Source organism: Rutidosis leptorrhynchoides, chromosome 6, assembly GCF_046630445.1.
Source record: "Rutidosis leptorrhynchoides isolate AG116_Rl617_1_P2 chromosome 6, CSIRO_AGI_Rlap_v1, whole genome shotgun sequence".
Taxonomy (NCBI): Eukaryota; Viridiplantae; Streptophyta; class Magnoliopsida; order Asterales; family Asteraceae; genus Rutidosis; species Rutidosis leptorrhynchoides.
This window is the reverse complement of record NC_092338.1, coordinates 439,966,499-440,098,726: the sequence shown is the minus strand read 5'-3', so window position 1 is coordinate 440,098,726 and position 132,228 is coordinate 439,966,499. Positions and strand designations below refer to the sequence as shown.

The 132,228-nt window shown below is 35.0% G+C and overlaps 3 protein-coding genes and 2 long non-coding RNA genes across 8 annotated transcripts; 4 read left to right on the top strand and 1 right to left on the bottom strand.

The window, feature by feature from the left end:
* The first annotated feature begins 37,354 nt into the window (after positions 1-37,354).
* On the top strand, positions 37,355-41,073 carry LOC139852615 (peroxisome biogenesis protein 22-like). 2 transcript variants are annotated; one of them, XM_071841926.1, is made up of 8 exons: positions 37,355-37,670; positions 38,046-38,270; positions 38,357-38,404; positions 38,657-38,713; positions 39,033-39,134; positions 39,267-39,332; positions 40,498-40,599; positions 40,708-41,073. In XM_071841926.1, the coding sequence occupies exons 1-8, from the start codon at positions 37,578-37,580 to the stop codon at positions 40,807-40,809; spliced, it is 795 nt and encodes a 264-aa protein (XP_071698027.1). In that variant the 5' UTR covers positions 37,355-37,577; the 3' UTR covers positions 40,810-41,073. The 2 variants fall into 2 exon arrangements, with proteins under 2 accessions (XP_071698027.1, XP_071698026.1); XM_071841925.1 differs by having other exon boundaries at positions 39,030-39,134.
* Positions 41,074-49,244: 8,171 nt separating this feature from the next.
* Positions 49,245-53,454, top strand: LOC139855442 (F-box/FBD/LRR-repeat protein At1g13570-like). 3 transcript variants are annotated; one of them, XM_071844665.1, is made up of 6 exons: positions 49,245-49,528; positions 50,555-50,632; positions 51,759-52,426; positions 52,525-52,632; positions 52,747-52,911; positions 53,017-53,454. In XM_071844665.1, exons 3-6 carry the CDS (start codon positions 52,214-52,216, stop codon positions 53,287-53,289), a joined length of 759 nt encoding a protein of 252 aa, XP_071700766.1. In that variant the 5' UTR covers positions 49,245-49,528; positions 50,555-50,632; positions 51,759-52,213; the 3' UTR covers positions 53,290-53,454. The 3 variants fall into 3 exon arrangements, with proteins under 3 accessions (XP_071700766.1, XP_071700767.1, XP_071700765.1); XM_071844666.1 differs by lacking the exon at positions 49,245-49,528 and adding an exon at positions 50,247-50,444; XM_071844664.1 differs by lacking the exon at positions 49,245-49,528 and having other exon boundaries at positions 50,247-50,632.
* A 1,392-nt stretch (positions 53,455-54,846) lies between these two features.
* LOC139855720 (uncharacterized) lies at positions 54,847-56,094 on the top strand. Its single transcript, XR_011761534.1, has 2 exons — positions 54,847-54,995; positions 55,698-56,094. It is a non-coding gene; the product is annotated as an uncharacterized lncRNA (long non-coding RNA).
* Positions 56,095-63,690: 7,596 nt separating this feature from the next.
* On the bottom strand, positions 63,691-66,673 carry LOC139852329 (uncharacterized). Its single transcript, XR_011761020.1, has 3 exons — positions 66,451-66,673; positions 64,342-66,340; positions 63,691-64,233 (listed from the first exon to the last, which is right to left on the bottom strand). It is a non-coding gene; the product is annotated as an uncharacterized lncRNA (long non-coding RNA).
* Positions 66,674-76,584: 9,911 nt separating this feature from the next.
* Positions 76,585-86,339, top strand: LOC139855316 (uncharacterized). Its single transcript, XM_071844544.1, has 2 exons — positions 76,585-76,705; positions 85,303-86,339. Exons 1-2 carry the CDS (start codon positions 76,585-76,587, stop codon positions 86,337-86,339), a joined length of 1,158 nt encoding a protein of 385 aa, XP_071700645.1.
* Positions 86,340-132,228: the final 45,889 nt, after the last annotated feature.

Here is a 132,228-nt window from a genome sequence, read left to right as displayed (position 1 = left end):
TCCGACAGCCCGTTGATTGCCTAAAAATATTTTTTTCCTCTTTTTGACAAAGTGCAAGCGACAATTTTGAGAAATCTACTCCAAATATCTAGATCGTCGATGGTTTGAGAGTTTGTGGGCTTGGGAGTTGATTTTGTTCCCTCCAAACCACTTTTTCCCCGTGTGTAGTTGCTTTCCAGTGATAGTGGTCGATGGGGTAGTTTCAACAGCAAGTTTCGGAGGTCATGACACGAGATCTTGTTGGTTTGTATCCCAATTTCTAGACCTTACACGCTTGTCCTATTTTTGGGTTCTTTCGATTCCTACACCGTGTATTGTTGTTGTCATTTTTATCCCGTAAAATTATTCTTGTACCATTACTATATTTCCTTGACACTATCTTGTTGGGGTCTCTTTCAAGAATTTTCTTTTATTATCAGTTAGACGATACCCGAGGGTTTCAAGAATGTCTCTTTATCATCCGTATGGGTTGTTTCATTTCTTCGACAGTGTCATTTAGTCACGTCGTGTTTCCCGCCTGAGGTTGATATATGTGTGTTTAGAGATGTCTACGTTTGTGGTTATGTGATATTAGGGTGATTTGAATGATTCCTTGTTTTGGTCGAGTTTGTTTTGCGGTGGACATTGTTGTTTGGTTTATACTGGGCTTCAGATGCTCTTGAGACATTATTATTGATGAAATGTCAGTTATATTTTTTACTTGGAGTTTGGGGTATTCGATTAGTGTGTTTTACGTGTTGGATCTCAATAGGCTAATATCAGTTTGTTTGATGGTAGGAGCGTTTGGTAATTGTTAGTTTTAGTCGAGCAATATTTTTTCCTGATATTTTTAATTGTTAGTTTTGGGTGTTTCTGATTACATTTTAATCTAATTTAATTTTTTGTCTTCTTTTTTTCGCCCTTAAATAATAGTATGGAACACAGAATGATTTTGATCCCATACTTTTCTTCTCCACGGTAGCTGAATCAACAACAACAAAACTCAATACCACATAAGTGATGTATGAGTAAGGTAAGATGTAGACAATTATTCTCCTATACGAAAATAAAGACAAGTCATTTTTCTACACAGAGTGAAAACACTCTCAAAAGTAAAGAAAGTCATACATCTCTTTATTCGGCGGATATAGAGATTGTTTACGAGTGGACTTCCGACCAATAAGTAGGAAAAAGTTTTTTAAAAAGTAGAATTAAGTTAAAGGAAATGCTAATGACAACCCTTAAGGTTGTCATTAAGAAGTTTTTTAATGCAAAAAGAGTTGTACATTTTTAAATTAGAAGGAAGTCTTTTCCATGAAAGCAGTTAGTTATTGTAAATGTACAATGAAAACATACATATCTAAATTTTTTAATGACAACCTTTAGAGTTGTCATTAGCAATTTTTCTTAAGTTTAAAATAAAATTGAGAAGCAAATAAATAGACACTGTCACTGAATAAAATAAAGATCTAGAGCCGCTCCCCGGGTGCTGAATCTATACCCCCTTTTACCTCGTCATATATCATATACTAGGTTTTGAACCCGTGCGTTGCACGGCTACTCAAAATCCGTTTTAAATAAGTCACTTATTTTAATTTTATGACGTTTGATCTACATTTTCAAGCAATATTTGTGGTTGCGTTTAAGAAGGACATGTCGACCCAATAGCTTAAGTGTGGTTAATTTGAGCCCGTCCTCTATTTTCATTAAGTCATATTTGTTAAAAATGATGCATTTCTAGTATGTTAGTATGTTTCGTTGCAAAACGGGACTATAAAATACATATATGTTGCATATTGCGTGTAGTTGCAACAACAAAAAATTGCTCGAGTTCTATCCGATTTAAGAAATCGGTTGAATCTAATTATGTAATGGCATAATTTTACTAATACAGAGTAATACGTTATCATTCCCTCAAAATTAGTATTAAAAATTGTTTGGTAGTTTTTTTTATGATTTTATATGAACAAATGTGTGTATGAATATACTATAATAATAGGGCGTGTGTGTATGAACAAATGTCTGTAGTTTTTTTGATGATCGTAGTAATATATAGGAGCAGCCGAGTAGGGATGAAATAAGAATTAAATTGTGTAAAATTGAGTTTAGTGAATTTTTTAAATTAAATGGGTACATATGATAGTTTTATTATTTAAATTGGGTATATATGATATCATGTGATTTAATATGGACAAAATTTCATTCCTCGTCCCTGAACTTTACATCAACTTTGACACCATGTCCTTTTTCTTTTTTTTGTGCATCCCTCGTCCCTAATGTATCAGAAATCTACATCCCTCGTCCTCCCGTCTATTTTCTGTCTATTTTGCCGTTACCCTCCTATCACGTGCAGAGCATGTGAGGGTAATTTTGGAAAAGAGACGAGGAAAAATTTATTTCTTTTAATAACACCTGCTCTCTCATCACTCAAAAACAATTACAGATTCATCTTTATCACAGCACCTTCATCTTCAAAAACTTATAACCTTCAAACTTAGACATGAATTATTTTAAGATATACAAAATTAAATCCAAATTCAAATTACACGGCTCATCATCATCATATGAATCGTTCCTTTCAGTCGTCTGATTCCGTTAAACCAACAATGTAGTGACCCGAACTTTTCCAAACCTTTCTATGATTATATGTTTAATGAAAACTATATTTACATGATTAAATGTTTCCAACATGTTAAGCAATCAAACTTGTTAAGACTTGGTTAATTGAAACAGAAATTTTTTAAACGTCTGATTACCCAGTTTGACCAATGATTCGCGAATGCTATAAGTTGTATATGACATGATGATACATAAATGAATAAATATATATGTTTAACATGATATAATGATCATCAAGTATCTCATTAAAAATAGTAACAATAAGTTATATACTTAAAAAGGAGACTATTGACGTATGAAACTCGAAACGATACATATAACGATTATCGTTATAACCACGTCTTACTAAATATATATGAAGCATATTAATACATTGTTATATTATATATAACATGATAATATGATAATTAAATATATCATTAAGTGTATTAACAATGAACTACATAAGTAAAAACAAGACTACTAACTTAAGGATTTCGAAACGAGACATATATGTAACGATTATCGTTGTAACGACATTTAAATGTATATATCATATTAAGATATATTAATATATCATAATATCATGATAATATAATAATTTAAAATCTCATTTGATATTATAAACTTTGGGTTAACAACATTTAACAAGATCGTTAACCTAAAGGTCTCAAAACAACACTTACATGTAACGACTAACGATGACTTAACGACTCAGTTAAAATGTATATACATGTAGTGTTTTAATATGTATTCATACACTTTTGAAAGACTTCAAGACACTTATCAAAATACTTCTACTTAACAAAAATGCTTACAATTACATCCTCGTTCAGTTTCATCAACAATTCTACTCGTATGCACCCGTATTGGTACTCGTACAATACACAGCTTTTAGATGTATGCACTATTGGTATATACACTCCAATGATCAGCTCTTAGCAGCCCATGTGAGTCACCTAACACATGTGGGAACCATCATTTGGCAACTAGCATGAAATATCTCATAAAATTACAAAAATATGAGTAATCATTCATGACTTATTTACATGAAAATAAAATTACATATCATTTATATCTAATCCATACACCAACGACCAAAAACACCTACAAACACTTTCATTCTTCAATTTTCTTCATCTAATTGATCTCTCTCAAGTTCTATCTTCAAGTTCTAAGTGTTCTTCATAAATTCCAAAAGTTTTAGTTTCATAAAATCAAGAATACTTCCAAGATTGCAAGTTTACTTCCAAGTTTTCTAAATCCATTCCAAGTAATCATCCAAGATCAAGAAACCTTTGTTAATTACAGTAGGTTATCTTTCTAATACAAGGTAATAATCATATTCAAACTTTAATTCAATTTCTATAACTATAACAATCTTATTTCGAGTGGAAATTTTACTTGAAATTGTTTTCGTGTCATGATTCTGCTTCAAGAACTTTCAAGCCATCCAAGGATCCTTTGAAGCTAGATCTATTTTTCTCATTTCCAGTAGGTTTATCCAATGAACTTGAGGTAGTAATGATGTTCATAACATCATTCGATTCATACATATAAAGCTATCTTATTCGAAGGTTTAAACTTGTGATCACTAGAACATAGTTTAGTTAATTCTAAACTTGTTCGCAAATAAAAGTTAATCCTTCTAACTTGACTTTTAAAATCAACTAAACACATGTTCTATATCTATATGATATGCTAACTTAATGATTTAAAACCTGGAAACACGAAAAACACCGTAAAACCGGATTTACGCCGTCGTAGTAACACCGCGGGCTGTTTTGGGTTAGTTAATTAAAAACTATGATAAACTTTGATTTAAAAGTTGTTATTCTGGGAAAATGATTTTTATTATGAACATGAAACTATATCCAAAAATTATGGCTAAACTCAAAGTGGAAGTATGTTTTCTAAAATGGTCATCTAGACGTCGTTCTTTCGACTGAAATGACTACCTTTACAAAAACGACTTGTAACTTATTTTTACGACCATAAACCTATACTTTTTCTGTTTAGATTCATAAAATAGAGTTCAATATGAAACCATAGCAATTTGATTCACTCAAAACGGATTTAAAATGAAGAAGTTATGGGTAAAACAAGATTGGATAATTTTTCTCATTTTAACTACGTGAAAATTGGTAACAAATCTATTCCAACCATAACTTAATCAACTTGTATTGTATATTATGTAATCTTGAGATACCATAGACACGTATACAATGTTTCGACCTATCATGTCAACACATCTATATATATTTCGGAACAACCATAGACACTCTATATGTGAATGTTGGAGTTAGCTATACAGGGTTGAGGTTGATTCCAAAATATATATATAGTTTGAGTTGTGATCAATACTGAGATACGTATACACTGGGTCGTGGATTGATTCAAGATAATATTTATCGATTTATTTCTGTACATCTAACTGTGGACAACTAGTTGTACGTTACTAACGAGGACAGCTGACTTAATAAACTTAAAACATCAAAATATATTAAAAGTGTTGTAAATATATTTTGAACATACTTTGATATATATGTATATATTGTTATAGGTTCGTGAATCAACCAGTGGCCAAGTCTTACTTCCCGACGAAGTAAAAATCTGTGAAAGTGAGTTATAGTCCCACTTTTAAAATCTAATATTTTTGGGATGAGAATACATGCAGGTTTTATAAATGATTTACAAAATAGACACAAGTACGTGAAACTACATTCTATGGTTGAATTATCGAAATCGAATATGCCCCTTTTTATTAAGTCTGGTAATCTAAGAATTAGGGAACAGACACCCTAATTGACGCGAATCCTAAAGATAGATCTATTGGGCCTAACAAACCCCATCCAAAGTATCGGATGCTTTAGTACTTCGAAATTTATATCATATCCTAAGGGTGTCCCGGAATGATGGGGATATTCTTATATATGCATCTTGTTAATGTCGGTTACCAGGTGTTCACCATATGAATGATTTTTATCTCTATGTATGGGATGTGTATTGAAATATGAAATCTTGTGGTCTATTGTTACGATTTGATATATATAGGTTAAACCTATAACTCACCAACATTTTTGTTGACGTTTAAAGCATGTTTATTCTCAGGTGAATACTAAGAGCTTCCGCTGTTGCATACTAAAATAAGGACAAGATTTGGAGTCCATGTTTGTATGATATTGTGTAAAAACTGCATTCAAGAAACTGATTTCGATGTAACATATTTGTATTGTAAACCATTATGTAATGGTCGTGTGTAAACAGGATATTTTAGATTATCATTATTTGATAATCTACGTAAAGCTTTTTAAACCTTTATTTATGAAATAAAGGTAATGGTTTGTTTTAAAAATGAATGCAGTCTTTGAAAAACGTCTCATATAGAGGTCAAAACCTCGCAACGAAATCAATTAATATGGAACGTTTTTAATCAATAAGAACGAGACATTTCAGTTGGTATCCGAGCGTTGGTCTTAGAGAACCAGAAAATTTGCATTAGTGTGTCTTATCGAGTTTGTTAGGATGCATTAGTGAGTCTGGACTTCGACCGTGTTTTCTTTAAAAATGATTGCTTAACATTTTTGTTGGAAACTATATATTATTAACATGTATATATTATGTGATATATTAATCTCTTAACATGTTTGATATTGTGTGATAGATGTCTATCTCTAGCACAAATCCCATTGACTCACCTAATAATAACGAAGAGTCGAATATATATTGGACTGATTCACAAGTTTCCGAAGAGCAACCGGAAGAAGAATCAGAACCGGGAGAAGAATCAGAACCGGGAGAGGAGGAACCGGAGGAGGAAATAGAACCGGTGGGGGAAATAATAAAACGGTTAAGTAAAAGAAAATCCTCAACCAACCGACCAAGGTTAATTATGGTCAATGGTGTTTCCGCCAAGGAAGCAAAATATTGGGAGGATTACCAATTCTCTGATGAATCGGATTCCGACGAGAATTCCGATGATGTTATAGAAATTACCCCAACTGAATTTAAAAAGGCAAAAGAAAATAATAAGGGAAAGGGCATAAAAATAGAGAAATCTAATTCCAACCCCGATGAACTTTATATGTATCGTCAACCCCCGAAGTCCTTAAGTTGTAATAATGACCCGGGAACCTCTAAACCACCAGGTTTTTCTAAACCGTTGTGGAAAACGACAGCTCGTATTAGGGGAACATCATATATCCCTAGAAACTTGGCAAAACAAACCAACACCGAAGAAGAAGAAACGAGCGAGTCAGAATAAGATAGTTGTATTCGTGTGGTGTAATATATGTAATATAGTGTGCTTATGCTTTATGATATGTGTAAAAATTGCTTGTATTAATAAGTATTTTTTTTTATGAATCTAACTCTTGTCTATTTTACAGTATAAAAACACAAAATGGGTAGACAACCCAATATTTTAAGAGACCTACCCGGAGACATGATTGATGAAATCTTGTCTAGAGTCGGTCAGAATTCTTCGGCACAACTATTTACGGCGAAATCAGTTTGTAAGACATTCGAAGAACGTTCCAAGAATGTCTTGGTTTATAAGAGACTTTCGTTTGAAAGATGGGGGATCTCACATTGGGAAACCCATAAGTTACGATGTGTTTACTTTGACGCATATATTGCGGGGAACCCAAATGCTATTTTACGCAACGGGTTAAGAAATTATTTTGACTCAATGTATCCGAATATAGGACTTCATGATTTAGAAAAAGTGGCTAACATGCAACATAAAGAAGCATGCTATGCTTACGGGTTAGTAATGTTCGCTTCTCACCAAAGTGATAAAAAGAACATCGGGCTACAACTATTAAACAAAACGTTCCCACAAGTGACGGAGTCGGTAATTGGGGTAAGAAATGAGGTTTTTAGGTTATTACGAGACTGTTGGTCATTACGTAACCCTCGTCCCTTTGACGACGTTACAACACGCTGTCTTATCAACGGCCATAACGGTTATGTTCCACAAGACCAAGGATGGGAAGTAGTCCTAGTAAAACCAGAATGCATGACTTGTTTCTGGACGTATGAATTACGTGTCTTTATTGCCTTTGCTGAACGACTTGTGTACTAGCTAGAATTATCTTCACAACTATCTTGTATCAAAGTTATTGTGTGCTATATTTCATGCTTTATGTAAAATAAGCGGTATTGTAAGTTTGTAAAATATTGTATAAAAGTTTGAACGCGAAATATTATTATAATCAGTTTTTCATATAGAATTGTAGTAGTTGAATTGTATATTAGCTACTAAGTATGAACTTAACGGGTAGGTACTACCCGAATTTAAACTTATAAAACGCTAATATGAAGAAAAAAGCTTTTATAAATGAGTTCATATTATGCTACGAAATACTATTAACTACTCTTAATATTTTGTATGATTAACTTGTTCCATTTGACTATTTTGAAGGAAATGGCACCGACTACTTGACACACTGTGAATATGAATGAAGAGGAATTCCGTACTTTTCTAGCTTCAAACATAGCCGCAGTACAGGCTGCGCTACATACCAACAATAACCTTGGATCTAGCAGTATAGGAAATCGTGTAGGATGCACCTACAAAGAATTCACTGCCTGCAAACCTTTGGAATTTGATGGAACCGAAGGACCGATCGGATTGAAACGGTGGACCGAGAAGGTCGAATCGGTGTTTGCCATAAGTAAGTGTACTGAAGAGGACAAAGTGAAGTACGCTACGCCTACCTTCACAGGTTCTGCGTTAACATGGTGGAATACCTATCTAGAGAAAGTGGGACAAGATGATGCGTATGCACTACCGTGGTCAGCATTCAAGCACTTGATGAATGAGAAGTACCGTCCCAGAACCGAGGTCAATAAGCTCAAGATAGAACTTAGAGGGTTACGAACCCAAGCATTTGATATTACCACGTACGAAAGACGATTCACAGAATTATGCCTATTGTGTCCGGGAGCATTCGAAGATGAGGAAGAGAAGATCGACGCGTTTGTGAAAGGATTACCGGAAAGAATCCAAGAAGATATAAGTTCACACGAGCCCGCCTCCATACAACAGGCATGTAGAATGGCTCACAAACTAGTGAACCAGATTGAAGAAAGAATTAAAGAACAGACTACTGAAGAGGCCAATGTGAAGCAAGTCAAAAGAAAGTGGGAGGAAAACGGTGATAAGAATCACCAATACAACAACAACAGCAATTACAACAATAATCGCAACAATTATCCCAACAATCGCAACATCAATCGCAACTACAACCAACAACAACAACAACAACAGTAACAACTACAACAATCATCCCAACAACAATAACAACCGCAACAACAACAACAACAATCAGAAGCAGCTATGCCAAAGGTGTGAAAAGTATCACTCGGGGTTCTGCACCAAATTTTGCAACAAGTGTAAAAGAAATGGTCATAGCGCGGAGAAGTGTGAGGTCTACAGATCAGGGGTTAACAGAACGAAAGGAACAAATGGTGTCGGAACGAGTAATGGCGGAGCAAGTAGTGTCGGAGCAAGTTATGCCAATGTAGTTTGTTATAAATGTGGAAAACCGGGCCACATTATTAGAAATTGCCCAAACCAGGAGAACACGAATGGACAAGGTCGCGGAAGAGTTTTCAATATTAATGCGGCAGAGGCACAGAAAGACCCGGTGCTTGTTACGGGTACGTTTCTTATTGACAATAAATCTGCTTACGTTTTATTTGATTCGGGTGCGGATAGAAGCTATATGAGTAGAGATTTTTGTGCTAAATTAAGTTGTCCATTGACGCCGTTGGATAGTAAATTTTTACTCGAATTAGCAAACGGTAAATTAATTTCAGCAGATAATATATGCCGGAATCAAGAAATTAAACTGGGTAGCGAAATATTTAAGATTGATTTGATACCAGTAGAGTTAGGGAGTTTTGATGTAATAGTTGGCATGGACTAGCTGAAGAAGGTGAAAGAAGAGATCGTATGTTATAAAAATGCAATTCGCATTGTACGAGAAGAAGGAGAACCCTTAATGGTGTACGGAGAAAAGGGCAACATGAAGCTACATCTTATTAGTAATTTGAAGGCACAAAAACTAATAAGAAAAGGTTGCTATACTGTTCTAGCACACGTCGAGAAAGTACAAACTGAAGAAAAGAGCATCAATGATGTTCCCGTCGCAAAAGAATTTCCCGATGTATTTTCGAAAGAATTACCGGGACTACCTCCACATCGATCTGTTGAATTTCAAATAGATCTTGTACCAGGAGCTGCACCAATAGCTCGTGCTCCTTATAGACTCGCACCCAGCGAGATGAAAGAACTGCAAAGCCAACTACAAGAACTATTAGAACGTGGTTTCATTCGACCAAGCACATCACCATGGGGAGCTCCTGTTTTGTTTGTCAAGAAGAAGGATGGTACATTTAGGTTGTGTATTGACTACAGAGAGTTGAACAAACTTACCATCAAAAACCGTTATCCACTGCCGAGAATTGACGACTTATTTGATCAACTACAAGGCTCGTCGGTTTATTCAAAGATCGATTTACGTTCTGGATATCATCAAATGCGAGTAAAGGAGGATGATATTCCAAAAACTGCTTTTAGGACGCGTTAAGGTCATTACGAGTTTATGGTTATGCCGTTTGGATTGACTAACGCACCAGCTATGTTCATGGAACTTATGAAACGAGTGTGTGGGCCATATCTTGATAAGTTTGTCATTGTTTTCATCGATGACATACTTATTTACTCAAAGAATGATCAAGAGCACGAAGAACATTTGAGAAAAGTGCTAGAAGTATTGAGGAAAGAAAAACTGTACGCTAAGTTTTCAAAGTGTGCATTTTGGTTGGAAGAAGTTCAATTCCTCGGTCACATAGTGAACAAAGAAGGTATCCAGGTGGACCCGGCAAAGATCGAAACCGTTGAAAAGTGGGAAACCCCAAAAACTCCGAAGCATATACGTCAATTTTTAGGATTGGCTGGTTACTACAGAAGATTCATCCAAGATTTCTCCAAAATAGCAAAACCCTTGACTGCATTAACGCATAAATGGAAGAAATTTGAATAGAAGGATGAACAAGAGAAGGCGTTTCAATTATTGAAGAAAAAGCTAACTACGGTACCTATATTGTCATTGCCTGAAGGGAATGATGATTTTGTGATTTATTGCGACGCATCAAAGCAAGGTATCGATTGTGTATTAATGCAACGGACGAAGGTGATTGCTTATGCGTCTAGACAATTGAAGATTCACGAGCAAAATTATACGACGCATGATTTAGAATTAGGCGCGGTTGTTTTTGCATTAAAGACTTGGAGGCACTACTTATATGGGGTCAAAAGTATTATATATATCGACCACAAAAGTCTTCAACACATATTTAATCAGAAACAACTGAATATGAGGCAGCGTAGGTGGATTGAATTATTGAATGATTACGACTTTGAGATTCGTTACCACCCGGGGAAGGCAAATGTGGTAGCCGACGCCTTGAGCAGAAAGGACAGAGAACCCATTCGAGTAAAATCTATGAATATAATGATTCACACTAACCTTACTACTCAAATAAAGGAGGCGCAACAAGGAGTTTTAAAAGAGGGAAATTTAAAGGATGAAATACCCAAAGGATCGGAGAAGCATCTTAATATTCGGGAAGACGGAACCCAGTATAGGGCTGAAAGAATTTGGGTACCAAAATTTGGAGATATGAGAGAAATGGTACTTAGAGAAGCTCATAAAACCAGATACTCAATACATCCTAGGAACGGGGAAGATGTACAAGGATCTTAAGAAATATTTTTGGTGGCCAGGTATGAAAGCCGATATTGCTAAATATGTAGGAGAATGTTTGACGTGTTCTAAGGTCAAAGCTGAACATCAGAAACCATCAGGTCTACTACAACAACCTGAAATCCCGGAATTGAAATGGGAAAACATTACCATGGATTTCATTACTAAATTGCCAAGGACTGCAAGTGGTTATGATACTATTTGGGTAATAGTTGATCGTCTCACCAAGTCAGCACACTTCCTGCCAATAAGAGAAGATGACAAGATGGAGAAGTTAGCACGACTGTATTTGAAGGAAGTCGTCTCCAGACATGGAATACCAATCTCTATTATCTCTGATAGGGATGGCAGATTTATTTCAAGATTCTGGCAGACTTTACAGCAAGCATTGGGAACTCGTCTAGACATGAGTACTGCCTATCATCCACAAACTGATGGGCAGAGCAAAAGGACGATATAAATGCTTGAAGACATGCTACGAGCTTGTGTTACTGATTTCAGAAACAGTTGGGATCGACATCTACCGTTAGCAGAATTTTCCTACAACAACAGCTACCATTCAAGCATTGAGATGGCGCCGTTTGAAGCACTTTATGGTAGAAAGTACAGGTCTCCAATTTGTTGGAGTGAAGTGGGGGATAGACAGATTACGGGTCCGGAGATAATACAAGAAACTACCGAGAAAATCATCCAAATTCAACAAAGATTGAAAACCGCCCAGAGTCGACAAAAGAGCTACGCGGACAGTAAAAGAAAAGATATAGAGTTTGAAATTGGAGAAATGGTCATGCTTAAGGTTTCACCTTGGAAAGGCGTTGTTCGATTTGGTAAACGGGGGAAACTAAATCCAAGGTACATTGGACCATTCAAGATTATAGATCGTGTCGGACCAGTAGCTTACCAACTGGAGCTACCTCAACAACTCGCGGCTGTACATAACACTTTCCACGTCTCAAATTTGAAGAAATGTTTTGCTAAAGAAGATCTCACTATTCCGTTGGACGAAATCCAAATCAATGAAAAACTTCAATTCATTGAAGAACCCGTCGAAATAATGGATCGAGAGGTTAAGAGACTTAAACAAAACAAGATACCGATTGTTAAGAGAATTAATCTCGACCCATGGTACCATGTAGTCAAATGATGTGTTGCGTACATAAAGTACCGTGTTGTCAAATGACGTGTTGCGTACAATCATGAGGTCTTATGATTAATCTTCTCGTGTTGTTTACGGGTGGTCCTGAAATATATAAAATTAAATCATAAGTAATTATATATAAATATCATATTAATTAGAAAAGATAAGATTAATTTACTTTATCTCCAAATATTTTCGTAGCTAAACTAGCTTCGGATACCCAATCTTGTTTTAGTCGTAGTTTCTTCATTACAACTCCGTTTTTGTTGGTTCAACTTGCCACTTCCTTGGATCGAGTCAAATTTTAAGAATATGAACTGAAAATACCTTAGTTTGTATTCGAAATCACAGGTTATAGGTCAAACTTTGGTAAAACTTATGAAAGTGATCATTTTCCATCATAAAAACAACATTTAATGATCATTTTTCTAAAAATACTTACACTTTGAGTTAAACCATGAAATTTTTATGTGTTAACATATTCATAAGAAATATCATTTTTCCAGAACATGAACTTCCAATTCAAAGTTCAAGATGGTTTTTAATTATCCAACCCAAAACAGCCCCCGGTTGCACTCCGACGACGTAGATTCAGTTTTTAAGGTGTTCTTTGTAAAATCAAGTTATATCTTGTTAAGTTAGCATATCATTATGATATATTACAGGTCTTGAAGTGTTTTAAAAGTTAAGTTAGAAGGATCTATTTAGTTTGCAAACAAGTTTGAAATCATTCAAACTATGTTCTTGTTGTTAAAATTTTACAACATAAAATAAGATAGCTATATAATTATGAATCGAACAAGATTATGAACAAGGTTACTACCTCAAATTACTTGGACAAAGTTACTGTAAGAGATAAGAAAAAATCTTGAAATCAAAGAGTGGTGGAGTTAGATCAAAATGTTGGAAGTATACTTCTTCAAATGAGTGGTTATTTTGATATGTTCTTGAAAGAGTTTTCTTATGGTGTTTAAGGCTTGTAGTTGAAGCTAAATGATGGGGAAAATGCTTGGAGATGATCAAGTATGAAGTTAGGAGTATTTTGAGAGAGAAATGAGGGTGTAGGTATGAGAAAATGGAGTGAAGAAATGATGTTCATTCATAAAAACGTTTTTAGTTTATAAAGAAAGAAAAGGATTCCTAATTTTGTTTTCTTACTAATAATTCATGCTACTTGACAAATCCTAGTTACCTCATATCTAGGGCAGTAATAATGTTGATTAGGATGTTGATTTGATGTGTATATATCAATAGTAAATACATATAGAAGCTGGGTATGATATGGGTACATATACCCTAGATATACGTATAGAAATCTTGAGGAAACGGAATGAGAATTCAAATATAGCTATCTTTTGTGAATATACTTATATTGTTTTATGTATTTAAGTCCTTAAAAAGTGATTAAATACATTATATATACGATACATGTATAAGCATTATAGGTTATAAGTATATATATCAAAGAATGTTACGTATAGTTATCGTTTTGAAAACTTAAGTTAGTAGTTTCAAAATATACTTATAACCCATTGTCATTAGTACACAATGAGATGTTAAACCATCCTTAGATCATGTTAAATATATATAAATACATATATATACATAAACTTATAATTATCGTATGTTATATAGTTCGTGATATCATCGGTCAAATTGGACGGTCAAACGTTGTGTAAAACTCTTTTCAAAAACACAAGTCTCAACAATTTGGATTTCTTATCATGTTGGTAAGGTTTAATTTATGTAAATATTAATCTCATAAGTATAAAACGATTGGAAAAATCCGGGTCGTTACAGTACCTACCCGTTAAATAAATTTCGTCCCGAAATTTGAATGGGATGGTCATGGCTGACAATAAGTATGTTTTCATGACGTATACGAGTTGGAAATTAGAGTTTTATTATCATCAAGTAATATTGATAAAGCAATTTGATTTTTGTGAAGAGTACGAGTGACGCTATCACCAAAGGGTGAAATGAGTAGGTATAGATTCGTCATATCTTTTGACGTAGATAGGATTGATTTCCAAGTTCAAGAGATTTGGAGTAAAATCTTCATAATGAGATTTGATTCTTCGATAATCAAGGAAATTAGAATCCGCTTTAAATGCGATCATCTATTTTGATTGCTCTGTCGGATCTTTTAGTATAAATCCACCTCCCTTCATTTCCTTACAACTCATACCTTCTATTCTTCCTCCCTCAATTCATACTTTAAAACATTTATCAGTATGCTTCATCCAGTACTGATCCTGGATATACTCTTAACTTTCATCTCTGTCATTCTTCTTTTTCATCTACCTCCGGAGGATTTTATTTATTTCTATTATTACCTTGGGGTTATAGTATTGTTAATTCTCCCGTGCCTTTACGTTGCAATACGTATTGATATACACGGTTTGTAATTTATTTGTTGTTGTCGAGCTTTATATTTTCTTTTATATTCAACAGTTCCATACTTCTGTTTTCTCTTCCCGACTTCGAGTCAAGCAAATAATGGTCCGGAATTCGTAGGTATGGATTTTGAAATAAACATAGTTAATGTTCTAAGAAGGAAATAGTAATTGCACGATCTTGATTTGGTAAGTTACCAGAATGTCCGAAAAGATAGAATTATCAAGGAGATATGTTCTTAATATGTTTGGAGATTGGGTAGAATGTAAGAGTTGTGTAACATGGCACATGATGACGTTATGGTCTGTGAATCATTATGTTCTATTTAGAAACTCATCATGAATTACTGTAATATAATCACGTTGATCAAGTGTCATTATATTATACTAATTCATGCTTCAGTTTCCAACACTACTTCAAAACATTCATATTTTAAACTCGAATTTTTCAGAATTTAGAAACTAACACAGTTTCTTTTATGTTGTAGCGCAAATATTGTGAAGAGATAAATGATTTTTGATGAGGATAGTTGGGAATATATCTTCAGGAATATCGGAGATATTTATAATGAAAAATACGATGATATCTTAGAATATTTAAGATCAGGGAATGACGCAGAAAATCTGTCTGTGAAGGTTTAGAATAAGGAGTAAGGTTCTTACTAACGGTTTCAGCAGACAATGAATCATTTGAATCCTTTGAAGGTAGATTTCGTCATTATGATTTGTCCACGACCTCCTTTATACTTTGCTCAATCCGTTTTCCAGTACCAAATTTTTCGTTCGAACTTTTCCAATCTATTATTCTTTATTGTCAAACTTCTGACCGTAATTGTTGTCTACTGTCTTTACCACTTTATCAGTCTTTTCCAAAACTTCATAGCACTAATTCGTAGACTGAAGCATTTTTCAGAAACTTCACATTTGAAATATGTAATTCTTGGGGATAGACGTTGTATATATATATATATATATATATATATATATATATATATATATATATATATATATATATATATATAACTGCTGAAATAGAAACGCTGCGAGATTTCAAAATACCCATTGTTGATTCTGCCAAAGGGGTAACGACTTGCTGGTACATCTGCTGATAATGTCGTGGAATATAAAAGGTTCCCTGGTAACAAAAGGGTAATCGTATGTATTACAGGTTATAATAAGGCTACTTCGAATGGAAAGTCGAGGTTGACTTGCTGAAACTGTGACAAAATTTGCTATTTTGAAAAGGAATCGCAAAGTTATTTTTGCTAATAGATGCTAAAAGATTTAACGCGGATAGGTGTTAAATTATGTCCTTGGTTTCGAGAGCTTTTCAGGTGCAAGTCTGCGGGTAATGTGTGGTTGGATCATCATCTCGATTGTCCATTATTTGAAGTGTCTTCAGGAATTTCGAAGGGTTTGATCATAGATTGTAATTGTTAATATACATATGATGTTTTAGGACTTTGAATGATACAAATACTTTTCTGGGTTTCAAGAATCGAATGATGTTCTAGCATAGTTTTGAAGTCAAAGTATAGTTTTGAAAGATGTAAGAGTCCTAAGAGTGATGTCTTCTATTAAGTCTTGACTTGGATTTCATTTTGTCGTAATCAAATTTGGATGAAAATGGTTGTTTTGATTTCTATGAAAGAATGTATATTATTGTGAAGGTAGTGAGTATAGTTGATGATTGTTGAATCAGAGTCGAAGAATATAATCATATTAATCGTGAATTTATATATCTCTCGGGTATTACCTACCCGTTAAAAAAATTTTCCCAAGTAATGTTTTGTACCAGAGAATTTTATTACAATCTTTATGAAAATATATGTACACATATATCTTCTTTAGATGTAATCATGAATTTAATAAGTCAATATAATATTAGACTCATTTGATTTTCGGTTTGAGCTAGAATAAGTAATCTCTAAAACGATTAGGAACCACATATTCTTCACAGAATATTAATGAAGTTATGGATCAATACTTCATTATTTATTCTTATATATATTTCCTTAGTGAATCATGCTGATACTCATTGAACTCTTGCTAACTTCGCAAGATATGAATGTTGTTTCCCAGTAAGCTTCGAGTACATTGAAGATGAAAGTGTAAAATCAAACATATTATTGAATAATACACTTGGTTTATTATAAAACGAAATTCATTGAATTGAAACAGTGATTGTAGTTAACGATGATTAAGTTGCTGACGAAGGACGTACATCATTGCATATTTGTAGTATGAATTTAAACGAGTAGTATCTACCCTTTTTCAATTCATACTTAATAGCTTAGTACGAAAAGATTTATTTTGGTTTCCGAATTCATATATATAAAATATTTATATAAATTCTTCAGAAGAATGAGTTAATACTTCATAACTCGTTGATGCAATATACGCGTTTTTGATGATGTCCACGGTGATTCTTGAACTGGTGGAGCTTGTGATGTTAAAGTTGCTGACGATTCTAACGATGTTGACAGCACTGACTGTGTTGGTGAGGCTAAGGGTACTGCTGATGCTGTTGGTAAAACAAGTCTAGCTTGTACCTTACGCATCATTCTTGTCGGGGTTTCTACTCTTCCTTTTATTATTTCTGTCCACTCATCTGATTTATGGTTAAGACAGAAATAGGTAATCTCTATGTCTTTAGATTACATAATCACCATAGAATGTTTCTCCGATGAAGTTATGAATCAATACTTCATCGTTTGTTGTTGTTGGTACTTCTTGGTATCTATGGTGCGTGTGACGTTGATATCCGAGGTACGGATGGTGATATTGAGGCGTGTGATGCGGATGTGATTGTTGGTGGTGGTAATGATCCTGTTGATGTTGATGATGGTGATAATGTTGATGCTGGTGATGCTGCTGGTGCTTAGGGTATTGAGGCTTGCGATGTTGATGTTATTGACGGTACTGGTTATGCTGCTGATGCTGCTGATGGTGTTTGTAACCTTCGTATCGTATTCTCCAAAGCCACTACCTGAGTGCGAAGCTCGTTGACTTCTTCTATTACACCGGGGTGATTGTCGGTTCGGACGAGTGGATAAATAAAATCTAGAATTTGATGTAGTATATAATTGTGACGAGATACTCTGGAAATGAGAGAGAAAATGGTTTCTCGAACAGGTTCGCCGGTAAGTGCTTCAGGTTCATCGTCAAGAGGGCAATTTGATGGATGGAAGGGATCACCTTCTTCTTATCTCCAATGATTGAGGAGGCTACGAACCCATCCCCAATCCATCCAAAATAGATGATGACTGATTGGTTGATCCATTCCGGTCACACTGCTTTCGGAGCTTGAGTGGTATTCCATATCGGAATCCGAGGGACTTCAACTAGTGACGAGTTCCATTTCGTATGATTGAATAAAGGATTTTTCGATATGAAATGATTTTCCAGCTATCGGGTGGTATTCTAATTATATAGAATATCCACATATATAGAACAAAAGATCTCGTAGATTACGGAGGGATTTACGAAATATGTCAGACAAAGTTTACAGTAACAGATACGCGTAGATATGAATTAGCAAATACGCTAAGATATGAATTTTGTCTATATACCATTCATGCAATGAATGCAGTAAGACGCGTTTAGACTTAAGATGATATGCAGGTAATTTCCTACGGATGATAAGTAGATGATTTTCGACACAAAATGATAAGCAAAATTTTGACATGCAGACACGGTCGAAGTCCAGACTCACTAATGCAACCTAACAACTTATCAGTTAGACACACTAATGCAGACCTGGTTCGCTAAGACCACTGCTCTGATACCACATGAAACGACCCAACCCAATCCATAGGGACGAATACAATAACATATGATTACATCGCGAGGCATTTGACCTCTATATGATACGTTTTATAAACATTGCATTCTTTTGAAAAGATATACCATAAATGAATATTTAAAATTCAATGTTTTCGACATCTGATGATTTCTACATATAGACAATCACCGTAAATAACGGTTTCCAAGAATACTTCCGTTGACAATGCAGTCAAAATAAATACACGGTGATGATTTTGTGAATGCAATGCTTCCTCGAATAAAACATGTATGACTCCATGCACATGGTTTCTCTAACATATATTCAAACAACGGAAGACTTCTAGGAACCTGAGAATAAACATGCTTTAAACGTCAACATAAAGTTGGTGAGATATAGGTTTAATGCTAGCAGCATTATAAATATAGACCACAAGATTTCATATACATAAACGTTTTAATAAAAATATTCTAAGTTGTTGAGCACTTGATAACCATACTTAACATTTAATCAACGTCGCATATTCCGTTTATTATGAAATCTTACTACATCGTACCAAGTGTAGTCACTGAAACGAAGTACTGTGCAACCGTTGAATACTGGTCGTCCAGTCCGGTTGGGGTTGTCAGGCCCGATAGATCTATCAACAGGATTCGCGTTTACAATACCTCATGTAAATAGTAGTTACCAAGTTACAGGAAAGTATGCCAGTGGTACAACTCAACGTAGAATATATATTTTTAGTCACTTGTGTCCATAACGTAAATCATAAAATGCATGTATTCTCATCCCGAAATATTTAGAGTTTAAAAGTGGGACTATATACTCACTTTTGCCTTGAAGGTATTTAACTCGACTTGGTCTCCGATAGATATCACGAACCTAACCATATATATATAATATATCAACATATTTTCTTTTCAAGTAATCGTTATATATATATATATATATATATATATATATATATATATATATATATATATATATATATATATATATATATACATACTTATAATACTTTTAATATTTTCTTAGTCCGTAGTTAGCAGTCCGATGTTAGTGGTCCACAATTAGTTGCTCAATAAAATAAATAAAGACCCCATCGTATTCGTATTGATCAGAATTAATCTCGACCCATGGTACCATGTTTTCAAATGACGTGTTGCGTACATAAAGTACCGTGTTGTCAAATGACGTGTTGCGTACAATCATGAGGTCTTATGATTAATCTTCTCGTGTTGTTTACGGGTGGTCCTGAAATATATAAAATCAAATCATAAGTAATTATATATAAAATATCATATTAATTAGAAAAGATATGATTAATTTACTTTATCTCCAAATATTTTCGTAGCTAAACTAGCTTCGGATACCCAATCTTGTTTTAGTCGTAGTTTCTTCATTACAACTCCGTTTTTGTTGGTTCAACTTGCCACTTCCTTGGATCGAGTCAAATTTTAAGAATATGAACTGAAAATACCCTAGTTTGTATTCGAAATCACAGGTTATAGGTCAAACTTTGGTAAAACTTATGAAAGTGATCATTTTCCATCGTAAAAACAACATTTAATGATCATTTTTCTAAAAATACTTACACTTTGAGTTAAACCATGAAATTTTTATGTGTTAACATATTCATAAGAAATATCATTTTTCCAGAACATGAACTTCCAATTCAAAGTTCAAGATGGTTTTTAATTATCCAACCCAAAACAGCCCCCGGTTGCACTCCGACGACGTAGATTCAGTTTTTAAGGTGTTCTTTGTAAAACCAAGTTATATCTTGTTAAGTTAGCATATCATTATGATATATTACAGGTCTTGAAGTGTTTTAAAAGTTAAGTTAGAAGGATCTATTTAGTTTGCAAACAAGTTTGAAATCATTCAAACTGTGTTCTTGTTGTTAAAATTTTACAACATAAAATAAGATAGCTATATAATTATGAATCGAACAAGATTATGAACAAGGTTACTATCTCAAATTACTTGGACAAAGTTACTGTAAGAGATAAGAAAAAATCTTGAAATCAAAGAGTGGTGGAGTTAGATCAAAATGTTGGAAGTATACTTCTTCAAATGAGTGGTTATTTTGATATGTTCTTGAAAGAGTTTTCTTATGGTATTTAAGGCTTGTAATTGAAGCTAAATGATGGGGAAAATGCTTGGAGATGATCAAGTATGAAGTTAGGAGTATTTTGAGAGAGAAATGAGGGTGTAGGTATGAGAAAATGGAGTGAAGAAATGGTGTTCATTCATAAAAACGTTTTTAGTTTATAAAGAAAGAAAAGGATTCCTAATTTTGTTTTCTTACTAATAATTCATGCTACTTGACAAATCCTAGTTACCTCATATCTAGGGCAGTAATAATGTTGATTTGATGTGTATATACCAATAGTAAATACATATAGAAGCTGGGTATGATATGGGTACATATACCCTAGATATACGTATAGAAATCTTGAGGAAACGGAATGAGAATTCAAATATAGCTATATTTTGTGAATATAATTATATTGTTTTATGTATTTAAGTCCTTAAAAAGTGATTAAATACATTATATATACAATACATGTATAAGCATTATAGGTTATAAGTATATATATCAAAGAATGTTACGTATAGTTATCGTTTTGAAAACTTAAGTTAGTAGTTTCAAAATATACTTATAACTCATTGTCATTAGTACACAATGAGATGTTAAACCATCCTTAGATCATGTTAAATATATATAAATACATATATATACATAAACTTATAATTATCGTATGTTATATAGTTCGTGATATCATCGGTCAAATTGGACGGTCAAACGTTGTGTAAAACTCTTTTCAAAAACACAAGTCTCAACAATTTGGATTGCTTATCATGTTGGTAAGGTTTAATTTATGTAAATATTAATCTCATAAGTATAAAATGATTGGAAAAATCTGGGTCGTTACAGTACCTACCCGTTAAATAAATTTCGTCCCGAAATTTGAATGGGATGGTCATGGCTGACAATAAGTATGTTTTCATGACGTATACGAGTTGGAAATTAGAGTTTTATTATCATCAAGTAATATTGATAAAGCAATTTAATTTTTGTGAAGAGTACGAGTGACGCTATCACCAAAGGGTGAAATGAGTAGGTATAGATTCGTCATATCTTTTGACGTAGATAGGATTGATTTCCAAGTTCAAGAGATTTGGAGTAAAATATTCATAATGAGATTTGATTCTTCGATAATCAAGGAAATTAGAATCCGCTTTAAATGCGATCATCTATTTTGATTGCTCTGTCGGATCTTTTACTATAAATACACCTCCCTTCATTTCCTTACAACTCATACCTTCTATTCTTTCTCCCTCAATTCATACTTTAAAACATTTATCAGTATGCTTCATCCAGTACTGATCCTGGATATACTCTTAACTTTCATCTCTATCATTCTTCTTTTTCATCTACCTCCGGAGGATTTTATTTATTTCTATTATTACCTTGGGGTTATAGTATTGTTAATTCTCCCGTGCCTTTACGTTGCAATACGTATTGATATACACGGTTTGTAATTTATTTGTTGTTGTCGAGCTTTATATTTTCTTTTATATTCAACAGTTCCATACTTCTGTTTCCTCTTCCCGACTTCGAGTCAAGCGAATAATGGTCCTCTTCCCGACAACTAGTTGTAGATTACTTACGAGGACAGCTGACTTAATAAACTTAAAACATCAAAATGTATTAAAAGTATTGTAAATATATTTTGAACATACTTTGATATATATGTATATATTGTTATAGGTTCGTGAATCAACCAGTGGCCAAGTCTTACTTTCCGACGAAGTAAAAATCTGTGAAAGTGAGTTATAGTCCCACTTTTAAAATCTAATATTTTTGGGATGAGAATACATGCAGGTTTTATAATTGATTTACAAAATAGACACAAGTACGTGAAATTACATTCTATGGTTGAATTATCGAAATCGAATATGCCCCTTTTTATTAAGTCTGGTAATCTAAGAATTAGAGAACAGACACCCTAATTGACGCGAATCCTAAAGATAGATCTATTGGGCCTAACAAACCCCATCCAAAGTACCAGATGCTTTAGTACTTCGAAATTTATATCATATCCGAAGGGTGTCCCGGAATGATGGGGATATTCTTATTTATGCGTCTTGTTAATGTCGATTACCAGGTGTTCACCATATGAATGATTTTTATCTCTATGTATGGGATGTGTATTGAAATATGAAATCTTGTGGTCTATTGTTACGATTTGATATATATAGGTTAAACCTATAACTCACCAACATTTTTGTTGACGTTTAAAGCTGTTGCATACTAAAATAAGGACAAGATTTGGAGTCCATGTTTGTATGATATTGTGTAAAAACTGCATTCAAGAAACTGATTTTGATGTAACATATTTGTATTGTAAACCATTATGTAATGGTCGTGTGTAAACAGGATATTTTAGATTATCATTATTTGATAATCTACGTAAAGCTTTTTAAACCTTTATTTATGAAATAAAGGTTATGGTTTGTTTTAAAAATGAATGCAGTCTTTGAAAAACATCTCATATAGAGGTCAAAACCTCGCAACGAAATCAATTAATATGGAACGTTTTTAATCAATAAGAACGAGACATTTCAGTTGGTATCCGAGCGTTGGTCTTAGAGAACCAGAAAATTTGCATTAGTGTGTCTTATCGAGTTTGTTAGGATGCATTAGTGAGTCTGGACTTCGACCGTGTTTTCTTCAAAAATGATTGCTTAACATTTTTGTTGGAAACTATATATTATTAACATGTATATATTATGTGATATATTAATCTCTTAACATGTTTGATATTGTGTGATAGATGTCTACCTCTAGCACAAATCCCATTGACTCACCTAATAATAACGAAGAGTCGAATATATATTGGACTGATTCACAAGTTCCCGAAGAGGAACCGGAAGAAGAATCAGAACCTGAAGAAGAATCAGAACCGGAAGAGGAGGAACCGGAGGAGGAAATAGAACCGGTGGGGGAAATAATAAAACGGTTAAGTAAAAGAAAATCCTCAACCAACCGACCAAGGTTAATTATGGTCAATGGTGTTTCCGCCAAGGAAGCAAAATATTGGGAGGATTACCAATTCTCTGATGAATTGGATTTCGACGAGAATTCCGATGATGTTATAGAAATTACCCCAACTGAATTTAAAAAGGCAAAAGAAAATAATAAGGGAAAGGGCATAAAAATAGAGAAATCTAATTCCAACCCCGATGAACTTTATATGTATCGTCAACCCCCGAAGTCCTTAAGTTGTAATAATGACCCGGGAACCTCTAAACCACCAGGTTTTTCTAAACCGTTGTGGAAAACGACAGCTCGTATTAGGGGAACATCATATATCCCTAGAAACTTGGCAAAACGAACCAAAACCGAAGAAGAAGAAACGAGCGAGTCGGAATAAGATAGTTGTATTCGTGTGGTGTAATATATGTAATATAGTGTGCTTATGCTTTATGATATATGTAAAAATTGCTTGTATTAATAAGTATTTTTTTTATGAATCTAACTCTTATCTATTTTACAGTATAAAAACACAAAATGGATAGACAACCCAATATTTTAAGAGACCTACCCGGAGACATGATTGATGAAATCTTGTCTAGAGTAGGTCGGCACAACTATTTACGGCGAAATCAGTTTGTAAGACATTCGAAGAACGTTCCAAGAATGTCTTGGTTTATAAGAGACTTTCGTTTGAAAGATGGGGGATATCACATTGGGAAACCCATAAGTTACGATGTGTTTACTTTGACGCATATATTGCGGGGAACCCAAATGCTATTTTACGCAACGGGTTAAGAAATTATTTTGACTCAATGTATCCGAATATAGGACTTCATGATTTAGAAAAAGCGGCTAACATGCAACATAAAGAAGCATGCTATGCTTACGGGTTAGTAATGTTCGCTTCTCACCAAAGTGAGAAAAAGAACATCGGGCTACAACTATTAAACAAAACGTTCCCACAAGTGACGGAGTCGGTAATTGGGGTAAGAAATGAGGTTTTTAGGTTATTACGAGACTGTTGGTCATTACGTAACCCTCGTCCCTTTGACGACGTTACAACACGCTGTCTTATCAACGGCCATAACGGTTATGTTCCACAAGACCAAGGATGGGAAGTAGTCCTAGTAAAACCAGAATGCATGACTTGTTTCTGGACGTATGAATTACGTGTCTTTATTGCCTTTGCTGAACGACTTGTATACTAGCTAGAATTATCTTCACAACTATCTTGTATCAAAGTTATTGTGTGCTATATTTCATGCTTTATGTAAAATAAGCGGTATTGTAAGTTTGTAAAATATTGTATAAAAGTTTGAACGCGAAATATTATTATAATCAGTTTTTCATATAGAATTGTAGTAGTTGAATTGTATATTAGCTACTAAGTATGAACTTAACGGGTAGGTACTACCCGAATTTAAACTTATAAAACGCTAATATGAAGAAAAAAGCTTTTATAAATGAGTTCATATTATGCTACGAAATACTATTAACTACTCTTAATATTCTGTATGATTAACTTGTTCCATTTGACTATTTTGAAGTAAATGGCACCGACTACTCGACACACTGTGAATATGAATGAAGAGGAATTCCGTACTTTTCTAGCTTCAAATATAGCCGCAGTACAGGCTGCGCTACATACCAACAATAACCTTGGATCTAGCAGTACAGGAAATCGTGTAGGATGCACCTACAAAGAATTCACTGCCTGCAAACCTTTGGAATTTGATGGAACCGAAAGACCGATCGGATTGAAACGGTGGACCGAGAAGGCCGAATCGGTGTTTGCCATAAGTAAGTGTACTGAAGAGGACAAAGTGAAGTACGCTACGCCTACCTTCACAGGTTCTGCGTTAACATGGTGGAATACCTATCTAGAGCAAGTGGGACAAGATGATGCGTATGCACTACCGTGGTCAGCATTCAAGCACTTGATGAACGAGAAGTACCGTCCCAGAACCGAGGTCAATAAGCTCAAGACAGAACTTAGAGGGTTACGAACCCAAGCATTTGATATTACCACGTACGAAAGACGATTCACAGAATTATGCCTATTGTGTCCGGGAGCGTTCGAAGATGAGGAAGAGAAGATCGACGCGTTTGTGAAAGGATTACCGGAAAAAATCCAAGAAGATATAAGTTCACACGAGCCCGCCTCCATATAACAGGCATGTAGAATGACTCACAAACTAGTGAACCAGATTGAAGAAAGAATTAAAGAACAGACTGCTGAAGAGGCCAATGTGAAGCAAGTCAAAAGAAAGTGGGAGGAAAACGGTGATAAGAATCACCAATACAACAACAACAGCAATTACAACAATAATCGCAACAATTATCCCAACAATCGCAACATCAATCGCAACTACAACAAACGGCCCAACAACAATAACAACAACAACAACTACAACAATCATCCCAACAACAATAACAACCGCAACAACAACAACAATCAGAAGCAGCTATGCCAAAGGTGTGAAAAGTATCACTCGGGGTTCTGCACCAAATTTTGCAACAAGTGTAAAAGAAATGGTCATAGCACGGAGAAGTGTGAGGTCTACGGACCAGGGGTTAACAGAACGAAAGGAACAAATGGTGTCGGAATGAGTAATGGCAGAGCAAGTAGTGTCGGAGCAAGTTATGCCAATGTAGTTTGTTATAAATGTGGAAAACCGGGCCACATTATTAGAAATTGCCCGAACCAGGAGAACACGAATGGACAACGTCGCGGAAGAGTTTTCAATATTAATGCGGCAGAGGCACAGGAAGACCCGGAGCTTGTTACGGGTACGTTTCTTATTGACAATAAATCTGCTTACGTTTTATTTGATTCGGGTGCGGATAGAAGCTATATGAGTAGAGATTTTTGTGCTAAATTAAGTTGTCTATTGACGCCGTTGGATAGTAAATTTTTACTCGAATTAGCAAACGGTAAATTAATTTCAGCAGATAATATATGCCGAAATCGAGAAATTAAACTGGGTAGCGAAATATTTAAGATTGATTTGATACCAGTAGAGTTAGGGAGTTTTGATGTAATAGTTGGCATGGACTGGCTGAAGAAGGTGAAAGAAGAGATCGTATGTTATAAAAATGCAATTCGCATTGTACGAGAAGAAGGAGAACCCTTAATGGTGTACGGAGAAAAGGGCAACATGAAGCTACATCTTATTACTAATTTGAAGGCACAAAAACTAATAAGAAAAGGTTGCTATGCTGTTCTAGCACACATCGAGAAAGTACAAACTGATGAAAAGAGCATCAATGATGTTCCCGTCGCAAAAGAATTTCCCGATGTATTTCCGAAAGAATTACCGGGACTACCTCCACATCGATCTGTTGAATTTCAAATAGATCTTGTACCAGGAGCTGCACCAATAGCTCGTGCTCCTTATAGACTCGCACCCAGTTTGACCAATGATTCGCGAATGCTATAAGTTGTATATGACATGATGATACATAAATGAATAAATATATATGTTTAACATGATATAATGATCATCAAGTATCTCATTAAAAATAGTAACAATAAGTTATATACTTAAAAAGGAGACTATTGATATGAAACTCGAAACGATACATATAACGATTATCGTTATAACCACGTCTTACTAAATATATATGAAGCATATTAATACATTGTTATATTATATATAACATGATAATATGATAATTAAATATATCATTAAGTGTATTAACAATGAACTACATAAGTAAAAACAAGACTACTAACTTAAGGATTTCGAAACGAGACATATATGTAACGATTATCGTTGTAACGACATTTAAATGTATATATCATATTAAGATATATTAATATATCGTGATATCATGATAATATAATAATTTAAAATCTCATTTGATATTATAAACTTTGGGTCAACAACATTTAACAAGATCGTTAACCTAAAGGTCTCAAAACAACACTTACATGTAACGACTAACGATGACTTAACGACTCAGTTAAAATGTATATACATGTAGTGTTTTAATATGTATTCATACACTTTTGAAAGACTTCAAGACACTTATCAAAATACTCCTACTTAACAAAAATGCTTACAATTACATCCTCGTTCAGTTTCATCAACAATTCTACTCGTATGCACCCGTATTCGTACTAGTACAATACACAGCTTTTAGATGTATGTACTATTGGTATATACACTCCAATGATCAGATCTTAGCAGCCCATTTGAGTCACCTAACACATGTGGGAACCATCATTTGGAAACTAGCATGAAATATCTCATAAAATTACAAAAATATGAGTAATCATTCATGACTTATTTACATGAAAATAAAATTACATATCCTTTATATCTAATCCATACACCAACGACCAAAAACACCTACAAACATTTTCATTCTTCAATTTTCTTCATCTAATTGATCTCTCTCAATTTCTATCTTCAAGTTCTAAGTGTTCTTCATAAATTCCAAAAGTTCTAGTTTCATAAAATCAAGAATACTTCCAAGATTGCAAGTTTACTTCCAAGTTTTCTAAATCCATTCCACGTAATCATCCAAGATCAAGAAACCTTTGTTAATTACAGTAGGTTATCTTTCTAATACAAGGTAATAATCATATTCAAACTTTAATTCAATTTCTATAACTATAACAATCTTATTTCGAGTGAAAATCTTACTTGAAATTGTTTTCGTGTCATGATTCTGCTTCAAGAACTTTCAAGCCATCCAAGGATCCTTTGAAGCTAGATCTATTTTTCTCATTTCCAGTAGGTTTATCCAAGGAACTTGAGGTAGTAATGATGTTCATAACATCATTCGATTCATACATATAAAGCTATCTTATTCGAAGGTTTAAACTTGCAATCACTAGAACATAGTTTAGTTAATTCTAAACTTGTTCGCAAATAAAAGTTAATCCTTTTAACTTGACTTTTAAAATCAACTAAACACATGTTCTATATCTATATGATATGCTAACTTAATGATTTAAAACCTGGAAACACGAAAAACACCGTAAAACCGGATTTACGCCGTCGTAGTAACACCTCGGGCTGTTTTGGGTTAGTTAATTAAAAACTATGATAAACTTTGATTTAAAAGTTGTTATTCTGGGAAAATGATTTTTATTATGAACATGAAACTATATCCAAAAATTATGGTTAAACTCAAAGTGGAAGTATGTTTTCTAAAATGGTCATCTAGACGTCGTTCTTTCGACTGAAATGACTACCTTTACAAAAATGACTTGTAACTTATTTTTATGACTATAAATCTATACTTTTTCTGTTTAGATCCATAAAATAGAGTTCAATATGAAACCATAGCAATTTGATTCACTCAAAACGGATTTAAAATGAAGAAGTTATGGGTAAAACAAGATTGGATAATTTTTCTCATTTTAACTACGTGAAAATTGGTAACAAATCTATTCCAACCATAACTTAATCAACTTGTATTGTATACTATGTAATCTTGAGATACCATAGACACGTATACAATGTTTCGACCTATCATGTCGACACATCTATATATATTTTGGAACAACCATATACACTCTATATGTGAATGTTGGAGTTAGCTATACAGGGTTGAGGTTGATTCCAAAATATATATATAGTTTGAGTTGTGATCAATACTGAGATACGTATACACTGGGTCGTGGATTGATTCAAGATAATATTTATCGATTTATTTCTGTACATCTAACTGTGGACAACTAGTTGTACGTTACTAACGAGGACAGCTGACTTAATAAACTTAAAACATCAAAATATATTAAAAGTGTTGTAAATATATTTTGAACATACTTTGATATATATGTATATATTGTTATAGGTTCGTGAATCAACCAGTGGCCAAGTCTTACTTCCCGACGAAGTAAAAATCTGTGAAAGTGAGTTATAGTCTCACTTTTAAAATATAATATTTTTGGGATGAGAATACATGCAGGTTTTATAAATGATTTACAAAATAGACACAAGTACGTGAAACTACATTCTATGGTTGAATTATCGAAATCGAATATGCCCCTTTTTATTAAGTCTGGTAATCTAAGAATTAGGGAACAGACACCCTAATTGACGCGAATCCTAAAGATAGATCTATTGGGCCTAACAAACCCCATCCAAAGTATCGGATGCTTTAGTACTTCGAAATTTATATCATATCCGAAGGGTGTCCCGGAATGATGGGGATATTCTTATATATGCATCTTGTTAATGTCGGTTACCAGGTGTTCACCATATGAATGATTTTTATCTCTATGTATGGGATGTGTATTGAAATATGAAATCTTGTGGTCTATTGTTACGATTTGATATATATAGGTTAAACATATAACTCACCAACATTTTTGTTGACGTTTAAAGCATGTTTATTCTCAGGTGAATACTAAGAGCTTCCGCTGTTGCATACTAAAATAAGGACAAGATTTGGAGTCCATGTTTGTATGATATTGTGTAAAAACTGCATTCAAGAAACTGATTTCGATGTAACATATTTGTATTGTAAACCATTATGTAATGGTCGTGTGTAAACATGATATTTTAGATTATCATTATTTGATAATCTACGTAAAGCTTTTTAAACCTTTATTTATGAAATAAAGGTTATGGTTTGTTTTAAAAATGAATGCAGTCTTTGAAAAACGTCTCATATAGAGGTCAAAACCTCGCAACGAAATCAATTAATATGGAACGTTTTTAATCAATAAGAACGGGACATTTCAAACAACCACCGTCGTCGATTCAAGTTCGGTCCTTTCCGGATCTGTTTACTATTTCCCAGATCCGTTTGCTATTTTCCAGATCTGTTATTCATTTCTTTTTTTTTTGTTCGTCTGACTCCGGCAAGTGCTACGAACTAGTAAGTGCTTCGCGAACAGGACCTGATTTAATTTATGGTCGCTAGAGAAGCCATGAAGTCACCACCGCTACCACCGTCGACGAAAACCTCAAGAGTTGCAGGTTTAATTTTCCAGCAACAATTTTCCATTGAGAAGACTGGATTAATTCGATTGGTAGGTCTATTGTTCAACTCTCGATATCTGTTACTGATAAAGAGATTGTTGATTACGATAGCAAACGATGATCTGTACGTATTGCTTTTGTTTAACAATTTTGCCTGTAAACTTTATTAAAATTATTTATAGCAAACGATGATCTATGAATTTATAAAATTATTTATTAAATTATTTATCTTGTTTCGTGAGACAATTGTGAAGTGCTGTTAATGGCAAGTACAATATGAAAATTATCTGAGTGTTTTGGTTCAAATCGATGATTATTCAACCATCATTAACCTTTAAGCTAATTAGATTTGTTGATTTGTTGAAGGTGGAACTTTTTTGTATACATTTATAATTTAATTTGTTGATTTTATAAAAGTATAAAACTAGGGTTTTTAATTTGGAAATGATGAAGATGAAGGTGAAAAGATAAGTTAGTAATAAAGAAAATAAATAAAATGCAAAGACCAAATTAACCTCACATGCTTTGCACATGACTGAACAAACGGCTGAAATTGACAGAAAATAGACGGGAGGACGAGGGATGTAGATTTCTGATACATTAGGGACGAGGGATGCACAAAAAAAGAAAAAAGATATGGAGTCAAAGTTGATGTAAAGTTCAGGAACGAGGAATAAAATTTTGTCTTTAATATATGTGATTTTAAAAGTTGATAGAGGTATATATGAATAATTGTGACATGTGAAAATTAAATGACTTAATATGCAATATTTAAGGAGCTAATGACATGTGATAGATAGATAGATAGATTAGATTAGATTAGATAGATTCATGTTCATATATTCATAAATTCATATTTGTTATAATAATAATAATAATATAGATATGGATAGTCAATTTTGGTGTATACATATAGTCAATTTTGGTACACAAAGTATGTATTTTTATATTGAGATTTTAGGCTATAAATACTCATGAATGCAAGCATTAAACTTGCACCATTTCTCACACTTACAAAGTGTTTCTTTCTTTCTCTCCATTATCATCTTTGTTCTTACACTTCATTATTAGTATTCTAAATCAAGAATCAAATCACTAAAGGTAGTTATAAGCCTACTGAATTATAACATCAAGAATCAAACCACTAAAGGTAGTTATAAGCCTACTGAATTATAACACGTTATCAGCACGATAATCTTAATACTAAATATGGTTGGCTCTGCCACCAAAATGATATATGGTCGGTTATACCACCAAAATGATATATGGTCGGTTATACCACCAAAATGATATATGGTCGGTTATACCACCAGAATGATATAGGTCGGTTATACCACCTGAAAAAATATATGGTCGACACTGTCGCCAAATTTTCATTTATGTTTACTAATATTTATATTTTTGTTATATAACATTTATTTATGATTGCTTACACATGGTCGACACTGTCACCTACTTATCATTTATGTTATAATAAATTTATGTTTAATGTTTATATACTTATGAATATAAATTGACTCTAATTTATCATGATGTTTGTTTTAATTTTTGATAATAGAAAATGTCGAATCTGGAAAAGCTTAAATTTACTCCTTTAGAATCAACTGGAAACAACTACATGCCATGGGTTATAAAAGTAAAAATGCATCTTAAATCAATGGGCATTCTTGAAACCATAAATGAAAACAACACTTGTTCTGAAAAAGAACAAGCTACGGCATGTTGCTTTATTCATCAACATATTGATGAATGCTTACAAAATAATTATGTGACTGTAGAAGATCCCCATGTTTTATGGGAAGGTCTCAAAAGCAGATTCAATAATCAAAGAGAAATTTTACTTCCAGCTGCAATGGAACAATGGAGAACATTAAGGTTCCAAGACTTTAAGAAAGTAAATGAATACAGCTCAGCTCTGTATAATACATGTTCACAACTTAAATTCTGTGGACATGAAATTAGTGATGCAGACATGATGGAGAAAACTTTCTCCACAATGAATGCTGCAAACATCACAGTGCAAAGAAATTTGAGAATGCTAAAGTTCAAAACATATCCTGAACTTAATTCATATCTCTTAGTTGCAGAGCAAAATGATGAGCTATTAATGAAAAATCAGCAATCCCGTCCTACTGGTACACTTGCAATCCCTGAAGCAAATACTGCAAATAATTATAAACAGGGACAAGGACGCGGGCAAGGTCGTGGTTATAATAACCATCACCATCATCATGCCAAAAGCCATAACTATGGTAGAAACCATCCTTATGGTAATGGTAATGGGCGTGGACGTGGTCGTGGTCGTGGCCGTGGTGGTCAAAGAAATAGTAATCCACGAAAATATAAATATCAACCACAAAACAAGCCCATTAAACAAGATGTTGAAGAAAATTCTTCTAAAAATTCTGAAGAATCTTGCTACAGATGTGGTAGAATGGGCCACTGGGCTAATACTTGCCGAACATCTAAACATCTTGTTAAGATGTATCAGGATTCGCTGAAAGGTAAAGAAAAGGAAGTAAATTTTGTGGATAATATTGATCCAACAGTCACTGAGAAACCATCTGATTTATATGAAGATTTCTTGAATGTTTAAGTTGTGTGTCTTTTGAAAAATAAACGATTTAATATCGTCTGTCTTTGTCATTATGTTTGCTAAATGTTTCAGTACTATCTATTTGCGTTTAAAATATTGTGTAATATTAATGTACTCACTATTTATTTCTTATATATGAAGTTCAATATGAATTTTGCTGGAATACAACATCAATCAAGTGGTGGAGATCTCTGTATAGCAGACAGTGGAACTACACACACTATACTTAAATCCGAGAAATATTTTATTGATCTAAAACCAACGGAAGGAACTATACATACAATATCAGGACCTGCTAACTTGATAAAAGGGATAGGAAAGGCAAATTTCATACTACCAAATGGTACAAAATTTTTAATAAATGATGCCTTATTTTCTCCCAAGTCAAGCAGAAATTTATTGAGTTTCTCCGACATATACCTTAACGGGTATGATTATCAGTCAGTGACAACAGAAAATGAGAAATATTTAAGTATCACTGACAAGAGTCATGTGGTTGAAAAACTGCCAAGACTTAGTTCTGGATTACATTATACACATATAAATGTACCAGAAATACATATGGTAGTTAACGAAAAATATATTGATCCTGGTGTATTCAGTTTATGGCATAACAGATTAGGCCATCCAGGATCAACAATGATGAAAAGGATTATTGAATGTACTCATGGACATCCACTAAAGGATAGAAAAATCCATCATGATACAATGGTTCCATGTACATCTTGCTCTCTTGGAAAATTGATAACTAGACCCTCACCACTTAAGGTTGAGAAAGAATCACCAATGTTTCTTGAAAGAATTCAAGGTGATATATGTGGACCAATTCATCCACCATGTGGACCATTTAGATATTTCATGGTTCTAATAGACGCATCTAGCAGATGGTCTCATGTTTGTCTGTTATCAAGCCGTAATGTGGCATTTGCAAAATTTCTTGCCCAAATTATTAAATTGAGAGCTCATTTTCCTGATTACACCATTAAAAGGGTGAGACTTGATAATGCTGGTGAATTTACATCTCAAGCATTTAATGACTATTGCATGTCTATAGGAATTGTTGTTGAACATTCTGTTGCTCATGTGCATACACAAAATGGTTTAGCCGAGTCATTGATTAAACGTTTACAGTTAATCGCTAGACCATTGATAATGAGAACAAAACTCCCTGTATCTATATGGGGTCATGCAATTTTACATGCTGCTGCATTGATTCGCATCAGACCAAGTGCAAGTCATAAATATTCCCCCCTACAACTTGCTTTTGGTCAAGAGCCAAATATTTCCCATCTTAGAACATTTGGTTGTGCAGTGTATGTTCCAATTGCGACACCACAACGTACAAAAATGGGTCCTCAAAGGAGGTTGGGAATATATGTTGGATATGAAACATCTTCAATATTAAGGTATATTGAACCTATGACAGGTGACGTTTTTACAGCACGTTTTGCTGATTGTCATTTTAATGAAACATTGTTCCCTAGATTAGGGGGAGAAATGAAAAATAAAGAAAATGATGTTTCATGGTGTGAACCTCAATTAAAGTATCTTGATCCTCGCACAAAAGAATGCGAGACAGAAGTTCAAAAGATAATGCATATACAAGAACTTGCAAATCAATTGCCTGATGCATTTACAGATACAAAAACGGTGACAAAATCATATATACCAGCAGTAAATACTCCAGCTCGAATTGAAATTCCAAAAGCTGGCAATAACGTCACTCATGAATCTTTGCCACGTCAGAAACGTGGAAGACCAATCGGTTCAAAGGATAAAAATCCTCGAAAAAGAAAATCAGCTGATAATGAAGTAAAAGAAAGTGTTCAAGAAGAACCACAAATCAGTACTCCTACTGCAGAGGAGATTGATGATGTCAATACAGAAATTGCAATCAATTATGCATATTCAAAAATATTATGGAACCGAAATGAAATGAAAAATCTTGATGAGAAATTTTCATTTAATGTTGCATATGACATCATGAATAATGATGATGATCCAGAACCAACATCTATGGTTGAATGTCAAAATAGACATGATTGGGCTCAATGGAAAGAAGCAATACGAGCTGAATTAGAATCACTCAATAAAAGAAAAGTTTTCGGATCCATCATTCTCACTCCTAAAGATGTGAAACCTGTAGGATACAGATGGATTTTTGTCCGAAAAAGAAATGAGAAAAATGAAGTTACAAGGTATAAAGCTAGACTTGTAGCTCAAGGTTTTTCTCAAAGACCGGGAATTGATTATGAAGAAACTTATTCTCCTGTTATGGATGCAATTACTTTTAGGTACTTAATCAGTCTGGCAGTTTCTAAAAATTTAGAAATGCATCTCATGGATGTTGTGACTGCTTATCTATATGGATCACTTGATAGTGATATATATATGAAGATACCTGAAGGATTTAAGGTACCAGAAGCATCAAATGCAAAACCCAAAGAAATGTATTCGATTAAATTACAAAGATCTTTATATGGGTTAAAACAATCGGGACGTATGTGGTATAACCGATTAAGTGATTACTTGATAAGCAAAGGGTATACAAATAATCTTACTTGCCCTTGTGTTTTCATTAAGAAAACAACATCCGGATATGTGATCATAGCTGTTTATGTTGATGATCTTAACATCATAGGTACAAATAAAGAGATCCATGAAGCCATTCAACTTCTAAAGAAAGAATTTGAAATGAAAGATCTCGGAAAAACCAAGTATTGCCTTGGTTTACAAATTGAGCATATGCCTAATTGTTTACTTGTACATCAAACAACATATACTGAAAAGATTTTGAAACGTTTCAATATGGACAAGGCAAAACCATTAAGTACTCCTATGGTTGTTAGATCACTCAATGTTGAAGCTGATCCATTTCGTCCATGTGAAGATCAAGAAGACATTCTTGGACCAGAAGTACCATATCTTAGTGCAATTGGAGCTCTTATGTATCTTACAAATTGTACAAGACCTGACATTTCTTTTGCAGTTAATTTGTTGGCAAGGTTCAGCTCTGCTCCTACCAAAAGACACTGGAATGGGATCAAACACATATTTCGATACCTTCGAGGAACTACTGATTTAGGATTATTTTATTCTAACGAATCAAAACAAGATTTGGTTGGTTATGCAGATGCAGGTTATTTATCTGATCCACATAAAGCTAAATCTCAAACTGGATATGTATTCCTAAATGGAGGTACTGCAATATCATGGCGTTCTCAAAAACAAACACTTGTTGCTACATCGTCAAATCATGCCGAAGTGATTGCATTACATGAAGCTACTCGAGAATGTTTTTGGTTGAGATCAATGACACAACTCATTACTGATTCTTGTGGACTAGAACGCGATAAAAGTCCAACAACTATCTATGAAGATAATGCAGCTTGCATAGCACAGATGAAAGAAGGGTATATCAAAAGTGACCGAACAAAACACATACCACCTAGATTCTTCTCATACACTCAAAATCTCATTAAGGACAACCAGATTGAAATGAGATATGTGCAATCTAGCAAAAACTCTGCTGATCTTTTCACGAAAGCACTTCCAACTGCTATTTTCAGAACACACGTTCATAACATTGGCATGAGACATGTTCAAAAGATGTAACAGCTGAAGCGATGTCTACTTGAGGGGGAGTCAACTCCATGCTGCACTCTTTTTCCCTTAGCTAAAGTTTTTTCCCACTGGGTTTTCTTTAGCAAGGTTTTTAACGAGGCAGTAATTTATAGTTGATCTTCAACAAAATAAAATTGTTATCCAAGGGGGAGTGTTATAATAATAATAATAATATAGATATGGATAGTCAATTTTGGTGTATACATATAGTCAATTTTGGTACACAAAGTATGTATTTTTATATTGAGATTTTAGGCTATAAATACTCATGAATGCAAGCATTAAACTTGCACCATTTCTCACACTTACAAAGTGTTTCTTTCTTTCTCTCCATTATCATCTTTGTTCTTACACTTCATTATTAGTATTCTAAATCAAGAATCAAATCACTAAAGGTAGTTATAAGCCTACTGAATTATAACATCAAGAATCAAACCACTAAAGGTAGTTATAAGCCTACTGAATTATAACAATATTCATAATTTCATAATCAATAATCAATAGTCAATAATCAACGACCAGCAAAAACATTTCGATTCAATAATCTTTTATCTTAATCAAAATTTAAATAGCATCACCATCTTTTCCTTAAGATCTTATTATAATGACGAGAAATTAAAGATCCTTCTGACTATATCTTCTTCTGCGTGAACGTGCAAAACAAGATAGATATAGTCGGTGTATACGTATAGGTATGGCTGATTACCCGAAGGAAGATTTGTTACAGCTCGTTAAGAGATTTGGGGCTTATCTATCAACCAAAATTTCCAAGATTCTAAATACCCAGGTGCCAATATTTGTACTTTTATGTTAAATTAATGTTTGCTTACAAAGTATTTGATGAAATGCTCATTTGAAAGTATCTATTATTCCAAATTATTTTTTTATTGTTTGATTACCGAAAAACCCTAGAATTTGATTGTTTTCACGGTTGGTAAATCTCAACTGGAAAGGTTGAATTAGGTTCACTATAATAAAGTAGTCATTTTGTTTAATACAAACCTGCTGACTTTGCAATCTATTTAAACCTGTTGATCTTACAACTTTGAGGTTGACTGTTCGAGTCCTGCTTAGGACATTTCGTGATGTATATATTCATGATAGGAGCTGGTCAAATGGCATTTGCTCTTTGTATTTCTTATATCCTTAAACCCAATTGCAGGATTTACGGTCTGTTTGGGCTATAGCGGGATTTGCGGTTGCCGTTATTTTTACGTGGAGAGTACTCAGGACACCGAGTGCACCTCGAAGAAGACAACCTAAACGTCAAGCTCCTGGGTCTAGCAGTTCAGGAGTCGCTACTCATCCTGATGCAAATGCCTTTCCTTCTGAGGTTGATTATTCAAGAGCACACACTGTCATTGATGAGTTCTTTCAGCCTGTAAAGGTAAAAGGAAAATTTAATGCATACAACAATATAAAAATGTCTGCTTTACAGTAATCTTTATGGCTTGCTGTTTTTTGTTACTGCAGCCTACATTAGGACAAATAGTGAGACAACGATTAAGTGATGGAAGAAAGGTATGATTTTAAAAGCCTTGTTACCGAGTCATAAAAGTTTTTAAGTATTAAGCTATGATGCCTATTTTCAATGTAATGATGAGTATGCCTTATAAGAGAGTAAGAATAATGAGATATGCATGATACATTTATTATCTAATCCCTCTGTCCCATTTATGTAGAAATTTCATTACAAATATACTGTATAACATATGATTAATTAGCGCTTTATGATTATCTCAACCATATAATGGTTAATTGATTTTGGTGAAGGTAACTTGCCGCTTGCTTGGTGTTATACTTGAAGAGAGTACTCCTGAGGAACTTCAGGTAATGATGGTCTGATGTTACCTGTAGTGTATTTAATGTTACAAACATCTATTTTGCTTTATTCTGACACTTATATTAGTATCTATTTTTTATTTTTATTTTTTATGTTATTATTGCTAATAGCTAATACTTTGCCACTGATATATATTGTTTATAAATGGATGAATACGGCAACCCAACCTGGCCTATGTCAATCCAAGCCTGATTTGACCTATCACCCTACTCGCCTGACCCAACTGTCTCGCTACCTCTTGTTATAACAGTAGATTTTACCTTTGGTAAATGGAATATGACTCAATTGAGTATTTGTGTGTAGCAGAACCAAGCGACTGTGAGATCCTCAGTTTTGGAAGTTCTGCTGGAGATTACAAAGTTCTGCGATCTTTATTTAATGGAAACAGTCCTTGATGATGAAAGTGAAGTATGTATGAGCTTGTCATCTTTCACTTATCTTTGCTAATCACCTTCACATTTGTATCTTTGTTATGACTGCTGACTTGATTTTTGTTTGCGCTTGTTAGCTAAATATTACCTCTCTTTTTTCTGGTTGTAGAAAAAGATTGTAATGGCATTGGAAAATGCTGGGATCTTCACATCCGGTGGCTTAGTCAAAGAGAAGGTAACAACAATGTATAACTGCTATTTACAATATTTTTTATTAGTGTCTGTTTTATTATTATTTTTATCTGACAATTATTCTACTTTAGTCTCTATACCTACACATCATATGCTACTGTATTGTCATATAACTAGAGTGTGATTTTGAATCCCAGAAGTCAAAGATAGTATTCTCTGAATTTGGAATTTAGGTGCACCGTTTTATAGCAATACGATTTTTCTTTTGGTGTTATTGATTCTCACGTCGTACCTCTCCCACACCCTGCTTCGGCTGGATTGGGGATTTTTTTTTATTTTATTTTTTATTTTTTTTTTGAATGGCAAGATTGCATCGACCGAAGCCTAGTCATCATTTGCACACACACACGTTCGGGCAGGAAACCCGAACCACGATCACAGGGATCCGAACCCTTAAACCATCCCGAGGGGCAGGCGGGTCGGACCTTAGTCCCGGATTGGGTCGGTAAAACCTTCCCTTTGGGCTGACCTCAATGGAGCCTATTTCAGTCCATGTTTAATTTGGTCATTCAGAAGCCAGGTTCGAACCCTGGACCTCTTACCCGGCGAGGGTGTTAAACACCACCGCATACCACTCAGGCAAATGCCTCGGTGGTGGATTGGGTATTGTTATGTTGTAATTTTTAACCAAAACAATTATCATCAGAGTTGAAGTTAAAGGGTAGGCTAATTGACAATTATGTCTATCTAGATGAAGACGTATTCATGATAAGAGGTGTTAAAATAGGTGGGTTGGTAATGGTCAAAATGATTAGTTTTGCTGTGTAGGTCAAAAAGGGCTTAGTCTGGTTGGGCTGACTCGCCGAAACTGATTTGGGGTTTTTCTATTAAATATGATTACAGACACTGTATGATTTAGATGACCGTGATTTTATTGAGCTAGTTTTTGATCAGTTCAACCTGTTCCAGTTTTAGTTTTTTGAAATGTTACCAATTAAATGACCCCTCGTATAATGATCACATGGTAATTGATAGCAAGAAGGTTTAGGAGTTCGTGTGTTCCATTATAATAGGTCATTTGATGCGGAGTCATCACATGCATATGATAAAATCATAATCATAATAGGAATTAAATAGTTGTGCTTAATATTGAACATATTACTGTTATCCATTTTTTTGTTAATTTTTGTGATCAATTCGCATTGCAGGTACTTTTTTGTAGCACAGATATTGGACGTACATCTTTTGTTCGGCAGCTGGAGCCCGATTGGCATATAGACTCGAGTCTAGAAATTTCTACTCAGTTGGCGGTATGTTCAGCATTATCATATCAGCCACCCCTTACATATTTATGAATGATGCCTCCCACATTTGATCTTTGTTCTAACATTGCTAATATTTGTTTCTTCATCGTACAGAGGTTTATCAAGAATCAGCTTCACATCTCAACTGCCAAAACCGAGCGAATAGCCTCTAATGTCATCATTTCTTCATCCTTGGAACAGTTTTTCAGCTGTTGAATTTTTTAAAACAATCAACGTGTCCCACAAGTTTCTATAGTTTTTTGTAATGTTTGTACTTGTGATGTCATGTTCATAATTATGCCTACACGAGTCTTCAATTTGTGCAATAGATTACCATCCTAAATTCCATATGATTCTAGCTGGGTTCCCGTGTCTGGGGACTATGTAGTTTATGTTACAAAGATAAAGAATTTGGTTGGTACTTACACACTGTAACTTGTTAGATGTTTTTCAGGAAGTTGTAATTTTTGATCTTGATTATGATTTGCTTGCCATATTAAAATTTGGGGAAAAGTTTAATGGACATGAATTTGTTTGGGCTAAACATGAAAACAACTACTTTAAAAATTATGCATTCATAATTTATTTTTCTAATAAATAAAAGATGAACACGTTTTTAAAAACCTTGGAAGTTTAAACCACAACATAAATATCGTATAACGCTATCGTAACAAAATGCATATCTTTTTGTAAGTTACATCACTTTAAATACATATGTTTACGTATAATTTATAAAATGTAAATGCAGTATTATTTTCTGAGTATACAAACTTTTGCTTTCTTTTTTATAACTAAAGTTAAAGTTAATTATAGTCTTCAAATGCATGTCTTTTATTTCATTTGATGATGATAGATGAAGATGATTGATGATACGTTAACTTTAAGTCAAAAAAGTTATGTGGACGATTTATGTAAACCGGTGTTTTTACAAGGACCTTTCGATCAATAACTACATTTCTGATAGACGGTTACATGTTCGAAGCAACACATTTCTTGTGAAGAATTATTCGTATATGAATGGATTAATTCAGTCGGCCGTGTTAGTTCAGTTATCAGAGGCTCACCGTTACAGCAAAAGCTTGCATTCACCATCTGCCGGATTATTATTTCAGCAAAAATCAGGCGAACTGTCAAAAAGAACACACACTCACACAATAACACATAGTACGCCAATTCAACGTTTCTCGATACATATTTAACCGCCAAACCACCGCCCCGAACGCCATAGTAATTCGAAGACGATGAATCTGGATACCGATTCGCCTAATCAGGCGCCAGAAGTTGACTCCGCGATAGCATCAAATACCTCCGATGACAGAGCTAGTTCTACTAACTAGCTCAGAGGATCGGAGCGTTGTTGCCGATGATGAACAGTATCGTGACGCCAATGAAAATGAGGCTGATGGTATGATTTAGTTAAATAATTTTGTGATTTTATTGTATCGTATACAGAATCTAGGCAATTTATAGCGAGAGCTATCATTACTGTTTTTATTGATGAAACGATAAATAACATTTGTAAAAATGCCGAATGTTTGAAATTGTTCCAGTGTTCAACTATATTCTGTTTATATTGCGTTATATAAAGTCTTTAGTTGATTATTATATATCAAATTAAAATTGAGGGAAAATATTGAATTGGTAAACACAAGGTTGTAAAAGTCGCGAGTCGGGGACGCATCGGTCGAGACTTAAAAAGGACGCGTCGGCCGAGTCGGGGACGCATCGGTTGTTGACCAACGTTGACTTTTTTTAATAATTTCTTTAAATATATATTTATATATGTATAAAATAGTTGATTCTGTACCATAAATTTCTTAAATAAGAACTTGAATTTAAATATAATCAAACTTCAAACTCAATTAATGTTACCGAGTACATAATCAGTAATGACACAGAGATAAAGAGCGGTCTAAAAAATGAAAACAAACCCAAATTTTAAAACATATCACATCTAAACGAAAATTTGACTAATTTTGACCGTTTTTGACCAACTTTGACCGTCTTTGACAGACTTTGACCAAACTTTTAGCTTTGACCGTCTTTTGAGTCGTTTTCAAAAAAACGGGACGGAGAACCCAAAAAAACGACGCATTGGCCGACGCTTCGGCCAAGTCGGCCGACTTTTACAACACTGGGTAAACATGATGAAGGTGAGCAAAGGAAAGTGCTTCCAGAGGAACTATCACGGAGTGTTGTGGCTCTTTCATGTGAATCATCTGCAGAAGGAGGAATTTGTGATGTTTATTTGGTTGGAACGGCTCATGTTTCTATGGTACGTAATTGGATTTATTAAATATTAATTCGAGTCGTGTATTAGTTTGTTAACTCGTTAATCAGTTAGTTTTCAACCTTTCATTGATTTTCTGGCTTCCTGGTATCTGCAGCATCAATAAGATCAAAATGAATAGCTTTAGCTGATGTGAATACTACTTAATCTGCATTTCTTGTTCCAACACTGTTCGTATGGTCTTAGTTCATGGGAATATTTTTGATCTGAACAGTATAGTATAGCATAAATTTCTCAGCTAATGGCTTAAGGCTTGTTTATATAACTGATTGAAACTTGAGAAGTAAGTTAGGTATTCCAGATGGGCTAGCAGTAAGGAAAGATGCATTCATAACTTCTTAACTTTATGAAGCATTTCCTGCTTTTAATTGAAATGTTAGTATTCCAGATGGGCTAGCAGTAAGGAAAGACGAACCCTCTATAGGCAGGCACATGGCAAAAAAAAAAAAAAATGTAAAAAACTAGTCGACGAACCATGTGAAGATACCACCAGTAGCTTTGCACCGAAGTTGATTCAAGAGACCCCATCTCATTCGGTTTCTGCTAGTCAAGGCAACAAAGAAAAGGGGGAAAATGTTATGCACTGAAGTTGATTCAAGATGGATGCTCTTTGTTATTTTCAGTTTCATCCTTTTTTGTTGGAATGTTATATTTTATTGAAGTATGTTTATGTTTCAATGTCCACTATATATAACAGCATTTTATTTTTGACATTCATGTTGTATTGTTGACTTTGAATTTGGGCGCAGTTGACCATTCTTGAATATAGTCTTTCATTTTGTTGAATCTGACTTTTGGGACATAGCTAGTCATTCAATAATGTTTATAATCTGATTTGGTTCAAAAATGAGGTGTATGGGGTCAGTTTTATGGGTCATGGTTTTGTATAGTTTGTAATGGGTCAGTTTGTAATGGGTCATAGTTTGCATAGTAGTGCAGATGTTGTAAATGGAATTTGATACAAGTGAATGAATGTTTGGTGCAGATTGGCAGAGCAGATTGACCCGATTAGGCTTTCTTCCTCGCCTGATAAATGGATTTGGTTATGTTGACTTAGTGTACACGTCATAACACAAATCTATACTACCGATTATGTACAGGCCTATGAGGTCACACACTTTAACATTTAGACACCATTTATTATATATTGTTGATATATAATTATAACCTATAGTTCGAAAAAGTATAGTTTAGTTAAATATGATTTAATTAAATAAAATCCTCAATAAGTTTTGCACCACAAACTATTATGTGTGTTTATTTTAATGGAGATAAAGTAAATAAATATATGAATCTTATATTAAGTACAATGAATTTGACAAACAATAAAAGGGATGAGACCTTTTTGTATTTTGTGTTTTGGTCATTAGCTGGTCACGACTTTTGCTCCACAAATTTCTCAATAAAGAAAGAAGTTAATTAAATGGTTTGTGGGCTAGTGCTGGGCTAGTGCAATATAAATACATAAATATAGAAAATGGTTTTCAATCCTTCTGGGTATGTGAAGGCAGATTCATTCATCACCATAAAATTACTCCGTATATTAAAGAAATAAGGGATGTTGTCCCATGTGGTTTTTAGCAAGAAACAAAAGGGATTTCTTCCTTTTTGATCAAAAACAACATCGCAACAAAATTAAAGAAGCCAATTTTCTTTGCGAGTATTTGAGCATTACAAAGAAGTGGATCAAAGTCGGTTGTGATTCTATTCTATTATTAAGTAATATATATATATATATATATATATATATATATATATATATATATATATATATATATATATATATATATATATACCGACTAGCATCCGATTGGTGTTGTTCGACGTGCTGTGTGGATCAACCATAGAGATATTCATACACTTTGAATATATGTTTCAACCTAGACGTGGACAATTGTATATATGTTTCAACCTAGACGTGGACAATTGATTCTACCGCTCTTGCATCGCTCACTAAAGGTATATCTAAAATCTTCTTTGTGAATTTATTAGTTGACAATTATTAGTGGTGTAATTTAATCTTATTGAGATCGTTAATCGTGTGAATGTTTTCGTGTGAAAGTTTATAATAAAATAAATGATGTTTATTTTAATATTAATAAAAGATGTTTATTTTAATTGTTCCGCTGCGTTTATAAAATTTAAAAGTACACACGATTTTCCATCAGGTTACACTGGTCACATGGTAATTATACAATGAGCTCAACAAGGAGATATACTGATAGCTGCACTTTATCTTCTTTGGGATCAGATACAAAATGGGTAAAAAAAATTATCCCACGAAGGTTAATATCTTCTTATGGAGCCTCATGTTGATAGGCTTCCGGTTCAGAATAAATCTTTCAAAGCGGGGACTCGATCTCTATGTCTGATAATAATGTTGTTAAGGAAAGGGATCATATTTTCTTCGAATGTACCGTATCTCAAGACTTATTGCATCTCAAGACTTATTGCGATTGATTAAAGTGTGGGACGATATTTAGTTTCCAGATTTCAATTCTTGGATTGAGTTGAAGTATTGGTTCGTGTGTTGGAGTGTTTATGAGGTCACGAAGAAAGGGTTATATGCTATCTTTGCAGCGACTCTGGGAGAGATTTGGCGAGTGGTAGTTCATTTCATGTTGGAACTCTTGGATTTTAACCCGTTGTATATTTCCAATTTGTAATAGTAATTTAGATGTTGGTTTGTTTGTAACGATCAGACTTTTTCGACTTTTAATTATATTTATTACTTTCACGAAACTGCGTATTTGTGCGTACTGAGCTAGATTATTTGATGGGATCATTAATTATGTTAATTACTTTTGTTAATGCCTTACAACGTGTTTTTAAGTACTTAGTTGCTTAACATGATCCTTGAATGCATTTACAACCGTTAGTGTCACTTATTGTTTAAAACGAGCTACGTACTTGGTACACGTTAACCTTTGGTCATAATTGAAATATTATGACTGCGTAAACATAATTGTTATTATTTATGACAATTACTTGGCTTTATGGTTCCTTAATCATGCTTAGTGCTTACTAATGCTTACTAGTTACCTTAATGGACTTAACACCTTAATGAACTTCCATGTCCCAACCTACTCAACTTAGTGGACCACTTAATGGGTTAATTAGCCCATGTAATTAATAATTAGCCAATGTAATTAATGAGACAAGTATCATGCATGCTTGTGTACTAATACTTGCATTATGTCTCAAACCACCCAACAAACCAACACCACTTTGTACCACCACCATGGACCACACCATGCCACACCACATGAGGCCAAAATGGTCCCCCCTTGCTCCCAAACCGTCGGCCAACCATCACCACCTCACCATCACTTTATTTTTTTTAAAACCTCATTTCATTCTCATTTCATTCCATTCAAACACACACACATTTTCTCTCAAATCTCTCTCTAGTTTTCTCTCAAATATTTGAAGAACTTGTAAGTGTTCTTGATCTTCTTTTCTTCTTTTTCTTCATCATTTTCGTGAATCATCATCATCATAATTCAAGATTCATGTTTTGTAACTTGAATCATTATATATCTTGTGACTTTAAACTTTAATTTGAAGAAAGTGCAAGAACATGGAGGATTAAAGCTTTTTAGCTTTTAATCTTCTTTACTTATGTTAGATCTAAGTTTTAAAACTTAAGATCTCTTTAATTGTGTTAAAAGATCAAAACTCATGTTTATGATCTTCATGTAACTTGTAGATCCAACACTTTACTTTATGGATCTTCAAGAAAGTTTGAAATACAAGTTTACTAGCTTGATGTTTCTACAAAAAGTTAGTTAAGATCAAAAGTTTACTAACTTATGATCTTCTTTAGTTTGTTGTAGCTTAGATTTGTGACTTGTGTTTGCATGAAACAAAAGATACAAGCTTACTAGCTTGAGATCTCATAATTATTGTTAGGAATCCAAGCTCTCTAGCTTAGGGTTTTATTTTTGTGTTTGATCTAAGTTGTGTAACTTATGGTCTTCTACTTTGTTTAAACAAAAGTTCATTAGCTTGTGTTCAAGTTACTTTACAAGATCTAAGTTTCATAACTTATGGTTGTGTAAAAGTTGAAAGTCTAAGTGTTATGACTTAGGGTTTCACCAAGAACATGAGATCTAGACTTTGTAGTCTAAAGTCTTTAATATTTAGCTAAGATCTAAGTTCTATAGCTTAAGGTCTTGCTTATTTAGTTTGATTCAAAGTTTATAGCTTAATAGTAATTGTACTTGTATTAAAACTAAGAAATTGATGTAACTTTGGTTCATCACCTTGCTCAAACTCTCACATGAGTTGTGTTTTATTTCTTAGTCTTAACTCTGTGTGTTGATGGTTAAACCTTGGTTAAATTGATGCTAAAATATCAAGAGTTGTAAACTTGAGGCTTATACACATCAAGGATGAGAACCGTGATGAGCATCAAACACCGAGAAACCCAATGGAGCACATGCTTTCTGTTTTTCAGGGTCTGATCAAGCTCCTGGGCTTCTGGAAAAGTTGATTTCCAGATATTTCGGTTCGAGTAGATGACTTTTCGTTTAGGCCTCGCCTAAATCCGATATACGGTTTAGGATTTATAGCCTTCCGAAAGTCACTACGCCCTTGTAACGTTGTGCTGAAATTTCTGACCTACTCGTACTTAAACCATCGCCACGGTCAAAAGAAGACGATTTAGATTCTGAAAATTGGTCAGCGGTTAGAGGACTCATATACGAAGCCTTGGCCACTGGTCGCACGTCATTTCAGTTTGTATAGAGGTCGTAGCAGCTGAACGAAGTCAGTCTTTGTTTCGGTCTCTATTCTTGATTGAAAACTTACTTTACGTTGTACGTATGATGTTGATGATGATGATACTTAAGACTTAATTTACGTACTTTTAAACCCTTTTGGGATGATTTACTGACTTAGTAACCTTTGACTTAGGTTGACGACCTTTCGGACCGACTTACTTGCTTGCTTATCTCGTGTCGACTTTTACCGCACTTTCACTGTGAGTTTTAGCTCCCTTTTTACTACAACTATTTTTGGGACTGAGAATACATGCGTTTTTTATGTTTTACTTACTAGGCACGAGTACTTAAACTTTTTATATGTGTGGGTTATATAACGGCATAAACTTTCCCCTTAGCTCGGTAACGTTTAGTCATTGGTTTTTGAACCGGTGAATGCGAATCTTAGATATGGATCCATAGGGTTTGACATCCCCACTCGGGCTAGTCGCGCTAGCATTTAACGGGTGTTTAATACTTCGTAAACATACGCACTCGCCAAGTGTACTTTTAGGGGGTGATATATACGTTAAGTTAGTTACCAAGTGCCCACGGTTAAGCATATACTTTTCATATTGTTTTGAATACGAAATCTCATGGCCTACATTACATTACTGTTACAATTAAACTATAGCTCACCAACATTCGTGTTGACTTTTTAAGCATGTTATTTCTCAGGTGCTTAGACGTATGTTGCTTCCGCTGTACTAGACTCTCGGTGTTAGATTTCCGCTGCTTATTTAGAGATGTCTCAAACATGAAACTTTTTACTTTGCATTCAAAACTTATGTTACATTTGAACCATGACTTTGTAATGACCTTCGTGTCACGTACTTGTGTTAACGCTTTCTATTCGTAGAAGCATGCTATCTTTTGTAAAACGCTATCTTTTCATGAATGCAAACTTGTTTTAAAACAGCATATAGTGTTGTAACCTTGTAATGGACCTGTTGTTGATGATCCGTGCACGTTAATTTTGTACGGGGCATCACATTGTTCATGTATAACTATATAACTACAATTAAGACATTCGTGAACTTTATGACATCTAAAAGATACTTTTAAATTTTATAGAAGGGAATAGATCTAATAAGTGATAACACAAAAAGACACTATTCCTTATAAGTGCACTATAAATATCATAGAATAGAATCAAACGACGAATCAATATTACTTATACAGTTGCTTGATCGAAACAACCTAACGTTGATAAGACGAGTATTGACATATTGAATCATGAGGTTCATGTATGTGAAAATGAAATGTAGTATTTATATACAACAAACACACGATATTCATTAGACATATGAAAAGGATGATCATTTATAATATAATTTGTCTTTTAATATGCATGAGTTAATGAGTTATGAGTTGTTTTATATTCTTAAATGCAATTGAAAAACTTTTAAAGTTTCTCATCTTCTATTACGAAAACTTTTGAAGTTTCTCAATCATTACTACTTAATAAAATAATATTTTATGTATGTGTATTCATCTAATTTTCTCTATCATAACCTACCTATTTTCCTGCACTCCTCACCGCCTTTCATTATCATCAATTTCATTATCTACTTCTTACCCTCACGTCTCCGGCACATTCCCACACTACAAGATTTTTTTTTTGACGCTTGATTGCTAGGAGCGTCAACAATATTAATTCTTTTTGACACTCTTAAATGTCAAAAAGCTACTCATAATATTTGACATCCGTAAACGTTAAGTATAAATTTTTTGACGCTTATGAATGAATCAAACAACTCATCCTTTTGACATTTATGAATGAAAAAAACTACTCATTATTTGACACTTAGAAATTGTCTCACGAAGAAGAGTGTGGTGTTTGGCGTAGTTATCAAAGATGCTTAAGCGATTTGTGTTCCGGGTGATGGCATAACTCTTTTTAATTTCTTATTGAGGGTGTGTTTGGATGAAACTAGCTGGAGCTGGAGCTGGAGCTTATTAGCTGGAGCTGGAGCTGAAGCTTATTTTTGAAGCTGGTAGCTGGAGCTTAATATATTTTATAAGTGTTTGGTAAACTAGCTGGAGTTTATTTTTCAGTTCATAAGCTCTACTTTTTTTCATAAGCTACTACAAGTAGCTTATTTTTTAAGAGCTTATGATTTTCATAAGCTCTACTTTTTTTGTTTATCAAACAAAGCTTATAACTTGAAGCTTATTAAAATCATAAGCTCAAGCTCATATAAGCTATCATAAGCTCCCACAAGCTCGCTTGCCAAACATACCCTGAATATGAATCTTAATCTTCTAGTTACCGTTAGATTGGTTTTCATTTTTTCGTCATCTTATGTTTTGTAGGCTTTTTTCCTCTTTGTTAGTGTTTGCGAGCTTAATTTGTGTTAGTTATGTTTAATTGGGCTCGGTTTTCTTGATTTGTAATTTTAAAGAAGGTTTCATTTTTTCATTTTATATAAGTTTTCAGTTTTTTTGGCCAAAAAAAAAAAAAAACTACATAATAATAATAATAACTAATAAAATAGAGTTAAGTTGGGCTCATATTGTATAGTTAGCCCAAATTGACAAGTGTAATCATTTCGAGAACATGATCTCTAAAAGTTTCAAACCCTTAATCGCACACTAAAATCTTAAAACGCTGATAAGAATTTAAAAACAAAATCAAAATCACTAAAAACAATCACCACTGTTATTTCTTCCCTTAATCGCACACTAAAAACAATCACCGATCAACTAGTTATTATACTTCCTTCAGTTTCGCTTTCTATTTTCAACAATTATTACATCCGTTCAGTTTCAATCTTTTATTTACCTGCACAATTCTCGTAAGAATTTAAAATCTTATTTTGTGTTTTTTTGTAAGAATCGATCTACAGATTGTTATTGTGTATTTGTCGACTTCTTTCATTGATTTAATCAATTTGATTATGAGCAGATACAGTGAATATAGCTGTATTGAAGATAGCTGGTGACATTGCTCTCAATCAAGTGAGACGAGCACAATTATTTACAGGTATAAATTTTGAAGTGTATCATTAAGTGTTGACTCGTTTAGTGATGAGTTGTTATCTGAAATTGCACTGTTGTTACTCGAGTACTTTGAGGATTACTTGAGTTTATTTTGGACATGACTCATGAGATTATTGAGATTTCTTTAAGCACCTTTTGTGCTTTTAGCTAGTTCATCAAAGACCTTTATAGCATGTAATAATTCCTTGGACTCTGTCTGACTTGACTCATTATGAGGCCAGTTTGAATCTGAGTATGCTCCATTGTTGTTAGAGTCTGTACTTTGAGTTTTTTTTTTTTTTTTTTTTTTTTTTTTTTTTTTTTTTTTTTTTTTTTTTGCTGTATGACATGCGTGATCTATTGTTTATAAAGAAAACACTGTCCGATTGTTTGTGGTTATGCAGTGAAGTTGTTTGATAAGTTTTTCATTCTGCTGATTATTATAAAGTTATATATAGAATAGTGATATTATGTGTTGTTTGTAGCCAGAATGTTTTAAGTTTTACATTTATGGCACGTGTTTCTTTATGTGATTTAGTAATTTGATAGGCATTGATGCTTCTCCATAAATATTCTTTACTATTTTATCGATTTTCTATTTGTGCGATTTATAAGAACTGCTTTGTGTTCTTGCTTGGGTTGACCTGATTCTTCGTTGGTTTGTTGGGTTGCATGGAGAAAATAAAATCAGTTTAGTGATTGCTTATGTTTATGTTTTATTTCATTGTGTTATCGTTTGGTTAAGTGGGTTGGGTAATGGGTTGAATCACCAGTGGGTCAACCGATGGGTCAGCTATTGGGTCAACCGATTTAGACGGATCTTTATTTCAAAAAAATCCTTTTCTTAAAAATGGTTCTCAAACAGACGCACCCAGGGAAAAAATGGGTCTCGACCTGACCCAACCCACTTTTGATCAAACCCGTTTGACCTGCATAAAATTTTTGACCCGTTTAGACCCGACCTGTTTGGGCCCAAACCCATTCCGACCCGACCCAATTGCCAGGTATAGTTATAGTGTTATATACCGACTGGAAGTCAATTTGTAAAACCTTTTTTGTTTTAAAAGTGTTTATCTGTTGTTTTGTTCAATCAAGACTTACTTTGTGATTGCATATTATAATGTTTTCAGGGCTCTTGAGTTGATAAATATGAATGATGCTGGAGATTTGTGTTTGGATCGAATCAGTTCCCTTCCTTCACCCATAATAGACACTATCCTATCTCTTTTACCAATCAAAAATGCAGTCCAAACAAGTGTCCTCTCGAGCGAATGGAGGTACAATTGGACCCGAATTCACGTGCTCAGGTTTGACAAGGACGATTTCATCAAAGTACCAACAGCTACTGGTACAGATATACTGTCCATTATGTGCCAATCTTTTGACCTCCCGTGTCAAGCAATTCTGATGATTAAGATGTTCAAGTTCTTTAGTGCGATTAAAGAATGTTTGAAGATGCATCATGGCCCGTTACTCGACTTCTCCCTTTTTGGAAACGCAGAGAAAGATTGTGTTGAGCTTGACGAAATCATACGTCTTGTGTCAAGGAGGGGGGATACTGTTGAGCAATTTCGGCTTCAATTGAATGAAGATAGTGAGTATAGGTTACCATTGTTTTTTTTTCGCTTTGCGCAAGTTAACTAACCTGTGGCTCACTTGTGGTTGTATATACCATCTACCAACAACCTTTAATGGATTTCGTAGTCTGACGGAGTTAAATTTGCACCATGTAAAGATCTCTAAAAAAACTCTACTACATCTTCTCTCCAGTTGTCCATTACTTGAGGACCTCACTCTGGTAAGTAGTAGTAAATGAATATCTATTTGACTATATAATAATATGAGTTCGGATTAATTTTTTCATGACTTATATTTAAATGTTGTAAGTTGTTGCAGTATCTAGAAGAAGATGATATTCTCGGTAATGACAGATCCTCCATTACTGACCTAATCAAGTGCTTGCCTGCTATTCGAAGACTGGTTACTGTTGGCTGGTTTTTTCGTGTAAGTTAAATATTCAATATTTACATTACAATGATATGTAATTTAACTATTACTTTTTAAAATGATTATTGCTTTGCCTAATTACTCTTTGTTTTGGCTGGCCTATCATTCAAGTGTTTTTCCGTACACTCGTTTCTACAGAAGCTTCCAATTTCGTTAGTCGGCCTTAAATATTTGCATATAGAGGACATGTCTTTCCTTAACTCTGGTGGGTTGCCTTCGTTTTTCCGTCTAATCCAATGCTCCCCGAATTTGGAGGAACTCAGTTTCCTTTCATATGTAAGTCAATTAAGTCCATCTTGAATTCTCTGTTCTCTATGTTTTCAAATGCTTGCCAAAAAAAATATATTGACGTGTATGAAATATCTGTTATTTATATGGTAGGAAACTGATGGAAATGAAACCATCACACTTAAAAACTATTCAAATATTTGGTTGAAGAACTTGAAAGAATTTGAGATTTATGGTTTCTTCGAATTAAAGCTTCGTTTGGAGTTTGTCAAACTAATTTTGGCCAAGTCCCCCATGCTCAAGAAGGTATACATACGGGTTGATGAGGATGTTACTGACAATCAAGTGTCAAATATATCAAGACTACTGCAACACTCTCCACGTGCATCACGTTTAGCAAAAATAACGGTTGAGCGTTATAGATAATTACAGTATGTAATGATATGACACTGATCATGTTTTTCTGCATTTTAGACGAGAATTTTATTAGGAGTACTTTTTTTCCGAGGTGTTTGTTAAGTTTGACTTAGTAACCCAAATCCTTTTGTTTGTAATATGGGAATTGATATTTACATTTTTAAGCCAAGAACTATGCCATACTTATCGTTTATGGCTTTGATGCACGCAACTTTGTGTATTTGAGATAATAACTTCGGTATTGCCCAACCCCACAAGTACTTTATAATCATGTCTTGGCTGGTGTACTGTTAGGAGTTACGCTTGAAATATGAGGTATCAAAAATTACAATGATCCTATAGTTGTTTCTGATCCTCTCTTCTTTATGTGTACAGCCGATTCTTTTTACCCTTTTTGTTAGCTAATTGTCAATGGTTCTCATATACCTTGGCACCTGTTGCTTGCTAAAGTATATCTTGATATAGAAGATTAATCTGCAGTTGCTTGCTAAAGTATATCTTGGCTTTTTTGATTAGTTAGTTTGACCACGGGTTGTATCGTCCCATCTTTGTGGAATTTGGATTGTGAAAATTGCACAAGAGTATCTCAATGAATGTGGGTTCAGTTTCTTCTCAACTTTATCATTTTGATATTATTGTCTTTCATCTATTTGTGTAAGTGGTCCTACAAAAATTTAGGTACTTGTTTTTTGAGATTATGATTGCCATGTTTCTTTTCTATATTTCTTGCGCTGTTCTCTTTTCTCGTATGTGATTCAGAACTGCCTCATCTATCTAATACAATAAGGCTTAATTGAACGAAGGTTTAATTGACCTGCCACTCGTATACAGGTGCAGATTGTGAAATTGCACAAGTTTCAATAAATGCGGTACTTTTTTTTCTTTCTTAACTTCATCATTTTGATATCATCGTCCTTCATGTGTTTGTGTAAGTGGTCCTTGACAAATTTAGGTTCTTGTTTTTTGAGATTTTGCTTGCTATGCTTTTCCTTAATCTTTTCTCCAGGTCTTTTTAATGGAATATTGCTGTCTAAACTGAGAGTTATGTCTCTACAATAAAGTACACTAAGTACTTTTGCACAGAAAGTACTTTTTGGGTTGGGCAAAAGTAATCAGGTGACCAACGAGCTTCTAGCTCAGTGGTACCCGATGCCTTTGATCCCTGGGCCCACAGTGGGGGAAGCTTTGACACAAGAAAGGCGCAAGTTCGATTCTCAGTCTGGGCGCTCCGCATGGAATTATTTCTCCTCCGGGGGGAATTTGTGAAGTGTTTTCGGGGGTCTAGCTAGCTGGGGTAAAAATTGCTCTTGCCGCCACTGTGGGTACTGGGAGGAGGTACTTTTCCGGCACAGGTCTCTTTCGGGGTGGGATTGGTGGGTGCTACGGCACACAGGGTTAGCGTGTCCCTGCCATATATACACGTTTTGACACAAGTAATCAGGTGATAAGTGGTGCACTGTTAGGAGTTCATGTTTATAAATAAATGTAGGAGGGACATTAAGGCTATAAGTAATGACTCTTTCATTATCACCTTATAGTTGTATGAACCGTTTTACATATTTCTTAATTTTAAACTCAAAATACCTAAAGAAAAACTCAAAACCCCACCAAAAATTGAGTAATTGGAAGTGTTTTAACCCTAGAGCAGTGTAAGAAATTATCATCTTCATCCTCAGTTCAAGAAGTTAAGACTTTGAAATCCTATTTGTTACAAGGTATGAATTTAGTAATTAAAAGTTGTTTATGATGTAGTTATGCTAAAAATGTGTTAGGTGTTATGATTATGCATGATTCTAGCTTTAAAACGAGTTATTATTGTATGATATAGTGATTATTATGCTAAGAGAATGATTAAAGATGGTTTTTATTATTAGAGATGTTGATTTTATGAAGTTACGGGTCAAATGCAGGTTTGTGCACACCGAGTGTTGGATAAAATGCTTAAATGAATGTAAAATTTAAATTTTGCTTGGTAATGAATGTGAATGATTGGTGTGCGTAAGGAATGATTGAATGTTAAGAGTGGAAGTGTTAGTTAATATGTATAAATAAATGATAATTTTATGATCCTACAAGTAAACGATGTGATTTTAATGATGGAAGGGGATAAGGATGGGATAAGAATGTAGATTATCATGATCAATAGGTCCATTCTTCTATTCTTAGAAATCTCCTAGGCTTTGTATAATTCACAAGGTCCAATCTGATATTCCCCATCACTAGTCTACTTCATTCATGACACGATAATTTAATTACCTTTTATATCTATGCATCTTGTGGATATTAATATAGGCGAAAAATGTGGTACTGTTGATTTATGACTAACGCAAAGCTGTTAGGAATTTCTTATTTTTGTATCTCTGTCGTATATGGTTTTATAATGACACAATTTTGGTGATGATTTGCAAAAACCAAAGTGATTGATGAAATCAAAGACAATAAGCTGATGTTTGGATGGAGCCTAAGTCCTCCTCAAGTGATTGGTGAACTCCAGCTGGCGATTTTACAGGAGATAGAATTGCGCGTTGAACAAAGTTTGAGGGAAGAAAGTCGAGATGAAAAAAAAGAATCCATGAAGACAGTGAGCTGGAGTTGGAGTCGGAAATGTTTCACACGTACAATACGTCTGGATTTTGCCAAAAGTATAACTAATCAATTAACTACAGATAAACTGATTTAGAATGTTTTATGTTTTGAATTTATTTTCGGTGACTTTTGACACGTGTGAGCCGCTTTAGCTTAATATACTTGTTGTGCCTGTTAGACCTTTTAGAGATAAGTTCCTTAATTGACTAATTTTGTTTGAAGTTGTTACCTCTAGTGTTGTTTTAGTGATTCCTGAATTGCTTTGTTCCTTTGTAACTTCAACATTGTCCCACGTACTATCATCTATAAACGGCTATAGCACAAAACCTTTACTTACTTTTTGTTTGTGTTTAGTTTCGCTTGTTCACTGGAATATAATAATCGTAGAACTTCTCAAAAACCTCATCGTTATGCCGGTCCTGAAGTTTTGTTTGGTCTTTGATTATATCATAACTCTTATCAAATGATTTTGGTTTTTTTACAATGATACTGATGAGATGATGATGGTTTGTTACATGTATAAAGTCATTGTATTATCAAAAGATCAGTAGTTTTTATCGAAGTTAAGATAAAAAAAAAAAATGGCTTTGGATCAAACTTATAATTTGTACGCCTCAAAGTGAGTCAGTTATCATGGTTGACTGCAACCAAACGTCAAAACCTATAAATTTTCAGCCCAAATATGGATGTCTCTTGATGGAATTTCACATCTTTCTCATCATGGTAAAGTAAACTCTCTTATTGTCATCAACTATATATGTGAACACAATTGGAAGATAAAACATTACACCTGTAGAAAAAGAGTATTTATTTTGCTCTAAAGTATACCATGTTTTGCTTACAAAATGATCCCATTTACAAGTTTTTCTCTCAGAAATGAATTCTATACAATCATATTATTTCGCATATAGAATTCAACTATTGTTGTGATCTGCTCTGTGCCATGGCTTTTTCGAGTAATTAGAGGTTCGAATGTTTAATGAGGCTGTATACAAAATTGTTTTACCGTTTAGCATTATGTCTACGATAAAAAAAAATTGTGCTCGTTTGATATGCAAATCTATTTCTATTACGGAAGTTAGAAAATGTTTTACCCAACATTGTGGCCAAATTGTTAAAGAAAGGCTAATGGAACTGCGCGCGAGCCTGGGCAGTTGAGTAAACTAGACACAAATGTCTTCAAGTTTCACAAACGGTGGCACCGTTGATCCAATCTTTCGCAACTGCTAGACTGTTGTACGTCTCAGACACAGAAGTTACGTCAGCAATTTGGGGCTTACCTACACTACCGTTACCCGTTATTCATCTGTCCCATAAAAAGTAGTCGTCATGTCAGGTCACCGTACGCTACACCATGCCAATATGCTCCTAAAAGACAAAAAAGAAATGTGGAAGAAGAAAAACAAACTGGAAACGTGGAAGAAGCAAGTGAAAGGGATGAACAGATTCCTGAAGTGGATATTGCATGTCTCGATACTGGAGGTATTGATATAGCTGAACTTATTGTTGCAACAGAAATGGATGAACGTATGGGTGTTGAAAAATGAAAAGGATCAAAGAATTGCAATTGAACTAGATAGACATGAAGGTGTCCGGTTGGCCTTGTCTAAAACTTTCTTAGAATTGGGCAGCTTTTTGAAGTACAAGTACGCCAGTCCAATTGAAAAACTTGAAGTAATATAAGAAGATGATGTATCTAACTTTGAGGGATGAATCTGTGAAGGTTGTATTAATTGAAGATTTGTATACACTCGGGATGGAGGATTCGAAGGACATTGTTGTCCTTTCAAAAAATGTGAAGTGTAACGAATTCATGTTGTGGATTAATTGAGAGATAATTCGAATCTTAGAATATGCAAAAGAAAATAAATTTGTAACTGATGAGAATTTTGACGTGTTCTGTGTTTGCGTCGGGATTAAAAAAGCTGGCAAATCAATTGGTCTTGCAAAAGAAAAGAAGGATGGGACGAGGCTTTACAAAGTACCAGAAGGGAGAATGTTTGTCGACAGGATGTATGTGAACGTAGAGGGATGTGAGGGCTTGTGCTATAAAGATCCAAATGGGGTGAAATGCTTTCAACATATGTCTACAATTCATAGTCAACCCATAGCTCATAGCATAGCATTGCTAGAATAATGCAAAGACGAGTCATGCATACCTTTTAGAAAAAAATTGATCACTTGGTTATATGAAGGTGTGAATGTACAGAAGATCAAAGGAGTCAAAGGGAAAAAGTTGCGGAACAAAATATCGCTGAATATCAAATATTTGAAAACATGTCCAATGAAGAACTTAAACCTAGTCTAGATTTTTGGAATAAGAAGCAAATAGAAACACTCAAGGCTAAGGCTAAGAAGAAAAGAAGAACAAAATGATGATTTGTACTTCTACGATTGTAATTATTGTTAGGTTTTGCATTAGTTTTTGTAATTACTCCATAATATATGTGTTAACAATTGATATGCGGAATATATTTGATTGTTTATTGATATTGAATTAAATGTTTGCTGATCTATAAGTTGATAAAATGGAAAAGATAAAAGAGATAACAAAAAACTAAATTTTAAGGACTACAATGTGAATTGGTTGGTTTTTTCATACCAGAGAAAAAACAATCCTATTTGTAGGTCTACGAATAATGCGTGATTCGTGGACTGGAGGCATATATTGCAATTTCCATTTTCCGAAGGAATATGTTAAAGAGTTCCGAAAATGGGGGAATTTTGACCAATTTCCCTAGTTTTTGTCCTGTGTACGATGTTCCCTTGGCACAATCCTTAATTTGATGATTTGGGCCTTTTTTATATTCTGTGTTTTGCAAAAAAAGAAAAAAAAAAAAGAAAAAAGAAAAACTGTGATCATTATACGGAGTAATACAACATTTTTTTTATTCAACCTACACCACCTCTTCACTCCCTCAAGCCTTCACTTTCACTCCCCACTCATATTGTTTTATTATTTCAGCCAGCCGCCAACCCTATTTTCTTTTCGATTTCGTATTTTTTTTTCCGAGCATAAAAAGGATAAACTTATACTCCCTGCGTCCCACTACGAGTGTCCACTTACTTTTTGCACACAGTTTTAAGAAATCCCACTAACTTCATTGTCCACCAATCAGAAATCTACTCTCTCCAAAATATCCTCTTCTGATTGGTTGAAACATCAAGTGGACACTTGAAATGGGACATCCCAAAATGGAAAGGTGGACACTTAAGACGGGACGGAGGTAGTATATAATAAAAGAAGGTTCACTCCTTAAAAACTTACAAACCATTTAACCCGAGCACAACTAAACAAAACCTACATAAAGCTCGCGACATTAACAATGAGGAAAAAGGACAATGAAACACAAACGAAACTAAAAAATGAGGTTCAATCTGACCGGGAAGCAAAAGATTAACACTCATATTCGTCATAAAACAAAAAGAAGACCTACATCACCTGAAACACATAACGCTCAAGCGTCTTTGATAAAATCTCCAAAAACCTCCATCTCTTCTTCATAGGTAATATTCTTTTATTTGGCTTTCTATCTTGCACCGAGACGGACGATGTATTGCTAGAATTGGACACGACTCCTTTTTGAACGCCTTTTTCATATTGTCCATAACTTGAGTGAATGCCGCTAAGGGATCGGGAATTAAAGATTTGTTCCCATTAGATTTATCGTGCTTGGAAGCAACGGAATTATTATCACTTGGGCCCTTAACAACTCCCTCCTTCAAACCAATATTTTCATCCTGATCCAGCCCAAAAAGAGAATTCCGAGGCCCATTTTCATCATCTATATGCGGCCCTGAACCAGACACGTTTATAACATGACCTAAATCATCGGCGTGCATCGAACATAATATTTTACTTCTCCATTAGACCTAGAAATCACAGAGAGCGATTCATCCTCCTCTAGCTCATCAACAGAGTCGAAGACCGGAAGCTAGCAATCAATTAACGAAATGGCCTATACCCCTCCTTAATTTCACGATATCAACCTTCTCAGCTTTCTTAATTTCTTCTAATCTCTTCCTTTTCAAATCTCTTATCGTTGTTGATCACTGGTTACGTTGACCAATTAGTCGGTTTCTAATCAACTTAATCGGTGTTTGACCTCTTTAATCTGATTAGGTAAGATATTATTGTAGCAGAAATTATCTTTTGGGTTAGATCTAAATTTATCTTTTGTTATTCTCTGTCGACGACTCACTAAATTTGTCCTGGTAAAGATGAGATATATTAAGATCCATAGAGCAAATCTTCAATGGTATTTGATTCAACATCATCCCAATCACATGAGCTAACATGATATGTTTCTGAGCTTTAGAAAAGGTAAATAACATAACTTCGTATATATAGATATAATTAATTAATGCATATATTTATTTGATAAATAATTTGAAGTTTTGTTACTCTACAACGTAGATAAGATAATACGTTTACATCATCTTTACTTAAGCTTTCCGTGCTTAAATAAATATATTAAGAATGTTCTTCATTAGTAGATCAACGGTTACATAGATTTCTATATTTGATTATGGTTCTTAATAAAATAAAAATAATGTATTCACCGTAACTAATCAAAGGATATCTGTCAAGAATGTTTAATGGATGTGATTCATACTAATTTGCAATTGTTTTTAATGTATGTAATTGTTTAGTTGAGGGTTACTAATGAATGCTTACGATAAATTGACATGACAGGAGTTTGTCCCAAAACTAGTGACCCTAAGAGTCTGTACTTTGATTATTATTATTTATTTTTTTTCTGTGCGTGAACTGTTTTTTTATAAAGAAAACACTGCCTGATTGTTCGCGGTTATGCACTCAAGTTGTTTGATGCGTTTTTCATTCCGCTGATTATTTATAAAGTTATATATAGAATAGTGATATTATATGTTGTCTGTATCCAGAATGTTTTAAGTTTTACATTTTATGGTATGTGTTTCTTTATGTGATTTAGTTATTTGATAGGCATTGATGCTTCTCGATTAATATGGGTTACTATGTTATCGATTTTGTATTTGTGTGATTTATAAGGACTACTTCGTGTTCTTGCTTGGGTTTACCTGATTCTTCGTTGGTTTGTTGGTTGCATGGAGAAAATAAAATCAGTTTAGTGATTGCTTATGTTTATGTTTTTATCTCATAGTGTTATCGTTGTTACTTTGGATAATGACCTAAGTTGATTGTGATGCAAGTTTTGTACAATGGGTGAAAGGAGGAGCTATTAATCATCACCTCCTCGGGGTTTTATGGTGATTGGTTTGGGTTATAAATATGTCACTAGCATATGTTAAAAGTCCTAATTTCTGTTAGTTTAGTTTCAGTTTTCTTAAAACTACTAAGTTTTCATTAGGTTGATGATGATGTTGATAAGAAGAATGATACAATATTAAATTAGATAAAAGTTGTGACTCTTTATAATGAAGATTGTATTAAATTAAAGAGGATAGTAAGATGATATTACTTACATATGTAGAGAGGGTTTTGTTGAAAACAAGAGTAGAATATTCAAGTGTAACCATTGATCTAACATCGTCTCATGTTACTATTGTCAGCAGAAGATGAACACTATGCAAAGCTTTTGGTTTCTACTCTGTGTTCTGTATTACATTTGGATATCAGTACGTGCGATCAGTCTTTTGGTTGTGAAAATTGTTCGACTCAAAAATTTTTGCATCAGTAATGGTATTACATGGGATCATTGGAGGCTTTTCCAACGCGAGTCTGATGTGAATGAAGAAAATGATGAGAATAGGTGCTGTGTGTGTATGGATCGTCCGCGACGCGTCGTGTTTATTCCTTGTGGACATATTGTGTGCTGCGAAGAGTGTGCGAATGGACTTGCTGTGAGGTCGAGACCGTGTCCTATCTCGTAATGCACTTGGTGGCCACAAGGCGAAGACCAAAAGGTGGGGTTCATCAATGTCGTGAAGATAACACCCGTAGCTTGATTCAAGAGACCCCATCTCGTTCAGTTTCTGCTAGTCAAGGCAGCAAAGGGAAATGGAAGAATGTTATGCTCAAGGCAACACAAAAAAAAAATGTAAAAAATCAGTGGACGAATGATGTGAAGATAACACCCATAGCTTGATTCAAGAGACCCCATCTCATTCAGCTTCTGCTAGTAAAGGCAGCAAAGGGAAATGGAAGAATATTATGCAATATGCACTGAAGTTGATTCAAGATGGATGCTCTTTGTTATTTTCTATTTCATCTTTTTTTTCTTCTTCTTTGGAATGTTACATTTTGTTGAACTTTGTTGGATCTGGTTGCAGTATGTTAGATTATGTTGAATATGTTGGATTTTATGAATTTGGATGAAGTATGTTGGATTTATGTTTTAATGTTCACTATATATATAACTTCATTTTTGAAATTCACGATGTATTGATGACTTTGAATTTGGGTGCAGTTGACCATTCTTGAATTTTGTCATTCATTTTGTTGAATCCGACTCTTGGGACATAGATATTCAATAATGTTTATAATCTGATTTGGTTCAAAAATGAGGTGTATGGGGTGAGTTTTATGGGTCATAGTTTTCTATAGTTTGTGATGGGGTCATTGTATAGTAGTTTGTATCGAAGTTTAGTAGATAAAAGAAATGATTTTGGATCATACTTGTAATTCTTATGCCTCAAAGTGAGTCAGTCGGGTTATCATGGTTGGTTGCAACCAAACGCCATATAAATTTCAGGCCATATATCTATTATGATCTAATAGATATATCTAAATTGAAAAAAGCGGATCCTCGAGGTTGATTGTATCGGTCCGTCTTGTGTTCTTCGGTTGGTTTCAGTCCTTGTATTTTTGTGTATTATTCGGTTTGTGTTTAGTTAATATGTTTGTATGGTTTTTTGGGATGTTAGGGGCTCGCTTTTAGATAGTTTTGTTTTATTGGTTGCTTTTTAGATGCGAGATTTTCCGTTTCCCCTTGTCCTATTGTATTCCCTGTTGAGGGTGTTTTCTCTTGAAAAACGTCCTCGTTTCTATATGAGTTTTCGTTTTTGCCAAAAAAAAAAAAAAAAAAAAAAAAAAAAAAATCCATTATGATCTATCTCTTGATGGAATTTTAACATCACCTTTGGCATCATGGCAAATTCTCATATTGTCATTGTCACCGTATATATCTTAGCAGTATATGAAGATAAAACATTACCGCGTTTTGCTTACAAAATGATCCGATGTACAAATTTTTCTCTTGATTATTTGCTTCTTGTGCAATCATATCATATTCCGTATGTTGAATATTGAATTCAGGTAGTCTTTTTGAATATAATCTTTTGTATGTGTAGCATTCCTCTCAAAACAAAACGCTCTTCTCAATTTCTTCTCTCCATGTAAAAAACTATCACCGCCACCTCTTATCGGCTATCGCCAATCAACACCTTCCACCACCTGCCATCCACTACCAGCATCGTCACCATGCCTATAATCCCAAATCACCATTTGCACCCACTAATAAATATAACAATCTGTAAAATTTGGTAATACGATACTAATAACTTTTCCCTTACATAATAATATACAAGTATGAGTATCTGGTATTAAGAACATGACAAATTTTCAAAGGGCGCGCATGGGTGATCAATTTGGTAATGAGGTGGGGTATTTTGCCAGCCCCTATGTGCTATATATACAAAGACAACATTTGTGTACTAACAGGAGAGTTTTGTGTGGTCTAAAAGTCTGGCGGTTGATTCAAACCCATTGACATCATTTAGCTTAACGGTCTGTTAGCATCATCTTTACAATTTAACTTCGGGTTAAAGTTTAAACTATACAATATACGGAGTAAAAAACATGTTTAATATCATAATGTTAGATACAAATATGGTACAATAAACAACCTAATATTACATGATTTACTCTTTGTTGGTATGTGATGTATACCAGAAAAACTTCTCTGAAAAAATCAATTAGAACAATACTCTGTAATACACTATGTTGAACTGGCTTAAGTTAAATCGACGAATAGCGCTGAAGCATTTGCCAACCACATTTGAACCTCATTTCAAATTTGTGGTCTTCACTCATGGCTCAACATGTACATCTGTTTACTCTAAGCGGTGCATCGTCACATATCACTCCAATATTCCATAATGATTTTGACCTACTGTAGTCAAAACTAGTTGCAGGACCCGTGAAAACACGGGTTTACAAAAGAATAATCATTTAAGGAGGTTAGACATTGGATTTACCTGTTATATTAAAACATACTTGGACCATTATAATAACAAAGATCTATAAAAAAAATGGTAGTCGATTGACCTAACCTGACACATTGTGACATGGTTAGAATTTTCAGATATTTAATCCATATGCCCATGTAGCCACCTATCAATATTCAACATAATAGTATAGCATACCTGTGTACAATGAAAATTACACCACAAATAATTTTTGTTAGAAAGAAAAAGGGAAAATAGATTTATGTGTATTTAGTAGTGGGTGTTGCTTATAAGTTTTATGTGTACCTGGTTGCAATGAATGGGAATAACTAAAAAGATTCATCGTGTCCATGCATACCTCAAAAGTCAAATGATCTCCGATTATCAATATTTTCCTGCATGCATAAAATCACACATTTATTGGTGATCTAATGATAAATAAACATATAATATATCAATCTATCATGTATAACAGCTATGCTGACCAATCTCAAAGTTCGATAACTTTATGATATTAATAAATGGTGTAACGAAAAAGTCAAAATGTGGTGTACATAGTTGCTTAATGCATCAGGAGGATCAGCAACTGTTTGCAAGCTTACACGTACCATCAGAAGCAACAATATAACAGAGGTCAAACTCCAACTAAACTAATGGATATATTAATAATTTCTACATTTGCTGATGGATATGTGCCTGTTTCGACCTCTGACTTCTAAAAGTCAAACTCCAATTAACACAACAGAAGCAACAATATAACATTTAATTAAACATCAATAATGACAGCGAGCCATAAATAGTAGAATGAAAACTTGACACCAACCTTCAACAACTGTTACACGTGAAGCCAAAGAATTATCTAAAAAATCAATACAAATCAAATCAGGAGAACATCAAAGTTAATGCTATCATTGCACAAATTAAGGCAAAAAATAAATTGTTTATAACAACGACTGCATCATTATCGACGAAAATCGTTTGGTGCTACACCCTTGAATATATAGTATTACAAAAAACTAACATAAGCATTAGATTCTTTCAATAAATAGGTAGCTATAAACAATTTTCGTAAATAAAGAGCTATACTAAAAAAATTACTTCAACTTATGATCCAAAGAAAACCATCAAAATAGAATAAGCTGATAAACAAAATCTAAACTAATAGGCGGTCCTTGGATTATGAACGTGACCTGGACAGATTTTGATCACCTGACCCAAACCTATTGTCTACCCATGTCACCACCTGGCTACAACTAACACTTCAAATAACATGGCCTTCCAACCTACAATACGGCCTAATTTTTCAACTTAATTTTATCTTTTTTGTTAAATATAGACAAAACATATAGTCGGATTATATTTCAAAATATATTATGCTAACAAAACAAACTTATAGCATATAATAGATGTAAATCCAAGGCATATAGAAATCGAACACATAAAACTCTTTTTACCAATTTAATGTAAACCCCAAAGTAAACATATTTTTGAACTTAAAAACGTAAAACTTATATACCTCAGATGGAAGATGGTTATTCTGTAGCAGCTTCACAACTTTTGAAGGAAGAACAACATGCCTATCAATCGCATAACTTAAAACTTAGGAGTGTATGGACAACCTCTGCCATTATTTTTGAAGCAAAGCATATCTGAATCACATTTACTCAGATGTACAATGCAGGTTACCATTTAAAAAAAAGGTAAAATCTTTTTATATGAAACATGTAAGTAAACAAACATAACTTAGCATATCTTAAGACATTACTATCATTATGCATTTGGCAATGAAAGTAGCATTAATGTAATAGCACATATAAAGCTTTCCAAGAATATCTTAAGACATAAGTTTTCATCCAACGGAAGCCTTAGCTCAAGATGATTATGTAAGCTAACACAAAGTTCACATGAATATAATTTTAAACAAATAAAAGGGTCATAGAGTTCAAGAACTAATGTGAATAACCAAATTAAAAACCATACCATATAATCTTCTAAGGAACATTTTATCGAACACCTTTCGTGCAATTCCATAATCACCATCTGACAACCACAATTTCCACACCTGCATCACATCTAAGGAACATGTACAGGCTTACAATTTAGAAACTGAATTCAAACCAACAAAGCAATAATTAACAGTGACGATAAAAAAACAAAATTCTAAAGAGGTCTATGATTAAAAGCTTCTTTAGAATCATTCAAACCTTTTTTTTAATCCAAACGGTGCAGCAGAAGCACAAGCAGCAGGAACACCATGGCGGCCGCTACAATAATTTTCTGGTACCAATTCAATTGATTATGAACCCTAATTTGTATTTTATGATCCAATTCAATTGATTATGAACCCTAATTTTAACCATTTCCATAAGCGTGAATCAATTTCAATACCTAATGAAGATGAAGAAAAAATGTTACCTCATCAATTTCATTCATTCAAAGATCCAACAGGTACAAAGATTGAAGAAGATGGATGAGGATGAATGGTTTCCTGATGGCCATAAGTATTCAGATTTTGAATTTCAAACGTAAATTGGGAAAAGGAAGGGTTAAGCTCAAGACACGCGTGGAGCTGGTGAAATGATTACTACGTAAATTTGTAATTGTATTTTCTTTTCCTTAAAACCTGCAACGCTATTTATTTATTTTTTATGTATTTGTTTAATTAATTTAAAAAGTTCTACCACAATCTCAAAAGTCAAAAAGTATGGTTAGATTCTTAAAAGTCAAACTCAACTTGTTATGTTCTGGAATAAACGTCATTACCCAAAATTGAACATTTTTAAGAATAGATGTGACTTGTAAACAACATTCTGATAGGAAGCTGGAATGTTCCAATCCAAAAAAAATACTTCTTTATTCATCCTTAATTAAAACAAAAAATACATAAGAAATTGATTGGGAGACATAAGTTAACATTAACAGCCAGTTTAAATATTTTGAATTATAGTAAAGCAAAGTTATCACACCATGTTCATAGACACTTCAGATCATTATTCATTATTACAGATTATCATCTGCTTTATGATATGACACATGGCTAAAGAGCTTACCTCGTGACCGAGTCTCCATATTCGAAAAAAGAACACTATGGATTCATCGCAATCAACTCATCTGTCCTACAACTTCGTAAAGCAATATTCATGGTTTTGTCATAATTAAGGTCTTATGATTTCACAACACTCATGACGCGGGCCAGTCATCTGCACGATGAATTACGCTAAAAGTTAAGCAATTTTCATGGTTCATTTGAACTTTGTTTGACCTATTTCCTATTAAGCTCTTTGTTTGGTCATAGGTATTCAAAATCAAAATCATTGACTATCTTAAAGGTATGTGTGGTTAAATATCAAGGTTTATGATTTTGAGATGAGTGAAGGATAAGGGATAGTGAAGAAGACGACAAAATTGTTAGAAAATAAAACAAAGAATATCAAAAACAGGAATGATGACTACTTAGATCCGAAAGATCCTTTTCAGTATTTCCATTTATGGTGACTCACAAGCAATATTAAGACTTCACAAGATTGACTTAGATGGGTCACAAAGTGATAGAATATGTCACCATACAAAACACACAAACTGCTACAAAGAAAACGGTCAACAAAGCATCTTTTCCCTTAATATTAAAGTGGTTCCAAAAGTGTGTTTGGAATCATACCCGTATTAGATATTAGAATTAGCTGTTAGACTTTCATAGTATAAATATGTTCTCTTTGTAATTGTACAAGAAACCAAACAACTAAGACACAATGTAACCTTTCAATATTTTATCAGTTCAAGCATTCAAGCCAAAGTCATAAACTGAGTTTATCAATAAAAATCATATCAGTTTAAAAGTTGTAAGGTTTTCCCTGTTCGGGTTACCCGGGAAGGGCGAGTAATCCGACCCCATACTCTAGTGTACGCAGCCCATCAAGAATACTCCCTGGCTGTTTCCAACCCTTCCCTGGCCACCCCAAGAATTGAACCTGAGACCTCTTGCAAGGATCTCAGGGCCCCAACCACTTGGGCTACCTTGGGATGGTTACCTTGGGATGGTTATCAGACCCCATATCAGTTTACTTCCTTTCAATTTAGATATTTCCGCATATCAAATCTTAACATGGTATCAGAGCTTACGGTGTCGATCTTGGATCAAGACACTCGTTTTTAGCTTCAATCATCTACCTCAATCTGAGTTGCCAAGTCATTTGACAGTAACTCAGTAACCAGCTTCAAAACCAACCAAAATTCAGGCAACATGAAGAGCCGAAAGGGTTGCTGATCCTAGAATCAAATTAATCACCTTTCAAGGCTTACTTCACTTACCATGATTTGTGTCGCCATGTCCAAAGACGGCAGCACAAACCAAAACCATTGTAAAATACTGGTGATAATCATGATTTAGCTGCTCTATTAAGCAGATTATCAATTATCTTTATGATCTGCTTGTACTCTGCCAATGAACTCTTAAGGCGAAGTCATATAAATGACTGTCACAAGAGGGGCAATAGAGAACTCAGAAATACCTTAATCAAACTACCGAGTCAAAATTGATGGTAGCTCAAATCAAACCTCAAAAACTGGCCACCAAGCAACAGCGAATAGTTGCGGTTGCCATGGTGATTATATTGCAGTTTTAAAACAAAGAGAAGAGTGGGCTTTTCAGCCGTGGGTAACCAAGAGGCTACCAACAGCGGTGACCACCACCAACCATCAAAACAGTAAACGGCCATGATAGGTGATTACCTGGCACCGAAAGGAGAAAAGAAATCAGCGGCTGAACGGCAGCGAAGGGAGCAGCAACGGTAGTCGGCGGCAACCATGAGGCTACCACCAACGACAACACAAAATTCTTCGATTCAGGTAAAGGGTTTGGGTTACCTCAAACCCTTCTATTCTCAACACCTTTTTCTTTAATTTTGTATTCATCGTGAAAATTGTCGATGGAAAGTAACGGGTTAGGGTTTGAGTCAAACCCTAGCTCATATTAAAGCATTTCATCTCTATAGTTTGAATCAATAGATAAAACAACCATCGTACGATTTGTAATTTAGTCGACTCATTTAGGGAAGAAAAGGGGTTGGGAATTGGGATAATAGGTTCTCTGTAATCTTTATCTTTAAGTGATAAAACTTTTTTCAAAAGCGTTCTTTCATAGTCACGGGAGTTATAACCTTCTTTTGAAGAGTCAAGTTAAGATGGGTCAACAAAGGAGGTGGTCAAATGTTTTGTTTTAAAGTGAAAAGTAATTGAACCAGATTTAAAATAATCCGAAATCTAAAAATAAAATAAGAACCGTTATAAAATATCTAGATTGTGTTATAAAATATCTAGATTGGATGTTAATTTTATTATTATTATATTTCTTGCATAGTAATATTTTATACTATAAATAGACATGTATGGTAACCATTTAAGGTGCACCATTTCTCTTGAAATATCAATATCAATATTTCTTCTCTCCTTCTTCTCTCTTTGTTCTTATAACCATTAAAGGTAGTTATAAGCCTACTGAATTATAACACGTTATCAGCACGAAAAGCTTAGTGTAATTAAAAGATATCTCAAACGATCACGAATCACTAATCAAGGTATGAAATTATTAATAATTTTTCAGACTCGAATATATCAAATTTTGGACTACTAACATTTATATTTATGTTATTTAAGTTATATATGGTCGGTTATACCACCTGAATTATATTTCTGTAATCTAACTTTTACTAACTTCACTAACATTTATATTTATGTTATTTAAGTTATATATGGTCGGTTATACCACCTGAATTATATTTTTGTAATCTAACTTTTACTAACTTCACTAACATTTATATTTATGTTATTTAAGTTATATATGGTCGGTTATACCACCTGAATTATATTTTCTGTAATCTAACTCTTATTAACTTCACTAACATTTATATTTATGTTAATAAGACCTCATGATTGTACGCAACACGTCATTTGACAACACGGTACTTTATGTACGTAACACGTCATTTGACAACACGGTACCATGGGTCGAGATTAATTCCGATCAATACGAATACGACGGGGTCTTTATATGTTATCTAACATTTATGATTACTTATGCAATTAATCATTATTTATTTCATGCATACTAATGTTTATTCTTAAATTTATAATTTTAAAAGTTAAAATAAAAAAATAGTTTGTATTTTTATTAAAAGTAAATCTTAAAAGTTAAAATAAGAAAAAGTAGTTTGTACTTTTATTAAAAGTAAATCTTAAAAGTTAAAATACAAAAAGTAGTTTGTATTTTTATTAAAAGTAAATCTTAAAAGTTAAAATAAGAAAAAGTAGTTTGTATTTTTATTAAAAGTATATCTTAAAAGTTAAAGTAAGAAAAAAAAGGGGATGGTAAAATGGAATAGTTTTTTGTCAAAAATGAAGTATTGAAAATGAAGTGGTCTCCTTCTATAACTAAAAAAATATATATACTTTTATCAAATGAATTTTTTTGTGGCCGACAATTTCAAACACGAGTCCGTGTTTAGTTTATCAAGAATATCTCTTGCTTTGGTGAAAGGTCACGATCACGATATCAGGTGTTGTGAAAGAATTAAAAAATTGGTCAAGTGGCCTTTTTTTAAAAACTAGAAAAAAAAATTTAAACAAAAAGTTTTTTTTATATATTTATAATTTACGGGTAACGTAAAAAAAGGAAGTTTTTTTTAAAAAAAAAACAAAGAAAGTGTTTAAATGAGTTTTACAGAAAGGGGGAAAGCAAAGTAAAAAAAAAAAACTTTTTTCCAAACAAAGGTAAATGAAAGTAGGACTTAATACAAGAAAAAAGTAAACATCTCCTAGACGTGATAAAATCTATCAATGATAAGTATTAGACTTGATGAGTTAAATGTGACAAAAATGTTTCAACATGTCTTATGTTAATTTTCTAAAATAAGTTATTATTATTCCGAGTTTGACACATATACATATGTTAATTAAAAACAACATTTTTGTTCTTATGTAGTGTTGGGTTGCAATTTTGGTTGTATGCCATAATTTCATCCAGTAGAGTGACAATAGAAAACTTTTGATGATAATCAATAAAAAACTTTTTTCCAAACTTGTCAAATGTTTTGTTAAAAACGTGACCGTTGAAAAAAGGAGGTTGAATAATAAAACTTAAAAAACAAATTATTTTTTTAAGAGTGTGCATCAAAATGGCCCGTTTAATAATGGGGAGTAAAAATATAGTCAAATTGTTTCAACGAACAAGGGTTCAATTGGATGTCTCTTAAAAAAAATTCGCGGGTACGGGTGATGGATCCAATGGATCCGCATCCACGACCCGCGGGTGCTATCCCTAATTGTGACAAGTACAAATCAACTAAAAGTCTAAAAAATAAATGCTCTTATAGGGACCAAATGTTCACAATAATTGCCTAAGCTAGATATGAAACAAATAGTTCATAAAAAAAAAAAAAAGGTCGTTGTGCGTTTTCGGGATGATAGCCGAAATACACTTACAAAAGTAGGTCAGCCGTCAATTCTTTATGGCCATATCAACGTAGATCAATAAAATCATTTATGGTTTTGATAAAAGATTAATTAAAAATTAATTGTTTTTTTGGTCTTGGATTCTCGGTAACAAAAGCAAAGGTTGTTTTTGGTTGCTACAACAAACAAGACAGAGGTTGTTGACTTTTGTTGTTAAACATGGCACAAGTGAACAATAACAATAGATTATTGTTTTTGAAAAGAATAATGATGCGTTAATTTTATTGTATAAAATAAAATTAAAGAAAATGGTTTTCATTGATGACTATGAACAAACGCAAACAAAGTGTTTGTGGTATTTGGTGATTAAAAAAAAAGTGCATCTAAAGCTTCTACTGAAAATAATATGCATCTAAAGCTTCTACTGAAAATTAATGTGCAAGGTACAACGTATAACTATATGGTCAAATTTATTTGAGCCTTCGGAGTCACAAGTATATGATGTATATATATATTACTCAATTAACAAAATAGTAAATCTAAATTAATTCATATGAATAGTAAAACGAAATTAATTAATTTACTATTCACATAAAAAAGCGCATATGATAAAAAGCGCATCGCATATGATAAGCGCATATGATAAAAAGCGAATATGATGAAAAGCACAACGCATATGATGAAAATCGCATATGATTAAAAGCGCATATGGTGAAAAATACAGCGCATATGATTAAAAGCGTATATGGTGAAAAGGATATATGATAAAAAAAACACATATGGTGATTTATAAAAAAAAAAAAAAAACACATATGGTGATTAATGGAAAGCACATATGGTGATTAATGAAAAGTATATTGTGAAAAAGAATCACAAATATTTCTTGAAAGAATTCAAGGTAAGATATATGAACCAATTCATCCATCATGTGAACCATTTTGATATTTCATGGTTCTAATAGACGCATCTAGCGGATGGTCTCATATTTGTATGTTATCAAGCCGTAATATGGCATTTGCAAAGTTTCTTGCACAAATTATTAAATTGAGAACACATTATTCTGATTACACCATTAAAAGGATGAGACTTGATAATGCTGGTGAGTTAACATCTCAAGCATTTAATGATCATTATATATCTACAGGGTTTGTTGTTGAACATCCAGTTGCTCATGTGCATACACAAAATTGGTTTAGCTAAATCAATAGATAAACGCTTGCAGCTAATAACTAGACAATTGATAATGAGTACAAAACTATCAATATTTATATGTGGACATGTAAATTTACATGCTGCGACATTAATTCGCATTATACCATGTGGAAGTCATAAATATTTTCACTTACTACTTGATTTTGGCCAAGAGCCAAATATTTTCCACCGTAGAACATTGGTTGTACAGTGTATGTTCCAATTGTATCACCACAACACAATAAAATGTTTTTTTCAAAGAAAGATGGTAATATATTTTGGATATAAAACATCTTCAATCATAAGATATATTGAACCCATGATGGGTGATGTTTTTACAGCACGTTTTGCTGATTGTCATTTTAATAAAACATTGTTCCCTAGATTAGGGGGAGAAATAAAAATAAAAAATAAAATGATGCTTCATGATGTGAACATCAATTAAGGTATATTGAACTCGCACAAAAGAATGTGAAACGAAAGTTCAAAAATAATGCATATGCAAGAACTTGCAAATTAATTACTTTATGCATTTACAGATATAAAAAAGTGACTAAATCATATATACCAGCGATAAATGCTCCAGCTCGAACTGAAATTCCAAAAGCTGGCAATAATGTCACTGTTGAGTCTTTGCCACGCATCAAACGTGGAAGATCAATTGGTTCCGAAGATAAAAATCCTCGAAAAAGAAAATCAGCTGATAATGAGGTAAAAGAAAGTGTTCAAGAAGAACCACAAATCAATATTCCTTCTGCAGAGGATATTGATAAATGTAAATACTAAAATTGCGATAAATTATGCAATATTATGGAACCGAAATGAAATTAAAATCTCTATGAGATATTTTCATATAATGTTACAATGACATCATGAATAAAGATGATGATCTGGAACTAAAATCTGTCATTGAATATACAAAATGGACATGATTGAGCTCAATGGAAAGGAACAATACGAGCTGAATTAGAATCGCTCGATAAAAGAAAAGTTTTCGGATCAATCGTTATCACTTTTAAAGATGTGAAACGTATGGGATACAAATGAATTTTTATCCGAAAAGAAATGTGCAAATGAAGTTACAAGGAAAACTAGACTTGTAACTCAATATTTCCCACAAAGACCATAAATGAATTAGGAGGAAAACTTATCCTCCTGTAATGGATACAATTACTTATTAGATACTTAATCAACCTGGTAGTTATTTAAATGCATCTCATGAATGTTGTTACTACTTATCTGTATGAATCACTTAATAATGATATATATGAATATACCTAAAGAGTTAAGGTATCATAAGCATCTAATGTAAAACCCAAGGGAATATATTCCATTAAATCACAAAAATTTTTAAATGGGTTTATACAAACGGGACGTATGTGGTATAACCGATTAGATGACTACTTGATAAAAAAAGGGTATAAATATAAACTTATTTTGCACGTATGTTTTATAAAAACAATGTTCAGATATGAGATCGTAGTTGTTTATGTCAATGTTCTTAACATCATATGAACAAATAAAGAGATCTATGAAATCATTCAACTTCTAAAGAATTATTTTGAAATGAAAGATCTTGAAAAAACCAAGTATTACCTTGGATTGTAAATTGAGCATATGCCTAATGATTTACTTGTACATCAAACAACTTATACCGAAAAGATTTTAAAATATTTTTTTTTTAAAGACAAACTCATTGTTGTTAGATCACTCAATATTGACACTGATCTATTTCATCCCTGCGAAGATCATGAAAATCTTAACAGATCGGAAGTTCCATATTTTAGTGCAATTGAGGTTCTTATGTATCTTATAGATTGTACAAGACCTGACATTTCTCTTACAGTTAATTTGTTGGCAAGATTCAGCTCAAATGACAATGGAGCGGGATCAAACACATATTTTGATACCCTTGAGAAACTGCTGATTTAAAATTATTTTATTCTAACGTTTCAAAACAAGATTTGGTTGATTATGTATATACAGGTCATTCATCAAATCCTCATAAAGATAAATCTCAAACTCGATATGTATTCCTAAATGGAGGTACCACAAAATCATGGCGTTCTTAAAACAAACAGTTGTTGCAACATCATCAAATCATGACGAAGTGATTGCATTATATGAAACTACTCGAAAATGTGTTTGGTTGAGATCAATGACACAAATCATTATTGATTCTTGTGGACTAGAACGCTATAAAAGACTAACAACTATCTTCACCAACAACTATATATGAAGATAATGCAGCTTGCATAATACAAATGAAAGAAGAGTATCAAAAGTGACTGAACAAAATATAAATACTGACAAGGCGCCAAAGCCATAGACGGTCTTAACGGTCATAAGTTTGATGGGAAAGAATGGTATATTGGTAAGGCTCAGAAAAGACTACAAGGGAATAGGAATTGAAACAAGGGTTTGAGCAAACCATGAAGGAGACTGTAGACAAATCACAGGGGCTAAACTTGTACATAAAAGATTTAGATGATACAGTTTCAAATGAAAACCTCAGATTCTTCTCATATACTCAAGATCTCGTAAAAGACAACCAGATTAAAATGAGATACGTTCAATCAACAACTCTGCTGATCTTTATACCAAAGCACTGCCAACTGCTATTTTCAGAACACACGTTCATAATATTGGCATGAGGCATGTTCAGAAGATGTAACAACTCAGGCGTTGCCTACTTGAGGGGGAGTCAACTCTATGCTGCACTCTTTTTCCCTTAGCTAAAGTTTTATCCCAATGGGTTTTCTTTAGCAAGGTTTTTAACGAGGCAGTACTAGTTATTCTCTAATAAAATTGTCATCCAAGGGGGAGTGTTATAAAATATCTAGATTGTGTTATAAAATATCTAGATTGGATGTTAATTTTATTATTATTATATTTCTTGCATAGTAATATTTTATACTATAAATAGACATGTATGGTAACCATTTAAGGTGCACCATTTCTCTTGAAATATCAATATCAATATTTCTTCTCTCCTTCTTCTCTCTTTGTTCTTATAACCATTAAAGGTAGTTATAAGCCTACTGAATTATAACAAGAACAACTTTTTTTTGAAAATAAATAAATCGACAAAATCTTTATGAAACTCACGATTTATTTTTTGTTAACTTACGTAAAACCTTCACATATTAAAACCTTCATGACAAAATCAACTGATCAAGGTTCTTGGAGATCAAAATCATGACACAACCTTGAGTGGATTCAATCCTCTATGTCTATTTATTTACAAAAATAAAATATATTTTTTCATCGGATAAATATTTTTGACAAAAAAATTTATTAACAAAAAAACGTTTTTTATTTAAAAGTAAAAAAATATAGTTGGGAATGAACTGTAAAAGTGAAAAAAACACTTTTGAGGTGTGCAGCAAATTCGAGTTCTTGATGAGTCAAAACAAAAAAAATGGTCAAGTAGTCTTTCAAAAGGTGAAATCGAGAATCTTGTATGCGATCCAACTCAAGATAGTTTAAATCGGGAGCATCAAGAGGCAGTCAAGTGTGACCTAAATCGATCTGATTCGGGAGTACACGTTCACAATGAGGTGCGTAATTTCTCTTCTTCTTCGCTGAGTAGAACTAATTGGAGGAAAATTGGTAATTGGAGGGCTTCTTCGAGAATCTTGTATGCAAAATCGTTAGCTAGGAGAATTGCTCCTATCCCAAAAATTAAAAACAATAAGCAGCGACAGTGTAGAAGAAGCAAAAGTCACAGTGTTGGGAGGTTATTGGGGTCTCAAATTTCTAGATTATCTAACAAGGACCTGAAAGATAGTGTATCAAGCTCAGATTGCAGCATTAATTTAAAGGAGTATGGCGAAAAAATTGGTATTCGTTGGGACAAGCCAGCTTGTTAAGTGGTGTCGTCCTGCTGACTCGTTTTTAGTTTTTGTAATTATGAAGATCCTTTCTTCTAATATTCGTGGATTTAACCAAAAAGGTAAAGTGGGATGGTTCAAAAGTTTAATTGTTAAGGAAAAACCATGTGTGGTAGCAGTGCAAGAGACTAAAAGTAAAGGTGTGACACCGCTATTTTTTTTTTATACGTGGCGGAAGCATAATATTAATTAATTACGATATCAACATTTGTACAAACCGATGTCACGTGTCATTAAAACAATTTACATATTAATAGGAAGAGACGTAAATACATTCTGTTTTCAAAGGTACACGGTTCATATTCTAAAAGACCACATCAGAGTTAACCCTGCCAAACATAACATCATCATGCTCGTCTTCTCCCAAAAGCACTATCTACAAAAGCTAACAACCTGCAGGGAGGAGATGGAGGGGAATTAGCACGAAGCTAAGTGAGTACGACTAACTACAGGCCATAGTATACATAAGTGTTATAGTAATCATGTCACTTAGTCTAACACACAAACATCACCCAAGTGCCGTCTACAGAGACTCTGGCGGCTCGGCCAAACCATTAACCACCAGCTGATTGGACTAGGGCTTACCAGAAGTTCCTCCACCACCGTATGTATATACATAATCCACACGCGACGGACGCGTCATTCACATATATATACACCACGGCTGTCTAGGCCACCACATGAGGAACCCAACTCGCAGGTTGATCTCTCCTACCGAGGCCACCACACAATAGGGACGCACTGGGCTCCTGCTGATAAGCATCAACCAACATGCAGTCATCACAATGTACCAACTATCCACAATAATAAGTATATCTAACAAGCATGGCAGTCATAATATAACATGCTACTATATACTATATACTATATACTCCAGTTAGTCCCACTCACCGATTACCAGCAAACGAGAAGGTGTTCAGCTATCTAATCACTGAACCTTCTCTTTCTCCTTTTCTCCTGAGAAATACATATACACGAGTTAGTTTATGTCCATAAACACCAAATAACACAATACAGAAAATTTTGTCAGAAAACTGTCAGCTAAAAATTTACATCAAAATACAAACGGGCAGCATAACGGCTAAAAATCAACGCTTAGGTAAAATATTCTGCCCTGGACACTCAGTCGGTCGACTGACACTGACAGTCAGTCGACTGTCTACACAATCGGTCGACTGACCTTCTCAGTCGGTCGACTCACTTGGTATTACATCAATCGGCCGAATGTAAATCTCAGTCGGTCGGTTGTCTTCGTTAATAGGCCGGTTCAACCCTCAGTCGGTCGACTGTCGACCGATAGTCGGCCGACTGTGTTCATCTTCATCAGAAACTGAACAAAGGCTACGGACTTCAAGCTAAATTCACCAAATCTTGATCTAGAGCTCGTTTTCGACACCAAAACTTGCCACAACTCAATTACTACATGTTATAGACTATAAACCCACAAAGTTTTGACCATAACAACATTAAATCCATGGATTTTGACGCAAAATCAAGCTTTTTACAAAACTTACACAAAACTATGAATTTAACCATGAATTGAACACAAAAACACATGTTTCTTACCTTGTTAGAATCAGTAGACAACAAGGAACAAGATTCCAAGATCAATTTGAGCTCAAGAACAAGTTTTGATGATTAGGGTTTCAAAGGAGAAAGAATTAGGTACGGGGTATTATTTTGGGAAGGATCTGGAAAGTGCAAGAAATACACTGCACAAGTCATCAAAAGTGGGTTAAAATCCCACACTGTGTGACACACGGGTATTTACCAGTTATCTGATATCTTTCGTACATCATTTGGCAACCCAAACGAAGTCCAAATTTAAATAAACAAACCTGTTCTGTGACCCTTATCACAAACTGGTCCTAACCTCAACATTAAATAATAATAAACAATAAATAAAAATAAAAGCATATAATAACACCATACTATCTTAAGGGCAAAATAGTAATCTTACATCTAGGCCCACTTGAGGATGTTACAAATCTACCCCCCTTAAGAAGATTCCGTCCTCGGAATCTGGTCAAGGTCAAACAAATGGGGATATCGCGTTCTCATTAACTCCTCGGTTTCCCACGTCAGGTTGGAACCTAAACTATGTCGCCACTCTACTAACACCATTGGAATCAGCTTCCTTCTTAACTTGGTGACTTTCTTATCTACTATCTTAATCGGCTCTTCCACTAATTTCTTAGTCAAATCAACTTTCAAGTCTTTCAATGGAAGAATCTGACTTTCATCATCTACTTTACACTTTCTCAGATAGCACACATTGAATGTGTTGTGAATTCCTGCTAACTCTGATGGAAGATCTAAAACAACAGTCTGATCATTCAAAATTTCTTTGATTGGAAATGGCCCAATAAACCTCGGAGCTAGTTTACCACGTTTACCAAATCTGATCACTCCCTTCCACGGTGAAACTTTCAGATAAACACGATCACCTACATTAAATGTCACCGGACGTCTGCGCGGATCAGCATACACCTTTTGTCGATCTCTAGCTGCCTTTAATTTCTCACGTGCAATTTTAACTTTTTCTGCAGTTATCTGAACAATCTCGGGACCTGCAAATTGTTTCTCGCCTGCTTCTAACCAACACGTAGGAGTTCTGCATTTTCGACCATATAACATTTCATACGGTGGCATTCCGATACTCGAATGATATGAATTGTTGTAAGCAAACTCTATCAATGGAAGATGTGAATCCCAAGAACCACCATATTCTAAGACACATGCTCTTAACATATCTTCTAATGTCTGAATTGTCTGTTCACTCTGACCGTCTATCTGTGGATGATATGCTGTACTCAGATTTACACGTGTACCCAAATTTTGTTGTAAATTGTTCCAGAAGTTCGATACAAACCTAGTATCTCTGTCGGAAACTATAGACAACGGTACACCATGTCGACTAACGATCTCTTTCAAGTACAATTCTGCCAAATCACTCAACGAGGCTGTTTCACGAGTAGCTAAAAAGTGAGCACTCTTTGTTAAACGATCCACAATCACCCAGATCATGTCGTGTCCTTTCTGGGTTCGGGGTAACTTGGTTACAAAATCCATCGTTATATGATCCCATTTCCACTGAGGAATTTCTAACTGTCTTAGAGATCCATACGGTTTCTGATGTTCTGCCTTAACTTGCGCACAAATATGACATTTTTCGACAAAATTTGCAACATCTGTCTTCATTGTCGGCCACCAATACAATATTTTCAAGTCTCTATACATCTTTGTACTACCTGGATGCACTGATAATCTCGATTTATGTGCTTCAGTAAGGATTAAATCCCTCAAATCTCCAAGCATAGGCACCCAAATTCGATCTTTATAGGTTTTTAATCCTCTAGAATCATTGCATAGGTCAAATTTTCTTTTAGTCATTTGTTCAGTCTTTAGGTTTTCGTCATTCAAAGCTACTAACTGAACGGTTTTCAATCGATCAATCAAGTCTGAAACTATTTCAATTCTCATAAATCTAACATTTTCGATGGTTTTCTTGCGACTCAGAGCATCTGCGACCACATTTGCTTTACCCGGATGGTACTTAATCTCACAATCATAGTCTTTAATCAATTCTAAACATCGACGTTGACGCATATTTAATTCTTTCTGCGAAAAGATATATTGAAGACTCTTATGATCTGTATAGATTTCACAATGTGTACCATACAAATAATGTCTCCAAAGCTTCAAAGCAAACACAACTGCAGTTAACTCTAAATCGTGAGTAGGGTAGTTTCGTTCATGATTCTTCAACTGTCGTGAAGCATACGCTATAACTTTATTTCTCTGCATCAAAACACAACCCAGACCTGCACATGACGCATCGCAGTAGACCACAAAATCCTCTGTTCCCTCTGGTAAAGCTAAAACCGGCTCTTGACATAACAACTGTTTGAGAGTCTGAAAAGCCTTTTCTTGTTCATCAGTCCATCGAAAGGCTACATCTTTTCTAGTTAACTTATTCAATAGACCTGCTATTTTAGAGAAGCCTTTGATAAATCGGCGGTAATAACCTGCTAAACCCAGAAAACTCTTAATTTCTGTCGGCGTTTTCGGTGAGTTCCAATTCATTACGGCCTCTATCTTAGACTGATCTACTTTAATACCCTGTTCACAAATCACATGACCCAAAAACTGTACTTCCCGCAACCAAAATTCACATTTGGAGAACTTAGCGTACAATTGTTCCTGTTTCAAAAGTTCTAACATCAACCTCAGATGCGTAGCATGATCTTTCTCGGTTTTCGAATATATCAAGATATCATCTATGAAGACAATCACAAACTTGTCGAGATACTGACGACACACCCTGTTCATTAAAACCATAAACACTGCTGGCGCGTTTGTTAACCCGAATGGCATAACTAAAAATTCATAATGACCATATCTAGTTCTAAACGCTGTTTTCGGTATATCACTCTCTGCAACACGTACCTGGTGATACCCTGAACGTAAATCAATCTTTGAAAAGTAGGAAGCACCCTGTAACTGATCAAATAAGTCATCTATTCTTGGTAACGGATACTTATTCTTGATTGTTCTCTTGTTTAAATCATGATAATCTATACACATACGAAGCGACCCATCTTTCTTTTTGACAAACAACACAGGAGCACCCCACGGTGAAGAACTTGGTCGGATAAACCCCTTATCTAACAATTCCCGAATCTGAGACATCATTTCTCGGATTTCTGATAGAGCTAATCTGTAAGGAGCTTTTGCAACTGGTGTAGCACCTGGAACCAAATCGATTTTATACTTTACTTCACGTACTGGAGGTAACCCTAGTAAATCATCTGGAAATACTTCTGGAAATTCTGACACAACGGGAATATCGGTCACCTGCTTCTTCTCTTTCTTAACATCAATCACGTAGGCTAAGAATGAATCACACCCTTTCGTTATCGACTTCTGAGCTTTCATTAGGGAAACCATAGGGAAGTTAAATCCACTGCGCTCTCCCCTAGCTATCACTCGGGATCCGTCGGCCAAACGGAAAGAAATCATCTTCTTATCACACTTAATATTAGCCCTATTAGCTCTTAACCAATTCATGCCTATGACTACATCAAAGCTAGGTATAGGCATCAACAAACAGGTTAAAGGAAAGGAATGGCCGTCAATTTCGATGGTAATTCCAGACACAGATGATGTACATGGAACCATTTTACCATCAGCTACTTCTATTCCCAAAGGCGCATCTAACATTCTAACAGGCAACTTCAACTTATCACAGAAGCCTAAGGACATAAAAGATCGATTCGCTCCTGAATCAAATAACACACGAGCTGGCAAGGAATTAACCAAGAATATACCGGTAATGACGTCATCGGTAGTGGTTGCAGTGTCTACCGTTATCTGAAACGCCCTTGCCTCTGCTGTTGAAGGATTCTTTCTCTTCTGCCCAATGGTAGAAGCAGAAGATCCCCCAGAAGTTGCTGACCTCGCCCCTGACCCTGCCCCAGAACCGGCTCTCAACGCGGATGGACAATTCGCTGATCTATGACCTACCTGATGACAAGTCCAACACACATCGGACTTAAAGGAACAAGTTGTTGTTTCATGACCTAGTACTCCACATCTCAAGCATCTTCGGGTCATTGGAGAACATGGACCGGCATGAGTCGACTTACAAACATTACACCAACCAGACTGACTAGAACCCGATCCACTCATACCAGACTTACTTCTCTGTTTAATCCCACCTGACTTCTTACCACGAAAACCAGATTGCTTACTCGACTGCTGAGTCGACTGTCCACCTGATTGACCTTCTGATTTACCCCCAAAAGGTCCACCTTTTGAACTTTCTCTTTTCGCTGCCATTATATCACCTTCTGTAACTTTAGCCATCTCATGAGCCTGTGCCAATGAGGTTGCAAATCTTGCAACTGTCCTATATTCTGGCCTAATCACCCGCATAAAATGCTGAATCTTATCTTTCTCAGTTGGTACCCACTGTTGAACAAACCTTAACTTCGATGTAAAATCTCTGAAAACCTCATCAATCGTCATGTTTTCGGTCATTTTCATACTCAGAAACTCAGTTTTCAATCTTTCCATCTCATACTCAGAACAATACTGCTCCCGAACCTTAGCAGCGAACTGTTCCCAAGTTATCTGACTGATCTGTTCTTTGGGTAAATATGCAGTGATAGAGTCCCACCATTCCATTGCTTCACCCTTGAGAAGCCTACTAGCAAACAGTACCATAGATTCAGGCTCACAAAAACATGCTTCCAACGCTCTCTCTACTTCTCTTAGCCAATTAAGGGTCATTGTAGGGTTTGTGTGACCACTGTACTCAGGAGGTTTGCAGTCCATAAACTGTTTATAGGTACACTTCCTTCTTGTCTCAGGGACTTGAAATGGGTACATCATTTGATTAGGAAAAGTCTGGTTAAACGGAAATGGCATTTGATAGTTTTGATAGGTATTTTGTGGAAATTGTGACTGATAACTGCCACCGGCTTGATTATAAAAATTAGGAGGAAAGGTTGTGTTCAACGCAGTGGTATTTGGGTTCCATTGCGCCCGTTCTTGTTCTAATTCCTTAATTTTCTCCTGAGCTTCTAGTAACCGACTTTGAAGTTCTATTACTTCTTGAGAAGTTTCTTCTTCTGAAGACACATGTCCATCTTCGTCAGGGGCTCTAAAAGTACCAGTTCCAGGGACAGTAGGGCCAGTAGCGTTAGCTTCGTTATCTGCCATTACTGCACTACCACAACACTCACACCAAAGCTTAGTATAAACTCTGTTAGTACTAACAACTAACACATAACCTGTCCTAATACTCACTTAACCCATCCCCAGCATGTTATATTTGACATGACTCTTCTAAGTTTGGGAACATGACATGTAGATCACAATGCACATGCTGCCAAACTCAGCTCTGATACCAACTTGTGACACCGCTATTTTTTTTTTATACGTGGCGGAAGCATAATATTAATTAATTACGATATCAACATTTGTACAAACCGATGTCACGTGTCATTAAAACAATTTACATATTAATAGGAAGAGACGTAAATACATTCTGTTTTCAAAGGTACACAGTTCATATTCTAAAAGACCACATCAGAGTTAACCCTGTCAAACATAACATCATCATGCCCGTCTTCTCCCAAAAGCACTATCTACAAAAGCTAACAACCTGCAGGGAGGAGATGGAGGGGAATTAGCACGAAGCTAAGTGAGTACGACTAACTACAGGCCATAGTATACATAAGTGTTATACTAATCATGTCACTTAGTCTAACACACAAACATCACCCAAGTGCCGTCTACAGAGACTCTGGCGGCTCGGCCAAACCATTAACCACCAGCTGATCGGACTGGGGCTTACCAGAAGTTCCTCCACCACCGTATGTATATACATAATCCACACGCGACGGACGCGTCATTCACATATATATACACCACGGCTGTCTAGGCCACCACATGAGGAACCCAACCCGCAGGTTGATCTCTCCTACCGAGGCCACCACACAATAGGGACGCACTGGGCTCCTGCTGACAAGCATCAACCAACATGCAGTCATCACAATGTACCAACTATCCACAATAATAAGTATATCTAACAAGCATGGCAGTCATAATATAACATGCTACTATATACTATATACTCCAGTTAGTCCCACTCACCGATTACCAGCAAACGAGAAGGTGTTCAGCTATCTAATCACTGAACCTTCTCTTTCTCCTTTTCTCCTGAGAAATACATATACACGAGTTAGTTTATGTCCATAAACACCAAATAACACAATACAGAAAATTTTGTCAGAAAACTGTCAGCTAAAAATTTACATCAAAATACAAACGGGCAGCATAACGACTAAAAATCAACACTTAGGTAAAATATTCTGCCCTGGACACTCAGTCGGTCGACTGACACTGACAGTCAGTCGACTGTCTACACAATCGGTCGACTGACCTTCTCAGTCGGTCGACTCACTTGGTATTACATCAATCGGCCGAATGTAAATCTCGGTCGGTCGGTTGTCTTCGTTAATCGGCCGGTTCAACCCTCAGTCGGTCGACTGTCGACCGACAGTCGGCTGACTGTGTTCATCTTCATCAGAAACTGAACAAAGGCTACGGACTTCAAGCTAAATTCACCAAATCTTGATCTAGAGCTCGTTTTCGACACCAAAACTTGCCACAACTCAATTACTACATGTTATAGACTATAAACCCACAAAGTTTTGACCATAACAACATCAAATCCATGGATTTTGACACAAAATCAAGCTTTTTACAAAACTTACACAAAACTATGAATTTAACCATGAATTGAACACAAAAACACATGTTTCTTACCTTGTTAGAATCAGTAGACAACAAGGAACAAGATTCCAAGATCAATTTGAGCTCAAGAACAAGTTTTGATGATTAGGGTTTCAAAGGAGAAAGAATTAGGTACGGGGTATTATTTTGGGAAGGATCTGGAAAGTGCAAGAAATGCACTGCACAAGTCATCAAAAGTGGGTTAAAATCCCACACTGTGTGACACACGGGTATTTACCAGTTATCTGATATCTTTCGTACATCATTTGGCAACCCAAACGAAGTCCAAATTTAAATAAACAAACCTGTTCTGTGACCCTTGTCACAAACTGGTCCTAACCTCAACATTAAATAATAATAAACAATAAATAAAAATAAAAGCATATAATAACACCATACTATCTTAAGGGCAAAATAGTAATCTTACATCTAGGCCCACTTGAGGATGTTACAAAAGGGGTTGATGACGCGTGGATCGAATTCATTTGGGGCTCGGCTGAGTTTGCATATATACAGAAGAGTGTCGCAAGTAGATCGGGGGGTATGCTCCTGATTTGGGATACCAACGAATTCACAGCAAACCAGGCGGTTGAGGGTGACTACTTCCTGGCAGTTAAAGGGCATTGGAAGGGGCATAGCGTTGAATCAGCCATTGTTAACGTATATGGCCCGCACGATGATACAAAAAAAAGAAAGATGTGGTCTGATCTAGATACGTTACTAAACTACGGGGATATAGCGTGGATACTTTGTGGGGACTTCAATGAGGTCAGAAATCAGCAGGAAAGAAAGAACTGTGAGTTTATCGATAGAAGGGCTAATATGTTCAATGACTTCATAGACAAGGCGGGACTTTGGGAAATTCCTCTAATTGGTAAAAAATTTACTCGTTTCAGTGATGACGGAGTCAAGTTTAGTAAATTAGACAGATTCTTAGTGACTGAGAAAACTATTAGATTATTGGGGGATTTATCGGTGGTGGCTTTAGATAGAAGAATCTCTGATCACTGCCCATTATTACTCAGAGACAAAGTTATGGATTTTGGACCGAAACCTACCCGAATGTTTGATCATTGGTTAACAAAAGATGGGGCTGAGCAAGCTATCAAGAATTCGTGGGAAAAGCCTATTAATTCTAACCGGCCTAATGTTAAATTCAGAAAGAAACTTAAAAGGGTAAAGGAGGATCTCAAGAATTGGTACAAGGGAGAATTTGAAGTGCTGGAGCAGGAGATATGTAAATACAAACAGGAAGCTGACTCGTGGGAACGTATAGCCGAGGCAAGGGACTTAATTGAGGCAGAAAGATTGGAGTGGTTAAATGCCCGAAACAAATGGAACGATAAGGAGACCGCAAAATCCAACATGCTGAGACATAAAGCTAGGTTAAAATGGATTTCGGACGGGGACGAGAATAGTAGGTTTTTCCACTCGATGATCAAAAGACGAGCAAGTAAAAATAATATATGAGGACTATACATCAATGGGGTGTGGCAGGAAGAACCTGAACCGATCAAAGCCGAGGTACTTCGCCACTTTAATAATATATTTGGGGAACCGAACAGCTCCAGACCTCAGATTGTTGTAACACCCCGTCAAATTCCTTTAACGGAATGTTAACTCTGGTCCCAGTGTTTGGCTTGACTTCTACGTAACAGCAATATTCTACAGCGGAAGCAATTAATATCTGAGAATAAAACACGCAAAATGGGTCAACAATAATGTTGAGTGAATCTACAGGTTTTAAGTAAACAATACAGTATGTTTAAGAAATAACATTTCAAAAACGTTTACTAGTGAAAAACCACCAAAGTTTATTGTTAAAGTTTTTAGACAACACCGTTTCTCGTTTCAAAAGTTTGTTGACACTACCATGTCAAATTTCAATCATTTGTAGACAACACCCTGTCAAGTTTTATCTCATTTGCTCGTAACCCATAGTTTAAATATCGTTATATAGTATCTGAAAAACAATTATCAGAAAAATAGTTTAATTTCCCTGCCCACGAGATTCTATCGCTGCATACACCGAGCACCTGAATACTAGCATTAACCCGAGTATAGATGCCACTATACCCGTCTTTACCTCCTAAAATGTTATACACCTGTACGAGTGTATCTAATGTTCAACATAAATGCACCACTGCTTTTATAGTGGGTGAGGTTGTCAACCTAACGGATCCGTCCATCTAAATTGTGCTTACACCGATGGTATTAAAAGTATTCAAGCTAGACGCTTTGTGTACAAACTCAGTATGCATATGTGTAGTACTCATGTCAATATAAAAGTAATTGAAAATGTAAATATAACATCGTGTATTCTCATCCCTGAAAACATGTAAAAAGCGGGACTGTAGACTCACCTTTGAATAAAGCTCGGAATGAAAGACAAACGACTTGTACGGTTTAAACCCGAGTAATGTAACCTAAGTATATGTATTTAGGTTGGTCAATATATGTATCTTAAACAAGTATGGTTTCATAGCATACGTTATCTTATTGCTCGACTCGACGCGCTTTAAAGTAAAAGTCAACTATATCATGCAAGTCAATCGAAGTCAAACCAAAAGTCAAACTTGGTCAATGTGGTCAAATAAAGTCAACATCAGTAGGTTCATGTCAAATATTAGTCAACATGTCAAACCTAAGTCATACAATACGTTTTAGGTCATGAATAATCATTTTCACAATTTCAGTTTATCGTTGTGCACCAAATCCATGAACATGTAGCATACTTAGCACATTATCTCATAGTAGAAAATTCACATAAACATGGAAAACTCCAGATCATAAATAAACTTAAAATCTATTCCAAAAATTCTGGCCAGGGTCTCATACGATAATTAAAAGTCAGGAATCAGAAGGGGTACATTTGGGGTTTACCAAGTCAGTTTCTGACCGCGCACTGATTTCATTTTGGTTATAACCTGAGTTAGGAACATGAAATTGGTACCAGACTAGTGGCAATAGTTCAATGACAAATCAAATTAACACATATCAAAAATCTAGCAACTTTTGTTTAGCCAATTGGTACAGTTTATTCGTGCAAGTTGAACATTCAGTTTTCAGCTCAAATCAAAACTCACATAAAGTATGACTCTATTGTGCCCAATGCATAAGGTTTCAGAGATTGACATAAACTAACAATAAGTCACATATCATGTTAAGTTTCATTTTCCAGAAGAATACATGCTCAAACAATATACAAAATTCACAAAATACAAAACCGTGTGCAATTTACAGATTCGATTCTCATTTGGTTAGTCACATTCGCATATGATTATCCGAAGATCTAGATACAATTAACCTATGATATCTACATGAAAGATGAATTAATTTTTGTCTACTTTTCAAATATGCAAAGCTTTAATCACAGAGATTAACACATTTTATCATACAAGGTTATTTTCATGCAAGTGCTGTATAAAACTACATTTACACTAATTCTAGCATATCTCGGGCTTTACATAAGCAAACGACATGATATCCTAGTCTAACTTGAGTGTTTTTAAATTATATTTCAAGTGGTATAAGTCTCACATTCCAATTCGTTTTCTATCAATACCAGATTTCTGATCAAGCAACAAAAACACAACGATAATTCAAATTGACATAACTTAATCATACGGAAACGAAATCAAGCGAATCCAAAGCCTAAACTCAATAGTTTTTCGTAAGGAATCTGATTATAACATAATAATTAACATTTGAAAACTTAATTTTTCTGATCAAATAAATACAAATTCGTTTTTAAACCCTAGCGCATCAAACAATCAAATCAACGATTACAATTAACACGTACGCGTATAGACTTGAGCAATTGACAACATAACTATGAAACTCACATGAAAATCAGATTTTAAAAATTAGGGTCCATGCAAATATACCTTAGATCAACAATCAAAGCACACCAATACGTAGAGGATAACGCGAATTGCAACTTTTGTTCTTGAGGTTTAATCAAAAATTGAAAATTGAATGGTATGGTGATGGTGATGATGTCGACGTGAAAGAGAGCCAGGAAGGGAGAGGCAGTCGATTATTTTGAGTATAAGTGAAGGGTTCAGCTAAATTTAGGTTTACACTCTAATTTATATTAGGGTTTAGTTATCATAAAATACAAACAAGTCCCTAAAGTTGTAAAATTAAACATAAAGGGGTGAGGGGGAGGGGGTTCGGCCGAATGGGGCCCTCATGGGGTTCCCGGGCTCTCGTTTTGCAATCCCGTGTAATCGTGGTCCGTTTTAAGTACCGTTTTGTCGTACCGAAGGCCCGGAACGCTAACCCGATCGTTAAACGCAACCAATTGTCTAATTTATTAAAAACCCAATAAATTAAATATTTTAAAAAGTTAATAATTAATAAAATTAATTATTAAAATAAACCCGAGCGTTTCGTTGCTCAAAAAGCTTTTATCAAAATCGTATCATTTTTATCGTATTTCATTATCCGAAGTATTTATTTGAATTAATATCAACCCATATCAATTATTAAAACCCTCCGAAGATCAAGTACGCATTTAATACACGTAAACGCATAAAAGTTAAATAATCGCCGTTAAATAAACTAACGGAAGGTTAACGAAAGTAACGGAAAAATCAGGGTTGTTACATTACCCACCTGTTATTGAAAATTTCATCCTGAAATTTTAGTGATCGTCTGCTGAAGTGGTTTCCTCGGGAAACAATTGCGGATACTTCAGCCTCATCTGGTCTTCACGCTCCCACGTGAACTCTGGTCCTCTTCTCGCGTTTCACCGAACTTTAACGATAGGAATTCTGCTTTGCTTCAACTGCTTGACCTTACGGCCCAAGATTTCAACAGGTTCCTTAATGATATGAAGTTTGTCGTCGATACGTAGTTCCTCTAAAGGAATAATCAAATTATCATCGGCTAGGCACTTCTTAAGATTGGATACATGGAAAACGTCATGAATATCGCTGAGTGCTTGTGGCAGTTCCAATCTGTAAGCTACCGGTCCAACTCTTTCAGTTATCTCAAACGGTCCAACATATCTAGGACTCAGTTTACCTCGTTTTCCAAATCGTACAACACCCTTCCAAAGGTGATACCTTAAGCATGAAATGTCCCGTTCTTATTGATTAAAAACGTTTCATATTAATTGATTTCGTTGCGAGGTTTTGACCTCTATATGAGACGTTTTTCAAAGACTGCATTCATTTTAAAACAAACCATAACCTTTATTTCATCAATAAAGGTTTAAAAAGCTTTACGTAGATTATCAAATAATGATAATCTAAAATATCCTGTTTACACACGACCATTACATAATGGTTTACAATACAAATATGTTACAACAAAATAAGTTTCTTGAATGCAGTTTTTACACAATATCATACAAGCATGGACTCCAAATCTCGTCCTTATTTAAGTATGCAACAGCGGAAGCTCTTAATAATTACCTGAGAATAAACATGCTTAAAACGTCAACAAAAATGTTGGTGAGTTATAGGTTTAACCTATATATATTAAATCATAATAATAGACCACAAGATTTCATATTTCAATACACATCCCATACATAGAGATAAAAATCATTCATATGGTGAACACCTGGTAACCGACATTAACAAGATGCATATTTAAGAATATCCCCATCATTCCGGGACACCCTTCGGATATGATATGAATTTCGAAGTACTAAAGCATCCGGTACTTTGGATGGGGTTTGTTAGGCCCAATAGATCTATCTTTAGGATTCGCGTCAATTAGGGTGTCTGTTCCCTAATTCTTAGATTACCAGACTTAATAAAAAGGGGCATATTCGATTTCGATAATTCAACCATAGAATGTAGTTTCACGTACTTGTGTCTATTTTGTAAATCATTTATAAAACCTGCATGTATTCTAATCCCAAAAATATTAGATTTTAAAAGTGGGACTATAACTCACTTTCACAGATTTTTACTTCGTCGGGAAGTAAGACTTGGCCACTGGTTGATTCACGAACCTATAACAATATATACATATATATCAAAGTATGTGATGACCCGAAAATTTTTGACTTATTTAAACCAATTCTCTATACGATTTATTATTTTAACACGTTAAACAAAGTCTGTTAGATTAAGTCTCAAAATTTTAGAACTGTTACATATATACAATTACCTTTGACTACTCTCGACGATTCATGAACAATTATATGTATGTATATATATATGTACAAGTAAAAACGACTTTCCTACAGTAAAAATTACTTTGCTACAGTAAAACACAATTTGCTACAGTAAAACACTATTTGCTACAGTGAAACCGTATTTTGCTACAGTAAACACTATTTGATATCGACGAACTAGCAAACAAAAACAGAAAAGGCGGCCATGCGATCGCATGGCAAAAACACTGAAAACTCATGCGATCGCATGAGCTACAGTAAATCGAAAAGTACTATAAAAGGTCAGTTTTGCTCGACGAAATATTTCATAAATATATATGTACGTTATTTTATAATTATAATTATAATTATAATTTTAATTTTAAGTTTAATAATAATAAAGTATATTCGAGGGTATTTTTAATTCGGGTTTCAAACCGTTTTAAAATAAGGAAATATTGGGTATTGTTCGGGGTATTGTTCTTGAATCCAAGACCAACCATACAGTCGTCTACCATCATTACGTCTACGCAATTTGCCTACAATATTGAATCGCAATATTGAACTGTGAGTTATAGTCTCCCTTTTTAAATACTTTAAATATTTTTGGGCTGAGAATACATGCAATTTATTTTAAACGCAATAAGACACAAGTACATACAAAATTCTACACTGAGTTAAATCGAAAATCCCTTAGCTTTGGTAACTAGTAGCTGCCAGTACATAGGATATGGACTGGTGGGCGCGAATAATTGTATGTGGATCCATAGGGCTTGACATCCCCGTCCGAGCTAGAGCGCTAGCCTTTCAACGGACGTATGTTATTTGTGTAACACCCGCATTTTGGGCCTAGATGAAATGACCATTGTACCCTGGGGTAGGGCGTAATTAGTGATTTTTATAATTATATGTTTATAATTATTTAGTTGTTTAGTTGAGACCGGTTTGTGACAAGGGTCACAGAACAGGTTGTTTTATTTAATTTGGACTCCGTTAGGACCGCCTAAGGAGATACGAAAGATTATCAGATAAGATAACTGGTAAATACCTGTGTGATATGGGGTATGAGTTTGTAACTCATTTAAGTGTATGTATCTGGATAGTTCTATCCATTTCTCATTTCATCAAACCCACACACGAACGTATACACAAACACACACACATAAACCCTAATTTGATTTTGTGAGTCTTTGGATTAATTGAAGCTAGAGATATATTCCTTGTGATTTCGTGATCAATATAAGGTATGCATATCATAGATTCATGCTTTGATTCTTGCTCTAATTGGGTTTTTGTGTTAAATGAGTTTTTGATAGAAATTAGCTCAAATTTAGTTGTTTGATGTTTGTTATGCTCAATTGATGTTAGAAATAGGTTGTATATATGTTTAGTAGCTTCCATGTGCTTAAAATTTGATCAAAATCGCTCAAAAATCGAGTTTTGGGCGAAAAATGTTCGAAATCAGCGTAAGTGTTCGAACCAGTTGCTACAGTGTTTGCTACAGTATTTTGCTACAGTATTTTGCTACAGTACCTGAACCGCTACAGTATCACTATTTGCTACAGTGTTACTATTTGCTACAGTGTCACTATTTGCTACAGTGCCACTATTTGCTACAGTGTCACTATTTGCTACAGTGTTCGGTATTGCTACAGTGCCACTATTTGCTACAGTGCCCGAGTTGCTACAGTACCGTGTTGCTACAGTACCGTGTTGCTACAGTGTTCGAAAATCACTATTTGCTACAGTACTTTTATGAAATTGAAACGGACGTAACTTTTAAACCGTAACTCCGTTTTTGATGAATAAACTATCGTTAGAATCGTAATAAAGAATACTTTTCAATGGTGAACTTTTAAGAAACTAGATAAAATTGTTTTTGGGTCGGAAAAGGAGTTTTAGTGTGTATGTCGTGTTTTGCACGCACCTGTATGCCATTATTGAATGGAGTCATGATGTAGACTCATAAAATTATGAATATATGGTGTTATAACCTAGTTTATAGTATGATTTGATTATACTATTGATTGAGATATGTATATTGACTTCGTTGTGTTGTTCTCAGATGATAAGAACAAGGAAGAAGCTCAGAAGTAAGATAACTGAGCTGTAGCTGGTAATCGGTGAGTGGGATTATCTCCGGGTGTAGTATACAGTAGCAAGTTGTGCTACTATGTTATACTGTTATAGTTGCTATGCTTAGTAGATATGTTGTAATAATGATCATCGTAGAGTTGCCATGCTAGTCGTAGGAACAGTTGTTCGTAGTGGTAGTTGCTTAACAGTTGTGTGCACAAGTTGTAGTTGCCTGTTGGAACCTATTGTTGTTAGGTTCAGCTCAGAGAGGTCAACCTTGTTGTGGTTGGGTCCAGTTGGCTACTGTTTGTTGAGTATAGTGCTGAATGACGCATCACCTGCGTGTGGATTTACTATACTGGGGATTCAGTAGTAAGGACTTTCGGTAGACGCTAGACTGATCAGCTAGTGGTCGTGTGCTCGTACAAGCCACCGAGTCTCTAGTTGGAGCATAGTTGCTAGTTGATAGTTGCTAGTTATTAGTTGTCAGTTGCCTGTTATGGATTGTTGTAGTTGATGTAGTTGTACAAGTTGCTACTGTATGCTAGATCTGTTAGATGATTCCATTCACTTAGCCTCGTGCTAACCCCCCTCACCTCATCCCTTGCAGGTTTTCGATCTTAGTGCTGGTAGGGACGGGAGTTGGGTTGACGATATGTTTGACAAGACGAACTCTGATGTCTTAACTTTTATAAATATGTAACTAGTTGTTTAACGTAACACCGGTTGTTTGTAATAAGTAACTAGCTAATGATTTGTGATAATCATGTTCGTAATTAACTAAGGGTATTTATGTGAATTAAGACTTCCGCTGTGATTTAAAAAAAAAAAAAAAACAGGGTGTTACAACTTGGTATCAGAGCATAGGTTTGGCCGCATGTACATTGTGTTGAATGTCATGTTCCCAAACCTTGTGTTGTGTCAAACATATATGAGGGAACGGGTTAAGTGAATGTAGGGATTACATGTGTTAGTTGATAGGTACTAACCTGTTTTCCACTAAGAGTTTGTGTGAGATGTTGTGGTAGTGCAGATATGGCAGATAATACAGGAAACGCAACTGGTCCGTCAGCCCCCGGAACATTCAGAGCCCCAGATGAAGACGGATATGTGTCAGAAGAGGATCTGCAGGAACAAATTTTAGATTTGCAAAGTAAGTTAAAGGAAGCACGTGATCGAATAAGGGAATTAGAACAATGCCAGGTAACCGTGAATCCAAGTGGTAGTGTACCGAATCAGACGATTAGTGGGTATCCGGTGCAGTCAAATAATTATCAGCAAATTGGAAGTGCTTTCCAACAACAGCAATGGTTACCACCTCAATATCAGTTTCCTCAACAGTTTCAGATGCCACCTCAGTTTAATCAATAGTTCCCAAATCAGATGTGGGGTCCGTATCAGACACCGATGTTTTAACAACCAAAGAAATGTACCTTCAAACAGTTTCTGAATTGTAATCCACCAGAGTACTCAGGAAGTTTTAACCCAACGGTAACACTTAACTGGTTAAGAGAGATAGAAAAGGTTTTTGAGGCCTGTCAGTGCGAACCAGAATTACAGGTTATTTATGCTAGTCGTATGTTGAAAAATAGGGCAATGGTTTGGTGGGATACGGTTATTTCTAGTATACCAAAAGAGCAAGTGAACATGATTACTTGGGAACAATTTTATAGTAAAGTTTGTGAGCAGTATTGTTCGTCTTATGACCTCAATCGAATTAAGACGGAATTTCTGGCAATGAAAATGACACCTCAGATGACGATAGATGAGGTGATTGAGCAGTATATGGATAAATTAAGGTTTGTGCAACAGTGGGTTCCGGATGAGCAGTCCAGAATTCAGCACTTTGTTAATATAATTTTACCGGAGTACAGAACAATAGTTAGGATGGCGACGACGTTATCGCAAGCGTTTGTTATGGCAAAGATGGTAGAGGATGACGTCAGAGCAGCAAGGAATAGAATAGTAGGTTATGAGATGCCACAACAAGATCAGGTGATGAGTCATTCAGACTCTAGGTCAAAGAAGTCTGTTAAGTTGAAACAGAAGAGTGGGTCAGAACATAGTGGGTCAGCATCAAGTCAGAATTCTCGGTGCTATAGTTGCAGATCATCTCATAGTGGTCCTTGTTCAGATTCAACCAAAAGATGTTTGAGATGTGGTATTGTGGGGCACGAGATTCGAATGTGTTCATTCCAAGAGGATGTATGTTGGAAATGTCATCAAGTGGGGCATAGGTCAGCTCAGTGTCCGTATGTAAGAGGATCAGGTTCTGGGGCGGGGCCAGGAGCGCAGTCGGGATCAGTAGGTGGATCTTCTGGTTCTCCAGTTGGGCAGAAAAGAAAGAATCCACCTACGGCAACAGCAAGAGCTTATCAAATGGTTGCAGATGCAGATGTTGATTATGATGTGAATGCAGGTATGATTCAAAATCCTTGTACTGTTTAGTTGTATATATGTATGATTGTGTATATATACATATATGTGTGTTTTAGATTGATAAATCTTGTTGGTAGTGTAAAATTTATTTTGTTGTGCTATGTTGTTGTATGCTTAGTTGCGACCCTTGTGTGCCTGGTTGGGTAAGGGAGACCTTTAGGTTAATTTTGAGATTGAAAACTGTGACTTTGATAGAGATGTGTTGGGTACCCTGATGTAGTGGACTTTTTGTCGACATGAGATTATATGATAGTAACACTGTTGTAACAGATATGATAGAAAGAGGACTGTGCTGATTGGATAATTCCTTTGCTTAAACAGATGTATGATACTGCTAGTTGAGAGTATTTTTGACATTGATGAACATATGTTGCGATTTCCTATGCTTGTTGGATGTGTAGTAATGTTGGTAGATTATATTTGAGTATTTGATGGACAATGTTTTGAGGTGATTGATTGGACATAAGTTAGTGAATGAGACAAGTAGAATTTTTTCGTTACGAGCAACTCAGAATGAAGGTATGATTTAGGATAATATGCTTGTGTCTGGCCAACAGAAGTATATTGTGATAAATCATACGGAATTTCTGGGAAGCTGAAGGAAAATTAGGCGGCCTGTGCTATATTGGATTGTGATGTGACTGGATATGAGATGAATAACCTGTGAAGTTCTGTTGACTTACGAGGCAATTTCGTAGACATAGGTATAGATTTTAGCATGATGACTAATTCTATTGCCTAAGCTTTGGATAATTGGGAAAAGTGGACAGTATAAAGAGTTGAATTGGATGACAGATCGTGAAATTTATGAGGCGGAATGGCGAAGAAACACGAATTTGACTCTGATTATTTGACTTGATCGTGTAATTTGTGGGCTTAAGTGGATTAACGGACGTTGATCGATGAAGATTATGACAACTTATTTTGTACCGGGAGTGTATTGACGTCAAGAATCTCATTTCCCTATGCAATTGTGGTGGATATTGTCGGTATCGGGGATAAGATCGATAAAGTTAACCGTGTGTTTTGGCGGTGCGAGTAACAATTTTTGGGTTTGTTGACCATAGTTGACCCGATTCCGAGGACGGAATCTCTTTTAAGGAGGGTAGATTTGTAACACCCGCATTTTGGGCCTAGATGAAATGACCATTGTACCCTGGGGTAGGGCGTAATTAGTGATTTTTATAATTATATGTTTATAATTATTTAGTTGTTTAGTTGAGACCGGTTTGTGACAAGGGTCACAGAACAGGTTGTTTTATTTAATTTGGACTCCGTTAGGACCGCCTAAGGAGATACGAAAGATTATCAGATAAGATAACTGGTAAATACCTGTGTGATATGGGGTATGAGTTTGTAACTCATTTAAGTGTATGTATCTGGATAGTTCTATCCATTTCTCATTTCATCAAACCCACACACGAACGTATACACAAACACACACACATAAACCCTAATTTGATTTTGTGAGTCTTTGGATTAATTGAAGCTAGAGATATATTCCTTGTGATTTCGTGATCAATATAAGGTATGCATATCATAGATTCATGCTTTGATTCTTGCTCTAATTGGGTTTTTGTGTTAAATGAGTTTTTGATAGAAATTAGCTCAAATTTAGTTGTTTGATGTTTGTTATGCTCAATTGATGTTAGAAATAGGTTGTATATATGTTTAGTAGCTTCCATGTGCTTAAAATTTGATCAAAATCGCTCAAAAATCGAGTTTTGGGCGAAAAATGTTCGAAATCAGCGTAAGTGTTCGAACCAGTTGCTACAGTGTTTGCTACAGTATTTTGCTACAGTATTTTGCTACAGTACCTGAACCGCTACAGTATCACTATTTGCTACAGTGTTACTATTTGCTACAGTGTCACTATTTGCTACAGTGCCACTATTTGCTACAGTGTCACTATTTGCTACAGTGTTCGGTATTGCTACAGTGCCACTATTTGCTACAGTGCCCGAGTTGCTACAGTACCGTGTTGCTACAGTACCGTGTTGCTACAGTGTTCGAAAATCACTATTTGCTACAGTACTTTTATGAAATTGAAACGGACGTAACTTTTAAACCGTAACTCCGTTTTTGATGAATAAACTATCGTTAGAATCGTAATAAAGAATACTTTTCAATGGTGAACTTTTAAGAAACTAGATAAAATTGTTTTTGGGTCGGAAAAGGAGTTTTAGTGTGTATGTCGTGTTTTGCACGCACCTGTATGCCATTATTGAATGGAGTCATGATGTAGACTCATAAAATTATGAATATATGGTGTTATAACCTAGTTTATAGTATGATTTGATTATACTATTGATTGAGATATGTATATTGACTTCGTTGTGTTGTTCTCAGATGATAAGAACAAGGAAGAAGCTCAGAAGTAAGATAACTGAGCTGTAGCTGGTAATCGGTGAGTGGGATTATCTCCGGGTGTAGTATACAGTAGCAAGTTGTGCTACTATGTTATACTGTTATAGTTGCTATGCTTAGTAGATATGTTGTAATAATGATCATCGTAGAGTTGCCATGCTAGTCGTAGGAACAGTTGTTCGTAGTGGTAGTTGCTTAACAGTTGTGTGCACAAGTTGTAGTTGCCTGTTGGAACCTATTGTTGTTAGGTTCAGCTCAGAGAGGTCAACCTTGTTGTGGTTGGGTCCAGTTGGCTACTGTTTGTTGAGTATAGTGCTGAATGACGCATCACCTGCGTGTGGATTTACTATACTGGGGATTCAGTAGTAAGGACTTTCGGTAGACGCTAGACTGATCAGCTAGTGGTCGTGTGCTCGTACAAGCCACCGAGTCTCTAGTTGGAGCATAGTTGCTAGTTGATAGTTGCTAGTTATTAGTTGTCAGTTGCCTGTTATGGATTGTTGTAGTTGATGTAGTTGTACAAGTTGCTACTGTATGCTAGATCTGTTAGATGATTCCATTCACTTAGCCTCGTGCTAACCCCCCTCACCTCATCCCTTGCAGGTTTTCGATCTTAGTGCTGGTAGGGACGGGAGTTGGGTTGACGATATGTTTGACAAGACGAACTCTGATGTCTTAACTTTTATAAATATGTAACTAGTTGTTTAACGTAACACCGGTTGTTTGTAATAAGTAACTAGCTAATGATTTGTGATAATCATGTTCGTAATTAACTAAGGGTATTTATGTGAATTAAGACTTCCGCTGTGATTTAAAAAAAAAAAAAAAACAGGGTGTTACAATTTGAGTTTAAGACACGTTGGTTTGCGTGTATTAAAACGAATGGGGTAATTATCACTATAGCATTAAGTTTAGTTACCAGGGTGCTCTGTTACGTAGAATCTATTGATAAACTTTTGATGAAATCTTGTGGTCTATCTTTATATATGTTTATGACTCGAGCAATTTGAAATGTCCCGTTCTTATTGATTAAAAACGTTCCATATTAATTGATTTCGTTGCGAGGTTTTGACCTCTATATGAGACGTTTTTCAAAGACTGCATTCATTTTAAAACAAACCATAACCTTTATTTCATCAATAAAGGTTTAAAAAGCTTTACGTAGATTATCAAATAATGATAATCTAAATTATCCTGTTTACACACGACCATTACATAATGGTTTACAATACAAATATGTTACAACAAAATAAGTTTCTTGAATGCAGTTTTTACACAATATCATACAAGCATGGACTCCAAATCTCGTCCTTATTTAAGTATGCGACAGCGGAAGCTCTTAATAATCACCTGAGAATAAACATGCTTAAAACGTCAACAAAAATGTTGGTGAGTTATAGGTTTAACCTATATATATCAAATCATAATAATAGACCACAAGATTTCATATTTCAATACACATCCCATACATAGAGATAAAAATCATTCATATGGTGAAAACCTGGTAATCGACATTAACAAGATGCATATATATAAATATCCCCATCATTCCGGGACACCCTTCGGATATGATATAAATTTCGAAGTACTAAAGCATCCGGTACTTTGGATGGGGTTTGTTAAGCCCAATAGATCTATCTTTAGGATTCGCGTCAATTAGGGTGTCTGTTCCCTAATTCTTAGATTACCAGACTTAATAAAAAGGGGCATATTCGATTTCAATAATTCAACCATAGAATGTAGTTTCACGTACTTGTGTCTATTTTGTAAATCATTTATAAAACCTGCATGTATTCTCATCCCAAAAATATTAGATTTTAAAAGTGGGACTATAACTCACTTTCACAGATTTTTACTTCGTCGGGAAGTAAGACTTGGCCACTGGTTGATTCACGAACCTATAACAATATATACATATATATCAAAGTATGTTCAAAATATATTTACAACACTTCTAATATATTTTGATGTTTTAAGTTTATTAAGTCAGCTGTCCTCGTTAGTAACCTACAACTAGTTGTCCACAGTTAGATGTACAGAAATAAATCGATAAATATTATCTTGAATCAATCCACGACCCAGTGTATACGTATCTCAGTATTGATCACAACTCAAACTATATATATTTTGGAATCAACCTCAACCCTGTATAGCTAACTCCAACATTCACATATAGAGTGTCTATGGTTGTTCCGAAATATATATAGATGTGTCGACATGATAGGTCGAAACATTGTATACGTGTCTATGGTATCTCAAGATTACATAATATACAATACAAGTTGATTAAGTTATGGTTGGAATATATTTGTTACCAATTTTCACGTAGCTAAAATGAGAAAAATTATCCAATCTTGTTTTACCCATAACTTCTTCATTTTAAATCCGTTTTGAGTGAATCAAATTGCTATGGTTTCATATTGAACTCTATTTTATGAATCTAAACATAAAAAGTATAGGTTTATAGTCGGAAAAATAAGTTACAAGTCATTTTTGTAAAGGTAGTCATTTCAGTCGAAAGAACGACGTCTAGATGACCATTTTAGAAAACATACTTCCACTTTGAGTTTAACCATAATTTTTGGATATAGTTTCATGTTCATAATAAAAATCATTTTCTCAGAATAACAACTTTTAAATCAAAGTTTATCATAGTTTTTAATTAACTAACCCAAAACAGCCCGCGGTGTTACTACGACGGCGTAAATCCGGTTTTACGGTGTTTTTCGTGATTCCAGGTTTTAAATCATTAAGTTAGCATATCATATAGATATAGAACATGTGTTTAGTTTATTTTAAAAGTCAAGTTAGAAGGATTAACTTTTGTTTGCGAACAAGTTTAGAATTAACTAAACTATGTTCTAGTGATTACAAGTTTAAACCTTCGAATAAAATAGCTTTATATGTATGAATCGAATGATGTTATGAACATCATTACTACCTTAATTTCCTTGGATAAACCTACTGGAAGAGAGAAAAATGGATCTAGCTTCGATGGATCCTTGGATGGCTCGAAGTTCTTGAAGCAGAATCATGACACGAAAACAAGTTCAAGTAAGATCATCACTTGAAATAAGATTGCTATAGTTATAGAAATTGAACCAAAGTTTGAATATGATTATTACCTTGTATTAGAATGATAACCTACTGTAAGAAACAAAGATTTCTTGAGGTTGGATGATCACCTTACAAGATTGGAAGTGAGCTAGCAAACTTGAAAGTATTCTTGATTTTATGAAACTAGAACTTTTGGAATTTATGAAGAACACTTAGAACTTGAAGATAGAACTTGAGAGAGATCAATTAGATGAAGAAAATTGAAGAATGAAAGTGTTTGTAGGTGTTTTTGGTCGTTGGTGTATGGATTAGATATAAAGGATATGTAATTTTGTTTTCATGTAAATAAGTCATGAATGATTACTCATATTTTTGTAATTTTATGAGATATTTCATGCTAGTTGCCAAATGATGGTTCCCACATGTGGTAGGTGACTCACATGGGCTGCTAAGAGCTGATCATTGGAGTGTATATACCAATAGTACATACATCTAAAAGCTGTGTATTGTACGAGTACGAATACGGGTGCATACGAGTAGAATTGTTGATGAAACTGAACGAGGATGTAATTGTAAGCATTTTTGTTAAGTAGAAGTATTTTGATAAGTGTATTGAAGTCTTTCAAAAGTGTATAAATACATATTAAAACACTACATGTATATACATTTTAACTGAGTCGTTAAGTCATCGTTAGTCGTTACATGTAAATGTTGTTTTGAAACCTTTAGGTTAACGATCTTGTTAAATGTTGTTAACCCAATGTTTATAATATCAAAAGAGATTTTAAATTATTATATTATCATGATATTATGATGTACGAATATCTCTTAATATGATATATATACATTAAATGTCGTTACAACGATAATCGTTACATATATGTCTCGTTTCAAAATCATTAAGTTAGTAGTCTTGTTTTTACATATGTAGTTCATTGTTAATATACTTAATGATATGTTTAATTATCATAATATAATGTTAACTATATATATAACCATATATATGTCATCATATAGTTTTTACAAGTTTTAACGTTCGTGAATCACCGGTCAACTTGGGTGGTCAATTGTCTATATGAAACATATTTCAATTAATCAAGTCTTAACAAGTTTGATTGCTTAACATGTTGGAAACATTTAATCATGTAAATATCAATCTCAATTAATATATATAAACATGGAAAAGTTCGGGTCACTACAGTACCTACCCGTTAAATAAATTTCGTCCCGAAATTTTAAGCTGTTGAAGGTGTTGATGAATCTTCTGCAAATAGATGCGGGTATTTCTTCTTCATCTGATCTTCACGCTCCCAGGTGAAATCGGGTCCTCTACGAGCATTCCATCGAACCTTAACAATTGGTATCTTGTTTTGCTTAAGTCTTTTAACCTCACGATCCATTATTTCGACGGGTTCTTCGATGAATTGAAGTGTTTCGTTGATTTGGATTTCATCTAACGGAATAGTGAGATCTTCTTTAGCAAAACATTTCTTCAAATTCGAGACGTGGAAAGTGTTATGTACAGCCGCGAGTTGTTGAGGTAACTCAAGTCGGTAAGCTACTGGTCCGACACGATCAATAATCTTGAATGGTCCAATATACCTTGGATTTAATTTCCCTCGTTTACCAAATCGAACAACGCCTTTCCAAGGTGCAACTTTAAGCATGACCATCTCTCCAATTTCAAATTCTATATCTTTTCTTTTAATGTCAGCGTAGCTCTTTTGTCTACTTTGGGCAGTTTTCAACCGTTGTTGAATTTGGATGATCTTCTCGGTAGTTTCTTGTATAATCTCCGGACCCGTAATCTGTCTATCCCCCACCTCACTCCAACAAATCGGAGACCTGCACTTTCTACCATAAAGTGCTTCAAACGGCGCCATCTCAATGCTTGAATGGTAGCTGTTGTTGTAGGAAAATTCTGCTAACGGTAGATGTCGATCCCAACTGTTTCCGAAATCAATAACACATGCTCGTAGCATGTCTTCAAGCGTTTGTATCGTCCTTTCGCTCTGCCCATCAGTTTGTGGATGATAGGCAGTACTCATGTCTAGACGAGTTCCTAATGCTTGCTGTAATGTCTGCCAGAATCTTGAAATAAATCTGCCATCCCTATCAGAGATAATAGAGATTGGTATTCCATGTCTGGAGATGACTTCCTTCAAATACATTCGTGCTAACTTCTCCATCTTGTCATCTTCTCTTATTGGTAGGAAGTGTGCGGATTTGGTGAGACGATCAACTATTACCCAAATAGTATCAAAACCACTTGCAGTCCTTGGCAATTTAGTGATGAAATCCATGGTAATGTTTTCCCATTTCCATTCCGGGATTTCGGGTTGTTGAAGTAGACCTGATGGTTTCTGATGCTCAGCTTTGACCTTAGAACACGTCAAACATTCTCCTACGTATTTAGCAACATCGGCTTTCATACCCGGCCACCAAAAATGTTTCTTGAGATCCTTGTACATCTTCCCCGTTCCAGGATGTATTGAGTATCTGGTTTTATGAGCTTCTCTAAGTACCATTTCTCTCATATCTCCAAATTTTGGTACCCAAATCCTTTCAGCCCTATACCGGGTTCCGTCTTCCCGAATATTAAGATGCTTCTCCGATCCTTTGGGTATTTCATCCTTTAAATTTCTCTCTTTTAAAACTCCTTGTTGCGCCTCCTTTATTTGAGTAGTAAGGTTATTATGAATCATTATATTCATAGATTTTACTCGAATGGGTTCTCTGTCCTTCCTGCTCAAGGCATCGGCTACCACATTTGCCTTCCCCGGGTGGTAACGAATCTCAAAGTCGTAATCATTCAATAATTCAATCCACCTACGCTGCCTCATATTCAGTTGTTTCTGATTAAATATGTGTTGAAGACTTTTGTGATCGGTATATATAATACTTTTGACCCCATATAAGTAGTGCCTCCAAGTCTTTAATGCAAAAACAACCGCGCCTAATTCCAAATCATGCGTCGTATAATTTTGTTCATGAATCTTCAATTGTCTAGACGCATAAGCAATCACCTTCGTTCGTTGCATTAATACACAACCGAGACCTTGCTTTGATGCATCACAATAAATCACAAAATCATCATTCCCTTCAGGCAATGACAATATAGGTGCCGTAGTTAGCTTTTTCTTCAATAACTGAAACGCTTTCTCTTGTTCATCATTCCATTCAAATTTCTTCCCTTTATGCGTTAATGCAGTCAAGGGTTTTGCTATTCTGGAAAAGTCTTGGATGAACCTTCTGTAGTAACCAGCTAGTCCTAAAAACTGGCGTATGTGTTTCGGAGTTTTCGGGGTTTCCCACTTTTCAACAGTTTCTATCTTTGCCGGATCCACCTTAATACCTTCTTTGTTCACTATGTGACCGAGGAATTGAACTTCTTCCAACCAAAATGCACACTTTGAAAACTTAGCGTACAATTCTTCCTTTCTCAATACTTCTAACACCTTTCTCAAATGTTCACCGTGTTCTTGGTCATTCTTTGAGTAAATAAGTATGTCATCAATGAAAACAATGACAAACTTGTCAAGGTATGGTCCACACACTCGGTTCATAAGGTCCATGAACACAGCTGGTGCATTAGTTAAACCAAACGGCATGACCATAAACTCGTAATGACCGTAACGTGTTCTGAAAGCAGTCTTTGGAATATCATCTTCTTTCACCCGCATTTGATGATACCCGGAACGTAAGTCAATCTTTGAATAAACAGACGAGCCTTGTAGTTGATCAAATAAGTCGTCGATTCTCGGTAGTGGGTAGCGGTTCTTGATGGTAAGTTTGTTCAACTCTTGGTAGTCGATACACAACCTGAATGTACCATCTTTCTTCTTGACAAACAAAACAGGAGCTCCCCACGGTGATGTGCTTGGTCGAATGAAACCACGCTCTAAAAGTTCTTGTAATTGGCTTTGCAGTTCTTTCATCTCGCTGGGTGCGAGTCTGTAAGGAGCACGAGCTATTGGTGCAGCTCCTGGTACAAGATCTATTTGAAATTCAACGGATCGATGTGGGGGTAATCCCGGTAATTCTTTCGGAAATACATCGGGAAATTCTTTTGCAATGGGAACATCATTGATGCTCTTTTCTTCAGTTTGTACTTTCTCGACGTGTGCTAGAACAGCATAGCAACCTTTTCTTATTAGTTTTTGTGCCTTCAAATTACTAATAAGATGTAGCTTCGTGTTGCCCTTTTCTCCGTACACCATTAAGGGTTTTCCTTTTTCTCGTATAATACGAATTGCATTTTTGTAACAAACGATCTCTGCTTTCACTTCTTTCAACCAGTCCATACCGATTATCACATCAAAACTCCCTAACTCTACTGGTATCAAATCAATCTTAAATGTTTCGCTAACCAGTTTAATTTCTCGATTCCGACATATATTATCTGCTGAAATTAATTTACCATTTGCTAATTCGAGTAAAAATTTACTATCCAAAGGCGTCAATGGACAACTTAATTTAGCACAAAAATCTCTACTCATATAGCTTCTATCCGCACCAGAAATCAAATAAAACGTAAGCAGATTTATTGTCAATAAGAAACGTACCCGTAACAAGCTCCGGGTCTTCTTGTGCCTCTGCCGCATTAATATTGAAAACTCTTCCGCGGCCTTGTCCATTCGTGTTCTCCTGGTTCGGGCAATTTCTAATAATGTGGCCCGGTTTTCCACATTTATAACAAACTACATTGGCATAACTTGCTCTGACACTACTTGCTCCGCCATTACTCGTTCCGACACCATTTGTTCCTTTCGTTTTATTAACCCCTGGTCCGTAGACCTCACACTTCGCCGCGCTATGACCATTTCTTTTACACTTGTTGCAAAATTTGGTGCAGAACCCCGAGTGATACTTTTCACACCTTTGGCATAGCTGCTTCTGATTGTTGTTGTTGTTGCGGTTATTGTTGTTGAGATGATTGTTGTAGTTGCTGTTGTTGTTGTTGTTGTTGTTGTTGTTGTTGTTGTTGTTGTTGTTGGGCCGTTTGTTGTAGTTGTGATTGATGTTGCGATTGTTGGGATAATTGTTGCGATTGCTGTTGTTGTTGTATTGGTGATTCTTATCACCGTTTTCCTCCCACTTTCTTTTGACTTGCTTCACATTGGCCTCTTCAGCAGTCTGTTCTTTAATTCTTTCTTCAATCTGGTTCACTAGTTTGTGAGCCATTCTACATGCCTGTTGTATGGAGGCGGGCTCGTGTGAACTTATATCTTCTTGGATTCTTTCCGGTAATCCTTTCACAAACGCGTCGATCTTCTCTTCCTCATCTTCGAATGCTCCCGGACACAATAGGCACAATTCTGTGAATCGTCTTTCGTACGTGGTAATATCAAATCCTTGGGTTCGTAACCCTCTAAGTTCTGTCTTGAGCTTATTAACCTCGGTTCTGGGACGGTACTTCTCGTTCATCAAGTGCTTGAATGCTGACCACGGTAGTGCGTACGCATCGTCTTGTCCCACTTGCTCTAGATAGGTATTCCACCATGTTAACGCAGAACCTGTGAAGGTATGCGTAGCGTACTTCACTTTATCCTCTTCAGTACACTTACTTATGGCAAACACCGATTCGACCTTCTCGGTCCACCGTTTCAATCCGATCGGTCCTTCGGTTCCATCAAATTCCAAAGGTTTGCAGGCAGTGAATTCTTTGTAGGTGCATCCTACACGATTTCCTGTACTTCTAGATCCAAGGTTATTGTTGGTATGTAGTGCAGCCTGTACTGCGGCTATGTTTGAAGCTAGAAAAGTACGGAATTCCTCTTCATTCATATTCACTGTGTGTCGAGTAGTCGGTGCCATTTCCTTCAAAATAGTCAAATGGAACAAGTTAATCATACAGAATATTAAGAGTAGTTAATAGTATTTCGTAGCATAATATGAACTCATTTATAAAAGCTTTTTCTTCATATTAGCATTTTATAAGTTTAAATTCGGGTAGTACCTACCCGTTAAGTTCATACTTAGTAGCTAATATACAATTCAACTACTACAATTCTATATGAAAAACTGATTATAATAATATTTCGCGTTCAAACTTTTATACAATATTTTACAAACTTACAATACCGCTTATTTTACATAAAGCATGAAATATAGCACACAATAACTTTGATACAAGATAGTTGTGAAGATAATTCTAGTTAGTACACAAGTCGTTCAGCAAAGGCAATAAAGACACGTAATTCATACGTCCAGAAACAAGTCATGCATTCTGGTTTTACTAGGACTACTTCCCATCCTTGGTCTTGTGCAACATAACCTTTATGGCCGTTGATAAGATAGCGTGTTGTAACGTCGTCAAAGGGACGAGGGTTACGTAATGTCCAACAGTCCCGTAACAATCTAAAAACCTCATTTCTTACCCCAATTACCGACTCCGTCACTTGTGGAAACGTTTTGTTTAATAGTTGTAGCCCGATGTTCTTGTTCTCACTTTGGTGAGAAGCGAACATTACTAATCCGTAAGCATAACATGCTTCTTTATGTTGCATGTTAGCCGCTTTTTCTAAATCACGAAGTCCAATATTCGGATATATTGAGTCAAAATAATTTCTTAACCCGTTTCGTAAAATAGCATTTGGGTTCCCCGCAATATATGCGTCAAAGTAAACACATCGTAACTTATGGGTTTCCCAATGTGATATCCCCCATCTTTCAAACGAAAGTCTCTTATAAACCAAGACATTCTTGGAACGTTCTTCGAATGTCTTACAAACTGATCTCGCCTTAAATAGTTGTGCCGAGGAATTCTGACCGACTCTAGACAAGATTTCATCAATCATGTCTCCGGGTAGGTCTCTTAAAATATTGGGTTGTCTATCCATTTTGTGTTTTTATACTGTAAAATAGACAAGAGTTAGATTCATAAAAAAAAATACTTATTAATACAAGCAATTTTTACATATATCATAAAGCATAAGCACACTATATTACATATATTACACCACATGAATACAACTATCTTATTCCGACTCGCTTGTTTCTTCTTCTTCGGTTTTGGTTCGTTTTGCCAAGTTTCTAGGGATATATGATTTTCCCCTAATACGAGCCGTCGTTATCCACATTGGTTTAGAAAAACCTGGTGGTTTAGAGGTTCCCGGGTCATTGTTACAACTTAAGGACTTCGGGGGTTGACGATACATATAAAGTTCATCGGGGTTGGAATTAGATTTCTCTATTTTTATGCCCTTTCCCTTATTATTTTCTTTTGCCTTTTTAAATTCAGTTGGGGTAATTTCTATAACATCATCGGAATTCTCGTCGGAATTCGATTCATCGGAGAATTGGTAATCCTCCCAATATTTTGCTTCCTTGGCGGAAACACCATTGACCATAATTAACCTTGGTCGGTTGGTTGAGGATTTTCTTTTACTTAACCATTTTATTATTTCCCCCACCGGTTCTATTTCTTCATCCGGTTCCGATTCTTCTTCCGGTTCCGATTCTTCTTCCGGTTCCGACTCTTCTTCCGGTTCCTCTTCGGGAACTTGTGAATCAGTCCACGAATCATTCCAATTTACATTTGACTCTTCATTATTATTAGGTGAGTCAATGGGACTTGTTCTAGAGGTAGACATCTATCACATAATATCAAACGCGTTAAGAGATTAATATATCACATAATATTCACATGTTAAAAATATATAGTTTCCAACAAAATTTGTTAAGCAATCATTTTTCAACTAAATACGGTCGAAGTCCAGACTCACTAATGCATCCTAACAAACTCGATAAGACACACTAATGCAAAATTCTGGTTCTCTAAGACCAACGCTCGGATACCAACTGAAATGTCCCGTTCTTATTGATTAAAAACGTTCCATATTAATTGATTTCGTTGCGAGGTTTTGACCTCTATATGAGACGTTTTTCAAAGACTGCATTCATTTTAAAACAAACCATAACCTTTATTTCATCAATAAAGGTTTAAAAAGCTTTACGTAGATTATCAAATAATGATAATCTAAATTATCCTGTTTACACACGACCATTACATAATGGTTTACAATACAAATATGTTACAACAAAATAAGTTTCTTGAATGCAGTTTTTACACAATATCATACAAGCATGGACTCCAAATCTCGTCCTTATTTAAGTATGCGACAGCGGAAGCTCTTAATAATCACCTGAGAATAAACATGCTTAAAACGTCAACAAAAATGTTGGTGAGTTATAGGTTTAACCTATATATATCAAATCATAATAATAGACCACAAGATTTCATATTTCAATACACATCCCATACATAGAGATAAAAATCATTCATATGGTGAAAACCTGGTAATCGACATTAACAAGATGCATATATATAAATATCCCCATCATTCCGGGACACCCTTCGGATATGATATAAATTTCGAAGTACTAAAGCATCCGGTACTTTGGATGGGGTTTGTTAAGCCCAATAGATCTATCTTTAGGATTCGCGTCAATTAGGGTGTCTGTTCCCTAATTCTTAGATTACCAGACTTAATAAAAAGGGGCATATTCGATTTCAATAATTCAACCATAGAATGTAGTTTCACGTACTTGTGTCTATTTTGTAAATCATTTATAAAACCTGCATGTATTCTCATCCCAAAAATATTAGATTTTAAAAGTGGGACTATAACTCACTTTCACAGATTTTTACTTCATCGGGAAGTAAGACTTGGCCACTGGTTGATTCACGAACCTATAACAATATATACATATATATCAAAGTATGTTCAAAATATATTTACAACACTTCTAATATATTTTGATGTTTTAAGTTTATTAAGTCAGCTGTCCTCGTTAGTAACCTACAACTAGTTGTCCACAGTTAGATGTACAGAAATAAATCGATAAATATTATCTTGAATCAATCCACGACCCAGTGTATACGTATCTCAGTATTGATCACAACTCAAACTATATATATTTTGGAATCAACCTCAACCCTGTATAGCTAACTCCAACATTCACATATAGAGTGTCTATGGTTGTTCCGAAATATATATAGATGTGTCGACATGATAGGTCGAAACATTGTATACGTGTCTATGGTATCTCAAGATTACATAATATACAATACAAGTTGATTAAGTTATGGTTGGAATATATTTGTTACCAATTTTCACGTAGCTAAAATGAGAAAAATTATCCAATCTTGTTTTACCCATAACTTCTTCATTTTAAATCCGTTTTGAGTGAATCAAATTGCTATGGTTTCATATTGAACTCTATTTTATGAATCTAAACATAAAAAGTATAGGTTTATAGTCGGAAAAATAAGTTACAAGTCATTTTTGTAAAGGTAGTCATTTCAGTCGAAAGAACGACGTCTAGATGACCATTTTAGAAAACATACTTCCACTTTGAGTTTAACCATAATTTTTGGATATAGTTTCATGTTCATAATAAAAATCATTTTCTCAGAATAACAACTTTTAAATCAAAGTTTATCATAGTTTTTAATTAACTAACCCAAAACAGCCCGCGGTGTTACTACGACGGCGTAAATCCGGTTTTACGGTGTTTTTCGTGATTCCAGGTTTTAAATCATTAAGTTAGCATATCATATAGATATAGAACATGTGTTTAGTTTATTTTAAAAGTCAAGTTAGAAGGATTAACTTTTGTTTGCGAACAAGTTTAGAATTAACTAAACTATGTTCTAGTGATTACAAGTTTAAACCTTCGAATAAAATAGCTTTATATGTATGAATCGAATGATGTTATGAACATCATTACTACCTTAATTTCCTTGGATAAACCTACTGGAAGAGAGAAAAATGGATCTAGCTTCGATGGATCCTTGGATGGCTCGAAGTTCTTGAAGCAGAATCATGACACGAAAACAAGTTCAAGTAAGATCATCACTTGAAATAAGATTGCTATAGTTATAGAAATTGAACCAAAGTTTGAATATGATTATTACCTTGTATTAGAATGATAACCTACTGTAAGAAACAAAGATTTCTTGAGGTTGGATGATCACCTTACAAGATTGGAAGTGAGCTAGCAAACTTGAAAGTATTCTTGATTTTATGAAACTAGAACTTTTGGAATTTATGAAGAACACTTAGAACTTGAAGATAGAACTTGAGAGAGATCAATTAGATGAAGAAAATTGAAGAATGAAAGTGTATGTAGGTGTTTTTGGTCGTTGGTGTATGGATTAGATATAAAGGATATGTAATTTTGTTTTCATGTAAATAAGTCATGAATGATTACTCATATTTTTGTAATTTTATGAGATATTTCATGCTAGTTGCCAAATGATGGTTCCCACATGTGGTAGGTGACTCACATGGGCTGCTAAGAGCTGATCATTGGAGTGTATATACCAATAGTACATACATCTAAAAGCTGTGTATTGTACGAGTACGAATACGGGTGCATACGAGTAGAATTGTTGATGAAACTGAACGAGGATGTAATTGTAAGCATTTTTGTTAAGTAGAAGTATTTTGATAAGTGTATTGAAGTCTTTCAAAAGTGTATAAATACATATTAAAACACTACATGTATATACATTTTAACTGAGTCGTTAAGTCATCGTTAGTCGTTACATGTAAATGTTGTTTTGAAACCTTTAGGTTAACGATCTTGTTAAATGTTGTTAACCCAATGTTTATAATATCAAAAGAGATTTTAAATTATTATATTATCATGATATTATGATGTACGAATATCTCTTAATATGATATATATACATTAAATGTCGTTACAACGATAATCGTTACATATATGTCTCGTTTCAAAATCATTAAGTTAGTAGTCTTGTTTTTACATATGTAGTTCATTGTTAATATACTTAATGATATGTTTAATTATCATAATATAATGTTAACTATATATATAACCATATATATGTCATCATATAGTTTTTACAAGTTTTAACGTTCGTGAATCACCGGTCAACTTGGGTGGTCAATTGTCTATATGAAACATATTTCAATTAATCAAGTCTTAACAAGTTTGATTGCTTAACATGTTGGAAACATTTAATCATGTAAATATCAATCTCAATTAATATATATAAACATGGAAAAGTTCGGGTCACTACACAATTAAACCTATAACTCACCAACATCCGTGTTGACTTTTTAGCATGTTTTATTCTCAGGTCCTTAGAATGCTTCCGCTGTGATGTGCTTGTTGCCTGCATGGAGTCTCTCATGCTTTGTACAAAGTTTATTGCATTCAAAATAAAACTGCGCTGTGTAATAAATAATTGGACTGTGATGTCAACCTGTAAATTAAAGACTTATGTATTTTGGGGTTTTGCTTATACCTAAGCACTCGCCCACATGTTTATAACTTTCTATGTTTAGAAAGTCACTTATTTTAATGAATGCAATATTTTATCAAAACGTATCATATAGAGGTCAAAACCTCACTGTGGAATCAATGATTAACGTGCCGCGTCAATAGCGATTTTGACGGGTCGTTACAGTTGGTATCCGAGCTTGAGGTCATAGGGAACCAGAAATTACATTATTGTGTTTAACTGGTAATTGTTAGGATGCATTAGTGAGTCTGGACTATGACCATATCTGTTTTTCCTGATTTTTGCTTATTATTTGGTCAAAAACATTATATGTGATATATTTATATGCTAACGTAATTGTTGTTTCAATTATGTGATAGATGACTTCCTCTAATCCTATCATTTTGTACGACTCGGAATCGGACACTGAATCTATTCTATCCACAACTGAAAAGGGCGTTCCAATACCTATTAAAGAAGAAATTGTGTTAGCCGGGGAATCTCAACTCCCGGTAAACCCAGAGGAGGTTCCAGCTCCACCCAGCTTTAGTTTTCCGGAGCCACAGTATCGTTGGCATGGACCCATGATCCCTGGAGTAAACGAGGATCGTCCATTTCTAAACAAATATGGACATTGGTCCAGATATACCGCCGACGGGCGGGTTGTGCCGATTACGCCTGGCAGATTTCGGTTCATGACCACCGGTACATATTCTTGCAGTTCGTCATCATATTCTCCTACACATGACTCAGACAGTTCGTCATCAGACGAGATCAGTAAGGAGGAGGATTTCGCTAATGAAATAAAAGAGATCACTAAGGAGAAATTTCAACTTGCTATAGATAATAAAAACAACCACAATAATAAAATGTCCTTAGTTATTAAAAAAGAACAGGACCATTCGATCCGTAACCACCCTTATTGTATAAAACCCACTGAGGTAACGGGTACCTCAAAACCCCAACTAAAAATAAAATACACTGCCAGAATGTCTGTCGGACCATGTGCACACAAACAATTGGCAGAGAGAACCAAATGGGAAGAAGTTTCTGATAGTTCTGAATGAACGACCTCGCAACCATAAATCTTCCATGAGCTATTTTATTACTTATGTGTGCTACTCTATCTTGTTATGTAAAATAAGCATATGTAAAATATCAGTATTGTATGGTATTGTATTATTTTGGTTTATTAATAATAAATGCATGGAATGATTATTTGTATTATTACTACTTCTTATTATTATTATTACATAATAATGTAGTAACTCGCTATAATTTTTCATAGTGGAATATTATTAGGATTTTAGTAGTTAATTCCTTGTACTAGCTATTATGTATGAACTTAACGGGTAGGTAATACCCTAGAAATAATTATAAAATGCTAATAAGAAGAAAACGCTTTTATAATAATCGGTTCATATTATTAATATGCTACGATTAACTATTGACAACTCATTTTACCTATAATATTCTATATGATTAAATTATATCTGTTGTGTTTATTGAAGAAACATGTCTCAAATGTCGGATGCTGAGTTTGAGCAACTAGTCGAGAAACGTGTGAATGAAAGAATTGCTGCAACCGAAGCAGCAAAAGCAACATCCGAAGCAGCAGCCAAAGCAGCAGCCGTAAACACAAATTCACGAAACGGATGCTCATACAAAACTTTTCAAGGATGCAAACCACAGACGTTTAGTGGAACTGAGGGACCAGTCGGTCTAACCCGATGGTTTGAAAAGATGGAGTCCGTTTTCAAAATCAGTAATTGTGCGAACGAAGACAAGTCAAAGTATGCTTCGTGCACGTTGCAAGATGGTGCACTTACTTGGTGGAACAATTATGCTAAAGCAGAAGGAATAGATACGGCATATGATATCTCTTGGGAAGAACTGAAAAAGATGCTAATCGAGGAGTACTGTCCTCGAAATGAGATCAGAAAAATGGAATCTGAGTTACGTAATCTGAAGGTTATCGGCGCGAATCTCAATAACTATGAAAAGCGTTTCATGGAACTAGCCTTGTTGTGTCCCGAATTGGTGCCAAATGCGAAACGAAAGATAGAAATGTATATTGACGGTTTATCGATCAATATCAAAGGAAATGTTACATCGTCCAAACCGAATACGATGCAGGAAGCCATGACAATGGCACACCAACTCATGGACCAGATCACAGAGAGTTCGATTAAGGCACCAATTACCGAAGTCAAGACAACTGAAGGAAAGAGGAAATGGGAAGACTATAAGGGCAAAAGTACTCACCTGAAGAAACAAGAAACTTTTAAAGGTAAACAAGATGGGGCAACTGCAAGTCCAAACTATAAGGGACCCCATCCGTTCTGCAAAAGATGTTACACACATCATGCAGGTTATTGTCAAGTGGTCTGTGATAAGTGCAACAAGAAAGGACATGTGGCGAAAGATTGTTATGCCACCGTTTCTGAAGTAAAGACAAAACTGACCGATGTCAAGAAATGTTTTGGATGCGGAAAGTCTGGTCACTTTATAAATCAATGCCCTGATAAGGAGAAGAACAAAGAACCCACACGTGGGAGGGCATTTAATGTTAGTGCCAGTAAAGCACGTGAGGATCCTAATCTTGTCACGGGTACGTTTACCGTTAATAATCAACTAGCTTCTATTATGTTTGATACGGGTGCTGATAGAAGTTATATGTGTAAAGACTTTAGTTTTAAACTAAAATGTGCATCATTACCTCTAGACGATAAATATACTATTGAATTAGCTAATGGTAAACTGATAAAAGCCGATAAAATTTGCCATGGTTGCGAAATGAATCTCGCTGGTGAAACCTTCAAAATCGATTTGATACCCGTAGAATTAGGAAGTTTTGACGTAATCGTTGGCATGGACTGGATGTCCAAAACAAGAGCGGAAGTTGTTTGCGCTGAGAAAGCAATCCGCATCCCTCGTAAGGATGAAACGTCATTAATGATTTATGGGGAGAAGAGCAACTCAAAGCTGAACTTTATCAGCTGTATGAAGGCCCAGAAACTTATAAGAAAAGGTTGTTATGCTATTCTGGCACATGTAAAGAAGATCGATACTGAAGAAAGAAGCATTAATGACATGCCGGTTGTAAGAGAATATCCCGGAGTATTTCCAGAAGAATTACCGGGGCTACCTCCACACAGATGTGTAGAATTCCAGATTGATCTCATACCAGGAGCTGCACCTGTAGCCCGATCTCCATATAGACTTGCACCTTCAGAAATGCAAGAATTACAAGACCAGTTGCAAGAATTATCGGACCGTGGATTTATTCGTCCTAGTTTTTCACCTTGGGGTGCTCCTATTTTGTTCGTCAAGAAGAAGGATGGATCTATGAGAATGTGCATAGATTACCGAGAATTAAACAAATTAACGATCAAGAATCGGTACCCATTACCGAGGATTGATGATTTGTTTGATCAATTGCAAGGATCAAGTGTTTATTCTAAGATTGATCTACGCTCCGGATATCATCAACTGAGAGTGAAGGAAGAAGATGTTCCTAAAACCGCGTTCAGAACCCGTTACGGTCACTATGAGTTTCTAGTCATGCCTTTTGGATTAACTAATGCTCCAGCAGTATTCATGGATCTAATGAATCGCATCTGTAGACCGTATTTAGACAAATTTGTCATTGTTTTTATCGACGACATATTGATTTACTCGAAGAACAAGGAAGAACATGAGCAACACTTAAGACTGGTACTGGAGATACTCAAGAAAGAAGAATTGTATGAAAAATTTTCAAAGTGTGATTTCTGGTTACAAGAAGTACAATTTTTGGGCCATGTTGTCAGTAAACATGGAATTAAAGTTGACCCCGCCAAGATCGAAGCCATTAGTAAATGGGAAACCCCGAAGACTCCAACACAAATTCGCCAATTCTTAGGTCTTGCTGGTTACTACCGAAGATTCATTCAAGATTTCTCTAGAATCGCCAAACCCTTAACTGCATTGACTCAAAAGGGAAAGAAGTATGATTGGTCCACAGAACAGGAATCCTCATTCCAGTTATTAAAGAAGAAGTTAACGTCTGCACCCATTTTGTCATTACCGAAAGGAAATGATGATTTCGTGATCTATTGTGATGCTTCACGCCAAGGTTTAGGATGTGTATTAATGCAACGCACAAAAGTCATCGCATATGCCTCACGACAACTAAAAATTCATGAAAAGAACTATACGACGCACGATTTAGAACTTGGAGCAGTAGTTTTTGCACTCAAAATATGGAGACACTATCTATATGGCACCAAGTGTACAGTGTACACCGACCATAAGAGTCTTCAGCATATTTTTGATCAAAAACAACTCAATATGAGGCAACGTCGCTGGGTAGAGTTGTTAAACGATTACGATTGTGAAATCCGTTACCACCCCGGAAAGGCTAATGTTGTAGCTGATGCCCTAAGTCGAAAAGAAAGAGTAAAACCTCTTAGGGTCCGAGCTTTGAATATTACAATTCGTACTGATCTCACAAAGCAAATTCAAGCAGCACAGTTAGAGGCTTTAAAAGAAGAAAACGAAAAAGGCGAAATAAGCAAAGGGTTAGAAAAACAACTTGAAGAAAAAGCCGATGGAACCCTGTATTTTGCTGGTAGGATATGGGTACCAAAACATGGTAACCTAAGGCAACTAGTACTGGATGAAGCACACAAAACGAGGTACTCAATTCACCCAGGAAATGGAAAAATGTACCACGATCTCAAGAAGTTTTATTGGTGGCCTAATATGAAAACAGAAATTGCTACTTATGTAAGCAAATGTTTAACGTGTGCAAAGGTCAAAGCTGAGCACCAAAAGCCGTCAGGATTACTGCAACAACCAGAAATTCCGCAGTGAAAATGGGAAAGAATAACCATGGATTTCATTACGAAATTGCCAAGGACTACAAGTAGTCATGATACTATTTGGGTGATAGTTGATCGTCTAACTAAATCAGCTCACTTTCTACCAATAAAGGAGACAGACAGTATGGAGAAATTAGCACGCCTATATTTGAAGGAAGTAGTTTCCAGGCATGGTGTACCTATCTCCATCATATCTGATCATGACACCCGATTCACATCACGTTTCTGGCAGTCATTACAAAAAGCATTGGGAACTCGATTAGATATGAGCACCGCTTATCACCCACAGACAGATGGTCAAAGTGAAAGAACAATACAAACATTGGAAGACATGTTACGGGCATGCGTGATTGACTTCGGAACCAGTTGGGATCGACACTTACCGTTGGCAGAATTTTCATACAATAACAGCTATCATACGAGCATCAACGCAGCGCCATTTGAAGCACTTTACGGTAGAAAGTGCAGATCTCCTATCTGTTGGAGTGAAGTAGGAGAAAGACAACTTACTGGACCAGAAATTATTCACGAAACCACCGAAAAGATCATTCAAATACAACAGCGATTGAAAACGGCCATGAGTCGCCAAAAGAGTTATGCTGATGTAAGAAGAAAACCGCTAGAATTTCAAGTGGGCGACAAAGTCATGTTGAAAGTGTCACCCTGGAAAGGCGTTGTACGATTCGGTAAACGAGGAAAGCTAAGTCCTAGGTACGTAGGACCCTTTAAAATCACCGAAAGAATTGGAGCAGTTGCTTATCGATTAAGGCTACCACAAGAACTTAGTAGTGTTCACGACACATTTCACGTGTCAAATTTGAAGAAATGTTTAGCTGAAGAGGATGTCGTAATTCCTCTTGACGAAATACGAATCAATGATAAACTCCATTTTATCGAAGAACCTGTTGAAATCATGGACCGTGAGGTCAAACAATTAAAACAAAGCAAAATACCGATAGTTAGGGTTCGTTGGAACGCAAGACAAGGACCCGAGTTTACTTGGGAACGTGAAGATCAGATAAAGCAAAAGTATCCACATTTGTTCACTGATATCGCTCATGAAACAGGTACTACTCAAAATTTCGGGACGAAATTTTCTTTAACGGGGAGGTACTGTGATGACCCGAAAATTTTTGACTTATTTAAACCAATTCTCTATACGATTTATTATTTTAACACGTTAAACAAAGTCTGTTAGATTGAGTCTCAAAATTTTAGAACTGTTACATATATACAATTACCTTTGACTACTCTCGACGATTCATGAACAATTATATGTATGTATATATATATGTACAAGTAAAAACGACTTTCCTACAGTAAAAATTACTTTGCTACAGTAAAACATAATTTGCTACAGTAAAACACTATTTGCTACAGTAAACACTATTTGCTACAGTAAACACTATTTGATGTCGACGAACTAGCAAACAAAAACAGAAAAGGCGGCCATGCGATCGCATGGCAAAAACACTGAAAACTCATGCGATCGCATGAGCTACAGTAAATCGAAAAGTACTATAAAAGGTCAGTTTTGCTCGACGAAATATTTCATAAATATATATGTACGTTATTTTATAATTATAATTATAATTATAATTTTAATTTTAAGTTTAATAATAATAAAGTATATTCGAGGGTATTTTTAATTCGGGTTTCAAACCGTTTTAAAATAAGGAAATATTGGGTATTGTTCGGGGTATTGTTCTTGAATCCAAGACCAACCATACAGTCGTCTACCATCATTACGTCTACGCAATTTGCCTACAATATTGAATAGCAATATTGAACTGTGAGTTATAGTCTCCCTTTTTAAATACTTTAAATATTTTTGGGCTGAGAATACATGCAATTTATTTTAAACGCAATAAGACACAAGTACATACAAAATTCTACACTGAGTTAAACCGAAAATCCCTTAGCTTTGGTAACTAGTAGCTGCCAGTACATAGGATATGGACTGGTGGGCGCGAATAATTGTATATGGATCCATAGGGCTTGACATCCCCGTCCGAGCTAGAGCGCTAGCCTTTCAACGGACGTATGTTATTTGAGTTTAAGACACGTTGGTTTGCGTGTATTAAAACGAATGGGGTAATTATCACTATAGCGTTAAGTTTAGTTACCAGGGTGCTCTGTTACGTAGAATCTATTGATAAACTTTTGATGAAATCTTGTGGTCTATCTTTATATATGTTTATGACTCGAGCAATTAAACCTATAACTCACCAACATCCGTGTTGACTTTTTAGCATGTTTTATTCTCAGGTCCTTAGAATGCTTCCGCTGTGATGTGCTTGTTGCCTGCATGGAGTCTCTCATGCTTTGTACAAAGTTTATTGCATTCAAAATAAAACTGCGCTGTGTAATAAATAATTGGACTGTGATGTCAACCTGTAAATTAAAGACTTATGTATTTTGGGGTTTTGCTTATACCTAAGCACTCGCCCACATGTTTATAACTTTCTATGTTTAGAAAGTCACTTATTTTAATGAATGCAATATTTTATCAAAACGTATCATATAGAGGTCAAAACCTCACTGTGGAATCAATGATTAACGTGCCGCGTCAATAGCGATTTTGACGGGTCGTTACAAAGTATGTTCAAAATATATTTACAACACTTTTAATATATTTTGATGTTTTAAGTTTATTAAGTCAGCTGTCCTCGTTAGTAACCTACAACTAGTTGTCCACAGTTAGATGTACAGAAATAAATCGATAAATATTATCTTGAATCAATCCACGACCCAGTGTATACGTATCTCAGTATTGATCACAACTCAAACTATATATATTTTGGAATCAACCTCAACCCTGTATAGCTAACTCCAACATTCACATATAGAGTGTCTATGGTTGTTCCGAAATATATATAGATGTGTCGACATGATAGGTCAAAACATTGTATACGTGTCTATGGTATCTCAAGATTACATAATATACAATACAAGTTGATTAAGTTATGGTTGAAATAGATTTGTTACCAATTTTCACGTAGCTAAAATGAGAAAAATTATCCAATCTTGTTTTACCCATAACTTCTTCATTTTAAATCCGTTTTGAGTGAATCAAATTGCTATGGTTTCATATTGAACTCTATTTTATGAATCTAAACAGAAAAAGTATAGGTTTATAGTCTAAAAAATAAGTTACAAGTCGTTTTTGTAAAGGTAGTTATTTCAGTCGAAAGAACGACGTCTAGATGACCATTTTAGAAAACATACTTCCACTTTGAGTTTAACCATAATTTTTAGATATAGTTTCATGTTCATAATAAAAATTATTTTCTCAGAATAACAACTTTTAAATCAAAGTTTATCATAGTTTTTAATTAACTAACCCAAAACAGCCCGCGGTGTTACTACGACGGCGTAAATCCGGTTTTACGGTGTTTTTCGTGTTTCCAGGTTTTAAATCATTAAGTTAGCATATCATATAGATATAGAACATGTGTTTAGTTGATTTTAAAAGTCAAGTTAGAAGGATTAACTTTTGTTTGCGAACAAGTTTAGAATTAACTAAACTATGTTCTAGTGATTACAAGTTTAAACCTTCGAATAAGATAGCTTTATATGTATGAATCGAATGATGTTATGAACATCATTACTACCTTAAGTTCCTTGGATAAACCTACTAGAAAAGAGAAAAATGGATCTAGCTTCAATGGATCCTTGGATGGCTCGAAGTTCTTAAAGCAGAATCATGACACGAAAACAAGTTCAAGTAAGATCATCACTTGAAATAAGATTGTTATAGTTATAGAAATTGAACCAAAGTTTGAATATGATTATTACCTTGTATTAGAATGATAACCTACTGTAAGAAACAAAGATTTCTTGAGGTTGGATGATCACCTTACAAGATTGGAAGTGAGCTAGCAAACTTGAAAGTATTCTTGATTTTATGTAACTAGAACTTGTAGAATTTATGAAGAACACTTAGAACTTGAAGATAGAACTTGAGAGAGATCAATTAGATGAATAAAATTGAAGAATGAAAGTGTTTGTAGGTGTTTTTGGTCGTTGGTGTATGGATTAGATATAAAGGATATGTAATTTTGTTTTCATGTAAATAAGTCATGAATGATTACTCATATTTTTGTAATTTTATGAGATATTTCATGCTAGTTGCCAAATGATGGTTCCCAAATGTGTTAGATGACTCACATGGGCTTCTAAGAGCTGATCATTGGAGTGTATATACCAATAGTACATACATCTAAAAGCTGTGTATTGTACGAGTACGAATACGGGTGCATACGAGTAGAATTATTGATGAAACTGAACGAGGATGTAATTGTAAGCATTTTTGTTAAGTAGAAGTATTTTGATAAGTGTATTGAAGTCTTTCAGAAGTGTATAAATACATATTAAAACACTACATGTATATACATTTTAACTGAGTCGTTAAGTCATCATTAGTCGTTACATGTAAGTGTTGTTTTGAAACCTTTAGGTTAACGATCTTGTTAAATGTTGTTAACCCAATGTTTATAATATCAAATGAGATTTTAAATTTTTATATTATCATGATATTATCATGTATGAATATCTCTTAATATGATATATATACATTAAATGTCTTTACAACGATAATCGTTACATATATGTCTCGTTTAAAAATCATTAAGTTAGTAGTCTTGTTTTTACATATGTAGTTCATTGTTAATATACTTAATGATATGTTTACTTATCATAGTATCATGTTAACTATATATATATATATCCATATATATGTCATCATATAGTTTTTACAAGTTTTAACGTTCGTGAATCACCGGTCAACTTGGGTGGTCAATTGTCTATATGAAACATATTTCAATTAATCAAGTCTTAACAAGTTTGATTGCTTAACATGTTGGAAACATTTAATCATGTAAATATCAATCTCAATTAATATATATAAACATGGAAAAGTTCGGGTCACTACAAAGCATAACCTTGTCACCAACTTGGAACTCTATGTCCTTCCATCTAACATCGACATAACTCTTTTGATGACTTCGAGCCGTTCTCAATCATTCCTGAATCTGTAGAACCTTCTCAGTTGTCTCCTGAATAATCTCAGGACCTATCAACTGACTATCTCCCAACTCACTCCAACAAACGGGAGATCTACACTTCCTTCCATACAATGCCTCGAAAGGTGTAGCTTTAATACTCTCATGGTAGCTGTTATTGTACGAGAACTCAGCTAGTGGTAAATACTTATCTCATCCGTTTTCGAAATCAATGACACACGCTCTCAACATGTCCTCAAAAGTCTGAATAGTTCGTTCGCTCTGGCCATCCGTCTGGGGTTGATATGCTGTACTCATATCTAAACGGGTCCCCATTACTTTCTGTAACGATTGCCAAAACCTGGAAGTAAATCTGCTGTCGCGGTCGAATATAATGGATATAGGCACTCCATGCCTAGAGACGACTTCCTTAATGTAGATCTGAGCCAACTTCTCCATTTTATCAGTTTCCCTTATCGGTAAAAAGTGTGCGGACTTAGTGAGACGATCCACGATAACCCAAATAGTATCGTGACCTCCCGCCGTTCTCGGCAGTTTCGTAATGAAGTCCATGGAAATTCCTTCCCACTTCCACTGGGGAATCTCTGGTTGAATCAATAATCCTGATGGCTTCTGATGCTCAGCCTTGACCTTAGCGCAAGTCAAGCACTTCCCGACATAAGTGGCAATGTCAGCTTTCAAATTCGGCCACCAATAAAACACCTTCAAATCCTGGTACATCTTATCTGATCCCGGATGAATTGAGTATCTCGAATTGTGTGCTTCCTCCAACACTATTTCTCTCAATCCACCAAACTTTGGTACCCAAATTCGGTTAGCAAAGTACCGTGTTCCGTCCTCCTTGATGTCAAACTTCTTATTCATCCCTTTGAGAAATTCAACATCAACATTCTCTTATTTCATGGCTTCTTGTTGTGCTTCGCGAATTTGTGATGTGAGATTCGTACGGACAACAATGTTAAGCGCTTTAACCCTAAGAGGTTTCTCTCGCTCCTTTCTACTCAAGGCATCTGCCACAACATTCGCCTTGCCCGGATGGTATTAAAGTTCGCAATTATAATCATTAAGTAGTTCCATCCAACGTCGCTATCTCATGTTGAGCTGCTTCTGATCGAATAATATGTGCTGTAAACTCTTATGGTCAGTGAAGATAGTGAACTTGGTTCCAGACAGGTAGTGTCTCCACATTTTAAGTGCAAAGACAACAGCTCCTAACTCAAGGTCGTGCGTAGTGTAGTTCTGCTCGTGAATCTTTAACTGACGCGATCCATAAGCAATAACCTTATTTCATTGCATAAGCACGCAACCCATTCCTTGACGTGAGGCATCACAATAAATAACAAAATCTTCACTTTCCTCGGGTAGAGACAATACTGGTGCAGTTGTTTACTTCTCTTTCAGCAACTGAAATGCAGACTCTTGCGGTTCTGACCACTCATACTTCTTCCCCTTATGAGTCAACGCGGTCAATTATCGGGCTATCTTAGAGAATCCTTCGACGAATCTCCGGTAGTAACCAGCTAGACCCAAAAATTGCCTAATCTGCGTTAGCGTCTTTGGAGTTTCCCAATTCTTAACCGACTCAATCTTTGCTGGATCGACCTGTATTCCATTGGCCCCTACAACATGGCTAAGAAATTGTACTTCTGGTAACCAAAAGTCACACTTAGGGAACTTTGCATACAACTGCTCTTCTCTAAGCATAGTCAATATCGAACGTAGATGCTGCTCGTGCTCTTCTCTGTTCTTGGAGTACACCAATATATCATCATTGAACACAATGACGAATTTATCTAGGTATGACTTACACACACGGTTCATGAGGTCCATGAACACTGCTGGTGCGTTCGTCAAACCAAACGACATCACTGTAAACTCATAATGTCCATAACGTGTTCTAAATGCTGTCTTCGGGACATCAGTTTCTTTGACTCTCAATTGGTGATACCCGGATCTCAAATCAATCTTCGAATAACAACTGAATCCTTGTAGCTGATCAAATAAGTCATCAATCCTCGGTAGCGGATACCGATTCTTGATTGTTAGCTTGTTCAATTCTCTGTAGTCGATACACAATCTCATCGACCCATCCTTTTTCTTAACAAACAGGACCGGAGCTCCCCAAGGCAAAGAACTCGGTCTAATAAATCCCTTGTCTAATAACTCTTGCAATTGACTAGACAACTCTTGAAGTTCTGGGGGTGCAAGTCTGTACGGTGCACGAGCCACCGGTGCCGCTCCTGGCACTAAGTCTATCTGAAACTCAATTCCTCGATGCGGTGGGAGACCAGGTAATTCCTCCGGAAAAACTTCAAGAAATTCCTTAACTATAGGAACGTCTTCGGGTCTCTTTTCTTCTGGTACAATTTGGCTTACATGAGCCAAGAACGCATTACATCCCTTTCTTACATACTTCTGGACCTTCGAGTAATTAGTGTAACTTAACGGGTGTACTGATCTCTTCTCCATACACCATTACCGTCGGTGGAAGGAATTCAAATAGCCCTCGGGTCATAGCTGCCTCGGTTGTATCGTCAGATAACCAGTTTGTTTCAACCACGAGGTTAAAACTTCCTAGTTTAATAGTTCTATAGAGTACACATTGTCTAAGAAAGGTACAGGGTTATAAACGTTGCGACCAAACTTCTCTAGCGTAAGGCTTCTCTCAGCACCGGTGTTGACAGCATATATAAACATTATGGTTGATGAGTGAGGACGTGACGAATTTCATAGAAAATGAAAATGAACAAGGTGTAATGGCAACTCAAACAAAATTGATAGTTAATCGAAAAGGGTTCGTACAATCTCCCACGCATGTGTGTCTCGCGGGAAAACAGTTGATGTGTAGTTCGCGTCGATGTGTTCAAAGTTGGTTGGTAATGTTTGTGGGTATAATGAAAATGATTGTCGCTTAAGAATAGTATGTTGGAACAAAATGATGAGGGATATGGTAACAGGTAGTATTACTAGTAGCAATGAGTGGTGGCTTTAGGGATAAGTAGCGATGGGTTGTGATAAGCAGTGATGATAGCAGTGATGTATAAGTTGTTAGATAGCATGCTCACATCATAAATATATGCATATGTACTCTAATGCACCCAATAAGGCATAATGGTCTTCAGTCGGTAGGCTCGTGTTGAAAAACAAAATCATGGGCGGCGGATGGCTGAATGATAGGTAAGTTGGTAATCGAGTGGACAATACCTACTACGTATTGTGCGGGTGGTTATCAGGAATTTCTCCTCTAAAGACGTATCAAAAATGAGTTGTGATGCACGTTAGCGAGTAGTAAAACGCGGAGGTGTTGGTAGTGTCGAGTATTACTTAGTAGTAGTAAGCTGTAATGAGTAGTATTGAGTAATAGCAAGTATTAAGGGGTAGTAGTAAGTAGTATTTAGTAATGACAAGCAGTGAGAAGTAGTGATCAATCGTGACTAGCAGTGAGAGGCGGCGTTGAGTAGTAGTTATCAGTGATAAACAGTACTGAGTAGTGGTATGAGATGACGAGTGTGTTCAAGTAGTGTCCCAGTAGTGACAAGTAGTGATTGGTGGTGATAGACAGTGTCGAGCAGCGATGAGTTGGGTCAAGATCACAAGTTACTTACAAGCTATATTAACAATTAATTTGCACAGTGTAAGTCTCTACTCATATTTAAGGTTATACATTTTGTGTTCACAACGGTGTTTATCCAAGTAACCTACTTGACTCGCCCCAATTCATTATTTTGCGATGTCGGAACTTCTATATGAGTTACCGTAATGTAATCCCGGTCATTACATTACGCTATCTCACATTTTCATTCGACATCACTCCATAAGTTCAAGATGGTGTAGTCCACTTAATCTAGTTAGATCTGGCTTCGTGTGTACGTATGTGTTCCGTGATATAGTATATTTAGTCCAAGTCCATGTTGTATGGTATAAGGCGTATGTGTATGTGGTGTAATGTGTAGCCCTACATGTAGCATTGTGAAGCAAATAGTGCAGGTATGGTGTATAAAAGTCGTCCAAGACACACGGCTATAGACTAGACTTCACTAATGCGCCCTACGGTTAGACACACTAATGTATCCTAGTTCCCTATAGCCAAAGCTCTGATACCAAATGTAACACCCCGTCAAATCCCTTTAACGGAATGTTAACTCTGGTCCCAGTGTTTGGCTTGACTTCTACGTAACAGCAATATTCTACAGCAGAAGCAATTAATACCTAAGAATAAAACACGCAAAATGGGTCAACAATAATGTTGAGTGAATCTACAGATTTTAGGTAAACAATACAGTATGTTTAAGAAATAACATTACGAAAACGTTTACTAGTGAAAGACCACCAAAGTTTAATGTTAAAGTTTTTAGACAACACCGTTTCTCGTTTCAAAAGTTTGTTGACACTACCATGTCAAATTTCAATCATTTGTAGACAACACCCTGTCAAGTTTTATCTCATTTGCTCGTAACACATAGTTTAAATATCGTTGTATAGTATCTGAAAAACAGTTATCAGAAAAATAGTTTAATTTTCCTGCCCACGAGATTCTATCGCTCCATACACCGAGCACCTGAATACTAGCATTAACCCGAATATAGATGCCACTATACCCGTCTTTACCTCCTAAAATGTTATACACCTGTACGAGTGTATCTAATGTTCAAAATAAATGCACCACTGCTTTTATAGTGGGTGAGGTTGTCAACCTAACGGATCCGTCCATCTAAATTGTGCTTACACCGATGGTATTAAAAGTATTCAAGCTAGAGACTTTGTGTACAAACTCAGTATGCATATGTGTAGTAATCATGTTAATATAAAAGTAATTGAAAATGTAAATATAACAGCGTGTATTCTCATCCCTGAAAACATGTAAAAAGCGGGACTGTAGACTCACCTTTGAATAAAGCTCGGAATGAAAGACAAACGACTTGTACGGTTTAGACCCGAGTAATGTAACCTAAGTATATGTATTTAGGTTGGTCAATATATGTATCTTAAACAAGTGTGGTTTCATAGCATACGTTGTCTTATTGCTCGACTCGACGCGCTTTAAAGTAAAAGTTAACTATATCATGCAAGTCAAACAAAGTCAACGGAAGTCAAACCGAAAGTCAAACTTGGTCAATGTGGTCAACTAAAGTCAACATAAGTAGGTTCATTTCAAATATTAGTCAACATGTCAAACCTAAGTCATACAATACGTTTTAGGTCATGAATAATCATTTTCACAAATTCAGTTTATCGTTGTGCACCAAATCCATGAACACGTAGCATACTTAGCACATTATCTCATAGTACAAAATTCACATAAACATGGAAAACTCCAGAAGGGGTACATTTGGGGTTTACCAAGTCAGTTTCTGACCGCGCACTGATTTCATTTTGGTTATAACCGGAGTTAGGAACATGAAATTGGTACAAGACTAGTGGCAATAGTTCAATGACAAATCAAAGTAACACATATAAAAAATCTAGCAACTTTTGTTTAGCCAATTGGTACAGTTTATTCGTGCAAGTTGAACATTCAGTTTTCAGCTCAAATCAGAACTCACATAAAGTATGACTCTATTGTGCCCAATGCATAAGGTTTCAGAGATTGACATAAGCTAACAATAAGTCACATATCATGTTAAGTTTCATTTTCTAGAAGAATACATGCTCAAACAATATACAAAATTCACAAAGTACAAAACCGTGTGCAATTTACAGATTCGATTCTCATTTGGTTAGTCACATTCGCATATGATTATCCGAAGATATAGATACAATTAACCTATGATATCTACATGAAATATGAAGCACTTTTGTCTACTTTTCAAATATGCAAAGCTTTAATCACAGAGATTAACACATTTTATCATACAAGGTTATTTTCATGCAAGTGCTGTATAAAACTACATTTACACTAATTCTAGCATATCTCGGGCTATACATAAGCAAACGACATGATATCCTAGTCTAACTTGATTGTTTTTAAATTATATTTCCCGTGGTATAAGTCTCACATTCCAATTCGTTTTCTATCAATACCAGATCTGATCAAGCAACAAAAACACAACGATAATTCAAATCGACATAACTTAATCATACGGAAACGAAATCAAGCGAATCCAAAGCCTAAACTCAATAGTTTTTCGTAAGGAATCTGATTATAATATAATAATTAACATTTGAAAACTTTATTTTTCCGATCAAATAAATACAAATTCGTTTTTAAACCCTAGCGCATCAAACAATCAAATCAACGATTACAATTAACACGTACGCGTATAGACTTGGGCAATTGACAACATAACTATGAAACTCACATGAAAATCAGATTTTAAAAATTAGGGTTCATGCAAATATACCTTAGATCAACAATCAAAGCACACCAATACGTAGAGGATAACGCGAATTGCAACTTTTGTTCTTGAGGTTTAATCAAAAATTGAAAATTGAATGGTATGGTGATGGTGATGATGTCGACGTGAAAGAGAGCCAGGGAGGGAGAGGCAGTCGATTATTTTGAGTATAAGTGAAGGGTTCTGCTAAATTTAGGTTTACACTTTAATTTATATTAGGGTTTAATTATCATAAAATACAAACAAGTCCCTAAAGTTGTAAAATTAAACATAAAGGGGTGAGGGGGAGGGGGTGAGGCCGAATGGGGCCCTCATGGGGTTCCCGGGCTCTAGTTTTGCAATCCCGTGTAATCGTGGTCCGTTTTAAGTACCGTTTTGTCGTACCGAAGGCCCGTAACGCTAACCCGATCGTTAAACGCAACCAATTGTATAATTTATTAAAAACCCAATAAATTAAATATTTTAAAAAGTTAATAATTAATAAAATTAATTATTAAAATAAACCCGAGCGTTTCGTTGCTCAAAAAGCTTTTATCAAAATCGTATCGTTTTTTATCGTATTTCATTATCCGAAGTATTTATTTGAATTAATATCAACCCATATCAATTATTAAAACCCTCCGAAGATCAAGTACGCATTTAATACACGTAAACGCATAAAAGTTAAATAATCGCCGTTAAATAAACTAACGGAAGGTTAACGAAAGTAACGTAAAAATCAGGGTTGTTACAATTGTGCACATGGAAGATAACACGATTTCAGTTCAGGAGGCGTGTGAATTTGAGCGACCATTCTCGGAATCAGAAGTGCGGAATGCGGTTAAAGAGTGTGGAGTTTCGAAGGCACCAGGCCCGGACGGTATAAGTTTTAAATTTATCAAATCCTTTTGGCACATTATTAAGGGTGATCTGATGACTGCGATTACCTGGTTCGGGGAAAACGGGATGATATCGGAGGGGTGTAACGCATCTTTTTTTACCTTGATCCCTAAGGTCAATGACCCCTCATCCCTTGGGGATTATAGACCGATCAGTTTAATTAATTGTTATTATAAGGTTATTGCAAAAGTTCTCTCCAATCGGTTAAGGATAGTTGTTCCTAATTTAATCGGGTGCGAACAGAGTGCCTTCATGTCCGGGAGGTCAATTGTAGATGGTGTCCTAATCCTTAATGAGGCTATGATGGACTTAAAACACCAAAAGAGGAAGAGTTTTCTATTTAAGGTGGATTTTGAGAAAGCGTTTGATAGCATCAACTAGAATTTTCTCATGGACATAATGGGTATAATGGGGTTTGGGGTTAAATGGCGTTCCTGGATTATGACATGTTTGAAATCGGCTTCCATTTCCATTTAGGTTAATGGATCTCCTACAGCCGAATTTAGACATGGTAGAGGTATACGTCAAGGAGACCCTCTATCTCCGTTTTTATTCATTATTGCAGGTGAAGGTCTTAACTTACTCGCAAAAAATGCTTTAAGAACCGGTAACTTGAAGGGGGTTGAAATTGGAAAAGACAGAATCTCTCTTTCTTATTTGCAGTACGTAGACGACACCATCTTCATTGGGGATTGGAGTAAGAAAAACATCCGTAGTGTCTTGGCCCTTCTCGGGTACTTCGAAGATGTCTCTGGACTAAAGGTAAACACCCATAAGAGTGCGTTATTCGGAATTGGGGTATCAGATGATTGCACAAAGCTAATGGCGGAACGTATTGGCTGCAAAGTGGGTTCCTTTTCGGTAACCTATTTAGGATTACCTGTAGGTTGTAAGATGAATAAAATAAAAGATTGGGACTCGATAATTGAGAAGTTCAAAAAATGGTTGTCGGAATGGAAGGCTAAAGTGATGTCATTCGGTGGGCGTTTAACCCTTATAAAATCAATTCTCTCAAGTTTACCTTTGTATTACTTCTCACTTTTTCGAGCTCCTACGGGCATGATCAACATCCTCGAGTCGTTGCGCTGTAAGTTCTTTTGGGGGGGTTTCGGGAAATCATATCTTGCTTGGGTTAAATGGGATAATGTTTTACTTCCATATAATAAGGGGGGGCTTAACATTGTGTGACGATCGCTCCAAATCCATATGAACGAACACGTCATTCATTGATTTCATTGCGAGGTATTTGACCTCTATGTGATACATTTTGTAACATTGTATTCGTTTGAAAAGGTATTTCATAAATGAATATATAAATTCCAGGTTTTTAACATCTGATGATTCCTACGTATAGAAAACCACCATTTAAATGGTTTACAATAATACATTTGTTGACAATACAGTCAAAATAAGATACATGGTAATGGTTTGGTGAATGCAAGTTTCTTGTATATAGCATGTATGACTCCAAGCACATATCTTGTATCACGTATAAGCAAATAGCGGAAGACTTCTAGGGAACCTGAGAATAAACATGCTAACAAGTGTCAACACAAAGGTTGGTGAGTTCATAGTTTGTATGTTTCGCATAATCTGTATATAAAGATGGATCACAAGATTTCAGTTGTTTCATCCAGAAACGTTTATCAAAATATTCTACGAAATTGAGCACCCTGGTAACTAAACTTAACGTATATATAATTTATACCCTTTGTATAATCATCTTAATAATACACGCAAACCAACGTGTACGCTTCTCAAATAGCATACGTCCGTTAAAAGGCTAGTGCTCTAGCTCGGACGGGGATATCAAGCCCTATGGATCTATATACTACTACTCGCGCCCACCAGTTCTTATAACCGGCAGTTACTAGTTACCAAAGCTAAGGGATTTTCGGTTCAAACTCAGTGTAGAATTTAGTATGTACTTGTATCCATTGTGTTTAAAATAAATTGCATGTATTCTCAGTCCAAAAATATATATTGCAAAAGCAATTAAAAAGGGATCAATGAAAATCACACATATAAATATTGTAAATCAGTTAATAAAGCATTTGCATGTATTCTCAGCCCAAAAATGTAGAGAGTAAAAGGGATCATATAAAACTCACGCATATAAATATTGTAAATCAATTAATAAAGCATTTGCATGTATTCTCAGCCCAAAAATATAGAGAGTAAAAAGGGTTCATATGAAACTCACTCAAATCAGTTTTAGTTTTTGTATTCATTTTATAAAACAGCGCATGTATTCTCAGCCCAAAAATATGTATAAAAAGGGATCAATGAACTCACTGTTTTATATTGATATACAATATTGCAGGAAAGCAAGTAGACGCATCGGAGATGATAAACACGAGGTTTGATTCACAAAAATACCCCCGAACATTACCCATAACCTCCTTGGTAATAACCCATATTTTCCTTAGCTCTAGATCGCTCGGAAACTCGTTTTGAAAATTACTTGGACAGCACTCCGTCGTAATATTTTATGTACATTATTATTTTTGTATCGCAAAAATAATAACATTAATAATAAAAATAATAAGATTAATAATAATCTTAATAATAATAATAATAATAATAATAATAATAAATAAAATAAATACGGAGTAATATATGTGAAAACAGAAGCAGAATGATCGAGTTTTTATAGGTGTGGCCTGTCCCCAGACCCCATGCGATCGCATGGTTCTGAAGGCCATTGGCCATGCGATCGCATGGCCCATTTTTTCAGCTCACATAATTTTGTCCTAATGCTTGTCAACATAATTAAATAATATATATATAATATATAATTTAAATTAATTAATTATATATTATATTTTATTTCTGTGCATAGTTGATTTGTAATTTTTGTTCCGATAAGTCGTACGTCATCACTTGACTTATGTCCCGGTTCCGGTTTTTCGAATGTCCTTTCGTACCTTTAGAAAACTTGCATT

Bases quoted from the DNA above. Each gene is read 5' to 3' on its own strand.
- LOC139852615 (XM_071841925.1), top strand. From the start codon at position 37,578: ATGGCTGATTACCCGAAGGAAGATTTGTTACAGCTCGTTAAGAGATTT. The intron at 38,405-38,656 runs GTATGATTTTAA...ATTTTGGTGAAG, and splicing joins GATTAAGTGATGGAAGAAAG to GTAACTTGCCGCTTGCTTGG. The intron at 38,714-39,029 runs GTAATGATGGTC...ATTTGTGTGTAG, and splicing joins GTACTCCTGAGGAACTTCAG to CAGAACCAAGCGACTGTGAG.
- LOC139855442 (XM_071844665.1), top strand. From the start codon at position 52,214: ATGAAGATAGTGAGTATAGGTTACCATTGTTTTTTTTTCGCTTTGCGC. The intron at 52,427-52,524 runs GTAAGTAGTAGT...AAGTTGTTGCAG, and splicing joins TACTTGAGGACCTCACTCTG to TATCTAGAAGAAGATGATAT. The intron at 52,633-52,746 runs GTAAGTTAAATA...CTATCATTCAAG, and splicing joins CTGTTGGCTGGTTTTTTCGT to TGTTTTTCCGTACACTCGTT.
- LOC139855316 (XM_071844544.1), top strand. From the start codon at position 76,585: ATGAAGATCCTTTCTTCTAATATTCGTGGATTTAACCAAAAAGGTAAA. The intron at 76,706-85,302 runs GTGTGACACCGC...TCTTACATCTAG, and splicing joins GCAAGAGACTAAAAGTAAAG to GCCCACTTGAGGATGTTACA.